Genomic DNA, 144,179 nt, shown 5'->3' on the forward strand with positions numbered 1-144,179 from the left:
GAGTCATTAAATAGAAATACAACCCATAAAGGGAAAACCAAAGCCTGTATGGGATAGATAGTAGGTCTCAGGTGGAGGGTGGTCAATGTAGGTCTCCAGCAAGCCGACGCGTTTTGCTCATGGCTTCTTCAGGGCCAGAGAGACCATGACAGACCGGTATTTCCTTTTCAATGACTTAGAGGATAAGAAGACTATGGCAGGACACTAAATCCAAGGCATATCTGTGGTTCAGAGATCGTGTAGTGACACTCAGGGTTCTCGTTTGCTCATATATATGTATATAGGGATATATATCCAATATCCTACACGTTATCGGGAGGTCGCTGCAACTTTTCGTGTTAAACAGGGCAACAGCTCGTTGAAGCCAGATTGCGAGGGAGTACACAGCCTTATCCTAAATGCCCAGGAGATCCCATGGTAAATGTACTAATGGCAGCACAGCAACTAGATTCCACCTTCCTCCTCCCTTAGCGTGATTCTAAGGGGACAATTAACTTAAAGAATATATACCAAACAGGGATTCCGAGCGTAGTAGCCTATATATAGTAAGGCTTTGGCTTCAGGCTATCTCAGGGGGACGGGGGTACTACAGTGTACCTGGCCGTTAGTAGACCTTCATGATGACTCCCATTAGTAAGCCTGCCACATGGGTACCAATGACAAAGTCAGAGGGAGATTAAGAGTCCTTAAAAACGATTTCAGGGACTTAGGAGCTAAATTGAGGAATAGGACCTCTAAGGTAGAATTTTCAGAAATACTACCTGTACCTCAAGCCACACCAGAGAGGCAACGGGAGATTAGGGAAGTAAACAAGTGGCTGAGGAGTTGGTGTAGTAAGGAGGGTTTTGGGTTCCTGGAGAACTGGGCAGATTTCTCAGTCGACTAATGGCTCTTTAGTAGGGACAGATTGCACCTAAATGGGGAGGGTGCAACAGTACTGGGTGAGAAGATGGCCAACAAGTTAGAGGGGCTTTTAAACTAGATGATGGGGGGGGGAGGGTACAGATGTAGAATTAGCCAATATCCATCTGTTTTCAGCAGGTCTTGTTGGATTTGATGCCAGATGGGTGTCAGCAGACACATGCCCGCTGACATCTGCCTCCCCATAGAAGAGAATGGGTGGCCCGATCAGGTCCACCTGAAAAACGGACAGGCGGACCTGATCGATCCAATCATGGGAAAGGGGCCTAACAGATAAAAATAAACATGTGAGATGGGAAAATGTTCCTTTTTCATTTAGTTGCATAATAATTCTGCACACTAATAGTTGCCCAATAACTGTGGACACATAGATATTCTCCTAAGAAAGCCAAAACCTTACTTTTACTTTCTTAAATATTTATGTTTGAATTTTATTAACATTTTAGATTGATCAAGAGCACTGTAATTGTTCAATAAGGAAATTAATCCTCAAAAATACAACTTGCCTAAAAAATTGTGCACACAGTGTATATATATTTCCTGTAGGTTTTAGGTACGACTGTGGGTCTCAGTGAACTATTATATCTGTCTGTCCTTCGATTGTCTTGTTGGATTGTGTGGGCCCTTTTCCCACATCTCCCAGGACAGGCACCCTTTGGCAGTTTGCTCCCAGAAAGTTCTTGGCTTTTAATCATCTATTGAATAGGGATGGGCTCTATATTTGAGTTGAACACACGAACAAATGAGGTGCTCGGCAGGAAGTTCGCCGCTGATGAGCGCCCCATAATGCACTGCGCTGTTACAGTGCATTGATTGCTGATGATTGGCTAAAGCATGCACCTGACCTGTATGCTTTGGCCAATCACAGCACAATGTCGTGTCAGAGCCATGATTGGCCAAAGTCCACGCCCCACACTATATAAGGCTTCTGCTTACACGGCAGCCGTGTATAGTGTGTTACAAAAGAGATAAGGCAGGTAGTTAGTGGATAGTGTGTTAAGTCAGTTTAGTGCAGTCAGTGTAGTGTACAGGCATACCCCACTTTTAAAATGTATAGATATGTTGTAGTCCTGGGTCCCCTCTCGGTGCTCCCTAGGTTTTGTGTCCCTGTCACTTATAGTTTGTGAGCAGTGCCATGTCAAGCTGACCAAGATTTCCTATGGATGCCAATGTTAAAGACAGGGAGCATTGCCATGCCAAGCTTTCCAAAATTTCCCATAGATGCTAATGTTAAAGACGGGGAGCAGTGCCATGCCAAGGTGTCCAATATTTTCCTTAGACTTCAATGTTAAAGACGGGGAGCAGTACCAAGGCCAAGCTGACCAAGATTTCCCATAGATGCCAATGAGAACTGAAAGCTGAAAATTGGTCTAGGCAGGAAGGGGATGAAAGTGTCCTGTATTTATGTGGTTAAGGGGAACCCATTGACAGAATTTAAAAATAAAAACGGCATGGGGTCCCCCCCAAAATCTATACTAGGCCATTTGGGTCTGGTATTGATTTTAAGGGGAACTCCACTCCATTTTTCTTTTTAAATTCTGTCAATGGGTTCCCCTTAACCACATAAATACAGGGCACGTTCATCCCCTTCCTGATCCCAGCTCTACTACTGCAGGAAAATGCTATCCCACCTGGATGCCTCTTCACCAGCCCACCACGCTGCTTCTTTTACCAGTTTACCCAACTGACACTTTGGAGATCTCCTAGGGCAAGGCTAAAGAAGACTTAAGCACACCGCTGTCTTCAAGAGAGACCTGCTACATATGGCAGTCTCTCCCCTTGTCAGTCCCTGCACTGTATGTAGTATTCACACTGTCCTTTGCTTGCTCCCACTGTTTATCCAGAAAGCCTCTTTCCAACCATCCTTTGGTAGGATCCTTCTAGGCCAGCCACCTAAACTCCCAGCTCGAGGTACAGCCCCTCCCCGGCAGGGGTCCCTCAAGGGCCACTGATAGCCTCCCTCAGCACTGCTTCTCCACCACCTGGGGTTTGGCTAAGTTCCCCTAAACATGCAGGACAACCTTCCTAGCCTCCACCCACTAGTTATTAGAACATTCTTTAACATTCCAGAACCAGGGGGAGGCACCAGAGAGCTGCCTGGATGAGCCCTGACTTAAGGTAAACCCTGACCCAGATTTCATGGCTCAGGGTTAGCCCTGTGCCAAACTATAGTTTGCCTACACTACCACAAGTAGCACAATAGAGGGTTTTACACTAATATACTGTATAAGTTGCTTGGAACCTTTCATACATTGAGCATTACTATGCTTTACTGGTTTATCTAAGGGATTGTTCATTGCTCATTTTGCCACAGGAATAAACCTAATTTATTGGTATTGTGTAAGGACAATTTGAATGCTTCAGTTAAAACTGAAAGTGAAATCTGGAGATTCATAGAGCATGCACAGAGCTTTACCTTTTTTATGTAGATATTTTTACACTATGGCCATCTACCCTGATGTCTCTAATCTGGTAATCTGAGAATCCCTGTTTTTGATGCAGTAGAGGGATTTTCAACACTCCAGTGCAGGCCCCTTACTTTATCTTACATATATCTCTTGCATATATAAAGCTTGATTAAAAAAAAGAAAAAAAAATCAGTGTTTAAAAGTTTCTTAGCCCCCAAAATAGAAAGAGGAAGTAATGCAGAAAAATTTTGAGGAAGTACACTCCCACCATGTTAGAGGTTGTTAGGATTGTGGTTGCAGTAAATGACATAAAACTTTGATCATAGTAAACTAGAGAAATATTTCTGATTTGGCAAGGCTGCATTAACTTCTGGGCGGCCTAAAAAGCTCACTGATTGCTTTGGTGGAGATACTCATTAAAGTGGAACTTCCCCTCTAGGGTCATGTCTCCCCATCCAATTTGATACAGGAGCAAATTTTAATATCCCTTGCCCTTCCCTGCCTTGCCTTTCCGTTCTTTTTTCCTTTTTCTTCTTTCCTTATCACCTTGGGGAATCTATGACCCACTGAATTGAAGTTACAGTACTATGAATGCACAGAATGGTCCAAAAGCCACCACAAAAGCCAAAGTTATACCTATTTTTATTGGCTGAAGGAAATTGATGGACCTAGAAACCAAAGGAAGGATTTGGAGAGCTGGTACATAAATCAGCATGCCCATGTCTGAAACAGAAATATCACTTTTCGGTGGGCTAGCCTTTTAAATATTTCTAATGTGTTCATATACTTACGCCTAAAACTTTTGGTTCTCCTTTAGGCAGCACTTTACGGAACTCAGACATGTCTATGTCTTCGGCTGGCTGAGTTGGTGATGGGGCATTGGGTTCGGAATTATATTGGTTGTTTGCAGCAGGGCCTGATAAATGTAGAATAAACAGTACATTGAAATAAAACAAATTTTCATAGTTAAATAAAAAGAACAGTCTGCCTTGCCCATAGTGATGGATTTGATAGGAAGAATCTAGCTGGTTGCTATGGACAACACAGATGGTTCTTTGGAAGTGAGGCTCTATGTGATATCAAGTAATAAGTAACCTGCAGGGTAAGGATTCCATGGTTGCTGTGAGTAACCCCCTCCTTGACCTCCGTTGGCCCATCGGTTCATCCTTGAATGTTCCTGTTAGAAAAAAAAAAATCATTGGTGTATTATGTACTGGCTGGATTACTGTTAGCTCTTCCTGTTATTAAAAACAAATAGATGTTTTATAATTTAAATAGCAATTATTGGTGTTCTGGTAGATCATAGACCTAATAATAGCATGCAATGCCAAGCTGCAATTTCTAAAGCTAGCAAATTTCTCTCTTACGTTAATTGGTCTATACTCCAGAGCAGTGGCGGCTGGTGCTCCATGGACCGGTGGGGTCGGTGGATGGACCACACCAGCCCGCACACCATACCCCCCCCCCCGGATTCCGGCTCACTCACCCTGGACTGACATGTGGAGGGCAGGCAGCGGCGGCTTCCCCCTCAGTCTCCTCCATGGGTCGGGCTTCCCCTGCGTCTCCAACCTCCATCTCCTCCTTGGCCAATAACATGGCTTCTCCTTTTGGCCAATCGGAAAACGGGTCTCAGGACCCACTTCCTGATTGGCCAGGAGGAGAATCCTTGTGAAAATAGCAAATATTCATTCGCTATTGTCACACAACTGGGTGGGATCAGGGCACAGTGCTCAGCTCCCCGAGCCCACCCTTTTTTGAAGCCTATTAGAGCCTCTGGCTCTAATCACATGCTTAAAAAAAAAAAAACATTGGAATCCATGCATCCGGCGCCCTGCATGTAGATTAGGGGGCCGGATGCATGGATAGGGGGGGGGGGCGGCGCCCCTGCGCCCCCAATGGACGGGCCGCCACTGCTCCAGAGAGAGACATAATTTTGCCCCTGAACAAATCATTAGTAAAACCTCATCTGCAATATGCAGTTCAGTTTTGGGCACCAGCTCTCAAAAAGGATATGGGGGAATTGGAGAAAGTGCAGAGAAGGGCAACCAAACTGATAAGGAAAAGAAACAAGGAATACCCCCAGGGGTTTTATTTGCAGTAAATAAGCTATTAAAACAAGTTCAAATGTATAAAAAAAAGTATTTTATTATATAATTATTAAAATCCACAAAGGCTCTGGTTACATAGACTTACATCACAACCTATTAGTTATAATACATACAAAAATAAAATTGAAATAGGCAGGTATACTCAAAGCAAGTTTTACACTAGTTGATCCTGTCCCAGATAAATGCCCCAATGCGTTTCGACTAACCAAGTCATAATCTTCTTCAGGTAGACTTGTATTATCTGAATGCAAAAAACATGTTACACCTTATCAATACAAAATGTCACAAAACATTTGCGAGCAACCACATGAGACGCGATTACATCTGGTAGGAACAGAAGCCTGTTGTATTAAGATTCCTCCATGTAAAAATGTCATCATGTCTCTGAGTGAGTAATAAACCTTTCCCTGGTTAAGAAGTACATCCGGCCTGTGTGTAACTGGCTGAGCAGATACTAACGGCATTGCTAGCAACACCCTGAGAGACCTTGTGTCGAAGGGACATAACAATATCCATTTGGATTTAGGTGGTATATTTATCTCTAATAAAGGGGAGACTGCATTGAAACCCGAGATTTTCAAAAGAAGTCCTTTGTTGTCCCATACCTCACCTAGATTGCTCCAACCATTCACATGCTTTAAATAGCTTACGATGAATCACTCTTATAGTGCTCACGTGCCCGTACGTCCCTGGGTTTCTGTGGCTATATCAGGATGATGCCTGCAACTACAGCTATCATCCCAATAACATTAGTTTCAGCCAGTGATTCCCTACAAAGCAGAAATGATCTGAGTGGCTAATTAGCCACTCGATTACTTCTGCGGGTGGCGGAAGGGTGTCCCACCCCCCTCCCGCCGCCACCTTTCCTGGGCTCTCCGGTCCCATCACAGGGGCCGGGAGAGATGCGGTTGGTGGTGATGGCTGCCCTGGTACAGAGAGCGAGGAACTGACATTGTTCCCCTCTCTCTGCAACCCTGAAAACTGGGAGCAATGAGTATTTGTAATTTCTGGTTCTGCCCTTTTGTTTCCCTGGCCACCAGCGGCCAGGGAAGCAGCCAATCTGACTGATCTTGGTCAGATCGACTGCATGGGGGGCCATAGGAGAGATTTGGGGTCTTATAGACCCCAAATCTCTCCATAAAGAGGACCTGTCATGGCCCATGCTATCACAAGGGATGTTGTTCATCCCTTGTGATAGCAATAAAGTTTATACAAAAAAATAAATAAAAAAAAGTGTAAAAAAATGAAAAATAGTATAAAATAAATAAAATAATAAAAAAAGAAAAATTTAAAGCACCCCCATCCCACCGTGCTTACGCACAAATGCGTATGCATAAGTTACTCCTGCATGTAAACGGTGATCTGCTTGTGGCCACACAAGTGAGGTTTTGTCGCGAACGTCAGAGCAAGAGCAGTAATTCTAGCACCAGACCTCCTGTGCCACTCTAAACTGGTAACCTGTAAAGGCATTTAAAACGTCTCCTATGGAGAATTTTAAGCTCCGTAGTTTGCCGCTATTCCACGGGCAGACGCAATTTTAAAGCGTGACATGTTAGGTTATCTCTTTACTCAATGTACCATCATCTTTTACATTATACAAAAAAATTGGGCTAACTCTAATATATTTTTTTTTTTATTCATGAATGTGTTTTTTTTCCAAAAACATTGCGTTTCAAAAAACCGCTGCGCAAATACCATGTGACATAAAAAATTGCAACACACACCATTTTATTCTGTAAGGTCTCTGATTAAAAAAAATATATATATAATGTCTGGGGGTGCTAAGTAATTTTCTAGCAAAAAAAGTAGATTTTTTACATGTAGGAGCGAAGTGTCAGAATAGGCTTTGGAAGGAGGTGGTTAACCACTTAAGGCCCAGCCCTATTTCGGACACTTTTTGTTTACAAGTTAAAACCAGTATTTTTTCCTAGAAAACTACTTAGAACCCCCAAACATTATATATATTTTTTTAGCAAAGACTCTGGAGAATAAAATGTCGGCCATTGCAAAAATTTTTGTCACGCGGTATTTGTGCAGCGGTCTTTAAAACGCCATTTTTTTGGAAAAAATTAGAAAAATCACATTTCACTGCATTTAAAAAATACTAAACAGTAAAGTTAGCCCATTTTTTTTTGTATATTGTGAAAGATGATGTCACGCCGAGTAAATAGATACCCAACATGTTACGGTTTAAAATTGCGCCCCCCGTGGGATGGCGACAAACTACGGTCAATAGAGATCTCAATCTGCAACGCTTTAAATTTATTTAACGGTTAGCAGTTTAGAGTTAGAGTGTAGCTCTTTTTTTTAAATTATTGCCCACGCTCTGGCGATCGCGGTGATACTTCACATGTGTGGGTTAAACAGCGATTTCATTCGCGGCTTGACTTGCGTATACGTTTTTTTTTGTGCGCGAGCTAACGGTGACGGGGGCGGCTAAATTTTTTTTTTTCCTATTTCTTTTTTCTTTTTTTTTAACTTTATTACAGGTTTTTTTTAAAAAAAAAAAATCTGATCACTTTTATTGCTGTCACAAGCAATGTAAACATCCCTTGTGACACCAATATGTAGTGACAGGTACACTTTATGGAGGGATCGAGGGTCTAAAAGACCCTAGACCCCTCCACTACACTTCCCTGTATGCAAAACGGCGAAAACTGCATTTTTGCATACAGCCGTTTTTCAAATTTGCCGCCTTTTGCAGCACAGTAACCTGGACGTGAGGTCATGGACGCCGCCTCCGGGTTACGTCATCGGAGACCCGATCGATGCCGTTTCCGGCATTCATCGGGACTCCATCCAGCCGGCAAAGCCACGGAAGGCGGCGGGAGGGGGGGGACGTCCCCTCCCGCCCCCCCAGGTAACGATCGAGCGGCTCCCGAGCCGCATCGGTCGTTACCGACGGAAAGCCGACCGTCGGCTTCAAACCACGGTACCGGGATGATGTCTCTAGCTAGAGGCATCATCCCGGTATAAGCCCGCAAAGTTTACCAACGTATCCCTACGTCGATATGCGGTAAGTGGTTAAAGAAAAAAACACAGAGCAGCCCTAAACCTCTTCTTCAGGGGTCACCTGCTGACTACCCTGGCTCCTCCTTTTCTCCGAGGGGCCCCATAGCCAGCTGCTTCCTATGGGGGCACTCATTCAGGCTCGATCTTGAGCTGGGCTGTGTCTGTCTATAGACACAGAGCGTGGTTTGGCCCCACCTTCTGCTCCCTGCTCACTAAATCTGATTTACAGCAGCAGGAGCCAATGACTCCCACTGCTACTGAGTCTCCTGTGAGAAAAGAGAGAGAGAAGAGCTGCTGCTGATGGGCACGATGCTGGATCGTGATCAGGCTCAGGTACGTTTTAAGGGGGGCTAGGGGGAGCTGCAGGAACTACCCCCTTCTGAGTCGCCCCTTGTCTCCGCCCCGTCCCACCCCCAAGCACATCCTTTGGTCCCACCCTCTACTCACCTCCCAGTACCGCCTCTTTTAGAGAACACAGAACCAAGTATGATTCTGTGGTGCTAAGTAATTTGTATTGAACTTGTTAGTTATAACAAGAAAAGCAGCAAAATAGATCCCCTGCAGCCAGCAACAATAGACCCCCAAGAAACAAGAGATCATCCACACAACAATGCCCCCCCACAACAAAATATCACCCCAGCAACAATAGGTCCACCCCAACGACAGTAGACCACCAGCAGCCAGCAACAATTAACCTCTATCTCAACAGTAGATCCCTCCTTGCAACAACTGACTCCCCATAAATATAAGATCCCTCCCAGCAACAATAGATCCTCCTCCAGCAACAATAGACCCCCATGCAAAAATAGATCCCCACTAGCGACAATATATCACCCAGCGGCCATCATAAATAGATCATCCAGCACACCCCAGCCAGCACCCCTTGCACTCAGGGCTTTTTTCATCTGGAACTTGGTGGAACTCAGTTCCACCACCTTTGGCTCAGGGCCTCTGCTCCCCGATCATCACTATCACTTGTAAACACAGAGGTCTGGCTTCCTATGTTTTCCATGTGCACTGAGGAGATGCCGGTGCCTAGGGTGCATTGTGAATCCTGACACCCCCACTGGATGATCTCCCTGCAAGAGAGAGAGGCAAAGCCATCTACAGTATGAGGGGAGGTACTAGAGAAGAAGAGGGGTAAAAGTGAGATGTGGATGGGGGATGCCGAGCTAAGCAGCTATGGAAGAAGGCTGAACTGTGCACTCTGTGTGTAGCATACCCCTGAACCCTGCACTGTATACGTAGCACACTCCTGAACTCTCTTTGATGCCCCTATAGGACCCTCTCACTGTTAGTGAAATTTTGACCAGTTTGGGGAGGGGTTTTTTTTTGGGGGGGGGGGGGTTGTGGTTGAGTTCCTGAACCTTTTTTCTGAGAAAAAAAGCCCTGCTTGCTCTTAAATACATTCAGTGTTGGAGGTGCCGGAGCTGCGTCCCCCCTAAAAAAAAGCCCTGATTTTAGTAAATATAAACTGCTAAATACCTTTTCTCATCAACAGTATATGGGAGTCTTGTGACTTCAATCAGTGTCCAGCAGAGCACTGGTTAAAGCTTGTAGGAGGAGTTTTCATTCTACTCTGGCTGTCCTATCAGGCCGCAGGACCCATGACCCTCTGTGTTGATAGTGCTGATTGAACCTGTGCTGATCACATGCACCCTTCCAAGAAAAAATAAAAAACCTCTCTAGCTATACACACCAAACTGAGCATGTGCAGCTTGTCCCCTAGCCTTTGTACTATCAAGAAATGATTAGGTGACGATGGTAGAAGGGGGAGAATCAGAGAAGACAGGATCAAATATCCTTTTTTACCCAATGCACAAAATTAACCCCCTAGGTTCCACCGTCAGTATAGCAAGCATGCTTTACTGCATTTACAGACTGATTTTACTGTTGTGGTTTAGTAACACTTTAATTAATCAAAAAGTGTGCTTAGTGAAAGGCGTATCGCTCAATAAATTACTTCCAACCTTATTAGCCCACACTCTCACATGTGTAAATCATTCTCAAATATAAACAAATAAAATCCTCTCAGGAAAAAGTGCTGTAATACTAAATATATAGAAAAATAGGGTAATATTCAGCGCTGAACAGACCAAAGTATTAAATCTACTGCAATTGACAGTTGAACACTAAAAGGACAATCACATAAAAGCCTCTACTAAATATATAAATACAAAAAGTGCAGCGCAATCAAATGTATAGAAAATATTAATAAAATGCTAAAACAGTGACCCATGTATAAGCATAGTAATATCTTGTCAATAAGCATAAGAGCCAATAAATCAAGTCCAATGTATAGCTCAAAGTTTACAGTTCATATAAATGATAAGAAAGTTCCGAAGTTTTCTGAAGCCAAAGGAATAGGAATGTAAAGGGAATCCACCATTGTTGAAAAGAAAGTGCTGACAATATTGCATAAAAGGTGACTTCTTTAGTGCAGCAGAACTCCCATCACCCAGGCATTATCTGCCTCCCACCTCCAAACTTAGACGCTGCAGGGTCAAACAGCATATAATCCGGCTCCAAACTAACCAGCTCCAGTCCTTATCTCCTTTCCCCTTTAAATATAACTTTATCCAGGATTTAGTTAGTTGCCATTTTTACAAGTAACACGCAGGAAGAGAGGAAGGAAAGATCTAGTGCTCTCTGTATATTTTAATACAAACTTTAATAGAATAGATTGCACTTACAAAATATAGCCAGAATTGAGCATTTGAGTGTGTTGCTGTCACAAGGGTATACCAAGATAGCCATGGGTGTCACGTGATCTCCCCCCATACGCGTTACGTCCTGTATGGACGGGACTTCGTCAGCGGGGATAGAGAAGAACACGCACAAACCCGACTTCTATGTACTATGCACCACCTGGTCATGAGTAAGCGATCCTCTGTATCGTGAAACGCATCAACCTGGCATGTCTTTTGATGCACTGTCTGTATGAATTTGTTCATGAGGAATAAAGGATACCATTGATTTCATTTTCATCTTCGATTGAGGTCTCACTTTTTTGGTTTTAACAAACTTTGGATGGTGGATCTGACCTGCACCAGAATAAACAGCCTCACCTGAGCAGCTCCTCTCTTCATTTCAACTAAAGCATTCATTTTGTGTTGGATTAAATATACCTGGTTGATCCTTCCTTCAGGTGTCCCTCTCATCTTCTCTCTGTGTTCACCCTGCAGCCTGATATTGAGCAGACCAGCTGTTGCCATCTACTGAGCAATCTCCAGTTTCAGTTCCCTTCTGAGCTCTTTATTTCCTCCTTTTTCTTGTCTGTGCAGTCCATATGACTATAGAGTCATACGTGTGGGCATTTACATATGTATGACACTCCCTTCCTCTTCAATGCCCAAGCAGCTCTTGGTATCAAATATACTTAGTAAGCCACATATTTTTTTTTTCTTATGGAGAAATGCAAAGTAAGCAAAATAGGTCACAAAAACAGAAAGGAGAGCTCTTTTTCATCAACCGATAAGCATTTGAGATAATTTGTGTTGCAAACAATAAAGGTTACGTTTAGAAGGACACTTAATGCAAATTTTCTGCCATGTAATGTTTAATGTCCACACTACAAGGAAGTGCCTTTTACATTTTTCTCTTTTTTTTTATCGATGGCCTTTGTGTTTATGACATCCAGGTTTATCTATATTGCACATTGTTGTTTAATGTACTGGAAAAAAACCCCAGATGCCACCCTGAAAAATTACATAGTTACATAGTGCATAGTTACATAGTAGTGGAGGTTGAATAAAGACAATAGACCATCCAGTTCAACCTGTGTAGGTGTGTGTGGCCGTAATCATTTCTCATATCCCTGAATGTTTTGATCCTTGAGATGAATGTCCAAGAGTCTTTAAAAGTAGCCATACTCCATGCAGTTACTACCATTTGTGGTAGAGAATTCCACAATCTTGTAGCCCTTACTGTAAAGAACCCTCTGCGTTGCCTGAGGTTAAAACGCCTCTCCTCTAATCGCATTGTATGGTCTCGTGTCCTCATGCATTCCTTGCGACTGAATAGTTTTTTTTTCTATGTTGAGATCACCGTTGAGGTATTTGTAAATCACTATTATGTCCCCTCTCAGGCGTCTCTTTTCCAGGGAGAATAAATCAAGCGCTTGTAAACGCTCTTCATAACTAAGGTCCTCCAATCCCCTAATTAGTTTAGTTGCCCTTCTCTGAGCTCTCTCCAGCTCCACACATCCCTCCTGAGGACCGGCGACCAGAACTTGACAGAATACTCCAGATGCGGTCGGACCAGAGTTTTATAAAGTGGAAGGATTATAGTCTTATATCTGGAATACATCCCCTTCCTTATGCATGCTAATATTCTGCCGGCTTTGGCAGCTGCAGCTTGACATTGCATGCTATTACTAAGTCTTTCTTCCACTAAGACTCCCAGATCTTTCTCCATTTTTGATTCCTCCAGAAGTTCCCCCCCTAAAGTGTATTGTGCTTTTATGTTTTTAGTCCCCAACTGCAAAACCTTACACTTCTCCACATTAAACCTCATTGGCCATGTAGATAAATTCTTATCAGGGAGTAAGTTGAGCACAATGAAATATAGATATGGTTAAAATGTGGCCATGCTTCCCACTCCCAAAGAGTAAAATCACTGTGCTTGTCAGTCACTGTGTTCATTGAGGACACATACCCTAGTCACTGGCCCAAATATCAGAGGCACTGAGCCAAGACAGCCCCTCATCAGAGCAGTAAGGCAGGCCATATGTGATTCGTTGTTTTTTTTATTCTTTCAACCAGTGGGTTGAATGAAAAACATGGCCAGATTTCTCCATCCATACTTTCCATGTGGATGGGGGAATGCTTCTCGCTGAGCTATTGTGCTCTGCTGGCGAGGAGCCCTCCCCACTGTCAGAATACAGTAATCTGGATACAGAATACTGAATACAGAATACAATGATCCTTGTTGCCCGGCTATAGCCAGTAGCACTGATAATTCAGGAAAAACCCAACAGCCTTGTTGTACACAAGCTGATTGATAGATCAACCACCTAGCTCAAACATGGATCCAAATTCAACCAGTCTCTGAGCCTTCAAGTGAAGTGCGTTAGCTTTTGTTTCTAAAACTATACTATAGAAAAGTGAACATACCCAGGGCTGCTGTTAGAAATCACAGGGCCCCGTACAACCTACCTTAAAGAGGTTGTAAACCCACCTCACAAACTTGTACCTATAGGTAAGCCTATATTAAGGCTTACCTATAGGTGCTATAAATATCTCCTAAACTTGCACCGTTTAGGAGATATTTAGAGTGCCTACTGCCGATGACGTCATCGGCGCAGGCGCTCTGAAGGAACGGCCACCCGTGCCGTTCCTTCAGAGCTCAGTGCCGTGAACGGCGGCTCCCGCGCGCATGCGCGGGAGTGATGTAATCGCGCCTCCGGCCAATCAGAACCCGGAAGCAGGACGGCCAGACATGTCGCCGTCCTGTCGCTGAGGTGGCGGCACGGCGGGGGCTTCGTTTTAAGGTAAGTACTACATACTTTTAAGGTAAGTACTACATAATGAGCTAGTATGCGATGCATACTAGCTCATTATGCCTTTTTCTTTACAGGGCTTTTTTTTCCTCGTTTTTATTGGGGGAGTTTACTTCCTCTTTAAGAGCCCCCCCGAATATATTCAATATTTTCACTAAAAATACACTAGTAATACAAAGTCATTTTTAGTGGACACAAACATAACAGAGAACCTGTGTGAATTTGCCCTTTTTAAATACATTTAAAAAAATTATAATTTTTTTTTATTTTAAATGTTAACATTTTTTAAATGATATATTACAATGTTGAACCACTTCTGGATTTGCCCCCTTAATGACCAGGCCATTTTTTGCGATTTAGCACTTATTTAAGGGACAATTGCACGGTCGTTCGATGCTGTACCTAAATAAAATTGATGTCCTTTTTTCCCCACAAATATAGATTTCTTTTGGTGGTATTTGATCACCTCTGCGATATTTATTTTTTGCGCTATAAACAAAAACAGAGCAACAATTCTGAAAAAAAAAAAAACAATATTTTTCACATTCTGCTATATAACTTTCCCAAAAATAAATGTAAAAATCAAAATTTTTTAACATTTTAGGCCAATTTGTTTTCTGCTACATATTTTTGGTAAAAAAAAAAAAATCGCAATAAGCGTATTTTGATTGGTTTGCGCAAAAGTTATCGCGTCTACAAACTATAGGAAACATTTATGTAATTTTATTGTTTTTTTTTTACTAGTAATGGCGGCGATCTTTGATTTTTTGCGGGATTGAGACATTGCGGTGGACAGATCGGACCACTGACTGACATTTTTGACACTTTTGGGGGGACAAGTGACATTACTACAGTAATCAGTGCTATAAATTTGCACTGTTGCTGTAATAATGACACTGGCAGGGAAGGGGTTAACACACTAAGTGATCAAGGGGTTAAATGTGTACCTAGGGGAGTGATTCTAACTGTATGGGGGCATGGCTTGTGAAATGATCACAGAGACCTGTGATCCTTCATAAATCGGGGGGGCCTTTAAGGTAGGTTGTTCGGGGAGCCGTGATTTCTAACTGCAGCCCTGGGTATGTTCACTTTCTATAGTCTAGTTTTAGAAACAAAAGCCAACGCACTTCACTTGAAGGCTCAGACACTGGTTGAAGGATCACAGGAGCTCTGTGATCATTCCAGAGAGAAGAACAGTCAGCTGTGTTTACAACAGCTGACCGTCCTTCTCTCTCAGTGGGGAACGATCGCGGGTGTCAGGCGGCAATCAGAGCCACCTGCCCCGTGCATCGGAGTCCCCGCTGATGAGTGGGAGCGCACCGCCGGCGGCATGCGCTCACCCCCTAGCTGCAGGCGCGCGACTGATGTATACTGTACCTATGTCGGTTCCCGCAGGAGGGGCTGCTTGCCGCAGTATAACTGCGGCGGGCAGTCCGAAATCGGTTAAAGAGCCTCCCCCCTTAAATATATTTAATATTTTCACTAAAAATACACTAGTAATACAAAGTCATTTTTAGCGGACACAAAAATAACAGAGAACCTGTGTGAATTAGCCCCTTTTAAATAGGTTTTTTTTTACATTAAAAAAAATTATATATATATTTTTTAAAATGTTAAAAATGTTTACAATTATTTAATTTTACAATTTTTTGAAATTATTTATTACAATGTTTAATTACTATTTTTTTTTTTTTAGAATTTGTTATTTTTTTACAGTACAGGGAAGCCTGCAGCACTCTGGGAAGAGGGGGGGGGCAGCGCAGTAAAAGGGGGACACACGGGAAGAAAGGGGGATCAGAAGCAGGCAGAACAGGGAGGGGGATCGGTGTCGGAGAAGCAATTACAGGAATGATGCCCTGTGTCTGTGTCTCTACCCGCAGCAGCTGAAAGCTTGCAGGAGAGGGTGAAACTGGCTTTCAGCTGCTGCAGAGAGCCGCACAGGACTTCTTTCTGTAATTGCCCCTCTGCCCGACCACACAGATTCCCCATGCTGTTGGGGCCCCCCTGTGTGCCCAGGCCCCCTACAGGAGGACTGGTGGTCCCCCCCTATCAGAGGCACTGAACATACCTGTTTCCCCTTTGTGGGTTCACAAATTCCAGAATATACAAGTTCATCATAACTGCACCTAATAACTGCAAATAATAAATGAATACAAGTTTTGTCATTTTTTTGCAGGGATTTGGGCGCCCTGATCCTAACCGTAAGGGGAGGAGGGGGTGTATTTTGGCATGTTTGTCCTGGGCGCTGGATGGCCTTGTCCCAGCACTGATTGCACATTACATACATTATATCTGTTGATTCTAACAAAGAAAAACCGCTCAGGTGAGACAAAACATTCCGGTGCGAGTCGGATCCGCCATCCAGATACTTCAGTCAAAAGAGAAAAATGACCTCACTCAGGAACTTAATGAAAACATCAAAGCATTTATTCCTCACCATGAATAAAGTGCAGACAGTACATCACAGGGACATGTGACAGGTTGACGCATTTCACGATACTGGAGATCGCTTACTCATAACCACCATTAACCACTCATAACCACCGAGTAACTGTCAGTTAAAGTAACACAACACAGTGCCAAAATGCAAAAAATGGAGTGATCATAAAGTGGGGAAAATCTTCCAGAGGTCAAGTGGTTAAGGTAGGCTAAGAAAAAGTGTTAGCTCTTTGTCTATTCTCAGTGTACACATTATATTGTATGCAATGGAAGAGTTTTCAAAATGATTGTGTTGAGGTTTATACATGTCTGTGAGACTCTTACTTGTAGTACAGCAATCTAAGAATATTTTATGGGTACACAAAGGTTTTATTTTTTATTTTTTTATATATAACCGTGGCGGTACTCACCGTCACTGGGAGTGAAAGACAGATCCTTAATGGACACTGAAAATACAGTTTGGATAACTTCAAATGGGAGAGTAATATTTATCAACCATATCTCTCAAGAAATATGAAGATTTAATCCCACTTTACACTTTAGACCTATAACCTGTTGCCATGAAGTCTGTGACTCCTAAATACTCAAAGCAATGCTTAGATGTGTATTTAAATAATGTGTATTGTATTCCAGGAGCTCGAGGATGGCCGTCTGCTACTTAATTGGCTCAGGTTGATTGTATACTTGTCATCTGTTAGTTGCTGAGTGGAAATAGTATACTGTTTGTGTTGGTTGTTAATTATACTTCTGTATACAATTTCATCTGCATAGGGATGTAATCAGGCAACCCCTGACTTGATGGGGTAATTTGATCCGGAGGGGGATGTGCTCATGTGTGTATAAATAAGTGTGAAACGGTTTAATAAAGGAGAAGATTCCAGTACAAGCTAAGTTGTCGGCTAGCTTTGTATGTAGGGCGGCTGGGAACATCTGATACAGTGTCTATGTTCAAGACTGATGGAAGCCCACAAGTACAGTGTGGGTGGAGGTTCCGTTACAATAACTATGCTCCTTTAGGTGCCTCCCACTGTTAACACAATTTGGCCACACTGTGCATGTCACATTACTGCTTTCCTTGGGGTGCGGATTAAAGAAAACAAATTAAAGCATCTGGAGTAGAAAGCCATCATTTTAAACTTCAGGAAAGGATGTAGGGAGATACAAGGTACGATAGCTTGTTGATCCATCCTGAATTAGTGCTGGAGAGATTAACCACCTGGCAGTTTCTCATTGCTGGATTTTTATTAATTGTATATTATGGTGGAGAATGTAATAACAGGAGCTGGAGCTAATTGTGACCAGAAACCTTGTCTCTGTATTGCTTCTGTACAGATAACAAAGTTATTGAATACACTTTTCTCTTACATAGTTTAGCCTTTAACATAATGATTTCACTATCATATTTTTGTTGTTTATTTCCTTCTGCTCAACTGTTGTAACAACACTGGGGTGATAAGCGTTCATATAACTCTTCTTTTGATAACTTATACTAACTAGTCAACCTTAGATGGTTACAGCTAGAAAGTTACATACCGTATTTATCGGCGTATAACACGCACTTTTTCCTCCTGAAAATGGAGGAAAAAGTAACAGTGCGTGTTATACGCCGATATTAAAAAAAAAAAGTCCAGGAAGCAGCGCCGAGAGGTAGAAGGGGGCAGGCGGTGCCGAGGAAAAGGAAGGACGAGTTGTCATCGGAAGTCCCACCTTCTATGCCGACATCTATCATAGGCACTGGGACTTCCGATGACAGCGCGTCCTTCCTTCTCCTCTGCGCCGCCCGCCCCCTTCTACCTCTCGGTGCTGCTTCTTGGACTTTTTAAGTGATTCGGATAGTGTCAATGACGCTGGCGAGGCTGCATATATGGGCACTGTGCTGGCGACGCTGCATATATGGGCACTGTGCTGGCGACGCTGCATGTATGGGCACTGCACTGGCGATGCTGCATGTATGGGCACTGCACTGGCAACGCTGCATGTATGGGCACTGCGCTGGCAAGGCTGCATGTATGGGCACTGCGCTGGTGAGGCTGCATGTATGGGCACTGCGCTGACGAGGCTGCCTGTATGGGCACTGCGCTGGCGAGGCTGCATGTATGGACACTGAGCTGGCGAGGTTGCATTTAAAGACACTGCGCTGGCGAGGCTGCATTCGTGGGCACTGCGCTGATGAGGCTGCATTCGTGGGCACTGCGCTGATGAGGCTGCATTCGTGGGCACTGCGCTGATGAGGCTGCATTCGTGGGCACTGGTGAGACTGCATTTGATTAAAAAAAAATGTTCTGAGTTCAAAGCTGTTTATTTTAAATTTCAGCTTTTTCTTGAAATTCCTCTCCTAAAATGTAGGTGCGTGTTATACGCCGGTGCACGTTATACGCCGATAAATACAGTTGAAAAAAGACACAAGTCCATCTGGCTCAACCAAAAAAAAAAAAACTGTAAAAAAAAAAAAAAAAACTGTAGAACAAAAAAAAAAAAAACAGTAGAAAAAACAAACAAACCAGTAGCTAATTTTATGGTTAATCATTGCATCTTAATGAAGGACAATCTAAAGCCAAACTCCAGGCAGGCATAATAAAAAAAAAAAAAAAAAAACATTACATTTATGTTACCACTTCAATGCTGGGCACTTTCACCCCCTTCCTGCCCAGGCCAATGTTCAGCTTTCAGCTCTGTTGCAGTTTGAATGACAATTGCACAGTTATGCAATGCTGTACCAAACCAATTTTTTATCATTTTTTTTTTAGATTGATAGAGCATTTTTTTTAGTGGTGTTTATTCTTACTTTTTTGCTAAACAAATAAAAAAAGATCCTAAATTTGGGGGAAAAATGTTTATCTTAGTTTCTGTTATAAAATTGTGCAAATAAGTAATTTTTCTCCTTCACTGATGTGCACTGATGAGGCTGACAGACACTGATAGGCTGCACTGATGAGGCGGCAGTGATAGCCACTGATGAGGAGGCACTAATATGCAGCTCTGATGGGCACTGATAGGCGGCACTAATATGCACTGATGGGCAGCACTGATGTGCACTGATATGTGGCACTGATACACCAACACAAAGGAAATCGATGCCGCTCCAAGTGGTAGATAACAATCCAATCTAAACTGGGTGCACGTCCAGTCTGTGAACCATGGGAGTATCATCTTTGCAGAAAATGGTTTGACAGCACTCCAGTGTTGAACGGATAAAAGTATTTATTTCTCCATAAATGTGACAGTACAATAGACAAAAGCCTCAAACAGCAAACACGTTTCACAAATCAAGTTCGCTTATCCATTGCTGAAAAGCATATGCTTTCACTGCGATCCATATAATAGTTACCACAGCTAAAACCAATCCCGAGTCAATTGGAAAACTAGTTAACCCATTTGCTTTTCAGCAATCAATAGGCGAAATTGATTCATGAAACGCGTTTGCTGTTTGAGGCTTCTGTCTATTGTACTGTCACATTTATGGAGAAATAAAGACTTTTATCCGTTCAACACTGGAGTGCTGTCAAACCATTTTCTGCAAAGGTGGCACTGATAGACAGCACTGAAAGGCAGCACTGGTGAGGAGGCACTGATGGGCACTGATGTACGCTGATAGGTGGCACTGATGAGAAGGCACTGTTGTGGAAATTTTATTAGGACGAGTGTGGACATTTTTCAGCATGTGTTTTATTCAGCTTGTTATTATGGCTCCTGTTGTCAGTTTGCTTGCAATACGCTCTTTATATGCCAATAGTATTTCCTTAATGCTGGTTTACCCAAATACTCTCTGTAGAGCGTATTCAGGCGAACCAGCGTTAAGGAAAGACTACTGGCAGTGAAAACCTTCCCTTAGATGTGTAGGACTGTTCGCTCACCAGACATCTCCTCCGGCAAACACTCAGTGTGCAGGTTTGTTTGCAGGTATAGATCGGTGCGGAGTCAATATCATTTTGATATCTGTCTGGCTTTATGAAGGGATACAATCTCATGTCTTTCTACTGTGCCTGATCACCATAGTGGAAACAGCATGCTCTTTCCCTGCAGATAGCCTCATGTCTATGGGAACAGTAGTATAATTCTATTAGGCATTGTTCTCTGAAGCTTTGCTGAGTGGGATTCACGCTAGTAGTAATGGAGGAAGTCGATGCATGGGTTTGATTGGAGCAGTGTTCACGGTTCTACATGCTGGTTTCATTGTGTAGGGTTAGGCAATAAGCCGTGCACATTGTTCTGTTTATTCACGTCTGTGTACTTCCTCTTCCTTTTATATATTTGAATGTATACAGGTGTGTCATTGGCTGATTCTATGTGAGTAACTTATGTCATGTGACTGTACATCTGGAACTGATTGGCTGATGTGGTGTAGCCATCACTTCCTGTCTTTGTTCTTTTGTTGCCCTATAAAAAAACGGAGCCCATTGTTTAACACAGGACAAAACTTGGTAGCATCCAAACTGAAACAACCTGTGTGTGTCTGTATCTCTGAGGATAGTGAGCATGCTCCATTGCCTTATACAAAAGAGCTGAGAACTGTGCTTTTTAGCACAACGAGATTGATTGCGCCTGGCGTACATTAATATCCAAAAGTGCACTTATTAGCGCAACAGAGTTATTTGTGCCTCAATCATATATTCATTTCCATGACAGCATTGACATGCATCACTAATGGACACTGATTGGCATCACTGGTGGGCATCACTGTTGGGCACTGGTGAGCATCACTGGTGGGCACTGACAGGCATTACTGATGGGGCAGATCTCCCCTGTGAGGAAAGCCGTTAATCGGCTCTCCTCTCCACAAGTGCTGTAAGTGGAGGAAGTCCATGCATGGGTTTGATTGATTGAGCGTTCACGGTTCTACATTCTGGTTTAATTGTGTAGGGTTAGGCAATAAGCCAATGAGAGGAATGCCAATAACTGGCATTTCCTATTTACACTGTGATCGGCTGTGATTGAACACAGCTGATCACATGGTAAAGAGACTACATCATAGGGATATACCGCACCATGGATCACCACGCTGCACGCCCCCTGGGGCGTGCATGAGTGGCCCGCTCTGAAGGATGTCATATGATGTCCACTTAGAATGGGATATCCATCATTCTGCTATAAGCCTGGGCTGGAAGGTTTTAAATTGCAAATAGAGGAGTTTCACTTATCAGCCTCTTATTATTTTGTTGCCATATAGTTTACTTCCTACTATGTTTATGATAATTGTGTTATCTTAAGGTCTTGAGATTTACACAACTGTTTATAACTACCGTTGCACAAGCCAACATAAACTGTGTAAAACATGATGCATTGAGCCCTAATCTGATCTATTTTAGTAGCATATGCAAATATGGGAATGTAAGGGATTACTGAAAGGAAATAGGAAACTGCAACAAACAAGGTTCGCAGATTAGTAGCATGCATTAGGGTCGGTGCGCACCACAATTTCTGTACTCCAGATGTGTTTCTGCATGTATGTTTTTGATGCGTTCTGGTGCATTTTTTTCCTTTTTTTTCCTTCTACTAAATTCAGAACATGTGCGCGTCAGAGTGTTTTTGATGCGTTCTGGTGAATTCTGGTGAGTTTTTACTGCACTTTGCTGCATTCCAGATGCGTTCCATCTAGAAAAAAATGCAGCATGCTCTACTTTTGTTGACGGCACTGGAGCGCACTTCATTAGTGTGAACTAAGGCCATTGAAATACATGAAAAACACTGTGCATGCGCTTTTTGATGCAGATTAAAATCACACTGGACTGCATATGGTGTCAATCAAACATTAAATAGGATATTTACTCGAGATAAAACTTTAATTTTACTACTATATAAAATTTTGGCTTGACACGTCTTGAGCACACTGTCCAGTTCCGGTCACCAATCCTCAGGAAGGATGTACTTAAACTTCACACTATGAATCAAAATTAATTAATAATGGTACCAAGCTGCAAACTCTATATAAGTCTATCAAACCTGAACATGAAAAATCTAAAGTCTCCATTTTGAAGGCTTATATGCAAGTTTATTGGTCATAAAAAGGGTATGGGGGCCCGGGTACTGCCCTGACGGACATGTATCAATGCAAATAATTTTCGTAAAAACAATTGAGTAGTGATTTTAATGATGCTTAAAGTGAAACAATAAAAGTTTAAAATTCCTTTAAATATAGTGCCCAGGGGTCCCCTTAGTCTGACTGTAAAGTGGCACATCTGTACTGCATATAGAACCCGCTGCAGCAAAACTGACCTTTCTAAACAAAAAAATGACATTTAAATATACTTTGCAGATGCAAGCTATTGCCAGCACCTGGCAATACAAAAAAGAAAATAGAAAAAAACAGCGTGGGCCCCTCAAAATCGATACCAGATCCTTAGGCCTGGTATGGATTTTAAGGGGAACCTCTCCCTAAAATTTGAAAAAAAAAACAGCGTGGGGTCACCCCCAAAATCCATACAAACCCCTTAGGTCTGATATGGGTTTCAAGGGGAACCTCACCCTAAAATGTGAAAAAAAAACAGCATGGGGTCACCCCCAAAATCCATATCAGACCCTTACATGAGCACGCTGCCTGGCAGGCCAGGAAAGGGGGGGGGACAAGCGAGCCCCGAGCCCCCCCCCTCCTGAACCATACCAGGCCACATGCCCACACCCCAAAGCCCCTTGTCCTCATGTTGATGGGGACAAGGGCCTCTTCTCGACAACCCTCGGTGGTGGTTGCGGGGGTCTGCAGGCAGGGGGTTTATTGGAATCTGGAAACCCCTGTAGCAAGGGGGCCCCTAGATTCCACCCTATGTGAATGAGTATGGGGTGCATTGTACCTCTACTTATTCACCAAAAATGTGTCAAAAATAAATAAAGTTCACAGGTCCTTTAAAAACAAAAAAAAAACAATGTCCCTCGATGTAGATCCATTGACGCCCGCCGGACCCAAAAAAGAAAAAGCGCCACACTCATCGAAGGCTAATCGCCGAATGCCTACTCCTTCATTTGACAGTTCTTAAAATAGGTAATGGGCAGGACCCCCTGGTGACATCACCTGGTGGCCTATCCACTTGTGACATCACTGACCAGTGCATGCTGAGTCGCTGACATCACAAGGGGTGGGGCCGCAGAACTTTTGTTTTTTTGGGGTTTGTCGGTAGTGACGAAACACATTGGGGCATGGCTACGTGGCAACAGCTGAAGGCATCAGGAAGTAAGGAAGGAGAATGGATGCAAACACAGAGACATGTGAGCATAACTTTTAACTCCTGGAGGTGGTGAGACATCCAACCTATCACTATACACCTGATGCCACAGCGTGATTTTACACTATATGTGAGTTTTTATTTTGTACCATGTGAGTAGTTTAGAATCAAGGTTTTAATAAAAAAGGGGATTATCATTGGAGTCTATCTCTGTTTCCTTTGCATATGCCATTGGCTGGTATTCACTAATATGGAGCTACATAGGAACATCTTCTGAGTCTAACAACAGGACATTCGTTTTTATGCTATTTGTGTCAACCACGAGAGTGGAAGGCAAATTATTTTGGCGTACTCTGCCGGGGAGTGGAATCCCTAACACGTGAGGAGGTGTGTGAGCGAATAGAAAAAGAGCATAAGGATAAAAAAAGGGTTTAGGAACAGATATGGGAACAGTCTGAAATATATAGGTATTTTTTTGTCCAAACCATGGCATTGAGGAAGTTTCCAAATCGTAATTAAGAGCATAAAGGTCAGAAAGATATAAAGGGGACTGTTATGCCCAGATACAAAATACCTTTATGTATACAAAAAGTGCAGTGCTAAATAATTGAAAAACATCATCATAAAGTGCAGAGTGCATAAAAGTTTCATAAAAAGTCCATAAGGTGAATCAATAAATAATGCAGATACTGTCCAAAAAATTTGCAAAATAAGTGGGTAAGTGAACACAGCAAGCAGATTCCATGAACAGAAGCACAGCATGTCCCAGAATGAGTGCGAGAAGATGATTTTCACCAATCCTTAAACCCTGAAATGTGCAATCACCAAACTGAGGTAGAAGAAAAAACTGTCCACGCACCAGAATCAGGTGGCCTCCAAATTTATGGAAAGGCCTAAAATGCTTAAAACAGGTAAGTGTCCACGGTATGGCAAACATCAGTAGTTTCAGACGAATATCCCAGCAATATAGTATCCACTGTTTTCTGATTTTTTTTTTCCATTTCGAGACAGTGAAGGCCAAACATCTGGACCTAGACCTGGAAAACCTTTCTTGTGGTGGCGGGGATCATGCTATATAGCATGTTGTCTGATGTCCATGGAGCCTTCCGGTTTCAGAAGCATCTTTAGTTTTCAATTGAAATGGAAAGTTGGAACAAAGTTGAGAGACCGTGGACGTTGGTAAAGAACTGTTTAGGGCTTTGTCTTTGGGCATGTTTAACTTAAAGTTACTAAACGCCTCAAACCTTCTGAATGCCAGTGATGGAGTCATTCAGCCATATTGCTTTGGTCAGGTGCTCTATAATGAAATGTAGGGGAGAAAGAGGGCAGCCTTGCCACGTGCTGTTCAAGATGGCGTACGGCTCGGGAAGAGAGCTGTTAACCAGCATGGACATGGTGGGTTGAGAAGAAAGGGACATATTAAGTGCTAAAAAAATTGTGTATAATGCCGCTCGGGTTGGTCCATAAATTATATTCCTTATAATATCCACCCTTGCTGCTCCTTCCACTTTCCTGTGCAAATAGCACAGTGAAGATATACCAATTAACAAACAAAAAGTGAGCGCTAGGTGCTAATATAACCCCCAAACATCACCTGTGCAAAGATATAGGTACTGTAAAACCTACAATAAATAACCCCTCTGTAATAGCACCCCTGATAAAGCCTCAAAACAATATAATCAAATAAAATAAAACAGATCTGAAATAACTCAAATTTGGACACCAATATTTAAAGTGCAAATGCAAAAGTTTATCAATAATGGCAACAATCAATCTTGTGTTAAAATCCCCTTAGAAGGTGCTCCATACGCTTCATGCAAATAGGACTTGCTGCCCCAGTCAGTGCTCTTCCGTGTGTTCACACCCCAACCCCCTATTATGCTGTAACTCTCCAGATTCCTAGACCCAGGATTAAATGGGTCTAACAGTCCTTTGTAACAATTCCAAGCATGAATAAAGATGAGGCCAGCTCCCTGGCTCACCCAGAGATTGTGGTTATCCGTATGTGGAACAGACCACCTGAAAAACTTAAGTAAGGATTGGGTAACACATACAAAATATTAGAAAGGGCTTTAGACAGTACAGTGTCTCCATTCATTTTAGAAAATGTTATGGGGTATACAGAATAAAAGGCCGTTGGAAGGGTTCAAACCTAACACAGGAAATCTCCAGAAATGAAACAAGGTGGATCTTTTGAATTGGGGACCCTAACTCCCCAGGGCCTCATTATTGAACTGGACGTAAATCCTAGCAAATTATTGATTAAAATTATTTACACTTATTATATACGAATAAAAAGCCATTGATCTCAATGGGAATAGTTTAATTGGGGTGTAGATATGATTTGGAACCACAAGGTTATCCGTATGTGGAACAGACCACCTGAAAAACTTAAGTAAGGATTGGGTAACACATAAAAAATATTAAAAAGGGCTTTAGACAGCACAGTGTCTCCATTAATTTTAGAAAATGTTATGGGGTATACAGAATAGAAGGGCGTTGGAGGGGTTCAACCCTAACACAGGAAATCTCCAGAAATGAAACAAGGTGGATCTTTTGAATTGTGGACCCTAACCCCCCAGGGCCTCATTTTTGAACTGGACGTAAATCCTAGCAAATTATTGATTAAAATTATTTACACTTATTATATACAAATAAAAAGCCATTGATCTCAATGGGAATAGTTTCATTGGGGTGTAGATATGATTTTGAACCACAAGAGGGAGTTGTAATTAAGACTGATATTGTTAGGGGTGCATTTAGGCTGATCCACAACTAGATGGGGCAGGTGCATATATGGTTTATTAGAATATTTTGTAATTCAATTTTATATAATTTTTAGATGTTTTTTTTTTAAGCTCTTTTAGAGGATGAAATGAATTTATGTATTTGTCAACCTGAATTAAATATTATTTTTTGGGGGGGATATAAATGGGTTTATCATGTAATGCATTGTATTTAAGGACTTGTTTATGTTTATCATTGGAATCAGATTCCAGCAGCGTAGGGCATGGGATTTTGTAACACAGATTGTGATTGGTCTAATGCACATAGGCTCTGAGGGTAGGAACACATAAATTGCCTCAGACTGGCTGCAGTCCCCACTTCCCGATGACGCTGTGGACAGCGAAAGGCATTGAGACGGGGACACTGTAAGTCTGACGTCACATTAGAAGATTAAGGTCGCAGATAGTGGATTGCCATCTTGTTGGTGGGCGAGCGGCGGCCTGGAGAGAGATAATATAAGGCTGGAAACTGCTAGTGCCAGCAAAGACACTTTTGCATGTCAGTGTAAAACCTTTTGTACTTTCTGGTCATATGGAAAGGAATAAATGGGTTGCTAAATAATTCTGTCTTTGGTTTATCCTTGTATCAGAGAGTTTAAGGAAGGGGTTTCCAGGGAGCTGGCCTCATCGTTATTCAATCCTAGGCCTAGGGATCTGGTATATTACAGCATGATAGGGGTTTGGGGTGTGAACACACGGAAGAGCACTGGCTGGAGGCAGCAAGTTCTATTTGCATGAAGCGTGTGAAGCACTTTCGAAGGGGATTTGAACACAAGATTATTGGCACTATTGATGGACTTTTTGCATTTGCACTTTAATTAGTGGTGTCACTATATGAGTTATTTCAGATCTGTTTTACTTTATTTGATTATATTATTTTTTTGATGCACTTTATCAAGGATGCTATTACAGAGGGGTTATTTATTAAAGGTTTTACCCATATCTTTGCACAGGTGATGTTTGGGGGTTATATTGGCAACTAGCACTCTCTTTTTGTTTGTTAATTAATAAAGGGACATTACCTTAGTGACGAAAGTATGGCCTTGTCCGAGCTCCAGGGATAAATACAGAAACTGCCAATTGACCCGGTCAGGGGCCTTCTTTGCATTAAAAGAGAGAAGAGACACTTTCAGCTTATGTCGATGGATAAAGGATATAAGGTGAATAGTCTTAGTGGTGTTGTCTCTGGACAGGAGGCCAACCCACTTGATCTTTGTGGATAATTGCAAAATCGCAAATAAATTGAGATCCAGATTAAGAAGAGATATCAGGTGATAACTACTACATTGGGATGGATCTTTACTTGGTTTGGGAAGGACAGAAATATTGACAGACAATAACCCTTTGGAAGATATGGTACCCAAGAATTCTGGTTCAGACAAGGTTTGTCTATGTCTGAAGCATCCTTGGGGTAGGTAGTTGGTAACTCAGTTTCAGAGAAATAAGTTAACATGCCATCAGGCTGGGAGGAGGTCGTGTTACTTTCAGATTAAGAGTCAAATCATATAATTGGAAATATTACTGCCTAAAGGAGGAGATGAAATACCCTTGTTATTATAGACCTTCCTATTTTCAGGGGTATGGATGAATTGAACAAGATGGCAAGGCTGGCACGGATGGAGGACCCTTGCCAGGTGTACACCACATTTATTGGCTCGGGAGTAATAAGTATTACGGGCCTTATCAGGGGCAAAAAAAAAATTGAAATTCCAAAAATTGTAGCATTTGACAATTCTACATAAACAGTAGGATTCAGATCCCGCTTAAGAGATTTCAAGGGTAGCAACAGTAGAAAGCAGTCAACGTATTTCTACAGCTCTGGCTTTCTTTAGACAAGCCCCGTGTTGAATAAAAACACCCTGGATGACACATTTTAAGGCCTGCCATTGAACCAGTGGACTCGTAGTAGTATTGGAAGCATGGTCTGTGACAAAATTTTGGATAGCCTGAGTAACATCTGCCACACACAGAGTGCCCTTAAGTAAATTATTGTTAAGCCAACACAAGGAACCATAGCAAAGAGAGGATAAGTAATCTAGTTTTAGATGGACGGTAGTGTGGTCTGACCAAAGAAGATGTCCTATAGACACACGTAAGGGTACATCCAAAAGCGATATAACCTTCAAAGAGAACATGGTCACAGAACACTGAACCGCCATTGTAGCTAAAAAAAAAAAAAGAATAAACTTGAAATATATATTTGACCCACAGGAAAAAAGAAAAGAAAAAAAGTAGGTATGTTAACTGTTTCCACTCAGCTATCCATGAGGATCGTCGAATTAGAAAAGGAAAAATCCACCATGAACAGAGAGGAGACAGACCACTAAGGCTCCATTCACACCTGAGCGTATCGTTTTCAGTCGTTTTTTTGGGCTTTTTACAGGCATTTTTTTCTGGCTTTTTTCAGACGTTTTTTCTGGCTTTTTTCAGGCATTTTTTGCAGGTATTTGGAGGCAGGCATTGACGTCTAACAAAAACGCTGGTAATCAGCCAAAAAAGAAGCTCATGTACTTTTTTGGGCTTCAGGCGTTTTGCTTCAGGAGACAAAATGCTCAGATGTGAACAGGGGCCATTGAAATGAAAGGGATTTTGCTTGTTGGGCGTTTTGAGACTTTAGAGATGAGTGTTTTACGAGTAGGGATGATCGAACGGTTTGGGTCGACCATTGGTTTGACCCGAACATTGGGTGTTCGAAATTCGGACGAATTCCAAACTTTTTGCGGTAAAAGTTCGGAATTCGGCCATCAGAACTGCCCAAAATGCAATGGGACAGGAACTGGGCTTTAAAAGCCCATGATTGGCCCAGAAACATCAGTAAAATGTGATTGGAGTGACAACGGTGTCCAGAGCCCAATCAGGAGTGAATACAACCCCCATACGCCCCCCAGTATATAACATAGCCCCGCCAAAACTCTAGCACTGTAATACAGAGGCTGTGGAAGAGAGTGGAAGCATTTGTGTTTCTCCTGCTGCTTGTAAGGCTCCAGTGTCATTTTGCAATTATTAGTGTGAGGAAAGGGATTTGCAGTGTAGTTAGGGTACTATATACCACTATAGTTAGATTCAAAAATCTAGTTTTTGTAGGGATAGCTTTAAGTGTCAGGGTGACCGTAGTGTAGTTTAGGGTGACCTGACTCTGCCATGTCAGGGTGACCGTAGTGTAGTTTAGGGTGAACTGACTCTGCCATGTCAGGGTGACCGTAGTGTAGTTTAGGGTGAACTGATTCTGCCATGTCAGGGTGACCGAACTCTGCCATGTCAGGGTGACCCCACTATGCAGATTCTGGGTTAGGGGTATACATATATACATATATATATATATATATATATATATCAAAAACGACAATTTTTAAGAACTTTTATTTGCCTGATTCATAGTCCCTGGGGCATGACCCAGAACCCTAGGCACTTTTTAGGGGCATTTATTGGGTTTCAGGGCTTCAAAATGGTGTTTTTTGATTCCAGAAGTTCGGGTCCCATTGATTTCAATGGGGTTCTGGAATCCGAAACAAACTTTTGGGAAATTCGGGTGTTCTGGTCGAACCGAACTTTTCAAAAGTTCGATCATCCCTATTTACAAGCTGAAATACGCTCAGGTGTGATAAGGGCCTAAGTGGCACTATTGCATACACGATGTGTAAAATACAAAGCTAAAGACAACCAAAACTGTCTAAACATCAAACAATGCATATAATAAGCAATGAAAGGCCTAGGTGGGGGTGTCTTGAACGGCGTATAGAGCAGCCCCCAATCCCGGTCACCCATTGGACAAATATAATAGAACATAGAGCAAGTAATGAACATAGTACCCCTTAGGAAGAGCATAGCATCACTGAGGTGGAACATTAATATATTCCAGCAGTCTATTAAATGAAAATTAATAAAATAAAACAGCATGAGAAACATCAAAAATAGTGCAAACAACATATTTCCAAAAAACAGAGTCCAATATAACTAATGGTAGTATTCTGACAAGCAGATGCAGCAAAGTTTATTAAAAAACCCTAAGGTAAGACAGCGAAATATCCTTGCTTAACATCAAAGAAACAGACATCTTGCACAGGAATCAATTAGAAGATCAGGAACGCTTCTTCTTGCCATACGTGGCTATTGTGGTGCAAAGGGTAGGCCAGATGTAGTTGGAGAAAAGGGCCCATGACACTTGTGGTAGTTCAAGCGCCCTAAGAAAATTTGGAACCCCCCCAAGGTACCGAACAGTGCTTTTTTGCCATCATGGCGGAGTTGGAAAGGGAACCTGAATTGATATTTAATCTAGCGATCTGGAAGCAATTGCGTACATTTTTTAGGGTTTATCACATGGCCAGCGTCTATCAGGAAAGACCTGGGAGAAGCAGTAAAGGAGGGTCAATAAAAAGTATGGTATCTTGTGTGCTGGCTACACGCATAATGCCTCCTTGGTCTTATAGAAGTGCACCCTGCAAAGCGTGTCACACAAAAAGGATGAATCTGGGTTCTTCGGTCCCGAGATCCTGTGTACTCAATCCAATTCAATGGGAGAATCCTTAGGTTTTTGTAACAGCTCAGCGCTGTGGTCACCGTTGTTGCCAGGTCTTAGGCTTCCACAGTGATGCCTGGAATCCTAATGTTATTGCAACGATTCCTGTTTTCAATATCATCCTGCTGGTACATGAGTTGCTGTTTTAAAACAGTGTGAGGTTTCAGTGTCTCCTCATGAGACTTCAAAGCATTGCAGATCCCATCAGTTGTGTTCTCTATGTCTTCTATTCTGACTCCCAATCCTTTTTGAGATCATTATTCTTGTGTCTATAGGTCTTTTCAATGTGCTTTACGTATTGCTCAAAATCAGCTTTAGTAGGCATGGATTCGATATAGATGTTTAGTGACCTGATATGAGATTCCATGTCCCATCCATCTTTGGAACATACAGAGTTTGTGATAGACTGCGGGAGTGGCTTGAGAGCCTATCTGATTTCCCAGGGAATGAAGGGTGACCGCGGGAGCTCACCTGCAGGACAGCTGCGAGTTCAAAATGGAATGGAGAAGGAGCTGCTGGTGTCACCTTGGCCTGCCAGTGGGTTCTTCTCCAGATTTCTTGGGGTCTTTGGGTTTAACTTACCCATCTGTAGGGGTTGGACAGGTCAATAGTGCGTGTCGAGTCCCATATAGGAGTCACGTGGACCGGAAGCTGCAGAGAAACACGTCCTACAACTCCATGCACCAAGCCACGCCCCCCCGACATGGTTTATTTAAAGTGAACATAGTTTAAGGACATGATTATCAGTGCTTTAGAGATAAGGATCAAGAAAAACCAGAGTCAAGATTTCATTACAAATTTATAATGACATTATTTTTTTTCTTCCATCTGAAAACTAAAGGAGCTTATAATTCCTCAATCTTCTCTTGTGATAGTGCAAATTGTATTCAGTGATTTATAATAACACTATTTGTGGTTTAAGCTATTGTCATGCTTTTTACAAAGGAGATTAACGGGGAACTAAAATCTGAAAGTAAAAAATTGCTAGGAGTTAGTGATCTTTGGCAAAAGAGACATGCAAAGACTTTTGCCAAAAAGTTTTTCTTTTTCCCCAAAACATTTTTTTATTTCCTTTCAATGGACACTTGTCTATAAGATTCTAAGAATGGAGCCAGATGCCGGAGATGCATACACACACATGTACAGCAGTTACATAAATAGTGGCCCCTCAATGGATAAATAGGGATTATGGGGCACTCAGAAGAAGAGGAGATGGTGACAGTGACAGCAGGGGACAGAGTGGTGATTGACAGCCAGGTTTGGACAGTGCAAGAGGAGGGCACTCTTGAAAGGTAAATGTTCCATAGTTTGCAATTATTCTGAGAGAGGGGACAACCTATGAAGTATGCACATGAAGAGTTCTGCTGTGCAATGAGAGCAATTTCAGGTTAAAGTGTATGTAAACCCTAACAGTGAACTGCTCTTATTTGTTTCTGTTTGGCCTGTTAGACATACTATTAAAACATTTTATTATATATGTTCTACAAATGTATAAAATACCTGTTGGATCCTGCTAGTAATCTTGTGACTTAATAACTTCCTGTGCTTTCTACCTCTGCTGCCTGCTTTCAGTGAGCATTGTTCCTACTACTTTGTAGACTACAGAACCTCCACCCACCCCCATGTTTTTGAGTTGAGGTTAGTGGGAGGTGTTCTACAGTCCTCTCGGCTCAGTTCAAACCTAGGCGCTGAGTGAAAATGAATCATGCTCCATTTAAATGCAATACAGTAATGTATTTGGCTTGTGCTCCACAAAAAACAAAAAACTTCTAGACATGTGCAGAAGTAAAACATTGGTTTCCTTTCATTTCAGATGGATTCATAAGTTAATAATTTAGTTTTGATGCACCATTAAATTTCAATTATTCATTTTGGTGATTCATTTTTTTCATTCATTTTGTCTGATTTGTTTTAGAATAGATTCAAATTTTTGGAAGTATCTAATCAATTTGAATGAAATATCTGAAATTTAGTTATGTACTACTTGTTCATATACTGTTTTTTTCCCAATAAAAGCTTTTATTGATCATTAAGTTACAAACATATAGTCAGTCAGATATACTGTTTACATATTTGTGATTTTATCAGATAAAAAGAAGTTTCTACAACATGAAAGTCTCCATTATGGGCCCCACAGAATATAAATTATAGGTAAGTTTTCATTATTATCACATGCAGTATACAAATTGTGGAACTACAAGAGTATCAACATGTGCTGCACCCCAAACACCTTGAAAGCTATTCATAAAATACCACTAAATTCTGCAATGTATAAAAATGTACACTGTGTGCACAATTATTTGGCAACTTAGTATTTTTGACCAAATCATAATTTCTTTGCAAATTGTCCAACTCCAAGCTGTATAAACTTGAATGCTTATTGGATTCAAACATATAATGTGATGTGTATTTGTGTAATGAGGGAAGGTGTGGCCTAAGGAGATCAACACCCTATATCAAGGCGTGCATAATTATTAGGCAACTTCTTTTCCTCAAGCAAAATGAGGCAATAAAGATTTTTAATTGACTCTGAAAAATCGACAATTGTTAAAAGTCTTTTAGAGGGATGCAGCACTCTTGAAATTGCTAAGTTATTGGGGCGCGATCACACAACCATCAAACGTTTTGTTGCAAAATATCAACAGGGTCGCAAGAAACGTGTTGAGAAAAAAAGATGGAAATTAAGATTTGAGAAGAAACAAACATGAAGCTACCAGCTGTCATATTCCAGAACTGCAACCTACCCGGAGTGCCCAGACGTATGAGGTGTTCAGCGCTCAGAAACATGGCCAAGGTAAGGAAGGCTGAAACCCAACCACCACTGAACAAGACACATATGTTGAAACATCAAGACTGGGCCAAGAAATATCTGAAGACCGATTTTTAAAAGGTTTTATGGACTGATGAGATGAGAGTGACTCTTGATGGACCAGACGGATGGGCCCGTGGCTGGCTCAGAAACGGGCACAGAGCTCCATTTCGACTTAGACACCAGAAAAGTTGAGATGGGGTACTGGCATGGGGTGGTATTATTAAAGATGAGCTAGTTGGACTCAAAATCAACCCCCAAACCTATTTTCAGTTTTCAGAAGACACTTTATTCAATCAGTGCTACAGGAAAAAGTCTGCACCTTTCAAGAGGACCATAATATTTATTACATAGTTACATAGTAGGTGAGGTTGAATAAAGACAATAGTCCATCCAGTTCAACCTGTGTAGGTGTGTGTGGCCATAATCATCTCTCATTCTACTGGATGTTCTGATCCTTGAGATGTACATCTAAGAGTCTTTTGAAAGCCACCATACTTCCCGCAGAAACCACCTCTTGTGGTAGAGAATTCCACAATCTTGTAGCCCTAACAGTAAAAACACACCCACGTTGCCTGAGGTTAAAACACTTCTCCTCTAATCGCATTGTATGCCCTCAAGTCCTCATGCAATCCCTTTGACTGAATAGGTTTTTTTCTATGCCGAGATCAGCATTGAGATATTTATGCCTAACACCCATGCCTGCACTTATGCACACCATCCACTTCTGCCACAATGGGGTTGGGGAGGGGATCAATCGACTTGGGTACAACCAGCGTGTCAGATTTTTTCATTCAATTATATTCACTGGGTGTTCTTCCAGCAGGGACAGCTCCCCGCTTTCCCCTGGAAGAACACAATAGCTCCATGGGTTGGATTCCCTTATTAATACTGACTGTGTTGATTGGGGAATCCAGTGATTTTCTTTCCTGCAACCTGTGGTTGCAGAAAAGAAAACTGCACCAACTTTGGCCGGCATAAACCTTTTAATAAAAAGATCGAAAGTAACATAAAAAAATTGAAAGGTCCTAGGATATAAGGCTTATACACTATATTACCAAAAGTATTGGGACACCTATCTTTACATGCACATGAACTTTAATGGCATCCCAGTCTTAGTCCATAAGGTTCAATATTGAGTTGGCCCACCCTTTGCAGCTATAAGAGCTTCATGGTCCATAAAGACAAGGATGGTGGGGTGGAGGAACTTGACTAGTCTGCACAGCACATGCATTAGAGCTGCAAAAGGGTGGTCAACTCAACATTGAATCCTATGGACCAGGACTTGGATGCCATTAAAGTTTATGTGCATGTAAAGGCAGGCATCCCAATACTTTTGGCAATATAGCGTATGGTGATCTGGACACAAATTATGCTAAAATTATTCATTTACCAGTAGTGTTCAATATTGAGTTGGTCCACCCTTTGCAGCTATAAGAGCTTCATGGTCCATAAAGACATGGATGAGCGAGTTTGGGGTGGAGGAACTCGACTGGTCAGCACAGAGTCCTGACCTCAACCCGATAGAACACCTTTGATGAATTAGAGCAGAGACTGCGAGCCAGGCCCTGTCATTCAACATCAGTGCCTGACCTCACAAATGCTCTTCTGGAAGAATGGTCAAACATGCCCATAGACACTCTCCTAAACCTTGTGGACAGCCTTCCCAGAAGAGTTGAAGCTGTTATAGCTGCAAAAGGTGGGTCAACTCAACATTGAACCCTATGGACTAGGACTGGGATGCCATTAAAGTTTATGTGTGTGTAAAGGCAGGCATCCCAATACTTTTGGCAATATAGTGTATATTGATCTGGACACAAATTATGCTAAAATTATTCATTTACCAGAAAAATTGACCATTTCATTTTTTTGATATCCTGATCTTCTTTGTATTAATAATAAAGTTTATTCAGAATATGTGAAATGTTCTAAGTTATAAAAAGCAATATCTAGTTTCAACATGTTGATATCTCTATGTACAGTCGTTTTAGGCAGGTGTAAAGAAATAATATATTAAAAAAGAATAGCGCGCAAATGCAAAAGAAATTACTACCAAATCTGAAGACAATCCATAAATAAAAATGGGGATTTGGTCCCACCATATGGCCATATCGTGCTCAAGCCCACCACTGCGTCAAAGTACCCCATTATCAGTGGGTCCTACACTATCCATGAAAAAGAAATAATATAAAGTACGAATGCTTTCAAAAATATATATTTTACACTTCTTTTTTTAATCAAGCTAAGTGCAAAGTGAGTGAACAGAAGAAAAATCGAAATCAAATCATTATTTGAATAACCTTTTGGCTTCAAAACAACATCAATTCTTTTAAGTACACTAATAGACAGCATATTTGAAGGAAATCAGCAGTAGTCAGCAATATGTTTACATTTTTAATTTGTTTATCGAATTTGGATAATTCCTTATTTCAGACAAAATTTTGTTTAATAATTCTAGAATCCTTTAACCGCTTGCCGACCGCCCACAGTATATTTACTGCGGCAGTCAGCCCCTCCTGGGCAAAGCGACATAGTACTACATCGCTCACCCAGGAGCCTGCAGGGGGCGAGCGCGTGCCGCCGGAGGCGCGCTCCCACCCCCGCTCGTTCACGGGCATCCCCGCTCGAGTGACCGGCGGCTCCGATGTCCGCGGGCCATTCGCGATCTCCCGCTGGAGAGGGAGAAAGTCAGGCGGCTAATGTAAACAAAGCAGCCTGTCATTCTCCCCTGTGTGACTGCAGAGATCATACGATCCTGCAATGTAGTATCGTATGTCTCTGTGGTTACATCACAAGCCACGCCCCTTTACAGTTAGAATCGCGCCCCTAGGGACACACTTAACCCCTTGATCACTAATAAAGTTAACCCCTTCCCTGCCAGTGTAATTTTTACAGTAACAATGCATATTTTTAGCATTGATTACTGTAGTAATGTCACTGGTACCCCCAAAAGTGTCAAAAATGTTAGTCAGGGGTCCGATCTGTCCGCCGCAATGTCGCAGTCCCGCAAAAAAAAATTGCAGAATGCCGCCATTACTAGTTAAAAAAAAAAACAATAAAAATGACATAAATCCTACAATCTTTCACATACCCCTTACCCCTGATCCTGCTTCTGCACTCCTGAACTACAAGCCACCTGACCTCACACGTCGCCAGTTTAAACTTTTCCTGTATGTCACCACGGCTGCCAAACAGACCATAGCGAAGGCCTGGAAAACTTCCTCCCTTTGTTTCCTGACCATGAAAAATAGAGTCACCCAAGCTATGATTCATGCTAAAACTGACGCTATCCTGCTGGATAAACTTATACCTTACGAAAAGCTCTGGAAACCATGGATTGACAACTGTCTTCCGATAGGCTTTGATGAATCCCTTGTACTAGCTTGACCTATGGTCACCGCTTCCCTAATGGTATTGTCAGTCTGAACCTCATCAGTGGCCCGGGACTCCCTCCGGGCACCCTACCTCCCCCGCACATCCTCTCTCCACTGTTTTGCCCTTCCTTCCCCCCCCCTATCCTTCTTGCCCCTCTTACTCTCTTCTTTTTCTCCCCCCCATATTGCCTTGAGTTGGCCGCTACCTAATTTGTTTCCCTGTTGTGGCTGGACCACCGACTTTTGCTGTACTACGGCCCCCCTTTTGCCCTACCCCCAGCCGCCCTTATGCACTGTGTTTATCCTTTGTACCTGTAATCCGGGGCGCCCAGCTTGCCCCTTTCCTATTCCTAAACCTGTTTGTTATACTACTACTTGCTATTAATAATGTCATTTTGACGTGTATTCATCTGTCATGCCCCACTATTACCTATTGGTATTGTTTTGTATTACATTCCTTCTGCTTTAATAAAACAACGTTTGAACAGAATCAAAAATGACATAAATCTTTCCCGTAATTAGTAAACGCTATAACTTTTGTGCAAACCAATCAAAATACGCTTATTGCGATTTTTTTTTTACCAAAAATATGTAGCAGAAAACAAATTGGCCTAAAATGTTAATTTTTTGGGGGGAATTTTATATATAAAAATGTGAAAAATATTGTTAATTTTTCAAAATTGACGCTCTTTTTTCGTTTATAGCTCATAAAATAAAAATCGCACAGGTGATCAAATACCACCAAAAGAAAGCTCTGTTTGTGGGAAAAAAAGGACTTCAATTTCATTTGGGTACAGGATCGCACGACCGCGCAATTGTCCGTTAAAGTCACGCAGTGCCGAATCGCAAAATAGGCCCTGGTCTTTGAGCAGCCAAATCCTCCGGGGCTTAAGTGGTTAAATTTATTACTATTGTAATTCGGAATTTGAATACATCCGATTCTCTGAGTAATGAAAATTTTGTCCAAATTTCGATGTGGAAAACGAACCGCACATGTCTAAAAACTTCATATACTGTAAATAAAATGCATTAAAAAAGTGCACATTAACATAATGCGTAAAAAAATGGATGTCAACACACGCCAATTCAAGTTTATTTGGTAGACATCCAGCCCTATCTAAACGTTAACACATTTACCCAAACAGAAAATTTTTTGAGATGAAGCTGGTTTGTGGTAGAGCTTTCTTTTTTTTAACATACAGAAGATTTCTATTCAATGACCATTTCTGTCAACTGTCACGGGTGAGCCCTTTGAAGGATTGTTATGTTGTCAACCATTTCAAGTGACAAACAGCCTTCCTGTGCTATTACATGTTCCTCTATATCAGTGATGGCGAACCTTGGCACCCCAGATGTTTTGGAACTACATTTCCCATGATGCTCATGCACTCACCAGTGTATTTGGTTATCATGGGAAATGTAGTTCCAAGACACCTGGGGTGCCAAGGTTCGCCATCACTGCTCTATATGCATAACTGGAGTTGCTAAACCTTGTGGGTTCACTGGTCCCGCTAGAGAAAATTAAGAAAAAAAACATTTATAAAAAATGTATACGCAAAAAGAAAACCTGGCAGCCTGATTGGTTCTTTGAAGTGATTACAAGGTGTCTGGAGGAAAAAGTTCTTTACAAAATCCCACCCGATAGCACAGCGTTATATGGAACGAATGAACACAGAAAGAGGAATTACTTACAGTCTGCTGATGCTGCTTGCTGGAATTTACTCAGTGCAATGTGGATGCTTGTGGATTCCGCAAAGTTTATAACTACTGACTGATATCAGTGTTCCGGTATCTGTTACTAACGTTGTTCTATGAAAGCTAAATCTTATCTTCTATTACATGGACACTGCACTTTGCTCAGTCTGTTATAGTCCATTCTTCATGCAAACTACATTATGATATATCCATAGGGTATAATAAAGATAGCATTTTTGTTTATGTTACCAATTCTCCCGAAGGTAGATTTTGCAATGTTTTTTTTTTGTTTGTTTCCTTTCTTATTTTAATTTATTCCTATTATTCATGCCAGATCACCATATTACACAGCACTTACTTAAGAACATTTATAGACACGAGCTTTGTTTCGTTTTGATTAGTTATTCCTAAAATTGTTTAATTTGTTTCTGGAATTTTTTTCATTTGTTTGAGTTCGAAACGATTAAAATTTTCTGAATTCGGTCGAATTGATTCAAATTGCATTTGAATTCCATTCTAAATTGAATTTATTCTATTTGAAAATCGAATTTTGGAAGATGTTTATATTATTTTTATTCCTTCCTATTCTTTTCTATTCTATATGCATTTATTCTATTTGAAATTCAAATTTCAGGGATGGTTATATTTTTATATTCTTTCTATTCTGTTCTTTTCTATCCTATTCTATAATTTTCTATTTTATTTTCTATTCTATTCAAATTTGAATTAATTATATTAAAAATTTGAATCCTGAAAGATGGTTATATTCTTTCTATTCTATTGTTTTTTTCTTTTCTATTATGTTCTTCTATTTTCTATTGTTCTTCTATTTTCTATTATATATTTTTTCTATTGTATTCAAATATATTCTATTCAAATTTTGGGAAATAGTTATATTAATTCTATTCTATTTTTTTTAAATTCTATTCTTTTATTTTCTATTCTATTCTGTTCTTTTCTATTTAAATTCAAATTTATTCTATTCGAAATTCAAATTTCCGAAGAACGTTATATTCTTCTTATTTCATTCTATTCAATTGTTTTCTCTTCTATGGTCTTCTATTCTTTTTTCTCTATTCTATTCTTTTCTTTTCTATTCTATTTGAATTTATTCCATTTGAAATTTGAATTTCAGAAGATGGTTAAATTCTTTTTATTTTATTCTATTCTTTTTTATTCTATTCTTTTCTAGTTTCTATTCTATTTTATTCTGTTCTTTTATTTTTTATTCTATTTTATTTAGTTTTACTCTATTTTTTTTCTATTCTATTCTTTTATTTTCTATTCTATTCCTTTATTTTCTATTCTATTCAAATTTGAATTAATTATATTAAAAATTTGAATCCTGAAAGATGGTTATATTCTTTCTATTCTATTGTTTTTTTCTTTTCTATTATGTTCTTCTATTTTCTATTGTTCTTCTATTTTCTATTATATTTTTTTTCTATTGTATTCAAATGTATTCTATTCAAATTTTGGGAAATAGTTATATTAATTCTATTCTATTTTTTTAAATTCTATTCCATTCTTTTATTTTCTATTTTATTCCGTTCTTTTCTATTTAAATTCAAATTTATTCTATTCGAAATTCAAATTTCCGAAGAACGCTATATTCTTCTTATTTCATTCTATTCAATTGTTTTCTCTTCTATGGTCTTCTATTCTTTTTTCTCTATTCTATTCTTTTCTTTTCTATTCTATTTGAATTTATTCCATTTGAAATTTGAATTTCAGAAGATGGTTATATTCTTTTTATTTTATTCTATTCTTTTTTATTCTATTCTTTTCTAGTTTCTATTCTATTTTATTCTGTTCTTTTATTTTTTATTCTATTTTATTTAGTTTTACTCTATTTTTTTTTCTATTCTATTCTTTTATTTTCTATTCTATTCCTTTATTTTCTATTCTATTTTTTTATATTATTTTATTTTCTTCTCTGTTCTGTTTTACTATATTATATTTTATTCTTTTTTTTATCCTTTTCCTTTATTTTCTATTCTTTTTTATTGTCTTCAGAAATTTGAATTTGATTAGAAAATTATTAGAATTTGAACTATGTCCAAAATTTTCATTTTGTTATTTGAGATTCATTTAAATTCATTACTACTGTAATTTCGAAAACTCAGATGTATTCAAACTTCGATTCGGAAAGAAAACGAACAACACATGTCTAAACATTTATTTGAATCCCTGTTTCCCCAGATCCCAATCTAATTTACCTTCAACACTAAAGGTGGTCATAGATGAGTCGTTTTCTTTTCATTCAGCCAGCGGGCTCAACAAAAAAACAAAAAAACAAAAAACAAACCAAAAAAAAAAAAAACAGATTCCGCTAACAATTCAAATAATGCAGATGGAGGAATGTGTGTTCTGTCCTAGTGAAGGAGGGCACTAGGACAGAACACTGATCAGCAGTTTTCCAGCTTGTTTGTTGGAAAGAAGTTGCCTTACACTGATCGAAAGTCGGAAGCTTCCTGCTGAATCAGCTGAATTTTGAAACCCACCCAAACAGAGGAAGAACATAAAATCTTTCTGAAGGGATTAACCTTTATGGCATTTGAACCCAGGAGCCTATGGGAGAGTGCTAAATCCTTCACCAAACTTTCAGATCTGGCTTTCATCTAGGTCTATATTTTCATGTTTTACTAATATAATGGGTGGCTCTCCGCCTCCTCTTTGGCTCCAAGACAGCCATTGGCTCCTGCTGTTGTCTATCACAGCCAGTGAGTAGGGAACAGGGATGAGGCCAAGCCCTTTTCTCTGTGTCTTATAGACACACAGAGCAGTGTTAAGGAGCAAGCACGCACAAGTGCCCCCATAGCAAACAGCTTGCTATGGGGTCACTCAGGTGGGGGCCCAGAGCACCAGCGGGGGAGCCAAGAAGAGGAGGATCAGGGCTGGTCTGTGCAAACCCTTGCACAGAGCAGGTAAGTATAACATCTTTGTTTATTTTTTATGAAAGCCTTTAGTATCACTTTAAAATAGATTTAGACTCAACTGGGCAAGGTTTGTCACCCATTTGGACTTCACCTGGACACTCTGGGTTTTGACTCATGTGTCAAACCTCATGAAACCCATAAATATTATGCAGGCTGGACTGTTGCTCCCCAAGTAACTGAGTATCACAACTGCAGAGTGCCTGGGCACACCCTAATCACCAGAGTTGCCAACCATCTGGAGGGCTGGCTGCAGTTGTATAAGCAGAGTGTCTGTGACAGTCTCCCTCACACTGCCCAGAGCCAGCACAGTCCCCCTTTCCCCACCATGAGAGGAGAGAGGACTGGATATGCCCCCCCCCCCCACACCTCTGTGTCCACCCACCCTCCAATTCTTGGCATGCTGTATCTCAGTGAAGGGATGTGTGGGTGGGAAATGATAAGGCCCGCAGCTGGCAGATGCATCGTGTATGAAAGGTGCCGATGCATGATCCTCCATCCTCAAGTGAGTGAGCTCACCATCCACTGTCTGTGATTGAAATCTCCCCCCTCCCTCCCTTCTCTCTCCTGCCTCTGGGTGAGTGAATACACTAAGGAAAGGGAGGCTCAGATGTAAGGGGTGCTCTTCAGTTTCTAATGTAAAGGGGGCTTTGGGAACCCTTATTTAAGGGGGAATGCTGGGAATTCTCTCCAAAAAGAGGACCTGTCATTTCCCATGCTCTCACAAGGGATGTTGTTCATCCCTTGTGATAACAAAGTTAATACAATAAAAAATTGGAGACAGTGTGGTTACCGATATTGCCGATATTTCGGGAAAGTGCTTGTTCCGCAGTGATGCCTGCAGCTAGAGGCATCACCCCGGTACCAGCGTCCACACCCAACGGTCGGCTGTCTTGTAATGACAACAGATGCAGCTGAAAAGCCGCTCGGCTGTCATTACAAGGAGCGGGAGGGGATGCCCCCCCTCCCGCCGAGGGGACGTCCCCCCTCCCGCCGTCTTCCACGGCTCGGGAGACCCGGGCAACCAGCCTGCAAGGCCGCCAAAGGGAAGACCCGATCAAAGCCGCATTCGGCTCTGATCGGGTCTCCATGTAAAAACCCGGAAGTGATGTCATAACATCAATTCCGGGTACTCAGCGCCAAATTCAAAAACATTTCAGCATTCAAAACAGCCAAACTTGGCGCTTTGAATGCTTTTAAGTGCAGAGGAGGGGTTTGGGGTCTTTTAGACCCCCAGATCCCTCCACAAGAGTACCTGTCAAAAAAAAAAAAATAATAATAATTTTTATTGTACGAAAATATCGGCCAATATCAGCCGATACCAATATGCGATGACCAAAATACCAGTATCGGCAATAAAAAAAACGATATTGGTCGATCTCTAAGTCTGGCATGCATATGTAAGCGGTGATCACCCTACACTTGAAGTATGAAATAACTAGAACAAAATTGACTTTATAGGCACAGATAAAACAAATTACAAAATACTTTTATTATGAAATATACCAAAGTTTACAATATATACAGAAATTCATATCAACAATGTTAAAATCAAACACAAAAAAATATATAATACAGTTACCCAAACCAAACCATGAGTGTCTATCCCTATTGGAAGGGGGAAAAAAAGCCCCCACAATGAACACTGCAGGTTTGGTGCCAAAACTGGTCGGATTAAGGTCCGGGCTCTACATGTTTCGCGACCTAGCGCTTCTTCAGGAGCTCTTCCAATAATTCCTCAACAAATGTCCACACATGATGATAGGACAGGGAAAAATATTCCCCTAATAGATTTCTTGGATATGTAAGCACAATATATAAAAGAAGGGCCAATACCTGTTCAAAAAAACAATCTGGTGAAAATATAACACCTGACAAGTTCCACCAATAGGTACATGTATATGGAGTGGAAATAAACAGGCAGATGTATAGATAATGGATTGGCCAATATAGAATTAGTTGAGGAATATTGCCCTATTGTGTCAATAATAATGTAAACGTAGCCACATATATATGGGGAGATAAATATAGAGGTAATAGCGAGGCAATGTGCCTTTCCAGGTAAAGATCTGTTACACTACATCAATCCCCATCCAGGTGGCAGGTCATGACAGGATCCTTGTACATCCTATACTTAGGGTATCATCATGAACGTCAGAGTGAGAGCAATAGTTCTAGTCCCAGACCTCCTGTTGATCTTTAAACTGGTAACATGTAAAGGCGTTTAAAGCCTCACCTTTGGAGAATTTTAAGTACCGTAGTTTGGCTCAATTGAATGGGTGAACACAATCTGGTCGCCCTTATGGATATGTAGCTTTCTTTTTGCCCTCTGCTCTGCTCTGCATTGCTTGTGATTGGGACGTCGATCATGCCTTGCGGTTGAACAGATGGGTAAGCCTAAGAGCATTATATCATTGACTAATGAATAAAAATGTAAATGTTATCATTGTATAAATAAGTATTTTTTGTATATTTTGCTGTATATTATTGTATGCTTCTTTTTTATTTATTTTGGTATGTGGCAAAAGCTTGCGTATATTGTATGCGGTCCCTGATGAAGCACCTTTAACCACTTTAGCCCCGGAGGATTTGGCTGCTCAAAGACCAGGGCCTATTTTGCGATTTGGCACTGCGTGACTTTAACGGACAATTGCGCGGTCGTACCATGCTGTACCAAAATGAAATTGATGTCCTTTTTTTCCCACAAACAGAGCTTTCTTTTGGTGGTATATGATCACCTGTGCGATTTTTACTTTTTGCGCTATAAACAAAAGAATTGCGACAATTTTGAAAAAATAACAATATTTTTCAACTTTTTTTAAATGAAATTCCCCCCCCCCCCCAAAAAAGTAAAAATCTAAATGTTTTAACATTTTAGGCCATTTTATTTTCTGCTACATGTTTTTGGTAAAAAAAATCGCAATAAGCGTATTTTGATTGGTTTGCGCAAAAGTTATTGCGTTTAATAACTAAGGGAAAAATTTATGTAATTTTTATTTTTTTTTTTTTTAACTAGTAATGGCGGCGATCTGCGATTTTTTTTTTGCGGGACTGCGACATTGGGGCGGACAGATCGAACCCTTGACTGACATTTTTGAAACTTTTGGGGGTACCAGTGACATTACTACAGTATTGAGTGCTATAAATATGCACTGTTGTGGCACTTTTCCACTGCAAGTACCGGCTCGGCTCTACTCGGTTTGCTTTTCCACTGCTGGTACCGCATGGTACGGTATTGGAACGGTTCGGTACGGTACGGTATGGTTTACTTTTCCACTAAAGTAGTACTAAACTTAAGTGGGTGGGATAACAACGGGGTGGGTGGGATTCTCTGACCAATCTGTGGCTAGTAGTGACTGCATGCAAAGGATTGTGGAATATGGTACCCGGTATGGTACCTCTTGGAACCACAATCGAGGTGGTACTGTTTTTGAGAGCCGTACCGTTCAGTTCCATGCAGTGAAAAAGCGCCGCCGTACCGTACCGAACCGTTCCTACACCATACCATGCGGTACCAGCAGTGGAAAAGCACAAAAGCGAGCCGAAACGTTCGGTTCCATGCAGTGGAAAAGCGCCATTACTGTAATAATGACACAGGGAAGGGGTTAACTTTATTGGTGATCAGTGGGTTAAATGTATCCCTAGGGGCGTGATTCTAACTGTGGGGGGCGTGGCTTGTGAGCTTAGGCATTGAGAAACGCGTTGGACCTTATGCCGCATACCTTTGCGGCCAACACTGTATCCGCTATAATTGTCTACAGACATTCGGTTATGTATGTACATTTTTATGCTGGATCTATGTTTTTACTTCTTCTTTTTGAAACAAATAAAATGTATTTTATATTAACATGACTCATATATGACAACCCCAAAGCCTTTAAAATCCTTGTTTACAGGACGTGAGTAGGGGATTACCCAGATTGGTGCTAATCCCAATGGGTTAATCTTCCCGTTCTCTCGCCCCGTTTTTTTCTTCTAGGGGTTCTAAGTAATTTTCTAGCAAACAAAAAAGTCGACTTTTATATGTATGTGAAGAAGAGTCAGAATTGGCCCAGTAGGCAAGTGATTAAAATGATTATTCATTTTGATACATATTACAGTGCCTAGCCCCCTATGCCATTTGTTTGAAAATCCCTTGCCTGGAAAACGGGCATCACTGATTTTTTTAACATTTGGATGCAATTAACTTCAATAATTAGATTGTAAGCTCTTCTGAGCAGGGCCCTCTAAATCCTCTTGTATTTTATTGTATTGTATATGTACTGTCTCCCTCTAATATTGTAAAGCGCTGCGTAAATTGCTGGCGCTATAGAAATCTAAATTAATTTACCGCGAACCCAGGTATTCAGGTCATCCCAAAAGTTCATAAATCATAAACTTTATTTATACTTGCAAAATAAGTAATGCAATTCTAGTTAATTACTTTTTTTTTATTGAAAAAAACAGTTGGAGATATACATTTATCTAGTGAAAAATAAAGCATGTCAGAAGTCATTACCATCATTAGCATAAAGATATCAGTATCCCAACTTTTTGTTTTCATTGAAAAGTAGTCCCAAAATGTCTTCCTGTGATCATGCTCGGTGCAGTTAGTTGTTGTACATATTGTATCTATTGAACATTCCATTATCGTTAGCACCTTGGTAGTTCTGTTGAGAGAAAGTTGGGGTTCTTTGGAGTCCAGGCTGAGCAGTTGGGAACCTTTGTGTCGGGTCTGGTGCGCTTGTCATTGGATTGTTATACTGGACTGGTACTGAAAACACCTGTGCAGAAGGCTTAACATAAAACAAAAATGTCAGTTATGGAAACCTTGATAAGCAGCTAAAAATCTTTTCATTTTAGATAGACTTTACATCTACTATTCTATTTACTCTATATTTAGTTTTGTCAAGTTTTAATTGTGGTCTGTGTCCCCATTAACCCCTTCAGGACCGTTAAGGATTTGCCCCCTTAATGACCAGGCCATTTTTTTACGATTCGGCACTGCATTACTTTAACGGACAATTGCACAGTCGTGCGACGCTGTACCTAAATAAAATTGATGTCCTTTTTTTTCCCCACAAATAGAGCTTTCTTTTGGTGGTATTTGATCACCTCTGCAGTTTTTATTTTTTGCGCTATAAACAAAAATAGAGCGACAATTCTGAAAAAAAAAACACAATTTTTCACATTCTGCTATATAACATTCTAAAAAAAAAAAAAAAAATTTAAATTTTTTTACATTTTAGGCCAATTTGTTTTCTGCTACATATTTTTGGTAAAAAAAAAATTGCAATAAGCGTATTTTGATTGGTTTGCGCAAGAGTTATCGCGTCTACTACCTACGGGAAAGATTTGTGTCATTTTTATTGTTTTGATTTTCTAGTAATGGCGGCAATCTGTGATTTTTAGCTGGACTCCGACATTGCGGCAGACAGATCGGACCCCAAAGTAACATTTTTGATACTTTTGGGGGGACCAGTGACATTACTACAGTAATCAGTGCTAAAAATATGCACTGTTACAGTACTCATGACACTGGCAGGGAAGGCTTTAACACAGTGGGTGATCAAGGGGTTAAATGTAAGCCTAGGTGAGTGTTTCAAACTGTATGGGGGATAGGCTTTTGAAATGTCCATAGAGACCTGTAATCCTATATAGAAGGATCACAGGAGCTCTGTGATCATTCCAGAGAGAACGGTCGGCTGTGTTTACAACAGCTGACCGTCCTTCTCTCTCAGCGGGGAGCGATCACAGGTGTCAGGCGGCAATCGGAGCCGCCAGCCCCGTGCATCGGAGTCCCCGCCCCCTAGCTGCAGGCACACCACCGACATACAGTTACGTCGGTTCATGCAGGAGGGGCTGCCTGCCGCAGTAAATCTGCGGCGGGCGATCCTTAAGTGGTTAAAAAGATTTCATATAAATTCCTGACCTTGTGACAAAGGGGCCATAAATTTGGGGGAGCAGTTTTCACCAGGACAGGAAGACGAAGGCGGTAAATAGATGAACTATATATGTCAAAAAAATGGCAACTATTCTAAACAATTAACCACTTTACGACCAGCCGCTGCAGATGTACTGCGGCAGTCTGGCTCGTACAGGCAAAGCCATGTACGGCGCTCGCCTGGAAGGAGCTAGGGGGCGATCGTGCGCCGCCGGAGGCGCTCCCGCCCCTGCTCCTCAGCGGGGGAGCCAGTGCAGGGATCATGGGGCTCCGATGGCCGCCGGCCACCCGTGATCTCCCGCCACTGACAGAGGAGAACGGACGGCTGATGTAAACACAGCCGTCCGTACTTCTCCCTGAAGTGATCACAGATGTCATGTGATCCTGCTATACAGGATCACATGTCTCTGTGATGACTTCACAAGCCACGCCCCCCACAGTTAGAATCACGCCCCTAGGGTCACATTTAACCCCTTGATCACCCATACTGTTAACCCCTTCCCTGCCAGTGTCATTTTTACAGTAACAGTGCATATTAACAGCACTGATTACTGTAGTAATGTCACTGGTACCCCCAAAAGTGTCAAAAATGTCAGTCAGGGGTCCGATTTGTCCGCCGCAATGTCGCAGTCCCGCAAAAAAAATCAAAGATCGCCTCCATTACTAGTTAAAAAAAAAAAAACAATAAAAATGACATAAGTCTTTCCCGTAGTTAGTAAACGCAATAACTTTTGCGCAAACCAATCAAAATACGCTTATTGCTATTTTTTTTACCAAAAATATGTAGCAGAAAACAAATTGCCCTAAAATGTTAAAAAATTTAGATTTTTACATTTTTTTTTTTGAGAATTTTATTTTAAAAGAATGTGAAAAATATTGTTATTTTTTCAAAATTGTCGTTGCTGCTCAGTGATTGCAGTACTCTTGTCTGCATCTCCCTAAGGTAATACTTAAAATCTGGCCAGTTAGTGGGCCCTGAGGACCGGAGTTGAGGACCACTGGTCTAAAGGATAATCCCTACCCTATATAGTCAACACATTTCAGGGCTTCTAAGGAGACATCTTTATCAGAGTTCTAAAGTATTGGATGATAAAGCATAAGTTAGGCGTAAAGAAGGGTTAACCCATCAAGTTTTTTTTTGGGTGGGGGGGGGGCACCTGTGTCCCAAATTGGAGATTTCTCTTCACTTCCTGTGTCATAGCCAAAACAGGAAATCCTTTGTTGTCACTAGAACTAGTGTCAGGGTCCAGATCTGAACCTGGGACCTCTGTGGTGTCTGGCTGTAGCTCAATCTTGCCTTGTAACTTGTTTCTGATGCACCTTGAACTCTATGCTGTTCCCATGAACTCCCTGATTTAAGCCATGCCTCTGAACTTTCTGTTCACCAAATTGTTGTGTTCACCCTAGCCAATGGCATTATCATGCTCCTTGCGTACCAGCAGTTGTCCTTATTCTTGCTACCATTTGTTAACAACCGTTGGCTTGTTTAGTGACTATGCTTCTGCTTGATCCCTACCTGCTACATGTAATATGGGACCCCCCGCTTGCTCATATACTGGTGGGGTGATCCCGAGGATTGCAACCTGGCATTAGCTTGCAGCAAAACCCATTGCCACCACCGGGAGCTCTAGTGAAGACTGGTTAGTGCTTAGATCTTACGCCTCAGTTGAGCTTGCGTCATCTGCCAGGGTGACCTGCTTGTGTACCAGTATCCTTCTAGTCAGTGCAATCCTCTCTACTGCTATGGCTAGTGGTCTCCAAGCCTGGCCTCTGACCATGTCAACTGGTGTTCCCATTGGAACACTCTCTCTCTATTACTGTTCTCCGAAAAAACCACCCAAATTCAATATTTCCTTCACTTTTGGTGATAACAGTAAAATGGACAAATAGGATAAATCTCCCTAAGAGGTTAGGATAGGATACATCTCTTCAATAAAAACCAGACAGATGTTCTATTGCCTCTCCACTTTGTCTAAAACTAAAAGAAACGTTTTGCTTTAGTTTAGTTATACTTTAATGCTTCAGCAGCTAATGGCAAAACCTAGATTTTTTTTTGGCCCATACTTAACCACTTTAACACTAGCCACTGTGTCTCTACTGCGGCAGTGGCTCGTTATCGTCTAGCGACGTAGACCTATGTCGCTAGACTCCTCCCCCTGTAGGCGGCGCTCGCGCGCCGCCGGAGGCACGCTCCCGCTGTTTTCATTCACAGCGGGAGTCGGGCTAGGGGAGGAGCGGCGGCGATCGCCGCTGCTCTGCCCCGATCGTCTGGGAATCCAGTTTGGAGATCCGCCCGCCTGTGTAAACAGAGCGGGCGGATCTCCTAAGTGACAGGGAGTGACAGATCGGAGTGTTCAGCATAGCTGAACATGCGATCTGTCCCTGTGTCACTCACTCACCTCCCCCCACACACGTTAGTAAGCACCAGGCATACATTAACCCCTCCCTCTCCAATAAAATTAACCCCTTCCCTGCCAGTGTCATTTTTACAGTAACAGTGCATATTTATAGCACTGATTACTGCAGTAATGTCACTGGTACCCCCAAAAGTGTCAAAAATGTCAGTCAAGGGTCCGATCTGTCCGCAGCAATGTCGCAGTCCCGCAAAAAAAAAAATCGCAGATCGGCGCCATTACTCGTTAAAAAAAAAAACACCAAAAATGACAGAAATCTTTCCCTTAGTTAGGAAACGCAATAACTTTTGCGCAAACCAATCAAAATACGCTTATTGCGATTTTTTTTACCAAACATGGGTAGCAGAAAACAAATTGGCCAAAAATTTTAAAAAAAATAGTTTTTTACATCTTTCATATAAAAAAAATTTAAAAATATTTTTATTTTTTCAAAATAAACGCTCTTTTTTTGTTTATAGCGCAAAAAGTAAAAATCGCACAGGTGATCAAACACCACCAAAAGAAATCTCTGTTTATGGGAAAAAAAGGACATAAATTTTGTTTGGGTACGGCGTCGCATGACCGCGCAATTGTCAGTTAAAGTCGCACAGCGCCGAAACGCAAAAAGTGGCCCAGACGTAAGACAGCAAAATGCTCTAGTGGTAAAGTAGTTAAGTAATTTTAGTCATTTAATTAATCAACCTTTTTTCAGAGAGCATTTTAGACCACTGAAAAAGATAGTCCCTCTGAAACCCTGAAATGCTTTGGCGTATTTCTATAGATTTTTATGAAAAAATATACATACCTTGTTTTTAGGGGTCTTTGTCTCTAATGGCGCTTTTCCACTGCATGGAACCGAACGGTTCAGCTCGCTTTTGTGCTTTTCCACTGCTGGTACCGCATGGTATGGTGTAGGAACGGTACGGTTCGGTACGGTACGGCGGTGCTTTTCCACTTCATGGAACCGAACGGTACGGCTCTCTAAAACAGTACCACCTCGATTGTGGTTTCAAGAGGTACCATACCGGTACCATATCCCACAATCCTTTGCATGCAGTCACTACTAGCCACTGATTGGTCAGAGAATCGTTGTTATCCCACCCACTTAAGTTTAATACTACTTTAGTGGAAAAGCAGACCATACCGTACCGTACCGAACCGTTCCAACACCGTACCATGCGGTACCAGCAGTGGAAAAGCAAACCGGGCCAAGCAGGGCCAAGCAGGGCCGAGTAGAGCCGAGCCGGTACTTGCAGTGGAAAAGTGCCATTAGAGACCTTTTTATAAATGTTCTTACACAAAATTAACACACTTTCAACCATGAATCATATATTTTTCTAAAATCAATGGGAAAATGGGTGATCATGGGTGAAAGTTTTGTGAAAATTATGAAAAGACGCCTAAGTCATTGGTTTCACCATTTCTTTTTTACGGTCTCCCCTCTATTATTCAACCCATTTGGGGATCTAGCACCTCTGACCTACCCCCTGACCCACTGCTACTCTGCTAAATGAAAAAAACAGGTAACAGGTTGTCTGAACTCCTTTTTACCAGTTTACTGATTCCACCTGAGGAGCTGAAAATTCATCCAGCAGAGTAAAATGAAGTCCACTCCAATAAATCACCACTGTGTATGCATCATAGACCTCAACAACTCTTGCTTCTATGCTGTTGTAAAGATCAGTATATCTCACCACTCTTCTTCACTCACCTGCCTTACTGACATCCTATCCTTGGCAAGCTTTCCAAAGTAGGAGAGTGACACCGCAATACAGAACTCCAACAGGTTTGAAATTACCGCAAAAACAAGGACCACTGTTAAGAACTGTGAAAACAGGAACAGCGGAAATTCATCAAATCTGAACTGTGTATACCATATTCATATCAAAAGCATCATAAAAATAACATAACTCTGTATAATAGGAAAAACACTTCAATTTCCTAATGGGTTGGGGAGAAGCATTAAATACACTGATCAACAAAATGAAAGAAACACTTTTTAATGCATCAAGCCAAATAAACTCCTGGGATTTTGATCTCGTCATTTCAGTAGCAGGGGGGTTCTTATTCAGTTTTAGCTGCTTTGGTGTTAATGAAATAAACATCAGGTGCACAAGATGGGCAACAATGGGACAACCTCCAAAACAGGAACGGTTTTACAGGTGGAGGCCACCGGCTTTTTCCCTACTCATCTTTTTGACTGTTTTTCACTTGTTTTGCATTTGGCTAGGGTCAGTGTCACTACTGGTAGTGTGAGGTGATACCTGGACCCTATAGAGCAGAGGTCTTCAAACTATGGCCCTCCAGTTGTTCAAGAACTACAATTCCCATCATGCCTAGTTATGACTGTGAATGTCAGAGTTTTACAAGGCCCCATGGGATGTGTAGTTCTGCCACAGCTGGAGGGCTGTAGTTTGAGGATCCCTGCTATAGAGGTTGCATTGGCAGTCCAACTCCTCCAGGATGGCCCATCAATACGTGCCATTGCCATAAGGTTTGTTGTGTCTCCCAGCACAGTCTCAAGAGCATGGAGGAGATTCTAGGAGACAGGCAGTTACTCTAGGAGAACTGGACAGGGCCATAGAAGGCCTTCAGCAGGACCGGTATCTGCTCCTTTGTGCAAGGAGGAACAGGATGAGTACTGCCAGGGCCCTACAAAATGACCCCCAGCAGGCCACTGGTGTGAATGTCTCTGACAAAACAGAAACAGACTTCATGACGGTGGCCTGAGGGCTCTATGTCCTCTAGTGAGCCCTGTGCTTACTGCCCGGCACCGTGGAGCTCGATTGGCATTTGCCATTGAACACCAGAATTGGTAGGTTCATCCTGAGCACATGTGACAGACGTGAAAGGGTCTGGAGAAATAATGGAGAACGTTAAGCTACCTGTAATATTGTTCAGCATGACTGGTTTGGAGGTGGGTCAGTGATGGTCTGGGGAGGCATATCCATGGAGGGACACACAGACACTACAGGCTAGACAATGGCACCCTGACTGCCATCAGGTATCGGGATGAAATCCTTGGACCCATTGTCAGACCCTATGCTGGTGCAGTGGGTCCTGGGTTCCTCCTGGTGCACGACAATGCCCGGTCTCATGTGGCCAGAGTATGCAGGCAGTTCTTGGAGGATGAAGAAATTTATACCATTGAATGGCCCCCACGCTCACCTTACCTAAATCTAATAGAACACCTCTGGCACAATTTGTTTCAATCTATCCAACACCGCCAGGTTGCACCTCAGTCTGTTCAGGAGCTCAGTGATGCCCTGGTCCAGATCTGGGAGGAAATACCCCACGACACCATCCGTCATCTCATTAGGAGCATGCCCCGATGAAGTTGTCAGGCATGCATACAAGAATGTGGGGTCCATACAAACTACTGAGTACCATTTCGAGTTGCTGCAATGAAATTTCAACAAAATAGACTGCCTACTGCATCATTTTTTCACTTTGATTTTTGGGGTGTCTTTGAATTCAGCCCTCTGTAGGGTGATACTTTTCATTTCCATCAAATGATGTGACATCCTTTCGTTCCTAACACATTACCCAATCCATATCAGTATAGATATCCAGCATGATATTTTTTCCCATTGAGATCTGATGTGTTTTCAAAATGTTCCTTTAATATTTTGGAGCAGTGAATGTTAAAATTCCCCTTTTGTCTAAAACACTTGTGTATTGATACCCTCTCCTACAATTAAAGAATTCACCTGCAAGGTTATCTACTGATAAATTCAGATATTGTGCTTCTCTTCTAAAACAAAAAGTAGCTAACTCAGTAAATAACTGAGTGATGAACTCTTTTTGACATATGAGGCTTTCCTTTATGCCCCTGTTCTGTTCACATCGGGCTGATTTGACATGCGATTTGACATGTCAAATCACATGCAAAATCAGAGTCTATTGCCGGAAATGGCACCGTCCGAATGAGTGCGACGCCGACTTGGAACTGCGACATTGGTCGGACAAATCGGACACTAATGCCTCGTTTCCACTAAGTACCGCTCGGTTCGGTACAGTTCAGTACTGTTTCCGAACAGTACACCTTGATCAGGCTTGCGTTTCCACCGCCAAAAGTACCTCAGCTCAACAGTACCTCAACAGTGTAGCTCCACCCTGTTGGTACAGTACTAATGTGCTTGGTACCCCAACGAAAGGGTCCCAAAAAAGTGATACGGTACGGTTCGGAATTAGGGTACCATTCACAACTTTTGACAATGTAAACGGCAAAAATTGCGTACCGTACCAAACCGAACTGAATCGTACCGCTCAGTGGAAACAAGGCATAAGTGACACTTTTTTGGGGACCAGTGACACTGATACAGTAATCAGTGCTAAAAAATATGCTTTGTCACTGTAAAAATGACACTGGCAGGGAAGGGGGTAACATCAGGGACGATCAAAGGGTTAAATGTGTCCCTAGGAAGTGCTTGCTAACTGTGGGGGAGGTGCTTGTACTGTGGGAAGACAGCTTAGCAGAAACACAGGATCACTACCTTCCCTTCTCACAGAACAGCGATCTGCCTTGTTTACATAGGCAGACTGCTGTTCTGCTTCTCTCCCGAATGATCGGCAGGTCCCGGCGGACATCGATTCCGCTGATTGGCTCCCGCTGTGTCCAGTTACAGTGGGAGCTGGTCGCCCGTGGTGCGTGTGTGAGCCCCAGACTCGGAAGTGCCAAATCACGTACAGGTACAGCCTCCGTATATGTACTGAATGCAGTCGGCAAGTGGTTAGATGAAGGAGTAATATTAATTTGCATCTCACATTTCTTAACCACTTTACCACCGGAGGATTTTGCTGTCTTACGTCCAGGCCACTTTTTACGATTCGGCACTTTAACGGACAATTGCCCGGTCGTGCGACGCCGTACCCAAACGAAATTTACGTTTTTTTTTCTCACAAACAGAGCTTTCTTTTGGTGGTATTTGATCACCTCTGCGATTTTTACTTTTTGCGCTATAAACAAAAAAAAGAGCGTACATTTTGAAAAAATAACAATATTTTTCACATTTTTTTATATGAAATCCCCCCCCCCCCCCAAAAAAAAATGTAAAAATCTAAATTTTTTAAAATTTTTGGCCAATTTGTTTTCTGCTACCTATGTTTGGTAAAAAAAATCACAATAAGCGTATCTTGATTGGTTTGCGCAAAAGTTATTGCGTTTACTAACTAAGGGAAAGATTTCTGTCATTTTTGGTGGTTTTTTTTAACGAGTAATGGTGGCGATCTGCGATTTTTTTTGCGACATTGCGGCGGACAGATCAGACCCTTGACTGACATTTTTGACACTTTTGGGGGTACCAGTGACATTACTACAGTAATCAGTGCTATAAATATGCACTGTTACTGTAAAAATTACACTGGCAGGGAAGGGGTTAATTGTATTGGCGAGGGAGGGGTTAATGTATGCCTGGTGCTTACTAACGTGTGTGGGGGGGAGGTGACTGAGTGACACAGGGACAGATCGCAGGTTCAGCTAAGCTGAACACTGCAATCTGTCACTGTCTGTCACTTAGGAGATCCGCCCGCTCTGTTTACACAAGCGGGCAGATCTCCAAACTCGATTCCCCGACGATCGCCGCTGCACCTCCCCTGGCCCGACTCCCGCTGTGACTGAATACAGCAGGAGCGAGCCTCCGGCGGCACGCGTGCGCCGCCCACAAGGGGAGGAGTCCAGCGACGTAGGTCTACGTCGCTGGACGGGAATGAGCTACTGTGCCGCAGTAGAGGCACAGTGAGCGGAGGTAAAGTAGTTAAAGTTCTAAGATGTTGTATTGTGCATTTTGTGCCATATTAGTTGTTACTAACATCCCTGCCCCTTTGTTACGTGTGCCTGCAGTTTGGGGAACTCCCTGGCCACAGCTAATTGGGTCAAAGGCCTGCTATCATGCAGACGTTTCCTGGGAAAAAGAAAGTTAGCTAATCACTAATTGCTAGCATGGAACTTATTGCTTGTCCCTTTGGGATAAATAGATTATTATATACTGTGCATAGGTGATCAACCAAATTAGGCAATTGATATGTACTGAGCACGCAGTACTAATTAAAATCAAAATATACAGTTATATACGTTTGATCACATATCATAAGACAGCGCTGCACTGAGATAACAGTAAATTCTGATGCCTATGTGGGAACGAATGTAGTGCTAGCTGCAGTCTAAATGCATTTTGGTTACAAGATAGTACAAAATTGCGCTGAACCAACTAATTACAGTGCATCCACTGTAATTCACAGCACTTCACTTTTTCCACTTTTTGTTATGTTACAGCCTTATTTCAAAATGGATTAAATTCATTATTTTCCTCAAAATTCTACAAACAATACTTCATAATGATGACGTGAAAGAAGTTTGTTTGAAATCTTTGCAAATTTAGTAAAAATAAAAAAACGAAAAAAAAAAATCACATGTACTTACAGCCTTTGCCATGACACTCAAAATTGAGCTCAGGTGCATCCTGATTCCACTGATCATTCTTAAGATGTTTCTCCAACTTGATTGGAATCCACCCGTGGTAAATTCAGTTGATTGGATATGATTTGGAAAGGCACACACCTGTCTATATAAGGTCCCACAGTTAGCAGTGCATGTCAGAGCACAAACCAAGCCATGAAGTCCAAGGAATTGTCTGTAGACCTCCGAGATAGGATTGTATCGAGGCACAGATCTCAGGAAGGTACAGAAATATTTCTGCAGCATTGGAGGCCCCAATAAAACAGTGGCCTCCATCCCCAGTAAATGGAAGAAGTTTGGAACCGCCAGGACTCTTCCTAGAGCGGGCTACCCGGCCAAACTGAGCAATCGGGGGAGAACGGCCTTAGTCAGGGAGGTGACCAAGAACCCGAATCAAGAATCACTCTAACAGAGCTGCAGCATTTCTCTGTGGAGAGAGAACATCCAGAAGAACAACCATCTCTGCAGCACTCCACCATTCATGCCTGTATGGTAGAGTGGCCAGACCGAAGCCACTCCTCAGCAAAAGGCACATGACAGCCCACCTGGAGTTTGCCAAAATACACCCGAAGGACTCTCAGACCATATGAAACAAAATTCTCTGGTCTGATTAAATACATATTGAACTCTTTGGCCTGAACGGCAAGCGCTGAATGTCTGCAGGAAACCAGGCACCGCTCATCACCTGACCAAAACCATTCCTACAGGCAAGCATGATGGTGGCAGCATCATGACGTGAGGAGGTTTTTTATTCACAGGAACTGATAGACTTAGATCGAGGGAAAGATGAATGCAGCAATGTACAGAGACATCCTTGATGAAAACCTGCTTTAGAGCCTTCCGGACTTCCAACTGGGGTAAAGGTTCATCTTCCAACAGTACAACGACCCTAAGCACTCAGCCAAGATAACAAGTGGCTACGGAACAACTCTGTGAATGTCCTTGAGTGGCCCAGCCAGAGCCCCGACTTGAACCCAATTAAAAATCTCTAAAGAGATCTGAAAATGGCAGTGCACTGATGCTCCCCATCCAACCTGATGGAGCTTGAGAGGTCCTGCAAAGAAGAATGGGAGAAACTGCCCAAAAAAAGCTGTGCCAAGTCCGTAGCATCATACTTAACCACTTGCCGACCAGTCACGTTGACCGTACTGCGACAAAGTGGCTCGTTCCCGTCCAGCGATGTAGACCTACGTCGCTGGACTGCTCCCCTTGTGGGTGGCGCGCGCCGCCGGAGGCTCGCTCCCGCTGTATTCAGTCACAGCGGGAGCGGGCTGCTCTTCCCGGATCGTCGGGGAATCGAGTGTGGAGATCCGCCTGCTTGTGTAAACAAAGCGGGCGGATCTCCTAAGTGACAGACAGGGTCAGATTGCAGGGTTCAGCATAGCTGTCCCTGTGTCACTCAGTCACCTCCCCCCACACACGTCAGTAAGCACCAGGCATACATTAACCCCTCCCTCTCCAATAAAATGAACCCCTTCCCTGCCAGTGTAATTTTTACAGTAACAGTGCATATGTATAGCACTGATTACTGTAGTAATATCACTGGTACCCCCAAAAGTGTCAAAAATGTCAGTCAAGGGTCCGATCTGTCCGCCGCAATTTCGCAGTCCCGCAAAAAAAAATCGCAGATCACCGACATTACTCGTTAAAAAAAAAAACACCAAAAATGACAGAAATCTTTCCCTTAGTTAGTAAACGCAATAACTTTTGCGCAAACCAATCAAAATACGCTTATTGTGATTTTTTTTACCAAACATAGGTAGCAGAAAACAAATTGGCCAAAAATTTAAAAAAATTTAGATTTTTAAATTTTTTTTGGGGGGGGGGGGGGGGGAATTTCATATAAAAAAATGTGAAAAATATTGTTATTTTTTCAAAATGTCCCCCCATTTTTTGTTTATAGCGCAAAAAGTAAAAATCGCACAGGTGATCAAATACCACCAAAAGAAAGCTTTGTTTGCGGGAAAAAAAGGACGTAAATTTTGTTTGGGTACGGCGTCGTACGACCGCGCAAATGTCAGTTAAAGTCGCACAGTGCCGAATCGCAAAAAGTGGCCCAGACGTAAGACAGCAAAATCCTACGGTGGTAAAGTGGTTAAAAAAGACCTGGGGCTGTATTTGGTGCCAAAGGTGCTTCAACAAAGTATTGATCAAAGGCTGTGATTACTTATGTACATGTCATTTCTTTTGTTTTGCAAAGATTTCAAACAAACTTCTTTCACGTTGTGGGGTATTGTTCATAGAATTTTGAGGAAAATATCGAATACAATTCATTTTGGAATAAGGCTGTAACACAACAAAATGTGGAAAAAGTGAATACTTTCCGGATGCACTGTAAAATCAGATGGGAACATAACTACATGCCCTGCAGGGTAGACTTTAAGTGTCTGGTACATTAATCTTTTTTTATGTGAATTTATATCAAATAAAGAAGAGTTTACTTCATGATCTAGCATGTAACATTATATAGGAAGAATCCAAACCAGGAAATCTCCACTTTATGAGACATTTAAGAAGGTTTTCTGCAGAGCTGCCAAGATATATTGAATACTTAAAGTTATAATAAAAAATATAACTCAATATTTGATAGATAAGTACTTCTTTAAGATATTTGCTGTACTTACAGTGGCGCCAAAATACTCAGACCGATAAATATCATAACAATATATGATGGCGCTTCCAAGAGCTTCGATTGCACTGACAGTGTTCATGGCCATAAATGATTTCACCTGTGAGAAAAATTGTAGATATGGTCAGCAGAGAAATAAGAAACCATTACCAACGGAGAAAAATAGATCACTTTTTCAAAGTATGGGGTTTATCAACTTCAAGGACACCACATGTGATGGTTTCAGTCCCTCGATATAGATAGCTAAATAAAAGTCTGCCATTAAGCCTGAGACCCGCTTCAAGACGTCCTTCATCGATTCCTTACTGGACTCTAACACTTTTACAATTTCAGCGATATACAAACCTCTTTTGAAACAATGCCCGCCAGCACTGTTCACCTCAACTGCTTCCAATTGGCTCAAGGACTTCCCAGGCGAGGACACACTACCCAACATGATCAAAGGTCTCAAAACCACCCTTGCTCTCACACCTAACTCAAAATGGAAAGAGACCCAGCTGAAGATTTTCCACCGCGCCCATGTTCCTTTTCTCTCGGATAAAACTATTCCGGATGCTCACAAATGCCCTTTATGTGCAGTGGAAAGGCCCTTTCTCTGCCACAAGTTCTGGTCCTGTCCCTGTATATCCACTTTCTGGGACCAAGTCCTGTCATTCGTCCGGGAAGTGACCAAGATTAGTCTACCTAAGGACCCTCTTTTGCTCTTTTTCGGTTACTGGGATAAACGCCTGCAAAAATGGTCTAGTAAACCTGCGCTGTCACATCGCATGTGGATCCTGTCTTGTTTATTGATCGCCAGAAGAACCATCCTGAACAACTGGATTTCCTCATCCCCTCCATCACTTACCCGGGTTAGATCAGAGCTCTCCACGCTTTTCTCCATAGACTGCACCAATACAGATTTTTCAGCCCCCTCTTCACGGGAATCTTTCTTCCAGAAATGGGACAGCTACATCATCTATACCTCCCCCCAGACTGACCCCACCATGGCTCATTATAGGTTCAACATTCAGGACTCTCCCAAGACCTCTCCCTTGGTGCCACGTTCACTATCCTGCCCCCTGAGCCACTGATACAATTCCTCCCCACTCCCCATATTCCACCCCCCGCCTTCCCCGCCCACAGCTCCCATTTGCTGAGGGACCCCTTTTGCATAAAGTATATGTATACTCTTGTTGTACATGTTGTTGACTTTCAAGTGTTTTATGACAAAATTTTAAATAAAAAAAAAAAAAAGTCTGCCATTGCTGTACGGGTTTTGATAATGCTAGGCTCCCTCTAGCTTCAAAGCAGAGCCGGAATAAACCCTGTGGAGGCCCCTAGGCAGTTGAAACCTTGGGGCTCTCCTCAAAAGTTTCTGAAAGTTTCTTGTGTATTTGCACTTGTGAGATATCATTGAAATAAGTAGTGTGCACGTTGGCCGCTAGATGGAGATGACCATCACTACTGTACATTACATGTACGTAGGTTGCACTAACATTTTTTACAAACAGACATCTAAAAGAAGACAAGCTTTTAAGAGACAAACTGTAATGTGAAATTAATGTTTATGTATTTTAACCCCTTAACGCCAACAAAATGCAAATTTGCGTCCTTCGGTTTCAAGGGGTTGTACCGGGGTGATGCCTGCAGCTGCAAGCATCACCACATGACCATTTTTTTAGAGCGAATGGTCAGCTTTCTTGTGATAACATCCAATGCGGCTAAGAAGCCGCTCAGCCATTATCATTAGCAACGGGGGGTTGCCCCCCCTCCCACCGCCTTCCGCCATTCTGCCCGGGTCTCTTGTCCCACCGGGAGACCCGAGTGATCCACTGGCTGGCTGGAGTCCCGAACAAAGCAGGATTTGGCTTTGATCAGGTCTCCGAAGTAGAGACCTGGAGGCGATGTCATAACATCACTTCCGGTTACTGGAGCCCTAAAGGCGCCAGATTTAGAATGACAGTCTTCAAAACAGCCAAACTTGGCATTTTAAATGCTTTTAAGTGCAAAGGAGGGATTTGGGGTCTTATAGACCCCAGATCCCTCCATAAAGAGTACTTGTCACTGCCCATAACTGTCACAAGTGATGTTAACATTCCTTGTGTTACAGCAAAAAAAGTGATGGAAAAAATGTAAAAGGTACAATGTAAAAATAAAAAATAATACAATAAAATAAATAAGAAAAAACATGTAAAGCGTCCAATACCTCCGTGCTTGTGCACAGAAGTGAAAGCGTACGTAAGTCGTACTCGCAAATGTAAACAGTGTTAAAACCACACATGTGAGGTATCCCCACGATTGTTAGGGTAAGAGCAATAATTCTAGCTCCCCTGTAACTCTAAACAGGTAACCGTTAACATTTTTTAAATAGAGAAAATTGGCCCCCGGGACTTTATATGAGGTTAGCACATTAGGCTGGTGGAAAAAAGAAGAATTATAGATATGTAGAAAGTATTTACAACCTTTGTTGCAGTTTATTGAAGTGATAAAAAACATCATGTTCCATATAAGACATGGAAATGTCAAACTGATAAATGGTATTGCAGTGCATAAAACTAGTAATAATGAATTTCATGAACGTATACAAGAAAGTACAATGCATTTTGGTCTCAAAATAAAATAGAAACAATATCATAGTATAATCGTATAGTGCATCTTGGTCTTGACGCGTTTTGCGAGCTAACGCTCGCTTCTTCAAGAGTGGATGCATGAGGAAAACATCTTAAGAAAAAATATCAATATTGGAGTAAAGACTAAAAATAATGAAAAAAAAAAATCAAGAAAAATATCCTGTAAATAATCGGGAACTCCTAAGAGGACCCAATACTTACAGACTGGTTGAGCTGGAATCAAAAGATAAGTCTCTGCAACAAAGGTTGTAAATACTTTCTACATATCTATAATTCTTCTTTTTTTCACCAGCCTAATGTGCTCACCTCATATAAACTCCCGGGGCCAATTTTCTCCTTTTATGTTTAAATTGGGATGGAGGTGGGTTACTGATGATACCAGACCATCCCCTAGCTGTTACTGAGATTCGGGTGGAAGACACCCATTTGTGCTCACAATGGTCAGGTATCATCCTGGCTGGTGTTTTTATTTTTTGTATTTATTTTTGTTCATTTTCATTGTCCTTATTTTTATATTTTCTACTTCATATTCAGTTTTCCATTCCAATGTGATATCTTCACATTGGGTACTCAATTTCATTCTGGCTCTTCTGAAGGGTCTCTCTGCTTGGTGGGATGGTGGGTGTTTTTGTCCTGGGAGGTGCGATCTATGAAGAGGGAGGCTTTCCTGCTTTGCTGTCCCCGCCCTTCCTTGCCAATGGGGGGGGGGTCCACCTATACATCGGCGTCATGCTTCACGCCCGGCATGCGGCGTCGGCGCATGCGCATGATGTCATCACGCCGATGCGTGCCACATCATCTTGGGGCAGCTGGGGGAAGTCCGCTTCCGGCGCTCTTCTCTCCCCCACGAGGACGCAGACGCCTTCGGTCTCTGCTTGACCCGTCACTTGCCACCCGTTACACGACGTTAGGGTGCCACAGACTATGCCTGCTTGGGAAGGTTGCTATTTGGGACACTCTTCTCCTCTTTTTTCTACAATTGCACATTCACTTTATGTCACCAGCTTCTATCGACATGGTAGGTACTTGCTTATTCACTCATCAATCTTCACCACTCCTTGTTCATTTTGGGCGTTTGGCAATATTCACTTTTCCTTTTCACCTATATATACATTCTTTACTAGCTACTTCGTTTGTCATCTGGTAACAGCTTTGCTTCACCTCTTCTCTTTCTCTTCCTTTTTCTTTTTTTTCTCCCTTTCTTTTCCATTCATGGCTTTGTTACACTATCACTTCACATTACCACTTCACTAGCCCTTCCTTTATCCAGCATAATACCCTATTACTCTGATACATTGGACAATATAATTCATATTTATACTGTTATTGCTCGTACTTTTATAACAGATATGGAAGGTGCATTTTTCCACTTTACACACCTATCACATACTTCCCATATGCCTCCATGTTTGCTCCCTTCCATTTTGGACCCTTCAGCTTCTGGGTCAGACTTATCCCACCACCACCACCGTACAGAGACTTATCTTTTGATTCCAGCTCAACCAGTCTCTAAGTATTGGGTCCTCTAAGGAGTTCCCGATTATTAACAGGATAATTTTTCATGATTTTTTTCATTATTTTTAGTCTTTACTCCAATATTGATATTTTTTCTTCAGATATTTTCCTCATGCATCCATTCTTGAACAAGCAAGTGTTAGCTCGCGAAACACGTCAAGACCAAGATGCACTATACGATTATACTATGATATTGTTTCTATTTTATTTTGAGACCAAGATGCATTGTACTTTCTTGTATACTTTCATGAAATTCATTATTACTAGTTTTATGTACTGCAATACCATTTATCAGTTTGACATTTCCATGTGTTAAAAGGGTACATGATGTTTTTTTATCATTTACTTTAAAAAATTGCAACAAATTTTGTAAATACTTTCTACATATCTATAATTCTTCTTTTTTTTTCACCAGCCTAGTTTGCTCACCTCATATAAAGTCCTGGGGCCAATTTTCTCCTTTTATGTTTATATTGGGATGGAGGTGGGTTACTGATGATACCAGACCATCCCCTAGCTGTTAACATTTTTTAAAGCATCGCCTTTGGAGAATTAGGTACTGTAGTTTGTCGCCATTCCACGAGTGTGCACAATTTTATAGCATGACATTTAAGGTATCAATTTACTCGGCATAACATCATCTTTCACATTATACAAAAAAAAAATATATATATATATATATATATAATGTTTGGGGGGGGGGGGGTTCTAAGTATTTTTCTAGCCAAAAAAAATGGGATTTTTGACTTACCAAAAAATCTATTTCTCTGAGTTCATTAATGGACACAGCTCTCCAGGAGTTATTTTGCTCCCTACAGTAGTAGGACACTAGGCAGAAAAAAGAACTTGGCTATGCCTATGGGCAGTCCTAGGTGGTATACTCCCCCTCTCTGCTATAAGCCTTCAGTTTTATAGCAAGCAGTGTCAGAAGAAATACAACTCCATAGAGGGGTGGGAGCTGTGTCCATCAATTAACTCAGAGAAATGGATTTAACGGTGAGTCAAAAATCCCATTTTCTCTTTCGTTCATTGACAGACACAGCTCTTCAGGATTCTGTTGAATCAAAAACTATCAGCGCACCTCATTTAGTGAAAAAACAATTGTGCACAATATATATATATATATATATATATATATATATATATATATATATACACACAGTACATTGCGAAAATATTCGGCCCCCTTGAACTTTTCGACCTTTTGCCACATTTCAGGCTTCAAACATGAAGATATAAAACTGTAATTTTTTTTGAAGAATCAAGAACAAGTGGGACACAATCATGAAGTGGAATGAAATTTATTGGATATTTTAAACTTTTTTAACAAATAAAAAACTGAAAAATTGGGCAAGCAAAATTATTCAGCCCCCTTAAGTTAATACTTTGTAGCGACACCTTTTGCTGCGATTACAGCTGTAAGTCGCTTGGGGTATGTCTCTATCAGTTTTGCACATGGAGAGACTGAAATTTTTGCCCATTCCTCCTTGCAAAACAGCTCGAGCTCAGTGAGGTTGGATGGAGAGCGTTTGTGAACAGCAGTTTTCAGTTCTTTCCACAGATTCTCGATTGGATTCAGGTCTGGACTTTGACTTGGCCATTCTAACATCTGGATATGTTTATTTGTGAACCATTCCATTGTAGATTTTGCTTTATGTTTTGGATCATTGTCTTGTTGGAAGACAAATCTCCGTCCCAGTCTCAGGTCTTTTGCAGACTCCATCAGGTTTTCTTCCAGAATGGTCCTGTATTTGGCTCCATCCATCTTCCCATCAATTTTAACCATCTTCCCTGTCCCTGCTGAAGAAAAGCAGGCCCAAACCATGATGCTGCCACCACCATGTTTGACAGTGGGGATGGTGTGTTCAGGGTGATGAGCTGTGTTGCTTTTACGCCAAACATAACGTTTTGCATTGTTGCCAAAAAGTTTGATTTTGGTTGCATCTGACCAGAGCACCTTCTTCCACATGTTTGGTGTGTCTCCCAGGTGGATTGTGGCAAACTTTAAAGGACACTTTTTATGGATATCTTTAAGAAATGGCTTTCTTCATGCCACTCTTCCATAAAGGCCAGATTTGTGCAGTATACGATGATGTTGAAATGATTGTTGTCCTATGGACAGAGTCTCCCACCGCAGCTGTAGATCTCTGCAGTTCATCCAGAGTGATCATGGGCCTCTTGGCTGCATCTCTGATCAGTCTTCTCCTTGTATGAGCTGAAAGTTTAGAGGGACGGCCAGGTCTTCGTAGATTTTCAGTGGTCTGATACTCCTTCCATTTCAATATTATCGCTTGCACAGTGCTCCTTGGGATGTTTAAAGCTTGGGAAATCTTTTTGTATCCAAATCTGGCTTTAAACTTCTCCACAACAGTATCTCGGACCTGCCTGGTGTGTTCCTTGTTCTTCATGATGCTCTCTGCGCTTAAAACGGACCTCTGAGACTATCACAGTGCAGGTGCATTTACACAGAGACTTGATTACACACAGGTGGATTCTATTTATCATCATTAGCCATTTAGGTCAACATTGGATCATTCAGAGATCCTCACTGAACTTCTGGAGAGAGTCTGCTGCACTGAAAGTAAAGGGGCTGAATAATTTTGCACGCTCAATTTTTCAGTTTTTTATTTGTTAAAAAAGTTTGAAATATCCAATAAATTTCGTTCCACTTCATGATTGTGTCCCACTTGTTGATTCTTCACAAAAAATTACAGTTTTATATCTTTATGTTTGAAGCCTGAAATGTGGCAAAAGGTCGCAAAGTTCAAGGGGGCCGAATACTTTCGCAATGCACTGTATATATATATGGAAATAAATCAACTCTGGCAGATATCACTCAATGTGTTTTAACTCCACAATAAATCATAAATATCCAAAAGAAATGTGCTGCCCCAGAATAATAATACATTGATTCCTGTTAGTGAATCATAGAAGTAATACACAAATGTAAAACCAAATAAATCCTTTAAAGGAATAATGGTGAAAACACATAATAATGTTGGTGAAAAAAAAAAAAATAATATGATGCAATAAAAGTCCAAAAAGTCCACAGAAAATTATAATCACTCTGGTCTTGTACACCTCATTGAAAAATACAATATTCATGCTTCTCAATCCAACACCATTTGAATGAAGACATTCCAACCTGTGCCACTGATGCCTGATGACAGAAGGCCCAAGAAGCACTAAGCAGCCAAGTAGCGTCCGCTGTGACAAGAAAAGGAGGAACCTAACCTCTGATCGAATAGGCCTGAGTCACCGTCTTTCTGATCCATCTGGAAATGGTGTTAGAAGAAGCAGACAGCCCTTTTCTTGGCCCGTCCGTGATCACAAACCATGATTCTGACTTCTGAAACAACTTTGTAGCTGCCAGATACACCTGAATCGCCTGAACCACATCCAGGGTATTCAACGCAAACTCCTTAGGCTGTCTGGGCCTGGGACACAGGGAAGGCAACACAATGTCTTCTTTCAAATGGAAATCAGAGACTACCTTAGGAAGGAATGATGGACATGGGTGGACCACCAAGTAAGGGGTACAACAAGATAACGCCGCCAGTACTGATACTGGCGAGCAGAGGTGATAGTCACCAAAAAAGCCACCTTCTGGGACAGCGATCTCCTGAATATTCTGAAAAGGAGGTTTCTGGAGAACTCAAAGTACCAAGTTCAGATCCCACGGCACAAAGGGAGACCGCACCAGTGGAGTCAGATGTTGTACCCCTTGAACAAAGGTACGCACCATAGGGTGCATGGCCAGGGGTCACTAAAAACCCGGCCCTTGATGGTACTTAAGGCCAATTTCTGCTTAAAACCCCAGTGAAGGAAGGTCAAAATCTGAGCCACCGAAAAAGAACAAGGGTGAACACCAATTGACTCACACTACGAAATGTTCGCTTTCCATGTACAATGGTAGATCTTCCTAGGGGTAGTCTTCATAGCCTTCAGCGGTGTTGGAATCACTGACCCAGGCAAACCTCTATCCTTCAGCACCTGGCTTTTAACAGCCAGGTCGTCAAAGCCAGTGACTGTAAAGCAGGATCAAAGATTAACCCTTGGGACATAAGATTCTCTCTGAGAGGCAGTCTCCAAGGGACGTTGGTGACCAGGGCGTCAAGTATCAAGGAGTCTGGGGCCACTAGAATGACCGGAATTTCCCCGGCCTCAATTCTGTGCAAGAGCCACAGCAGAAGCGCTAGAGGAGGGAAGGTGTAAATCAGACGATACTGGCCCCACGGGGCCACCAGAGCATCTTTGGCATCTGCCAGAGGATCCCGTGACCTTGCCACAAACCTCTGTACCTTTCTGTTGAGCCGGGACACCAACAGATCCACCTCGGGGGGTCCCCCACAAGAGACATATCTTATGAAACAAGTCCGGATGAAGGGACCACTCCCATTGGTCCAACGCCTGCCGACTGAGAAAGTCCGCCTGCCAGTTTTCCACTTCTGGAAAGTGTACGGCAGAGGGGGCTGGAACAAAGTGTTCTGCCCACTGGAGAATGCTGGCTATTTCCAGGGCCGCCAATACACTCTTTGTTCCATGCCCATGATTGACATAAGGCATTGTCAGAGTGAATCCGCACCGGAAGCCCCCGGAGTCGATCCGTCCAGTGATCCAGGCACAGCCTTATCGCCCAGAGTTCCAAGACATTTATGGGCAGTCTGGACTCTGCCAGTGTCCAAACACCCTGAGCAGAGCTCAGACCCAGGACACCTCCCCACTGTCTAATACAAGGGGAGAAAGGATTTGCCCTGTGAAAGAGCCAGAGAATGAAGCCACCAGACCCCTTAGTTTCCTGGCTGAGCCGGATCTGATTGTCCAGAGACGTTGGACACTTGTCCCATTTGACCAACATCTCCCTTTGAAGGGACCTCATATGAAAACCCGAGGAGCGGTAAAGAGTAAGCCACAAGCTGAAAATGCTCCTCTCCGACAACAAAACCGAGGAAGCGCTGGTGTCGGGCACATATCAGAATGTGCAAATAAGCATCCTTGATGTCAATAGAGTCAAGAAAATACCCCTGATGTTGCCCTCTATCTTTGGAACCATGAACAGGTTTAAAAACCATGAACAGGTTTTAAAAAAAAAAACCCTGAAACCGATCCAAGGCCAGAACCGGTGGGCAATCACTCCCCGAAGCAGCAGGTCTTGTACTGGCCCAAATAGAGCTTGCAATCTGTCCGGGGACATACACACATTGGAAGGAAAGAAGCTTTCCGGAGGGTAAGATCGAAATTGGATCTTGTAGCTGGACAGTATCACTTTGTGGACCCATTTGTTGTTTACCAAAGAGGTCCATGGGCCCGAAAACCAGCATAGACATTACCCCACCCCAGACACAGGTAAGGACGCACCTTCATGCTGAAGGAGCCTTGTCCGTGGGTCTAGAGAATCCTGCTCTTGGCTTGCCAGACCAGGGCCGCTTGGAACCTCCCTAGGAGGACTTGAAAGGTCTCAAACCCTTGTCAGTGGATCCTGAGGGACAAAAAACTTAAACAATTGCAGGTAAGCCGCTCAGGTGGGAAGATGTGATCATGTGCAGGTCAGATCCATAGCCTCCAGCAGTATCCTCAAGTAAGAGAGTGTAAACTCGTGAAAGGCGTCAACCTTTGTCCTTGTCTGTGATGTATTGATGTCCAGTTTGGATTTACAGTGGTGAATAAACTTCACATGTTTACTTACATCGGAGTGCGGTCATCACTTTGTGTTTGAGGATACTGCGGACGAAAAAACTTCTTGTGAGCTGAGAAAGATGGGCCACGTCTGTGACAAGGCTCCTTACCCTTTCCAGCCTGTAGAAGAAAGGTACTCTTCCCCCCTATGAGCAGAGGTGGGGGACTCGAGTCAAATGACTTGACTTAAGTCAGACTCAAGTCACCAGTTTGAGGACTTGAGACTTGCTTGACTAAAATTAAAAAAAGACTCGACTTGACTTTGACTTGGTATTCATGACTTGAGACTTGACTTTGACTTGAGACATATGACTCGAAATGACTTTACTTTTTTAAGTTATTAAATATTTGCCTTTTCTCAAGATGTGTTAAAGCAAAATTAATGTGCCTGTTATGTTTCTGACATCACAGTCACTTAAAACCCCTCAGTGTGTTCTGATTTTTAGGACACTGGCTGTTTAACAATGGAAAGACTTAACACGTTTTTAGTGACTGTGGTGTTGAAACATGACCGCACAAAGGATTTTGAGCTGTTTGGGCATTCAAAGTGTTTCTTTAATATGCCAAGAAAAAAGCACTAAGCAGTTTTGTTAATGTTGAAAATAAAACAAAACCTTTCCTGACCACTGACTTTTAACTGATTTAAAGGTGAAAATTGGGGTAGATCAGTATTTTGACTTGATTTGTGACTTGACCAAAATAAATGACTTGACTTGCTTGACTTCTAGCAGGGACTCGACTTGACTTGCTTACTTTTTGCCACAGTAACTTGGGACTTGCTTGAGACTTGAAAGTTAAGACTTGAGACTTGCTTGTGACTTGCACATGTGTGACTTACTCCCATGTCTGCCCATGAGACTCCTAATTATGTCATCCAGGGTAGCCCCAAACAGGCGATTGCCCTTAAATATGAGACTCTTAATGATGTCATCCAGGGTAGCCCCAAACAGGCGACATCCTTGAGAGCTGTGTCCTTTAATGAACGAGAGAGAAATACTGATTTTAACTTGTAAGCAACATGTTTCAGAAAAAGGCTTAGGCATTAAGGGGTTGACCCGATATTGGTGAAATCTGAAAGATAGTATATATGTATTGGATGTGGATCCTAAGGAAGGATTTCATGTATATATGGATCCTGAGGAAGCCCCTAAATAGGGTGAAATGCGTCGATCCTTAGGCACATATATGCTATCTTATATGCTATATCGGGTTCGTTATATGTATACTGGATTAGAATATTGTTGTACTGACCATATGAAATGTGTTTTTTTTAACTTTCTATATACTTATAAATTGTTGAATTTTTTTATAATTGGATTTTGTATAAATTGTTGTTTACATTACTAGGCACCTTAAAATACCCACTTTATCCCTGCCGTTTTGTCTTATTGGAGAGCGGATGGGAAACTGCATTATCTGCTATAAAACACATCCAATAGGAAATTTAAAAAAAAAATCAAATTTTTTCATAAATCTAGGCCAATATGTATTCTGCTACATGATTTTGGTAAGAAATAAAAATCCCAACAAGCGTACGTTATAGCGTCTACAAACTATGGGATATATTTATAAAGTTTTTTTAAAAAAAATTTTTATACCAGTTATGGTGACGATTGGTGACTTATAGTGGGACTGCAATATTGCAGGGGAATATTGGACACTAACTGACACTTTTCAGAAGCCAGTGACACTAATACAGTGCTCACTGCTAAAAGTATGCACTGTCACTGTACTAATGACACTGACTGGGAAGGGGTTAAACATCTAGGGCGATCAAAAGGTTAACTGTGTGCCTAGCCAGTGTTTTTTTGTACACCGTGTGCTGCTTTCACTAAGGGAAGAGCAAATTCTAGTCTCTTCTTTGCAAAGACACAGGATTGTCCCTTCCCCCCCTGTCAAAAATGAGATAAGCCTTGTTTACATAGGCATATCTCAGTTCTCTTGTGTGTTACTAACGATCAGCGGGTGCCGGAGGACATCGAGTCCCCAGGACCCACAGATCAGCTTCTGCTGTGAATTATCACAATGAAATCGTCTTAAAGGCAGGAGTGCAGAATAAAGTATGTATACGTGATCCTGCACACAGCTGCCCCCTGTAGAAGAAAAAGTGCTATAGGGTGATTAGCAAGTGGTTAATGTTTATTACATCAATACAGTAATTTCTCTTTAGAGTCTTTAATGTAAAGTTTTATTTCTTTGAGTCAACTAATTTTTTTCATCTTTTGTAAACAATTTAAGAAAACTTCATTGTAATTTCCTTTTAAGATCCAATCTATATTATTTTTATCTGTTGTCGCCTTAAGGCCATTGCCTATTCTGCCTACAGTATTTGGTATTCCAACACTGCATCGAAACATTGTTAACCACATCCCGCAAATCGACGTAGCCCTACGTCGGCTCAGAGAAGTGGTTGTACCAGGGTGATGCCTGCAGCTAGAGGCATCATCCCGGTACCATTTTTTAGAGCCGGCGGTTGGCTTTCAGGTGATAATAGCAGATGTGCCCATTATCCCAGCGAGCGGGACGGGACCCCCCCTCCTGCCACCTTCTGTGGCTCTGCCCGGGTCTCCCGTTCCCCTGGGAGACCCGAGCACCCAACCGGCATATCCGCCGGATGGTTGGAGTCCCAATCAAAGCCGAATTTGGCTTTGATTGGGTCTCTGATGTAGCAACCTGGAAGGGGCGTGATGATGTCACGTCCGGGTTACTCGGCGGCTAAAGGCGCCAAATTTAAAAAACTGTTACTATTTAAAAATGCCGATTTCAGCATTTTGAATACATTGAAGTGTAATAGAGGGGTCTGGGGGTCTTTTTTGTTTTGGTGTTGCATGCCTTTACTATGTCTGTGATATACAAGCACCCCCTGATTCTTATCCATCATTGATTCTCCAAGAGAAGCCCCTCCCAATGTGTAATTTGCATGTTTTTTTTTTTTTTTACACCCAAGTACATCATTTTACATTTCTAAATATTGAACCCTATCTACCATGTAGGGGCCAAACCCTCAGGTTGGCAGGTAAGTAATCAAGACGTGTTACCCAACTGCAATAAAGTCAGAGCTATGCAGTTTGGCTATGCTATCTGGCATTTGTGTTGGGATCACAAGACTGGCTAAACAGAAACTCAAATCCAATAGCAGGGTGAGATATTTTTCATAAATGTATTTCAGATATGTATTTAGCTATTTTCTTCAAGTTCAGCTCTTAAATTCAAAGCTTCCTTTCCCATGTGATGGACTTACGAAATATCGAGATGGATTCTGTTTATTTCCCACCGAGACTGATAGACTTCCTGAGATGATGAACTGTAGAAGCATAAAGTAATAGTTACACATAACTTATATGCATATTGCATTGATATATTACAAAAGAGCATCATTTAAAGTATTACTAAAGGCAAAACTTTATTTTTTAGTTTTAGATAAATTGGAGGGGGATTAGAAGAGTTTGCTAGAATTGCTAGAAAACATGTTAAGCAATTGTCAGCATGGATTCAGGAAAGACTGAAGTTAACAAACAATTATGATTTTTTTTATGAGGAAATAACCAAAAGTTTAGACTGTATTTGGATTTTGCAATTACAATTGACAAAGTTCCCCACACACGGCTAATGTTTCAGGTAAAGTCTACAAGCTTAGAAAATTTAGTTTGGAAATGGGTGGAAAACTGTATTCAGAGAGAAGTGGTTAATTATTCTTACTCTGAATGGTCTAAGGTTATCAGTGGTGTACCCCAAGGTTTAGTGTTGGGACCCTTACTTTTTAATATCTTTATAAATGATATAGGGTCTGGGACTAAAAGTACCATTTCAGTCTTTGCAGATGACACCAAGCTTTGCAGTGGATTAACTTCCTTACAGGATGTCTCCAACTTACAAGCTGACCTCAATGCACTTTTTATTTGGGCAACCATTTGGCAAATGAGGTTTAATGTTGATAAACTTAAAGTTATGCATTTAGGGGCTAAAACATACATGAATCATACATTCTAGTAGGAATACAACTGGAGAGAGGGAGAGGCTTTGCTGTTATTTCTACTTTAATGTGTTACACAATGTAATGCATTTTGTAAAACCAGTTAAAAATTCCTTGTATTTGTAGCAAGATTTCCAGGCCTTGGGTCTGATGTGGGTCTGCCATTGTTACCGGTGACACTTCCAACACATTTAAGTTGTGAACCCAGGTGTGAGAATTGAGACAATGACCATTCCGGCATCTTTGGTTTGTTTTGTTTATTGTATTTTGGGGATGGGAGAAGGGAATGAGTGGGATACTCCTCTGGCTCAACTAGGTTTGACTGGGACACTATACAGAAAAATGCCCGTTGACGCTGTCTTGACGCCAGCTGAAAGCCGGCCAGCGCTTCCTGATGCTTAAAGATACTGTTACACTGAACTTGTGGTAGAACTTTGACTTCAACTTGTTTGTTAACTCAGAAGATCCAGGACTGTAGAACATTTGACTCCTGACTGACACTCGACTTAGCTCAAAAGTCACTGAACAGCTCCCTCCAGCCCTTCACTGACTGAGGTAGCTCCTTGTCACTGCTTGTGCTGCTGCAAATCTTAACTCTATACACTGCACACTCACTCTTCAGGGCCCAACTGCTGGCGCCCCCTTTAACACTTCAGGGTCCTCTGACTAGGTACCCCTCTAACACTTCAGGGTCCTCTGATTAGGCACCCCCTTTACAGCTTGCTGACTCCTGGATCCCTGGGACCTTCACTGGAGTGGTCCCCTCTGGCACTGGGCAGACCCCAGGGGTAGTTCACAGTACTCACCACCTTGGAAGGCTTTCCTGGAACTGAACCCCTCTCTTCCTCCACTGGTTCTCGGCACACCGGATCCCCTCTGCAGCTCAGCTCAGCACTCTCTGGATACTCAGGCAGCCACCCGAGACACCCGATCCTTCTGAAAGGAGGAGAGACAGCCGTACTCTCCCTCCTGGGACTCTGCTTCCTACCAAAGATGCTGCGTCATGCGTTCCCTTCAAACTTATACCCACTTCCAGAATCCTCTGCGGCAGAATGTCTGCCTTCTGGGATAGATACAAGCCTGAATGGGCCACTGATTGGGTTTCCTCCACTGCCCAATGATAATCCTCTCTCAGAGCCAGTTGGGAGACTCCCCTCTCAGTAACCACACCTGGGAGACATGACAACCCAGCTGAAATCATGGCCCTGCTGTTAGGCAGCCAAGGCCCACTATACTTTTACCTAGCACCTACCTGTAGGGTGCTACATCCACCCCACACCAAAATGAGTCAGATCCCTCTGACTCTGAGGCAACTGCCTCCTGTCAAAAACTCTGCCAAAAATTCAGGGGTATCCCACAAACATGGAAAGGGGAAAATTACATATTGAAGCTCTGTAACTAAACAGAATTCCTACAGAAATCTAAATTCCTGCCTAAATGATTGAGGTGACTCTGTAAGGTCAGGGAGAAAGGGGAGTTGTACTAAGGGATAGGCTGACAAGGGGGAGGGAAAACCAGGATTGTTGCAGGGGGTGAGGGTTCCTGTTAGGAGGGGGATTTGAGGGAGGGGAGGATTTGTCCTAGAGAGGGGATTTAAGAGGGAGAGGACTTTGAGGTGGAATTTGGGGGAGAAGAGTATTTGTGCTAGTGGGTGATTAGCTGGGGAAGATTTGTGCTAAGAGGGGGGATTTAGGCGAACATGATTTGTGCTAGAAGGGAGGATTTGTGGCAGAGAGGATTAGTGCTTTACTGGGGGATTTAGGGAGAGTAGAGTATCTGTGCTGGAGGGTAAGAATTTGTTGTGGGGAGGTAGAATTTGGGGTGGGGGAGGGAAGAATAGGACTTGTTCTAGGAGGGGAAATTTGAGAGAGGGAGGGGATTAGTGCTGGAAGGAGGGAGGATTGGTGTTGGGGGAATTTGTGGGGCAGGAGGATTTGTGCTGGGGGGGGGGGGTATTTTTGCTGAAGAGGGGGGATTTGTGCTGGGAGTATAGCACTTGTAGTAGGGAAGGGGGTGGAGGTGGGAGAGATTTGGGAAATGTGAGGATTTGCACTAGGGTGGAATTTGGGGGGGGGGGGGGTGATTGATCGATTTGTGCTCCTTGAGCAGTAAAGGCTCAGTTTAAAGGGAGCAGAACAGTACAGAGGAAAAATATTAAAGTATGGATTTTAGGTAAGACAATTTTTACTTAACCGCCTTAGCGGTATCCCCGAGCGTGACTCGGGGTAGGAATTTTCTGCTATTAGCGGTATCCCCGAGTCACGCTCGGGGTCAATGGGCAGAGAGTGCAGACAGCGCAGCGGAGCTTCTCTTACCTTAACCTGGCGATCCAGCGATGAGCTCTCATTGCTGTGACCGCCAGCCGAGATCTCCGCCGCTCGTCTGTCGGGTAGGAGGACTTCCTAGTTCCGTTTCCTGCAGCAGCAATGCTGCATGGGAGCGGAACTAGGGAGGGAAAAAAAAAAAAAATGCATATATATATATATATATATATATGCAAATATATATATATATACATACACACATATATATATATATATATATATATATATATATATATATACACACATATATATGTATATATATATAAAATTATATTATTGATTAGATTATAATTAATGCGTTATATATATATATATATATACACACACACACATATATATATATATATCTATATACACACACATATATATATATAATATATAACGCATGAATTATAATCTAATCAATAATATAATTTTATTATATATATTATATATTAAATAATAAAATAATATTATTGATTCGATTATAATTCACTTGTTTGTGTTTCAAATTTATCACATCTGGGATGTCTACTAGAGACTTGTTTTGGTCAGGTTTAAGTCAGTAATTACTAAGAATTGTAGGCCTATAATACATAACGCCAAATTTCCATGAAAAGAATTGTACCGCTTTTGGAACAGAATTCCTGACAGAATCATACCGCCAGGGAGGTTAATCACATTGGTCCAGCTCCAATGTATGTATGCATGCATGTGCCATACCTGTGGAACTCCGGTGTAAACTGAAAATCACTGTAGTAAGCACACTCAGGGATTGCTCCAAGCTTCCGGATCCTGCACCAAGCAGCTGCCCTGCTGTTTAGTGAAGCCCCTCGCTCCATTCAGAGAACACTTTATAATTCTAAACGTATGTAAAGTGTTCCCTGAATGGACAAGGTAGATTTTGTGACATCACCGACCCGCTTTTCCACTTCATCCAATCAGAGAACGTTTTGCATTCATTGAGAAAATGCAAAGAGTTCCCTGAATAGTGCTTGTAATGTGCGAGCGACCTCCTGTGTTCGCGATGCCGCAGGGCAGCTGCTTGGTACGGGACCTGGAAGCTAGTGGTGCCCACTACAGTGATTTCTAGCTTCTATAGGGATCACACAGGTATAGCATATACAATATTTTATTTGCTCCAAACTGAACCAATACCAAAACCTAAACCTCAGCTTTAAATCATTTTCCTCTCTCCTATTCCACTCTTTTTTTAAATTGAGCCTTGACCTCTTTGGCTCAACGGGGCCCCAAGTCTGAAAACTAGGGCATGCAAAAGCACCTACAGATGGGTTGAAGTATGTATTATGTAATAACATTTCTTTTACTACTCAGCCTTTGTAGTAGGGAGATATCATAGTTAGTTAGAAATATCACCATCAGCATGTACTTACAAATGGTATGCTCCAAAAATTGAACCCGTAGGCTGCTGTGTATGTGATCCTTAGACTGCCATTGTCCAGTCGAAGCATGATTGATCCCAGCATGATACTTATGAAAGCAATTAAGAGCTGTACAGCCTGTAGAAAAAAGATAAACTGAGTTACTTTTCCATTATTTTATGAAGGGTATACCTATGGGGCATTTTCCAATAACACTTTTCGACCACTTTTTATTCTCAAAGATGGTCTATCAGAGGCATCCTTCCCCTATAGTCACCATATAAATACACTATATTACCTAAAGTATTGGGACACCTGCCTTTATACACGCACGTGAACTTTAATGGCATCCCAGTCTTAGTCAGTAGGGTTAAATATTGAGTTGGCCACCCTTTGCAGATAAAAAAAAGCTTCAACTCTTCTGGGAAGGCTGTCCACAAGGTTTAGGAGTGTTTATGGGAATGTTTGATCATTCTTCCAGAAGCGCATTTGTGAGGTCAGGCACTGATGTTGGATGAGAAGACCTGCCTCGCAGTCTCTGCTATAATTTGTCCCAAAGGTGTTTTATCGGGTTGAGGTCATGACTCTGTACAGGCCAGCCAAGTTCCTCCACCCCAAACTTGCTCATCTATGTCTTTATGGACCTTGCTTTGTGCATTGGTCCAAATTTTCAAAGTTTTTCAGGGGTTAGGCTTGGCACCTTAGTTCCAGTGAAGGGAACTATTAACCACTTGCCACCTCCTTTACGTCAGCAGTCAGCCCCTCACAGGCAAAGCGACGTGGTCTACGTCGCTAGCCTGTGAATCTCTAGGGAGCGAGCGCGCGCCGCCGGAGGCGCACTCCCGCTCACTCACAGACTCCCCTGCGCGTGTGCCCGGTGGACCCGATGTCCGCCGGTCACTCGCGATCGTCCGTTACAGCGAGAGAAAGGCAGGCGGCTAATGTAAACAAATCTTATCTTTTAGATTGAGTCCCCATTCACACTAGCGCGACTTGTCAGGCGACTTGGTCACCTGACAAGTCGCGGTGGGTCGCCTGCCATAGATTAGCACAGGACCCGTTCTAATAGGAGCGACACAAGTCGCTCCGACTTAGAAAAAGGGTCCTGTACTACTTTGGGGCGACCTGGAGGCGACCTGCATTGACTTCAATTATATGAAGTCCGTGCATGTCGCGCCGAGGTCTTCACAGGTCGCCCCCAGCAAGTCGGGTCGCCCCTGTGTGAACGGGGTCTTAGCAGGAATATTGTCAGTTATGTAGTGTTTGTATCCACTAATAATGATTTTTGATATTCTCTGGGAGGGGGCCCTCAAATTTGGTTTGATACATAAGCAGGTGTGCCTTTATCCCTTATTTTACAGAGAAACAAAGTTACATGTCTATGGGACTTTTCTGAAGCATATCTGAACACAGCAAACTGTTTCAAAAATTTTTTTTTCATTTTGCACAGTTCAAACTGTCTCTCTTATGCACAAACACACATGAAATTTTAAAATTAAGATGAAGGCTGATATGCTATTGTCAGTCTGTTTAACAAAGCCAGTTTAATATTGAGCTTTTACATATTGTCACAAGGTTCCAAAAATTCCATAATCTTGCAAAATAAGTACCGTATATACTCGAGTATAAGTCGACCCCAATATAAGCCGAGACCCCTAATTTTATCACAAAGTGGGAAAACTTATTGACTCGAGTATAAGTCTAGGGTGGGAAATGCAGCAGCTACTGGACCCAACTGGACCACTACAAGACACAAAACAGGGGCTGCGGGCATGGTACAGGAGATGGCGCAGGTCATAGTATAGGCATTGCACAGGTCATGGTACAGGCATGTCACAGGTCATGGTACAGGCATGGCACAGGTCATGGTACAGGCATGGCACAGGTCATGGTACAGGAGATTATATAGGCATGGCACATGTGATGGTACAGGCATGGCACAGTATGTACAGGCATTGTACAGTATGTACAGGCATGGCACAGAATGTACAGGCATGGCACAGTAGGTATAGGCATGGCACAGTAGGTTAAGGCATGGCACAGTAAGTACAGACATGGCACAGGAGATGCAGTGCGGGCATGGTACAGGAGAATGTCCTGTACCATGCCCGCAGCACTGCATGAGGAAATGCAGGGGCTGTGGAGGAGTCTCACTTACCTGTCTGTGAGCCGATTTCGATTTAAAAATTGTGCCGCCCGGCGCCAATACTACTTTGCCGCAAATGCGCCGCCGATGCTCGGGAAAACCCGAACACGTTCGGCTATTCCCGGGCATGCCGCACATGCGCAGTGACACGTCGGTGCCGAGCGGCGCCATTCTTAAAACACAGTGAAGCCAGTGACTTGAGTATAAGTCGAGGGGGGCACTTTCAGCATGAAAAAACATGCTGAAAAACTCGGCTTATACTCGAGTATATACGATAGATGGAAAAAATATATCACAAATCTCAATGCTTTTCATGAACCTTAATTCACTTCATCGGGAGTGAATGCTACGGATAGGGTATCTATAAAATTAGATTTGACAAATCTTACAAATAAGCTTCAAAAAACGATTAAAAGCCAAGAACTTCTGGGAGGTACCCGCCAAAGGGCGTCTGTCCCATGAGCTGTGGAGAAAGGGCCCAGAGAGTCCAGCAAAACAACAAAAGGAAAGACAGTCATAATAGTTCACTGAGACCCACCGCCATACAACTAAAATCTATAGAATATACACTATATTACCAAAAGTATTGGGACACCTGCCTTTATACACACATTAAATTTAATGGCATCCCAGCCCTAGTCTGTAGGGTTCAATATTGAGTTGGCCCACCCTTTGCAGCTATAACAGCTTCAACTCTTCTGGGAAGGCTGTCCACAAGGTTTAGGAGTGCGTCTATGGAAATGTTTGACCATTCTTCCAGAAGAGCATTTGTGAGGCCAGACACTGATGTTGGATGAGGAGGCCTGGCTCGCAGTCTCTGCTCCTCATTTTCATCCCAAAGGTGTTCTGTTGGGTTGAGGTCAGAACTCTGTGCAGGCCAGTCAAGTTTCTCCACCCCAAACTCGCTCAGCCATGTCTTTATGGACCTCGCTTGATGCACTGGTGCGCAGTCATGTTGGAATAGGAAGGGGCCATCCCCAAACTGTTCCCACAAAGTTGGGAGCATGAAATTGTCTAAAATGTTTTGGTATGCTGATGCCTTAGGAGTTCCCTTCACTAAAACGAAGGCGCCAAGCCCAACCCCTGAAAAAGAACCCCACACCATAATCCCCCCTCCTCCAAATGATTTGCAATCCGATTAAACACCTTTGGGATTAATTACAGCAGAAATTGCGAGCCAGGCCTTCTCGTCCAACATCAGTGCCTGACCTCACAAATGCGCTTCTGGAAGAATGGTCAAACATTCCCATAGACACACTTCTAAACTTTATGGACAGCCTTCCCAGAAGAGTTAAAGCTGGTAAAGCTGCAAAGGGTGGGCCAACTCAATACTGAACCCCTTAGGACTAAATTTGGGATGCCATTAAATTTAATGCACGTGTAAAGGCAGGCTTCCCAATGCTTTTGATAATATAGTGTATATATACACTCACTGGACACTTTATTAGGTACACCTGTTCAATTTCTTGGTAACACAAATTGCTAATCAGCCAATTACATGTTGGTTGTTGGTACCAGACGGGCTGGTCTGAGTATTTCAAAAACTGCTGATCTACTGGGATTTTCAGGCACAACCATCTCTCATGCTTACAAAGAATGATAAAAAAAAGAGAAAATATCCAGTGAGCGGCAGTTGTGTGGACAAAAATGCCTTTGTTGATGTCAGAGGAGAATGGGCAGACTGGTTTGAGATTATAGAAAAGCAACAGTAACTCAAATAACCACTCATTACAACCAAGGTATGCAGAATACCATCTCTGAATGCCCAACATATCGAAACTTGCAGATGGGCTAAAGCAGCAGAAGACCACATTGAATGAAACTCCTTTCTGCTAAGTGGAAACTGAGGCTACAATTGGCACAGGCTCACCAAAATTGGACAATAAAAGATTGGAAAAACCTTGCCTGGTCGGATGAGTCTCAATTTCAGCTGTTACATTCAGATGGTAGGATCAGAATTTAGCATATACAACATGAAAGCATTGATCCATCCTGCTTTGTATCAATGGTTCAGGCTGGTGGTGGTGGTGTAAGGGTGTGGGGGATATTTTCTTGGCACACTTTGGGCCCCTTAGTACCAATTGAGCAGTGTTCAAACGCTACGGCCTACTTGACTATTGTTGCTGACCATGTCCATCCCTTTATGACTACAGTGTGTCCAACTTCTGATGGCTCCTTCCAGCAGGATAATGACCCATGTCATTGAGTTCACTGTACTCCGATGGCCTCCATAGTCACCAGATCTCAATCAAATAGAGCACATTTAGGATGTGATGGAATCGGAGATTCACATCATGGATGTGCAGCCGACAAAACTGCAGCAACTGCGTACTGCTATCATGTTAATATGGACCAAAATCTCTGAGGAATGTTTCCAACAATCTATGCCACAAAGAATTAAGGCAGTTCTGAAGGCAAAAGGGGATCCAACCCGGTACTAGCAAGGTGTTCCTGATAAAGTGGCCAGTGATTGTATACCAGTGGCGGCCGGTGTACTGAGGGCGCAGGGGCGCCGCCCCCCATCCATGCATCTGGCCCCCTAATCTGCATGCAGGGCGCCAGACGCATGGAGCTCAATGGGGTTTTTTTTTAATCACCTGATTAGAGCCAGAGGCTCTAATGGTGTGATGCAAAAGGTGGTCCCGGGGCGCAGAGCAGTGCACCCAGAGCCCACCCATTGTGTGACAATAGCGAATGAAAATTCGCTATTGTCATACCGATCCTCCTCCTGGCCAATCAGGAAGCCGGTCTAATACCGGCTTCCTGATTGGCTGCATGGCAAACCCCATGCCATTGGCAGAGGAGGAGGCCGGAGCGCGAGGACGGAGTGAGAAGAAGCCGCCCGCCGGGACAGAAGACAACGGAAGCCGTCGCCGAGTGAGGAGAAGGCCCCGTCGGGACAGAAGACAACAATTAAAAAATTGTGAAAAAACAAAACCCAGCACAAAAAAACAGCACAAAAATAACATAAAACATGTGACCATGTTGTATAATTCCTACATATGTGTTGGAGGAATCCTGGATGTCAACAAAGCGGTGTTCCAACCACAAAGAGGACTACTGTCTGTCTTTTCACTTTATACTCCACTGAACCCCCTGGGTCCCCCACCAACTCCATGTAAATGGTTCCACCTGGACTCCAAACAAACCACCTTCACATGGACAAAATGGTACCCAGCTTTGTCCAATTATGTGGCGTTATGATTTAGTATAGTATAACAGCGTATGGCATTTTGATAATATAATGGCTCTTTTCACACTGTTACACATTTTGATGCAAGTTGATGATTATAAATATTTCCTGTAGGTTTTAGCGATATGACATATATATGATATATATGTGAGTCTCAGTGAACTGGTATAGCTGTCTGTCCTTCCATTGTCTTGCTAGATTGTCTGGGCCCTTTTCACACAGCTTCTAGGACAGACACTATTTGGAGGTTACCTCTTAGAAAGTTCTTGGCTTTTAATAACATTTTAAAGCTCAGTAGGTATGGACCATAAGGTGAGTACCTGGATAGAGAACTGGCTCCAGGGGAGGTTGCAAAGGGTGGTGATTAATGAGGAGTACTCGGATTGGGCGGGTGTGGAAAGTGGGGTCCCCCAAGGTTCTGTCCTGGGGCCAATCCTGTTTAATTTATTCATAAATGATCTAGAGGAGGGGATATCTAGTACAATCTCGGTATTTGCGGATGATACTAAACTAAGTATGCCAATATCTATGCAGGATGTGGAAACCTTACAAGCGGACCTGAACAAAATAATGGGGTGGGCAACTACATGGCAGATGAGGTTTAATGTTGATAAATGTAAAGTAATGCACTTTTGTGCCAGAAACACGAAAGCAAGCAACTCACTAGGGGGGGAACCTCTGGGTGAGTCTAAGATGGAAAAGGACCTGGGGGTACTAGTGGACAACAGGCTTGACAGTGGCATGCAATGCCAAGCCGCTGCAAGCAAAGCCAACAGAATACTGGCATGTATAAAAAAAGGGATTCACTCCAGAAATAAAGAGATTATTCTCCCGCTCTACAAGACTCTGGTCCGGCCACATAGTTACATAGTTACATAGTTAGTGAGGTTGAAAAAAGACATCAGTCCATCCAGTTCAACCTATGATGTGTGTGTGTGTTTGCTTTTAACCGTACATTGTATACCCCTGTATGTTGTGGTCTTTAAGGTGTCCATCCAATAGTTTTTTGAAACTATCAATGCTCCCCGCTGATACGACTGCTTGTGGAAGAGAATTCCACATCCTTACCGCTCTTACAGTGAAGAACCCCTTACGCACTTTAAGGTTAAACCGCCTTTCCTCAAGTTTTAGTGAGTGGCCACGTGTCTTATTGTATCTCCTTTCTCTGAATAGTTTGTTCCTTATGCTAGGGTCGCCAGTACAGTATTTGTACATTGATATCATATCCCCCCTCAATCGTCTCTTCTCCAGAGAGAATAGGTTCAGTGCTTGTAGTCTTTCCTCATAGCTGATGTCCTCCATTCCCCTAATTATTTTTGTTGCCCTTCTCTGGACTTTCTCCAGTTCCAGCACATCCTTTCTGAGGACCGGTGCCCAGAACTGGACAGCATACTCCAGATGTGGCCGGACCAGAGTCTTGTAGAGTGGAAGAATAATCTCTTTATTTCTGGAGTGAATCCCCTTTTTTATACAACCCAGTATTCTGTTGGCTTTGCTTGCGGCGGCTTGGCATTGCATGCCACTGCCAAGCCTGTTGTCTACCAGTACCCCCAGGTCCCTTTCCATCCTAGACTCACCCAGAGGTTCCCCCCCTAGTGAGTAGCTTGCTTTCTGGTTTCTGGCCCCCAAGTGCATTACTTTACATTTTTCTACATTAAATCTCATCTGCCATGTAGTTGCCCACCCCGTTATTTTGTTCAGGTCTGCTTGCAAGATTTCCACATCCTGCATAGAAGATATTGGCATGCCTAATTTAGTATCGTCTGCAAATACTGAGATTGTACTAGATATCCCCTCCTCTAGATCATTTATGAATAAATTAAACAGGATTGGTCCCAGGACAGAACCCTGGGGGACCCCACTTTCCACACCCGCCCAATCCGAGTACTCCCCATTAATCACCACCCTCTGTACTCTCCCCTGGAGCCAGTTCTCTATCCAGGTACTCACCTTATGGTCCATACCTACCTTCCTTAGTTTGTACAGTAAGCGTTTGTGGGGAACGGTGTCAAAGGCCTTTGCAAAGTCCAGATACACCACATCCACAGGCTTACCTTTATCTAAGTGGCAGCTCACTTCATTGTAGAAGGTTAATAGATTGGTTTGGCACGAACGATTTTTCATGAATCCATGCTGATTACTACTTATAATACCGTTTTCATTACTAAAGTCTTGTATGTGGTCCCTTATCATCCCCTCCAAAATTTTGCAGACTACTGATGTTAGGCTGACCGGCCTATAGTTACCCGGGATATATCTCGGCCCCTTTTTAAATATTGGTACCACGTTGGCTTTTTTCCAATCAGCTGGCACCATACCCGTCTGTAAACTATCCTTAAAGATCAAGAATAATGGTCTGGCAATCACCTGGCTGAGCTCATTAAGAACCCTTGGGTGCAAGCCATCCGGTCCCGGGGATTTATTTATGTTAAGTTTCTCTAGTTTAGCTCTAAGTCTATCCTCTGTTAGCCATGGCGGCACTTCCTGAGGTGTATTATTTAGTTCGGCCTTACAAGTGTAGCCCCCCGATTCCTTTGTGAAGACTGAAGAAAATAAATTATTTAACACTTCCGCCTTTTCTCTGTCCTCTGTGGCCATTTTTCCTTTGTCATCTTTTATGGGGCCAATGTGCTCTGGCCTCGCTTTCCTACTGTTTATATACTTAAAGAACTTCTTGGGGTTCTTTTTACTCTCCTCCGCTATATGTCTCTCGTGTTCTATTTTAGCCGCCCTGATTTCGTCTTTACATTTCTTATTACACTCTTTGTAGTGCCTAAATGCTGCCAATGACCCCTCAGTCTTGTATTTTTTGAAGGCCTTTTCTTTAGCTCTAATATACATTTTTATGTTGGAGTTTAGCCACCCACGGTTTAGTTTTGCTCTTTTAAATTTATTTCCCTGTGGAATGCATTGGCCCACCCCCTTGTTAAGTATGCTCTTGAAGCACTCCCATTTTTCCTCCGTGTTCTTTGTTCCCAGGGTTCTATCCCATTTGATATTTTCTAGCAGCGAGCGCAGTTTAGGGAAATTGGCTCTTTTGAAATTCAGTGTCCTTATATTACCCTTGTGTTTCCTATTACTGTAATTAATACTGAAACCAATTGACCTATGGTCACTGTTCCCTAAGTTGTCCCGTATTTCTATATCCGTGAGCAGGTCTGTATTGTTGGTAATCAGTAGGTCAAGTACCGCATTGTTTCTTGTCGGTGCATTCACCATCTGACCCATTTAATTGTCCTGCAAAACATTTAGGAACTGCCGAGCCTTGGCTGAATGCGCGGTTCCTTCTGCCCAGTCTATATCAGGATAATTAAAGTCCCCCATTATAATGACATTTCCCATCCTTGCTGCCAATCCTATCTGTAACATGAGGTCCGCCTCCCCCTCCTCCCTCTGGTTGGGGGGCCTATAGCATACGCCCAATATTACCTTCCCCACTGTGCCTTTCCTTTGAAGCTCTACCCATAGGGATTCTGCCTCGTCCATAGCTCCATTATTAATATCATCCCTCATATTTGCCTGTATACTGTTCTTAATATACAAACATACCCCTCCCCCTTTTTTACCTTCTCTATCTCTGCGATAAAGGGAATACCCCTGAATGGTCGCCATCCAGTCATGAGAGCTGTCGAACCAAGTCTCAGTTATCCCCACAAAATCTAAGTCCTCCTCAAACATCAGCAGCTCCAGCTCTCCCATCTTGTTGGCCAGGCTTCTGGCATTGGTATACAAGCCTTGTAATTTTGATCGGTTACATTTATCCTCATTTGATGTTTTTAGGCTGCTCTCTTGATTTTTCCCCGTACCCACCCTGGGTTTAGGAGCTCCGAACACCCTACCGCTAATGCCCCCATTTCTGCCCTCTGAAACTTGCTTTCCACTGGCTAATTCTACATCTGTACCCTCCCCCCCATTCCCTAGTTTAAAAGCCCCTCTAACTTTTTGGCCATCCTCGCACCCAGTACGGCTGCACCCACCCCATTTAGGTGCAATCTGTCCCTACCAAAGAGCCGGTGACCGACTGAGAAGTCGGCCCAGTTCTCCAGGAACCCGAAACCCTCCTTACTACACCAGCTCCTCAGCCACTCGTTAACTTCCCTAATCTCCCGCTGCCTCTCTGGTGTGGCTCGAGGTACAGGTAGTATTTCGGAAAATACTACCTTGGAGGTCCTAGTCCTCAACTTAGCGCCTAAGTCCCTGAAATCGTTTAGGACTCTCCGTCTTCCTCTGCCTATGTCATTGGTACCCACGTGTACCATGACAGCTGGGTCTTCCCCAGCCCCACCCAATAATCTGTTCACCCGATCCGCGATGTGCCGAACCCGAGCGCCCGGCAAACAACAGACTGTTCGGCGCACACGGTCTTTGTCACAGATTACACTATCTGTCCTTCTAATAATTGAGTCCCCTACCACCAGCACCTGTCTTTCCTTTCCCTTTCTCACTGGAGGAGTTTTTCCCCTGGCAGCTAGGGGCGTCCCTCTGCTCCAGCAATGCTGGTCCCTGACTGGTTTCCCCAACATCACACAATGGGGCGTATCTATTGGGGTGCTCCAGCCCAGGATCAGCCTCCTTGCCTTGTCCCCTTCTACCCCTCCTAACTGTCACCCCTCTACTCTGCTCTGATGCCTGCACCTCCAATACTCCGCCCACCTCTGTGCAGACCCCTGTCTGCACCTGACTGGTACGATCCTGGCTCTCCTCCGGTATGGACATTCGTCTCAGTGTTGCCAGCTGCTTCCCTAGATTCAGGACCTGAGCTTCCAGGGAAGCAACGTGCTTACATTTTGCGCATTTGTATTCGCCCTCGATCACATGTCTGAGGAACGCATACATATCACAAGATGTACACCGAATCGCATCTCCACACCCGCCAGGCATTGTACCTACTATCTAATCTAATGGGGATTCAGTAATTTAAGTCTATCCTATGTGGCTATTTCCTAGCTTCCTAACGCTACCTTCTCACCCTCTGGTATTCCGCTCCACTCACTTGACACCGGTCAGTCACACAACACTCACAATCTCACAGCCCGGTCAGACGCACAACGCTGAGTCGCACAGCCCGGTCAGACGCACAACAATAAGTCGCACAGCCCAGTCAGACGTACTACACTAAGTCGCACAGCCCGGTCAGACGCACAACACTAAGTCGCACAGCCCGGTCAGACGCACAACACTAAGTCGCACAGCCTGGTCAGACGCACAACACTCAATCGCACAGCCCGGTCAGACGCACAACACTAAGTCGCACAGCCCGGTCAGACGCACAACACTGAGTTGCACAGCCCGGTCAGACGCACAACAATTCTGGAGTGTTGCACATCTGGAGTATGCTATCCAGTTCTGGGCACCGGTCCTCAGGAAGGATGTGCTGGAACTGGAGAGAGTCCAGAGAAGGGCAACAAAAATAATTAGGGGAATGGAGGACATCAGCTATGAGGAAAGACTACAAGCACTGAACTTATTCTCTCTGGAGAAGAGACGATTGATGGGGGATATGATATCAATGTACAAATACTGTACTGGCAACCCTAGCATAAGGAACAAACTTTTCAGAGAAAGGGAATACAATAAGACACATGGCCACTCACTAAAACTAGAGGAAAAACGGTTTAACCTTAAAATACGTAGGGGGTTCTTCACTGTCAGACCAGTAAGGATGTGGAATTCTCTTCCACAAGCAGTGGTATCAGCAGGGAGCATTGATAGTTTCAAAAAACTATTAGATGGGCACCTTGAAGACCACAACATAAAGGGGTATACAATGTATGGTTAACAGCAAACACACACACATCATAGGTTGAACTGGATGGACTGATGTATTTTTTGGACCTCACAAACTATGTAACTATGTAAAAAGCTGATTTGTAAGTATATAATTTTTACAACACTTTTTGAGTGTGGATTCATCCACCCCATGTGAATGACTTCATGCTTCCATTATTATGTAAGTAATATTTATAAGTAGGGGAGTTTCCATCATGCTATGATATACATTTACAGATACAGGTTGCTAGAGGAGCACACCCTTGATGGGGGTGGAGGTATCACTGAGTCACCCTGTGATCCCCCAAAAGTCCCTACAGATATCTGGCTATCAGTGGAAGACTAAGAAGCTGGCGGAGGAGACACCCTGTAAGACAAAACCTACTCTTTCCCTCCTGGACAGGTACCTCTCCTTGAAGTAGAACTATAGGTAATTTTTGTTTTTCATTTTGGATAGAGTAAGGGAGGATTATAACGTCGGTAAGGTTTATTTTTGCTCTCTTTGTCCCAGTGGGGAAATTTACCTTCAATTCCCATTCCATAGCCAAAACAGGAAGTGAGAGGAAATCTCTGCAAATTAGGGGAATCTCTTGGGGACCCCCAAGTCACCAGGACTAGTGTCCCCATTGGAAGATTTCCCCTCTATTACTTTATTACTAAACATAGAGGGTGAATCTCCCTAAAGAGGACACAGACTGCAATAAAAAAAAAGTGACAGATGCTCTAATCCCTCTCCACTCTATCCAAAACTAAAAAAAAAAAAAAAATAAATAAATAAAAGTTTTACCTTTAGTTGTACATACTTTAATAATAGTATGCAATGCCAAGCTGCAGTTTCTAAAGCTAGCTAAATCCTTTCTTGTATTAAGAGAGGTAGAGACTCCAGAGAAACGGACATCATTTTGCCCCTGTACAAATCATAAGTAAGACCTCATCTGGAATATGCAGTTCAGTTTTGGGCACCAGTTATCAAAAAGGATATCGGGGAACTGGAGAAAGTGCAGAGAAGGGCAACCAAACTGATAAGAGGCATGGAGGAGCTCAGATATGGGGAAATATAAGATAAGAGATTAGAGGCTGCAACATTGTGAACTCAGCCTAAAAACTTTGTTCCGTTTTTGCATAAAATTTATGAAACATTGGTTCAAGCACCACCTTATACTGCCTTCTAAAAAATCATTAAAATGCCAGTCTAGGAAAAGCTACTAAAATTGCAGTAGCCTAAAGCAACCAACTAGAAGACATTTCTTAAGTGGTGCAAATTGACCATAATGTCCTATGTTGTATACATACTAATATACTGTACAGTGTCTTGAAAAAGTATTCACACCCCTTGAAATTTTCCACATTTTGTCATGCTACAAGCAAAAAACGTAAATTTATTTTATTGGGATTTTATGTAAAAGAACAAACACAAAGTGGCACATAATTGTGATGTGGAAGGAAAATGATTAGTGGCTCTCCAAAATTTTCACAAATACATATGTAAAAAGTGTGGCATGCATTTGTATTCAGCCCCCTAAGTCAATACTTTGTAGAACCACGTTTCACTGCAATTACAGCTGCAAGTCTTTTTTATGGATGTCTCTACCAGCTTTGCACATCTAGAGAGTGATATTTTTGCCCATTCTTCTTTGCAAAACAGCTCTGTCAGATTGGATGGATGGCATCTGTGAACAGCAATTTTCAAGTCTTGCCACAGATTCTCAATTGGATTTAGGTCTGAATTTTGATTGGGCCATTCTAACACATTAATATGCTTTGATCTAAACCATTCCATTGTAGCTCTTGCTGTATCTTTAGGGTCGTTGTCCTGCTGGAAGGTGGACCTCCACTCCAGTCTCAGGTCTTTTGCAGACTCTAACAGGTTTTCTTCTAAGAGTGCCCTGTATTTGGCTCCATCCATCTTCCCATCAACTCTGACCAGCTTCCCTGTCCCTGCTGAAGAAAAGCATCCCCACAACATGATTCTGCCACCACCATGTTTCACGGTGGGGATGGTGTGTTCAGGGTGAGGTGCAGTGTTTGTTTTCCGTCAGAAATGGATCTATGCGCTGCCAAAAGAAAAAAGGAGCTGGATCCCCTAGAGGAAAAAAGGATAGGGAAGGATGGAGCACCAGAGACCTACAGCCAATAATGTAGTGTCACCACATACAATCAGGAAATATATAAAACATAAATATCAGCGCAGGAGCTCTTGGAACGGTGAACCATCACTCTAAGTAGCTCACTTAGACAATAATCTCCAAAGAAAATGACATGATAAAATAGGTGTATATGATTAATAAAAATAGAAGGTGATAGTGCACCCAATAGGGGATGGGAGGTGCAAACAGTGGTGAAAAATATATAAAGTGTGCACATATATACTCAACAGGACACTGCGGGTGGTGTCAGAAATGAAAAATGAACAAATTATTCAAAAGGTGAAAAGTGCCCTCTGAAGGGTGAACCAATGCACTTCCTTATGTGAAATGGAAAAAGGAGTGATACAATAATAAAGGTGAACAAGTATCAAATAGTGATATATCCAAATCCAAGAAAAATATGCAATAAAACAAATGAAGTGTCCTCTGAAGAGTGAACCGCTGTCAGCTCTTCAATACAGTTCAAGAAGTGTAAAAACACAAAAGTGAACCATGCACTACAAAATCCATACAAAGACCAAAAAATATTATCCCAAACGAACTCGGTGTAAAAATAAATAATTCCGGTGATTCCCAGTGCGATTCTATTGGTGAGCTAAGATATCCAAACGAAATGAGTGCAATGGCCGCTCACCTCCACTAACACTCTTAGGAGCGTTTCAGGTATTGCTTGTCAACCTGCAGACTTTTAAAGGTATCTCCTCCAGGTCCTAGGGGTCTCGCAGTCCCAGTCACCATATGTAATTCAGATAGGGAATACTTGCTACCCGGGTACAGATGCTCATATGCCAAAAACAATCAGGGAGAAGAACTCATGGTGTAGTATTTCCACACAATTTAATAAGTAAAATAAAGGTTGCACTTACATCAAGATAAAACCAAACAGCGCCTTCTGTATAGTCTTTAAAAACCGCCGATGCGGTCGCAGCACTCGTTCTCACGAATGACTTCCTACTTCCGGTCACGGCCGTCGACCAGGAAGTGACGTCACCACGGCATCCCGACGCGTTGCGTCACAAACACATGTGACTTTTTCACATGTGACCCTTGAAAAAGTCACATGTGTTTGTGACGCAACGCGTCGGGACGCCGTGGTGACTTTTCAGGGCACTTTTCACCTTTTGAATAATTTGTTAATTTTTCATTTCTGACACCACCCGCAGTGTCCTGTTGAGTATATATGTGCACACTTTATATATTTTTCACCACTGTTTGCACCTCCCATCCCCTATTGGGTGCACTATCACCTTCTATTTTTATTAATCATATACACCTATTTTATCATGTCATTTTCTTTGGAGATTATTGTCTAAGTGAGCTACTTAGAGTGATGGTTCACCGTTCCTAGAGCTCCTGCGCTGATATTTATGCTTTATAGCGTTCGTTTTCCGCCACACATTTTGCTTTTTGGCCAAAAAGGTCAATTTTGGTCTAATCTGACCAGAGCACCTTCTTCCACATTTTTGCTGTGTCCCCCACATGGCTTCTCGCAAACTGAAAGCTGAACATCTTATGGCTTTCCTTCAACAATGGCTTTCTTCTTGCCACTCTTCTATAAGGCCAGATTTGTGGAGTGCATGACTATTAGTTGTCCTGTGGACAGATTCTCCCACCTGAGCTGTGGATCTTGAAGCTCCTCCAGAGTTACCATGGTCCTCTTGGCTGCTTCTCTGATTAATTCTCTCCTTGTCTGGCCTGTTAGTTTAGGTGGACGGCCATGTCTTGGTAGGTTTGCAGTTGCGCCATACTCTTTCCATTTTCGGATGATGGATTGAACAGTGCTCCATGAGATGTTCAAAGCTTGGGATATTGTTTTATAACCTAACCCTGCTTTAACCACTTAAGGACCAGGCCTATTTCTTACACATGTTGTTTACAAGTTAAAATCAGTATTTTTTGCTAGAAAATTACTTAGAACCCCCAAACATTATATATATATATATTTTTTAGCAAAGACTCTGGAGAATAAAATGGCAGTCTTTGCAATATATTTTTTGTCACGTGGTGTTTGCGTAAGGGTCTTTTAAATGCAATTTTTTTGGAAAAAATATATTTCACTGCATTTAAAAAAACTAAACAGTAACGTTAGCTCCATTTTTTTGTATAATGTGAAAGATGATGTGACGCCGAGTAAATAGATATCTAATATGTTATGGTTTAAAATTGCGAACACTCGTGGAATGGCGACAAACTATGATACTTAAAAATCTCCATAGGCAACGCTTTAAAATATTTTAACGGTTACCAGTTTAGAATTACAGAGGAGGTCTTTTTCTAAAATCAATTCTCTCATGGCGATACCCCTCATGTGTGATTTGAGCACCGTTTTCATTTGCGGGCGCGAATTACATATGCGTTTTCTTTCCTGCGCAAGCTTACGGGGATTTTACTTTTACTTTACTTTTTTATTTTTTCCTATTTATTTGATTTTTTTATTTTTAACACTGTTTATTGCTGTCACAAGCGATGTAAACATCCCTTGTGACAGGAATAGGCAGTGACAGATACTCTTTATGGAGAGATCGGGGGTCTAAAAGACCCCAGGCCCCTCCACTGCACTTCAAAGTATTCAAAATGCCGATATCTGCATTTTTGAATACTGACATCTGTTTGGAATAGGCGCCATTGGCAGCCGAGTAAACCGAAAGTGACGTTGTTACTTCACTTCCGGGGTACATGACCGGAGGCCCGATCGAAGCCAAATCCGGCTTTGTTCGGGAATTCAACCAGCTGGTGGGACGGGAGACCCGGGCAGAGTCGCCAAAGGTGGCGGGAGGGGGGGTTGGGGTTGTCCCCTCCCGCTCCCTGGGATAACGGTCGAGCGGCTGCCGAGAGGCATTGGCTGTCATCTTCTGAAAGCTGACCGCTGGCTCTAAAAAACGGTTCTGGGTTGATGCTTGCAGTTGCAGGCATCATCCCGGTACAACCACTTCTGTGAGCTGAAATACAGGAATGTCGGTTTGTGGGAAGTGGTTAAACTTCTCCACAACTTCATCCCTGACCTGTCTAGTGTGTTCCTTGGCCTTCAGGATGCTGTTTGTTCACTAAGGTTCTCTAACAAACCTCTGAGGGCTTCACAGAATAGCTGTATTTATACTGAGTTAAAATTACACACAGGTGGACTCTATTCACTAATTAGGTGACTTCTGAGGCAATTGGTTTCACCAGATTTTAGTTGGGGTTATTAGGGGGCTGAATACAAATGCACGCCACCCTTTTCAGAAATGTATTTGTAAAAAATTTGGAAAACTATTTATAATTTTCCCTTCACTTTACATGATGTGCCACTTTGTGTTGGTCTATCACATACAATCCCAAAAAAATACATTTATTTTTGGTTAAAACATGACAATATGTGGAAAATTTCAAGCAGTATGAATACTTTTTCAAGGTACCGTATGTAGCAGCCCCCACCCAGATAGCAAGCAATTGTGCTGCGAGTTTGAAAATGACTTGCTAAGCTATTGCTAGACTTGCCAGGCTTCACACGTTTGTTGCGCAATTGCAGCAAGTCTGCATTGCATGTCTCCAGATCAACTTTCTTTGCAAACATTTTGCAAGTCTGCTGCAAGTTCTGATTCAGTTATGTTGTGCAATAGCCATCCCACCACAGGGGCCACTGTGGCTGAATTTTCATGCTGTAGACTTGCAGAGCTCTTGCTGTAGACTCACCACTGCAACTTTGCTCTTGCTAGAGACTTGCCACACACATTAGCTACAAATTGGAAATGTGCCAACTAAAACTTGTGCCTTAAGTGCTCTTGCCAGTGAAAATGTGCAGCAAGTTAACAGATTTACAATTCAACACTGCCACATATTTGTAGCAAGTTATCGTTGCTTTCTGGGTAGTATGCAACTAGTGTTAGTGTAGGTAAGTTTAAGCTTATGACTCATGGTTAGTTTGTGAGTTTGAATTTGGGTTGGATTACTGCAGGTCAGGCTGAATGACTTCACAGATGCAGGTCTCTGAGACCTCCCCCTGTTTCTAGAAGCTTGTAGAAGCTTCTGTAAGTTAGTGAGCGGAGGCCAGGGGGTCCTGAGCTGCAGAATGTCCTTTCAGGGTGGCTAGGTCAGCCCTCCTTGGTAGAGCAATGCCAGCAGGCGAGTCGGGTGGAAGATGGAATGCTGAGGAGGCTGTTGATGACCTAGGAGGTGTCCCCTAGGTCTAGGGGGCTTTGCCTTCAGGCTGGGCTTGGGCTGGCTGGGAAGAATCCTTTCAGCATCCGGTTTGAGAAGGAATATTGCCTAAGAGCAGCAGGGAGCAAGGAGGACAGAGTGAGTATATCATCACACCCAGGGATTCACAAGAGGAGAGACTGCCACAAGTAGCAATCCTTCAAAAGGACAGCCCTGTGCTTGCCCCTTTATCCCTTGTCCAAGGAGGTCTTTAAAGAAATCAGGAGGGCTGGTAGTACCCACAGGCAGTGGAGCTCGGAGCAGTTCTACAGAGGAGAGGTGATACTCCTGCAGTTTTGCAACATTTTTTGCTTTTTTCAAAAAGGGACTAAGGGTCCTTTCACATGGTTCGCTTCCGTAGGCGAATCCGTGCTGCTCAGCGGGGGATCGATACACTGATCCTCCGCTGAGCAGGCAGGTGACAGCTCCCTCTCCGCTCTGTGTGCGGAGAGGGAGGTGTCAGAGCCCCATACATCTCTATGGGGGAATGGGATGAGAGCGGACCGCCTGTCCACTCTTATCCGATCCCATATGATCCGATCCCATGCGATCCGATTCCCTGGATGGATGGAAAATAGGGTTTCCATCTGTCCGGATTTCACAGACAGGATCGGATGCGGATGGCAGCGGGTGTCAGCGGAGATGTCTCCCCTGACATCCGCTGCTCCATAGGGATGCATGGAGGATCCGATCAGATCCGCCTAAAAAACTGACAGGTGGATCTGATCGGACCGCCCGTGTGAAAGGGGCCTAAGAACTCCTAGTCAGCAAGGAACTTTTGCCACTGATTCTTAAAGCGTGATTGTGTCCAGGAAGGAGAACCGTCCAGGGTCTTTTCTCAGTACATAGGATGGAAGTTGTCACCATTTGTTTTTTCAGTCAAGTTGGGCATCACATAACCCCTTTACCCCATCAAAGTTGTTATCCCTAATAAAAACAACGAAAACAAGCCCAGGGATTGATTTCTTGTGTTCGGATGCAAGTGGAAAATGCATGTTAGCTGGCTGTGCAGGAAAAGGGGAGCCAGTTACCAGCAGCCCTTGTGGGGGTAGTGTAGAAGTTGCTTGGAACCTTACATACATTGACCAATTCTATGCTTTCTCTGTTTATCTAAGGCAGGGCTCTTCAAACTATGGCCCCCTCCAGTTGTTCATGAACTACAATTCCCATCATGCCTAGTCAGGTCTGTGCATGTCAAGTTTTACAATGCTTCATGGGATGTGTAGTTCCGCAACAGCTGGAGGACCGTAGTTTGAAGATCTCTGATCTAAGGGATTGTTCTTCAGAATATTTAGCAATATTTGTTGTACTTCCATCCCACCTGCCTCATTTTGCCACAGGTAAAAACGTTATGGTGGTATTCTTGTTCTCACAAATGTGGATAGACAATTTTAATGCTACAGGATGGGCAGATCTTTAAGATTTTATGCAGATATTATTGCACTATGGCCATGCACCCTGCTCCCTGATGGATTTTCAACACCCTAGTGCAGGCTCCTTACTTTCTCTTACATATATCTCTTGCATATATAAAGTTTGATTTACAAACAAATCTCAGTATCTAGAAGTTTCTCACAGCCCCCAAAATAGAAAGAGGAAGTAATGCATCAAAAGTATGAGGAAGTACACTCCCACCATGTTAGAGGTGGTTGCAGTAGATGACATAGACCTTTGATCACAGTAAACTGAGAGATATTTCTGATTTGTCAAGGCTTCGTTGTCTTCTGGACGGCCTAAATAGCTCATTGATTGCTTGCAATTGTTGGTGGCAGACCCAGACTGGGACAAAAAATAGGCTCGGGCATTTTAGACTGAGCAGGCAATTTTACCAGGAATTGGGGATGGGAGGTGTTCGTGGTGGCGGTTGGCAGGGCTTTTTTTCTCAGAGAATAAGTTCCTGGAACTCCCCCTTTTCAAGTCACCCCTTGTCTCCGCCCCTACCCACCTCTGAGCACTGTTTCTTGGTTCCACCCATTACCCCCCTGCGAAGACCACCCCTTTTAGATAATACAGTAACATTTGTGGTACTAACTAATTTTTTATTGAGCTTGTTAATGATAACAAGAAAAGCAGTAGAATAGATCCCCTGCAGCCAGCAACAATGGACTACTCACAACAAAACACCCCCCTCCCTAGCAGCAACAACAGATCTCCGAAGACCACCCAATTTGTAAAATTGCATGTCAAATCATGTCGATGTGAATGGGGGCCTAGTATCTCAAGAAAATTATGTCAGTACATCAGTTGCGATCAATTTTCAATGATCGGCACCATAGTTTGTAGACTCTATAACTTTCACACGGACCAAATAATATACACTGATTTGGGTTATTTTTTACCAAAGATATGTAATGTTTTCAGTCTTTTTTCATTTTAGCGCAAAAAATAAAAAAAATCCAGTGACCATTAAATACCACCAAAAGAAAGTTCTATTTGTGTGTGAAAAAAGGACAGAAATTTCATATGGGTACAGTGTTGCATGACTTAGTTATTACTTACTTATTGACATGACATGAGTTATTGTCATTCAAAATGTGAGAGTACTGAAAGCTGAAAATTGGTCTGGGCAGGAAGGGGGGGGGGTAAGTTCCCAGTAGGCCAGTGGTTAAACAGCAAGTCCATCCAAAATTCTGTATTTTATTTGGATATAGCAGTCTCTCTCCTTCCTTTCGATAATGCTTCCGACCCTCACATTTGTATTATTTCACCATCTTGAGGAAACTTTGACACACTGAAGTGAAGTTGCTTTGAAAGCACAGAATGGTCCAAAAGCCACCACTTATGGAGAATGTTGAGGTCCATTAGGTACCCCCTTTTAATGGCTGTAGATTGATGGACCTAGAAACCTAAGGTAGGGTTTATTATAGAGCTGGTACATAAATCAGAATGTCCATTTCTGAAACAGAAATATCCGTTTTGGTGGACTTAACGTTTAATATATTTCTAATGTGTTCCTATACTTAATGAAAATAGTGAAAGAAAACCATGACACTAGTTGCGCACAGCACCAATAAATAAAATAAAAACAATCCTCAATACATCAAATAATGGTGCATCAATAAATTGTGCCCAGAAAATAAGTCCACAATATGAATGTTGGATATGGAATCCAAAAAACGAAATATACTGTGAATAAATGTGAGTCCAAAAAATGAATCTTGTGAGATTCCAGTGCTAATAATGAAGTGACACCCAAATTAGTGTCACTTCATTATTAGTAGTGTTGAGCGAACACGGACTGTATTATTCGTGTTCGTACCGAATAATTGGATTTTTGTTACCCGAACACGAACACGGACACTTTACTGTATATTCGGGTAAAAATCCGTGTTCGGTCGTTTTATTTCCGGGTTTTGCATGCTTTGGCGCTCTTTTCATGGTGGGCTTTCAACAGCCAATCAACAATCGTTTAACTGGTGTGCCTTAAGCCATCCCAGCCATGCCTGCAAATGTCTCAGTAGCTGTGATTGGCCGTCTGAAGCATGTGACCAAGTCTTTATAAGTTCGAGGCAGCCGCAGCGGCGTCATTATGCTGCTTAGATCAGGGACAGAGCACACATCAACGTGCTGGCTGCTGATTAGGGAAAGATAGGCAGGAAAAAAACATTTGTGTCCGGATAGAATTGAGGGACAGGTCGGAGTGTTTAGGCAGGGCGAGTTGTAGGCATTTTAGGGATAGAGTCTGCTGAATTATAGGGTCAGTGTGTTCTACAAACTACAATCGATATTGCTGTGTGGGGTTGGGTCTGCACTTAGTTCTCCTGATCTACGATCTCTTCTCAATCCTGTTAGGGACAGAGTCTGCTGAATTTTAGGGAAACTGTGTTCTACAAACTACAATCAATATTGCTGTGTGGTGTGGGATAGGAGATAGGCAGGTGTCAGTGATCCACATCCATTTTTCTGTGTGTGGGCTGCAGTGAACACAATCTTTTTGGGGTGCAGTGAACACAATCCTTTTGGAGTGCAGTGAACAAAATCTTTGTGGGGTGCAGTGAACAAAACCTTTGTGGGGGTACAGTGAACACAATCTTTGTGGGGTGCAGTGAAGACAATCCTTGTGGGGTGCAGTGAAGACAATTCTTGTGGGGTGCAGTGAACAAAATCTTTGGGGGGTACAGTGAACACAATCTTTGTGGGGTGCAGAGAAGACAATCCTTGTGGGGTGTAGTGAACAAAATCTTTGGGGGGGTACAGTGAACACAATCTTTGTGGGGTGCAGTGAACAAAACCTTTGTGGGGTGCAGTGAACACAATCTTTGTGGGGTGCAGTGAAGACAATCCTTGTGGGGTGCAGTGAAGACAATCCTTGTGGGGTGCAGTGAACAAAATCTTTGGGGGGTACAGTGAACACAATCTTTGTGGGGTGCAGTGAACAAAACCTTTGTGGGGTACAGTGAACACAATCTTTGTGGGGTGCAGTGAACAAAACCTTTGTGGGGTACAGTGAACACAATCTTTGTGGGGTGCAGTGAAGACAATCCTTTTGGAGTGCAGTGAACACAATCTTTGTGGGGTACAGTGAACACAATCTTTGTGGGGTGCAGTGAAGACAATCCTTGTGGGGTGCAGTGAAGACAATCCTTGTGGGGTGCAGTGAACAAAATCTTTGGGGGGTACAGTGAACACAATCTTTGTGGGGTGCAGTGAACAAAACCTTTGTGGGGTACAGTGAACACAATCTTTGTGGGGTGCAGTGAAGACAATCCTTTTGGAGTGCAGTGAACACAATCTTTGTGGGGTACAGTGAACACAATCTTTGTGGGGTGCAGTGAACAAAACCTTTGTGGGGTGCAGTGAACAAAACCTTTGTGGGGTACAGTGAACACAATCTTTGTGGGGTGCAGTGAACACAATCTTTGTGGGGTGCAGTGAACACAACCTTTGTGGGGTACAGTGAACACAATCTTTGTGGGGTGCAGTGAACAAAACCTTTGCGGGGTACAGTGAACACAATCTTTGTGGGGTACAGTGAACACAATCTTTGTGGGGTGCAGTGAACAAAACCTTTGTGGGGTACAGTGAACACAATCTTTGTGGGGTGCAGTGAACAAAACCTTTGTGGGGTACAGTGAACACAATCTTTGTGGGGTGCAGAGAAGACAATCCTTTTGGGGTGCAGTGAACACAATCTTTGTGGGGTACAGTGAACACAATCTTTGTGGGGTGCAGTGAACACAATCTTTGTGGGGTGCAGTGAACAAAACCTTTGTGGGGTGCAGTGAACACAATCTTTGTGGGGTGCAGTGAAGACAATCCTTGTGGGGTGCAGTGAAGACAATCCTTGTGGGGTGCAGTGAAGACAAACAATCCTTGTGGGGTGCAGTGAACAAAATCTTTGGGGGGTACAGTGAACACAATCTTTGTGGGGTGCAGTGAACAAAACCTTTGTGGGGTACAGTGAACACAATCTTTGTGGGGTGCAGTGAACAAAACCTTTGTGGGGTACAGTGAACACAATCTTTGTGGGATGCAGTGAAGACAATCCTTTTGGAGTGCAGTGAACACAATCTTTGTGGGGTGCAGTGAACAAAACCTTTGTGGGGTACAGTGAACACAATCTTTGTGGGGTGCAGTGAACAAAACCTTTGTGGGGTACAGTGAACACAATCTTTGTGGGGTGCAGAGAAGACAATCCTTTTGGGGTGCAGTGAACACAATCTTTGTGGGGTACAGTGAACACAATCTTTGTGGGGTGCAGTGAACAAAACCTTTGTGGGGTACAGTGAACACAATCTTTGTGGGGTGCAGTGAACAAAACCTTTGTGGGGTACAGTGAACACAATCTTTGTGGGGTACAGTGAACACAATCTTTGTGGGGTACAGTGAACACAATCTCATACTTCTGAAGCTTTGAGGGTGCTGCCTGTTCTATACTCCTCCTCCTCCTCCTCCTCATCCATCCTTTTAGGTGTACAAACAATAGTAATTGGGGCCTAGTGTGCTTCTGTACGTGTGAAAAACATACACTTTTTTTGATCATATTTCCTATTCTGTTATTCAATAAAAACCTTTGGGGCTCAATTAAATTGCGGAATAGTCTGTGTCGGTACGTGTGAGATCCACCTTTCCAAGTTTTTGGGGTTCATCTCATACTTCTGAAGCTTTGAGGGTGCTGCCTGTTCTATACTCCTCCTCCTCCTCCTCCTCATCCATCCTTTTAGGTGTACAAACAATAGTAATTGGGGCCTAGTGTGCTTCTGTACGTGTGAAAAACATACACTTTTTTTTGATCATATTTCCTATTCCACTATTCAATAAAAACCTTTGGGGCTCAATTAAATTGCGGAATAGTCTGTGTCGGTACGTGTGAGATCCACCTTTCCAAGTTTTTGGGGTTCATCTCATACTTCTGAAGCTTTGAGGGTGCTGCCTGTTCTATACTCCTCCTCCTCCTCTTCCTCATCCATCCTTTTAGGTGTACAAACAATAGTAATTGGGGCCTAGTGTGCTTCTGTACGTGTGAAAAACATACACTTTTTTTTGATCATATTTCCTATTCCGCTATTCAATAAAAACCTTTGTGGCTCAATTAAATTGCGGAATAGTCTATGTCGGTACGTGTGAGATCCACCTTTCCAAGTTTTTGGGGTTCATCTCATACTTCTGAAGATTTGAGGGTGCTGCCTGTTCCATACTCCTCTTCCTCATCCTCCCTTTAGGGTAGGAAAAAATTTAATCGGGCCTAGTCTGTGTTTGTACGTGTGAGATACACAGTTTTTAATCCTATCCTGCTATTCAATACACACCCTTTTGGTGTAAAAAACATTAAATTGCGGCATAGTTTGCATATTTGACTGTGAGATACACCCGTGCGATACTGTTGTTCTTTTGTTCCGCTATTCAATAAAGACCTTTCTAGGGCAAGATCTTAAATTTCAGAAATATGAGGAGAGCGTCAAATAGGGGCCGTGGCCTGGGTCGTGGTGGTGCTGCTGCTAGAGCTCCTGTTGCAAGGAGAGGACGTGGTCGATCTGTGCCAGCTACACGCACAAGTGAAACACCTTCCTCAAGTGTGAGTAGGCGACAGAACCTGTATCAGTATTTGGTAGGGCATCATACGCCTCTAGAAGTGATGAGGCCAGAACACAGAGAGGCGATAGTAGATTGGTTTGCTGCTGACAGTGCCTCCAGTTCCTTCACATTGTCTCCCACCCAGTCTACTGCAGAAAGGTCAGAGTTGGCACCTGCAGCCAATGTCCAACCGTCTTTCACCTCACCCCCTTGCAAATCAGGCAAGCAGTCTGAGCCCCAAGCCATAGAGCAGTCTCTTATTCTTTTTGAGGACTCTGTCAGCAGGGTTTCCCAGGGCCATCCACCTAGCCCTGCCCCAGAAGTGGAAGAGATTGAGTGCAGCGATGCCCAACCACTTATTTCTCAAGATGAGTACATGGAAGGACCATCACAGCACGTCTCCGATGATGACGAAACGCAGGTGCCAACTGCTGCGGCGTTCAGCATTGTGGAGACCGACAGGGAGGGCAGGGGTGAAGACTGGGTGGAAGATGATGTGGAGGACGATGAGGTCCTCGACCCCACATGGAATGAAGGTCATGCAGGTGACCTGAGTAGTTTGGAGGAAGAGGCGGTGGTCGCACAGAGCCACCAGCACAGCAGAAGAGGGAGCAGGGTGCAGAAGCAGAGCGGCCGTGCCCTAGACACTACGCCTGCTACTGCCCAACGCAGCAAGGGAACGAGCGCACCAAAGTCAGCTCAAAAGAGTTCTCTAGCGTGGAAGTTCTTTAGAAAATGTGCTGATGACAGGACACGAGTGGTTTGCACCCTGTGCAATCAGAGCCTGAAGCGAGGCATAAACCTTCTCAACCTGAGCACAACCTGCATGATCAGGCATCTAAGTGCAAAGCACGAGCTGCAGTGGAGTACACACCTTCAAAACCAAGAAACGTCTCTGGCTCATCCTGCTTCCTCTTCTGCTGCAGTCTCGGCCGCTCCAGCCACCTCTGTAGTCATACCGGCACCTGCCACCCCGCAAACAGACGATCTGTCAGCAACACCACCACCTGGGTCACCAACAACCATCTCCACAATGTCCCGTGGAAGCGTTCAGCTTTCCATCTCCCAAACACTTAAGAGGAAGAGGAAGTACCCCCCTACCCACCCGCGATCCCTGGCCCTGAATGCCAGCATTTCACAATTATTGGCCTTTGAAATGCTGTCATTCCGTCTGGTGGAGACGCCCAGTTTTAAAAAGCTTATGTCGGTGGCTGTCCCACAGTACGTCGTGCCCAGCTGCCACTACTTTTCCAGGCAAGCCATCCCTTCCCTGCACAACCAAGTGGGGGAAAAAATCAGGTGTGCACTGCGCAACGCCATCTGTGCCAAGGTCCACCTAACTACCGATACGTGGACCAGTAAGCACGGTCAGGGGCGTTATATCTCCCTAACGGCACACTGGGTAAATGCAGTGGCGGATGGGCCTGAGGCGGATAGAAATTTGGCACATGTCCTTCCACCACCGAGGATTGCAGGGCGCTTCAGTTTGCCTCCTGTTCCTAACTCATCCTACTCCGCTACCTCATCCTCTACCGCCTCCTCATCCGGACAGCGTAATACCTTCACCACCAACTTCAGCACGGCCAGGGCTAAACGACAGCAGGCAGTTTTACAACTTGCCTGTTTGGGGGACAAACCACACACCGCGCAGGAGTTGTGGAGGAGCATGGAACAGCAGACAAATGAGTGGTTGCTGCCAGCGAGCCTCAAGCCCGGCCTGGTGGTGTGCGATAACGGGCGAAATCTCATAGCAGCTCTGGGCCTAGCCGGTTTGACGCACATCCCTTGCCTGGCGCATGTGCTGAATTTGGTGGTGCAGAGGTTCCTTAAAAACTACCCCGATATGTCAGAGCTGCTGCAGAAAGTGCGGGCCGTCTGTGCGCACTTTCGGCGTTCTCACCCTGCTGCTGCTCGCCTGGCAGGGCTGCAGCGTAACTTCGGCCTTCCCGCTCACCGCCTCATATGTGACGTGCCCACAAGGTGGAACTCCACCTTGCACATGCTGCAAAGACTGTGCGAGCAGCAGCAGGCCATAGTGGAGTTTCAGCTGCAGCACGCACGCGTGAGTCGCTCTGCGGAACAGCACCACTTCACCACCAATAACTGGGCCTCCATGCGAGACCTGTGTGCCTTGTTGCGCTGTTTTGAGTACTCCACCAACATGGCCAGTGGCAATGACGCCGTTCTCAGCTTAACTATCCCACTTCTATGCCTCCTTGAAAAAACAATTCGGGCGATGATGGAAGAGGATGTGGCACAGGATGAGGAGGAGGAGGAGGAGGATGAAGAGGTAACATTTCAAAGGCTTTCAGGGCAGTCATTCGCAAGGGGCTCCGAGGGTGGGTTCCTGCACACACAAACGCCAGGGACACAATTGTCCAGCAGGGGCACATTTCTGGAGGATGAGGAGGATGAGGAGGAGGAGGAGCTGGAGGAGGAGATGGAACCATGTTCACAGCAGGGTGGCACCCAGGCCAGCTCATGGCCATCACTGGTGCGTGGCTGGGAGGATACAGAGGACACGGACGATACACCTCCCACAGAGGACAGCCTTTCGTCGCCTCTGGGCAGCCTGGCACACATGAGCGATTACATGCTGCAGTGTCTCCACAACGACCGCCGAGTTGCCCACATTCTAACTTGTGCTGATTACTGGGTGGCCACGCTGCTGGATCCCCATTACAAGGACAACGTACCGTCCTTAATTCACTCACTGGAGCGCGATCGCAAGATGCGCGAGTACAAGCGCACGCTGGTAGACGCGATGCTGCTGGCATTCCCATCTGACAGCGGGGCCACAGTGGAAGCACAAGGCAGAGGAGGAGGAGGAGGAGGTCGCCAACTCAACCAGGGCACCGCCAGCACCTCAGAAGGCAGGGTTAGCATGGCCGAAATGTGGAAAAGCTTTGTCAGCACGCCACAACAAACAGCAGCACCAGCAGCTCAGATGGAACGTCTTAGCAGGAGGCAGCATTTTACTAACATGGTGGAGCAGTATGTGTGCACACGCCTACATGTAGTGAATGAGGGGTCTGCCCCCTTCAACTTCTGGGTCTCCAAATTGGGCACATGGCCTGAGCTTGCCCTTTACGCCTTGGAGGTGCTGGCGTGCCCTGCAGCCAGTGTATTATCTGAACGGGTATTTAGCACGGCTGGGGGTGTTATAACAGACAAGCGCAGCCGCCTGTCCAGAGACAATGTGGACAAGCTCACGTTCATTAAAATGAACCAGGCATGGATCCCACAGGGCTTTTCCGTACCTTGTGCAGAATAGCAATGGATACCGACCTTACCCAGCCATTGTTCCATTTTTGCTCTTTCTCACTCTTTTGGGGTGTACCCTCATTTAAAATTTGTGAAAAGAAGCAGTGTTGGCTACCTCGTCCTCCTCCTCAGGGCCAGATTAACGTAGGGGCTATTGGAGCTGCAGCTCCATGCAGGCCCCTACCTTTTATATAGGCCCCGGGTTGGCCATATTCACTGTGACCGCTCTTCTGTCACTTGTAAACACAGAAGACTGGCTTCTATGCTCGCTTCCCCAGGCAGCACCCTCAGAACCTCCCCACACAGCGCGAAGGCCGGACAAGGAGGGACAGTTGCCGATGCATGGATGTGTTTATGGGCTTCAGAGACAGCATCCCATGTTGAATTAGGCATGCATGGCTGCACCCTTCCTCCTCTGGGTGCATGCCAAGGCACGGCCCTTCAAAATCCTCAGCACCAAGACCATGATGCTCTTAATCCGGCCCTGGTCCTCCTCCACCGCCGCTTCCACCTACACCGCCCATAGGTGTGCGCAGCCTATTGCATTAGGGTGTGCACCCCAAAGTTGAAATACACATGCATGTGTTTGCCTACATGTACATGGCCCCGATACATTACTCTCCCTGCTGGCAAAGAGAAATAGAGCAGAGCAGGTGCGAGGGAGATCTTTTCCATCTCCTCACTGGCAAACAGAGCGATAATGCTTTGTGCCCTAGGTGATTAGGGTGTGCCCAGGTACACCAGGCACACCCTGTGCGCACGCCTATGACACCGCCACATCCACCACCACCTCAACCTCCCTCCTACTCCATATGGGCCTCGTCCTTCAGAGATGAAGAACATTGTTTTATTTTTCTGTTTTTTTTTTGTTGTTTTAAGTTATTTCCCTATCCACATTTGTTTGCAGAGCACTTGCCATGCTCTTAACTACGTTTTGCTGCCATTTGCAGCACTCTAGCCCTTTCCATTGGTGTTTTAGAGCCATTTTAGTGCCTTAAAGTTCGGGCCCCCATTGACTTCAATGGGGTTCGGTGTCCGGGAAAAGTTCGGTAAAAGTCCGGGACACGGACCCGGACTTTTTTTTAAAGTTTGGCCGAACCCGTCGAACACGGACATCTAGGTGTCCGCTCAACCCTAATTATTAGCACTGGAATCGCACAAGATCATTTGGTTTATCACGTTTATAGAAGTTATTTTTTGGACTTCATTTTTTGGACTCACATTTATTCACAATATATTTAGTTTTTTGGATTCCATATCCAACATTCATATTGTGGACTTATTTTCTGGGCACAATTTATTGATGCACCATTATTTGATGTATTGAGGATTGCTTTTATTTTATTTATTGGTGTTGTGCGCAACTAGTGTCATGGTTTTCTTTCACTATTTTCATTATTGATTTATTTAAGTTGCGGCACATATATATACATATATACAGACTCACATCTATATATATATATTTCAGCACACATTTGGAATTCGAATTTCAAAAGGGTGTGTATACATATTTAGCACAAGAATTTTTGCATTTTTGTTCCTATACTTACCCCTAAAACTTTTGGTTCTCCTTTGAGCAGCACTTTGCGGAACTCAGACATGTCTAGTTGTTCGGCTGGCTGGGTTGGTGATGGGGCATTGCGTTCTAAAGTATATGGGTTGTTTGTAGCAGGACCTGTTTAATGTAGAACAGACAGTACAAGAAATTAAACACATTTGTGAAGTTACCATGTGCCTGAATCAAGATTTTAAAAGGAACCATCTGCCATGCCCATAGTGACAAATTCTACCGACAGCTGCAATTTGATTGGAAGAATCTAGCTGGTTGCTATGGGCAACACAGATGGTTCTTTGGCAGTGAGGCTCTATGTGATATCAAATAAGTGACCTGCAGGGTAAGGATTCCATAGTTGCTGTGAGTAACCCCCTCCTTGGCCTTCGTTGCCCCATTGTTTCATCCTTGACTGTACCTGTCAGAAACAAAAATCATTGTATTATGTACTGCACAGATTATGTCTTCCTGTTTTTTTTTTTTTAAAACAAATAGGTGTCATTTTATATTTTAAATAATAATGAAAGGTGTTCTGGTAGATCATAGACTTAGGCCCCGTTCACACTGGGGCGACGCTACTTTGCCGGGCGACCTCATAGGTCGCGGTGCGCAGCTCGCACCGCGACCTCGGAGCGGCCGGCACGGACTTCATAACATTGAAGTCTATGCAGGTCGCTCCGGGTCACCCCAAAGAAGCTCCGGACCCTTTTTCTAAGTCGGAGCGACTTGTGTCGCTCCTATTAGAACGGGTCCGCAGCTTCTCTATGGAAGGCGACCTACGGCGACCTGTCAGGCGACCAGGCTGCCTGACAGGTCGCCCCAGTGTGAACGGGGGCTTAAAGTAGAACTATGAGCAAAACTTTTTTTTTATTTTTATTTTGGATGAAGCAAGTGAGGGTTATAGCCCCTGTCAGATTTTTTTTTCTTGCCATCCCTATCCTATTACAGAAATTTCCTTTTACATCCTGTCCCAAAGCCAAACAGGAAGTGAGAGGAAATTCCTGCAAATTAAGTGTCCTCCAAAAATTGGGATTTTTATATACTTTCACTTTCAATAATAATGATGAACAGAACAAATAGAAAGTGTGAATCTCCTTATTGGGGGCACAGACAGCAATAAAAACTGACAGGGGTTCTAATCCCTCTCTATTCCAAAACTAAAGAAAAAAAAAGTTTTGCCTTTAGTTATACTTTATTAATGCATGCAATGCCAAGCTGCAGTTTCTAAAGCTAGCAAACTCCTTTCTTACAATAAAAGAGGTATGGACTCCAAAGAGAGAGAGAGAGACATCATGTTGCCCCTGTACAAATCATTAGTAAGACCTCATCTGGAATATGCAGTTCAGTTTTGGGCACCAGTTCTTAAAAAGGATATCAGGGAACTGGAGAAAGTGCAGAGAAGGGCAACCAAACTGATAAGAGGCATGGAGGAGCTCAGCTATGAGAAAAGATTAAAGGAGAGATTAGAGGCTGCAACAGTATGAACTCAGCCTAAAGACTTTGTTCCGTTTTTGCAAAAGTGATTGAAACATTGGTTCAAGCACCACCTTATACTGCCTTCTGAAAAATAATTTCAACCAAACTGATAAGAGGCATGGAGGAGTTCAGCTATGAGGAAAGATTAGAGGAACTGAATTTATTCTCTCTTGAAAAGAGGAGATTGAGGGGGGATATGATCACCATGTATAAGTACATAAGGGGTCCATATAGTGAACTTGGCACTGAGGTATTCACTTTCTGGACATTACAAAAGCAGGCAATCTTTACGTTAGGAAAAAAGGAGTTTCTTCACAGTAAGAGCTGTGAAGAAAATGTGCAAGACTCCCTCAAGAACTGGTTCTGGTTAGCTCAGTAGATTGTTTAAAAAAAAAATATGCTGGATGCCATCATACATGCACAAAATATAACTGGATATTAATATAGAGGTCATAACACCAGGGGTAGTTGGTTGGCACTTGCGGGATCACGAAGGAAGTTTTTTCCCCCACTGGAACAATGTGGGTCTTTTTTTGCCTTCCTCTGGATCTACTGTGGGTATAGGGGTGTGAATATGGAGGCTTTCTGTTTGTGTGTGTTTTTTTTTATTGAACTTTATTAGATGTACCAGTGTATTTTTTTAACCTGAAATACCTGAAAGTGCTCCTTGGACCCCTCCATGTGGCTAGGCTGTGAACAAGTCTCACTCATCGCCATACTTGGGTGGAGTAGTAGAATGTATTTTGAGGTGTTTATGTATGCCTATGCTGTGTTAGAAATAAATACTTTTTTTTAACTTTTATTTTCTTTCCACATTTTCCAAAAACCTGTGGCAAAAAAATGACAATTTCAAAAGACTCATTCTGCCTCTTGCTAAATACCTTGAACTATCTACTTTCCAAAAAGGGGTAATTTAGGGGAGTATTTGTACTGTCTAGTATTTATATAAGAAATTAGTTATTTTTCTCAATTTTGTCTTTTGTCCTTTATAAAGGTCTATATCCTTTTTTTTTGTTATTTTTTTTTTATTATTTAACCCAGTGGTGATTAAATACCACCAAATCTGTCTCCAAAAATGATGAAAATGTAAAAAGATGGAAACAGCGTTGCATCGACTAATTGTAATTGCACGAGTACCGTATATACTCAAGTATAAGCCGAGTTTTTCAGCACATTTTTTTGTGCTGAAAACGCCCCCCTCGGCTTATACTCGAGTCAACAAAAAAAAAAAAAAAATGTCCCCGGCCGGCTCTAGATTTAAAAATGTCACGGCGCATGCGCCGCCGCTCGAGACAGGCCGTACACGTTTGGCTATTCCCAGGAATAGCCGAACGTATACAAGCTTTCCCGAGCAGCGGCGCATGAGCAATGACATGTCGGCACCGGGCGCCGCCCATTTTTTGAATTTAAAGTGCCTCTGGAACACAGCCGCACTACCTGCCATTATGCGGGGCTGCGAGCATACTACAAGGGATGCAGTGCTGCGGGCATGGTACACCAGAGACGGAGCTGTCATCCGCCTGAGCAAAACGGAGTTCGCCTGGGTGCACCGCCCGTGTGAAAGGGGCCTTAAACTTTCACACAGACTAATGCCTCGTACACACGATCAGATAATCGGACAACTTATCGTTCGCATTTTGTTGCGTGATACTAATATCGAATTCAACAATGCGTACTAAATGTATGATTTTTTTTCCCCCTTACGATTCTGGAAAAGCTCCCTGGTTGCGTAGCTACGTATGGGATAGTGCAAAACAAAAACAATGGCAGACAGGTTTTTTCCGGGTTATTTTCGTGTTTCTGATCATGCGTTGTCCTTGTCAACCAATTTTTAGCGAACGCACACTGTACTGATTAAACGATTGTCGTTCACTAGGCTATCGTACAACAAAAGTTTTCGTGTTTATCCCGTCGGATTTTGTAAGACAAATTATTGTGATCGGCTGTCGAAAGCTGTGTACTAATGATCAGATTATCGTGCGATCAATTCCAAAGCAATTTTTTTTGTACGATTATCCGATCCTGTGTACGAGGCATAAGGCCCATTTCGTACAGGTGGACCGTTCATTTCAGTTCAGTCATGTCAAAATTGATGAAGTATTCATCAGTTTTTCATCAGTGGTCATCAGTTTTGCATCAGTTTTTTTTTTATATATCCACTACCAATACAAAAACGGATGAAAAACTGACCATTTGTCAGTTTACATCTGTTTTTCGACCGATCCATTTTTTAACGGAAGAAAAATAGAGCTTTGATCAGTTAACCACTTCCCGACCACCCGCTGACTTTTGATGGCTTTTTTTGTGGCTTTCCTGCGCAAACCAACGTAGACCTACGTCAGTCACGCAAATGAAGCTAGGGGGCGAGCGCGCGCTGCCGGCGAAGTCAATGCACGGGTCAGGCGGCTCCGATTGCTGCCTGACACCAGTGATCGCTCCCCGCTGAGAGAGAAGGACGGGCAGCTGTTCTAAACACAGCTGACCATTCTTCTCTCTGAAATGATCATAGAGCTCCTGTGATCCTTCTATATAGGATCACATGTCTCTATGGTCATTTCAAAAGCCACGCCCCCCCACAGTTAGAATCACTCCCCTAGGCTCACATTTAACCCCTTGATCACCCACAGGGTTAACCCCTTCCCTGCCAATGGCATTATTACAGTAACAGTGCATATTTTTTAGCACTGATTACTGTAGTAATGTCACTGGTACCCCCAAAAATGTCATAAATGTCAGTTAGGGGTCCGATCTGTCCGCTGCAATGTCACAGTCCCGCAAAAAATTGCAAATCGCCGCCATTACTAGTAAAAAAAAAAAGAAACACAGTAAAAATGACATAAATCTTTCCCGTAGTTAGTAGACGCCATAAATTTTGCACAAATTGCGATTTTTTTTTTTACCAAAAATATGTAGCAAAAAACAAATTGGTCTAAAATGTTAAAAAAAAAAAAAAAAATTAGAATGCTATATAGCAGAATGTGAAAAATATATATATTTTTTTCAAAATTGTCGCCCTTTTTTTGTTTATAGCGCAAAAAATAAAAATCGCACAGGTGATCAAATACCACCAAAAGAAAGCTCTATTTGCGGGAAAATAAGGACATTAATTTTTTTTTGGGTACAGCGTCGCACGACCGGGTAATTGTCCGTTAAAATAACGCAGTGCCGAATCACAAAATAGAGCCTGGTCAGGAAGGGGGCAATTCCTTCCGGTCTTAAAGTGGTTAAAAAAAAAAAAAGGATGATGACGGATGCGGATGTAAACTGATGTAAATGGATGATCGTCCGTTTACATCTGTTTTTCCATAGCGATGCATTGATGTCTGTTTTTCATCTGTCAACAGATGGATGAAAAATGAACAAACGGACAGCATGTTTGAAAGGGGCCTAAATAATATGATTTGGGTTATTTTTACTGAAGAAATGTAGCAGTATAAATTTTTTGGTCAAAGTTTATGAAGGAAAATTACTTATTTGCAAAACTTGGAAAAAAAACTGGAAGTTAAGAAAAACGCGAAAAAAAAGAAAAAAAAGAAAAACGTGCTTTTTTCACATTTTTTTTCATTTATTGCCCAAAAAAATAAAAAAACCAGAGGTGATTAAATACCAAAACAAGCTCTATCTAAAATGGGCACAGTGTTGCACGACTGAGTAATTATCATTCAAAGCTCGACAGCACTGAAAGCTGATAATTGTCCTTCGCAAGAAAGTGCCCAGTATTAGGGTGGATAAGAAAAATAAGCCACAAATAACAGAAACAGAATGGAGAATACTTTGTTATCAATAGATGGGAATCTGAGATAATTTGTGCTGCAAACAGTAAAGGTTATTTCTCTATCGCTCATTGACAGACGTAGTCTTCTTGATTCTCAAGAGCTGGGTTATGTTGTCTCCGCAGGAGTAGGACTAGGCAGAATGACAAAAACGTTCTGGCTCCACCCTAGGGGGCAGTCCCTGAGGGTATATCCTCCCTCTCTCTGCTACAGGGAATCAGTTTTTTTCTGTCTAGTCAGGAGTAAGGACCTAAGTTCCTTGCTGGGATCTTTTGGTCCTGGCAAGACTTTTTTTCTTTAAGAAAAAGACATTTTTTTAGGTAGTTTTCTCCAGTGTTTTTTTCCTGTGAGATCTTCAAGCAAAGATGCCGGACTGGGCGACACTTGTGGTCACCCCAGCCGGCCTACGAGCGCGTGCAGACCAGGCATTGCGCTTGGTCGGCCGCGACATATTCAAGTAAGTATGCGGGGCCGGGCGACGGGCTGGATGTGAGATCCAGTGGTCACCCCGGTCTCTGCCTAAAAAGCGCGTGCAGACCAGTGCGCTGAGTCGGCCGCGACGGAGTCCCAGTTAAGGGACTGACTTTGCGAGTTAAGAGCTCGCTTGGACGCCAGGACCAGAGAGTCGAGGCGTCCACAAACCCCCACCTCGGTGGAGAGGGTATTATGAAGAGAGGGTGCCTGTCGGTTCGGTATGGTGAGTAAAACGTTCCCTTTTTTCCTCATTTATGAGGCAGTATATATTATGGGCCCCTCCATATATGGTCAGTATATATCTGACACTTACAAGTCCCCCTTGTAATACAGCATGTGTTTGTGGGAAGTGGACTTGGTTCAAGAGCTAGCACTCTACCCAGCAGACTGTAACATTACAGCAAACATAGGAGGTATAATCCTACCTTATGTGCAGTGTATCTCTGTAGATCCATATGTCACCTCTCAGCAGAGTGCAGGTGGATGTGCTGGGAAGACGATATCGGCGGTCCGCCGCCATTTTGCCGTAGACCGAATGCATGTATGTCCTCAGGTCACGCCGGCCGCCATGTTTTTGGAGTCTTATGTCTCTTCTATGGGGGCGGCCATGTTTTGTGAGCCCAGCTTCCTCGTGGAGGGCTGGGAACGCCGGAAGGCGTACACAGGGGGCGGAGCCACGCCTTCTGCCCGGGAAAAAGCAAACAGCTCCTTCCAGTCTGTGTAAGACAGACGCTGGCTGCAGTTTGTTGGAAACTGCTCTGCATCGGTTGGTGAGCCTTGGGGGTCCCTCTCTCTCTCTCTCTGGGATCGAGAAGCAGGTACTCTGAGGGGCGCTATTGCGCTAGGGGGAGACACACAAAAAAAAAAAAAAAAAAGAAAGAAGTTTTTTGTTTATTGCTGGCAAAAGTGTCCTGTATTAACATGGACCCTGCCACTCATGTATCTCCTCCGGATCCCCTCGAGGGGTCTGCGGGATCCTCCAGCACCCCATTGACAATTGAATCTTTGTCAGCCATTATGGAAACTTTTGTGTCCCGGGTGGAAGTGGCTTGTCAGGGACAGGGCGCAAGAAAGCGACCCCCGCCTAACCCCTTATTATCTGAAACCTCGGATTCAGACTCTGAGCCTATTTCTGCAGTTGCAGGTACTTCATCTGGTATTGGTGTCTCGGGTCCTGTCTCTTCAGACAGTGAGGAGGATGTTTCGGCATCAGCCATAGCCCGAGAGGAAGCGTTGGTAAACGCACTCATTGTATCTGTTCAAGAGACTTTAAGGTTACAGGGTATTCCATCAGAAATATCTGAAACTGAGATCCCTTTTGGGACCAAAAAGCGCAGCAAAGTGGCAAAGGTTTTTCCATTGCCCAAATGTTTTGGCAATCCAATCGATGAAGAATGGCGTCTGCCAAAACGCATTTTTAATATTTCCAAACGCATTGACAGGCGTTATCCGTTTGAGGAAACCCTTATTAAGAAATGGACAGAACCACCTGTGGTGGATTCACCAATTGCTAGATTGAATAAAGCCACGGTTATTCCTTTGGAAGACGCTCCGTCTTTTAAAGATCCAGTGGATCGCAAGATAGAAGCTATGTCTCGCACCATGTTTTCCTTGATTGGATCAGCTTTCAGGCCAATAATTGCTATTGGTCTGGTTTCGCAGGCTGTAACTGAATGGACCAAGTGGTTACGCCGGGACTTAGAAGAAGTCCCTCAGGCGGTATCAGATTTGTTGGAACAAATGATACAGGGGTTACAGTTTGTATGTGATGCGGCGTTAGACGCCACTCCATTAATGGCGCGAGCATCAGTCTCAGCAGTGGTTCTCAGGCGCACACTGTGGCTAAAAGGTTGGATAGCCGACCAAGGTTCCAAGAAAGCATTGGCTAATATCCCCTTTTCAGGAGAACGTCTATTTGGAGCCAACTTAGATGAGATCATTAAGGATCTCACCGGTGGAAAAAGCACCTTTTTACCGCAAAATTTTAAAGGTAGAGGAACTCGTCAAAGACGAGGGCCTTCTTTTTCTGCTCACAAGAGGTTTTTTCGTCCAGCAGGTGAAAAAACTAAGTCCTCCAAGCCTCCTGCAGGAGGCATCAGGGGTCGTTGGTCGGGCAAGCAAAAGCCCGCCCCCTCCAGACCTGAAGATAAATCATCCAAAGCCTGAAGGTGCGCCCCCACCCATAACTGGGGTGGGGGGACGTCTTCGCCGGTTCCCGGATCCATGGCTTTCCAGAATCCCGGACAAATGGGTTTGCGAAGTCATAAAGTCAGGGTACAAGATCGAGTTTCGATCTCTTCCACCGGCGCGATTCTTCCCTTCCAATATCCGACTATCTCCGGATCGTCTAGAAGATCTGCGGAGAGCAGTCACAGATCTACTACAACAAGGAGTGGTAGTCCACGTTCCTTGGACAGAACGGTTTCAAGGGTTTTATTCAAACCTGTTTACAATACCCAGGAAAGAGGGCAAAGTGCGTCCAATTCTGGACTTAAGAGCACTCAATTCTTTCGTCAACATAAGAAGATTCAGAATGGAGTCCATTCGCACGGTAGCAGCCTTCCTGCATCCAGGGGATGTCCTAGCGTCCATAGACATCAAGGACGCCTATCTTCACATTCCCATTTTCGCAGGACATCAGCGTTTTCTACGCTTTTCCGTAGAGGAGAACCACTATCAGTTTGTGGCGTTACCTTTCGGTCTCGCCACGGCTCCGCGGGTCTTCACAAAAGTGTTGGCCCCAATGTTGGCACTTCTGCGCCAAAGAGGTATATCGATTCTAGGTTACCTAGACGATCTTCTGCTTCATGCAGAGTCTCCTCAGACCTTGCTACAAAACATAGAAATTACTATGATTTCTTTACAGGAATTCGGGTGGCTGGTGAACCAGCAAAAGTCCTTTCTGGTTCCCACCCAGAGGCTCGAATATCTGGGTCTAATTCTAGACACAGTCAGGACAAGAGTGTTTCTTCCGGTAGGGAAACTTCGAAAGATTCAATCAGCAGTCCAGTTGTTACTGTCCAACAGCTGGTCTTCCCTTCGGACTTGCATGAGGGTTCTGGGGTTGATGGTGGCTTCATTCGAAGCAGTCCCGTTCGCCCAGTCCCATACCCGAATTCTTCAGCAAGAGATTCTCCTCAGATGGAATCGGAATCCGGAATCCCTGGACAATCAGATACGATTGAGCAAACAGACCAGAGAGTCTCTGGTTTGGTGGCTTCGGTCTCCAATGCTCAGCCAGGGAAAGTCATTTCTGCCAATATATTGGACGATAGTGACCACGGATGCCAGTCTATCCGGATGGGGAGGAATTCTCGGTCAATTATCTGTCCAGGGACTTTGGTCCCCGGAAGAATCCAGATTACCGATAAATGTATTAGAACTGAGAGCGATCAGACTTTGTCTGATTTACTGGACCGAGCAGCTCCAGGGCAGCCCGGTTCGGATCCAGTCGGACAATGCCACGGCCGTGGCTTATGTCAATCACCAGGGGGGCACCAAGAGTGTCCGAGCGGCCAAGGAAGTGGCTTGCATTCTTCGCTGGGCGGAACGATTTGTTCCAGCAATCTCTGCGGTGTTCATTCCGGGGGTGGAGAATTGGCAGGCAGATTATCTCAGCCGTCAGACCCTGGATCAGGGGGAATGGTCCCTCCATCCAGACGTTTTCCACCAATTGTGCCTACGGTGGGGCACCCCGGATGTGGATCTGTTGGCATCACGATTCAACAGGAAAGTTCAGAGATTCGTGGCTCGCTCCCGCGATCCTCTAGCAGAAACCGCAGACGCACTGATCGCCCCGTGGGGGCAATACCAGCTAATATATGCCTTCCCTCCTCTCGCGTTACTGCCAAGACTTCTTCGCAGGGTAGAGGAGGAAGGAATCCCAGTAATCCTGGTAGCTCCGGACTGGCCTCGTCGAGCTTGGTACGCCGACATGGTCAGACTGGTGGCGGACGTCCCGTGGAGACTTCCTCTCAGAGAGGATCTACTGTCTCAGGGACCGATCTTCCATCCTGCTTTACGATCGCTGGCTTTAACGGCCTGGCTATTGAGACCCAGGTGCTGAAAGACAAAGGTTTGTCAGCTTCAGTTATTCCTACTCTAGTTGAAGCAAGGAAAGCGACTTCCAGAAAGATTTATCATCGCACATGGAAGTCCTACATTGCATGGTGTGAACCTTTGGGGTTCCGTCCTCGGTCTTATTCGATTAGTCGAATATTGGCTTTTCTGCAACAGGGGGTTGAGCAGAAACTGGCCTTGAGTACTATCAAGGGTCAGGTCTCAGCATTAGCCATCTTCTTTCAGAAGCCTTTGGCTACTCATTCCTTGGTGCGGAATTTCATCCAGGGGGTGCGACATCTGGCTCCGCCAGTGCGCGCGCCGTTACCCCCCTGGGATCTTAATTTAGTGTTGTCGGTTCTTCAGAAACCTCCCTTTGAAGATATTAGGGAGATTCCTCTACCCACGTTGTCCCAGAAGGTGGCCTTCTTGGTGGCTATTACTTCTGCACGCAGGGTGTCAGAACTGGCCGCATTATCTTGTCGTTCACCATATCTGGTGGTTCATAGAGATAAGGTGGTTCTTCGTCCGAATCCATCCTTCCTACCAAAAGTAGTTTCAGAATTTCATCTGAATGAAGAAATTGTATTACCTTCCCTGTGTCCTAAGCCCAGTCATCCTCGGGAATTTGCTTTGCACTCCTTGGATGTGGTCCGGGCGATCAGGGTATACTTGAAAACGACAGACTCGTTTCGCAAGACGGATTCACTTTTTGTGATCCCAGATGGACCCAAAAAGGGGTTGCCTGCATCTGCCGCGACCATTTCCAGATGGATCAGACAGACGATAGTGCAGGCTTATTCTATTAAGGGTCGGGAGCCCCCGTTCCCTGTTAAGGCGCACTCCACTCGGGCACTTAGTGCGTCATGGGCCTTTCGCCATCAGGCGTCAGTGGTCCAGGTGTGCAAGGCGGCTACCTGGTCGTCGGTGCATACCTTCTCCAAACATTATAAAATTGATGTAATGGCATCGTCCGATGCCTCATTTGGCCGCAAGGTTTTGCAGGCCGCAATTTGAGGAGACCAGTGGTCTGCCTCGAGGGTTTTTTTCCGTTGGAAAATTTTTTCTTTAGTCTCATTCTTTGTTTATAATGAGCCTTTAAAACTTCTAGTTTGGCACCGGTTGGGCCTACTAGATTGGATTTGATTTTGTCAATCCCACCCCTCATTTGTGGCACTGCTTCTGGATGTCCCAGCTCTTGAGAATCAAGAAGACTACGTCTGTCAATGAGCGATAGAGAAAAATGGATTTTTGTAAGAACTTACCGTAAAATCCTTTTCTCTTAAGCTCATTGACAGACGTAGTACCCGCCCCTCTATCATTGAGTTGGGTTGGGTTAAATTCTCTGTACTGCTTTAAACAGAACTGATTCCCTGTAGCAGAGAGAGGGAGGATATACCCTCAGGGACTGCCCCCTAGGGTGGAGCCAGAACGTTTTTGTCATTCTGCCTAGTCCTACTCCTGCGGAGACAACATAACCCAGCTCTTGAGAATCAAGAAGACTACGTCTGTCAATGAGCTTAAGAGAAAAGGATTTTACGGTAAGTTCTTACAAAAATCCATTTGTTTGGAAGGACACTTAATGCCAATCTCCTGCCATAAAATGAAGTACTAATGTCTGCATTACAAGGAAGTGAATTTTACATTTTTCTCTTTCCTTATTGATGGACTTTGTGTTGATGACGTTCAGGTTTATCTGTATTGCACATTGTTGTTTGATGTACTTGAAAGCACCCAGTGCTGCTTGTTAGGCCCCTTTCACACTGATGGACTGATCAGGTCCACCGGTCAGTTTTTCAGGCAGACCTGATCAGGACAATCCATTGCTCTCTATGGAGCTGCGAAATTCTACGGACAGTCCACCGACATCCGATCCAATCCTGTCTGTTAAAAACCGGTGTATGGGGATCGGTTCCCCATCCATCTGGCAGATCGGATGGGATGACAGTCAGATGTAAATGGACAGGTAGTCTGTTTCCATCCAACATCCCATAGAGGACAGTGGGCTGTATGACTGATGCAGAGCGAACACGGACCTGTCATCTGCCTGCTAAGCGGAGAGATACCGCGCTGAGCGGGCGGATCCGCTGGCGGAATCCACCAGTGTGAAAGGGGCCTTAGTCGCTGTGTACATACATACATATCTAAGTCTCTGGCCCAAATATCAGAGGCATCGAGCCAGGACTCACAGAGCACCGAGCCTCATCAGAGCAGTAAGTAAAGCAGACCATACATGATTATTGTTAAACCAGCGGGTCGAATGGAAAAACCTTCCCCGCCAGCAGAATACAATAATCTGTTGCCGGCTATAGCAGGAGGGACTGATTGTTCAAGAAAAAACCTTTGGCTGGTTTAACATAAGATAGATCAACTTGTGTACAACCAGCTAACCCCTACATAGATCAAAACTTGACCGGTCCCTTAGCCTTCAAGTGTTTTTTAAAACTAGATTATAGAAAAGTGAACATAATGATTTCACCTTAGTGAGTTAACAAACCCCTATATAAAAATTCATCCTAATTGCACTTAACTTTACCAAGTACACATATTAACTGAGTATAAGTTTTGTCATTTTATTGGCTATACTCTACAAAAATTTCTCCAGTTCGTAAAGCTGAACTTCAGCTTTAGCTTCAGTATTGTACAGTTTTATAGGCTTCTCACTTGTACTGAAATTGCTTACTCTTATTTTCACTGCAAACTGTAAGCTTCTCAAAGTTTGCATTAGAGCCTGCAGCGAGTCAGATGGAGCCTGCCACATTTCCTGGCTGAAGAATCCACTAATATTGATAAGGAAAAGGGAGGCAGCCATTTTATTTATCAAACATTTATTTATGATTATCAAACGTATTTATGATTAGGCAGATATATTGGATGTACATGTTGTGAGAAGTCATATTGTATAACAACTGTTGTGTTCAAAAGCCATTTACACCTCCAGCTGTTAGATTGATATTTAGAACTTTGAAGGCTTGTTCAGCAAACAAGCCTTGGAAGTGATGTGAATGACCATCCGCATATCAAAGAATGTCACCAAAGACTCAAACGGGACTTCAAAAGAATTTAGTTAGCTAGGTGCCACCCACTTCAGAATGTATAAATTGTAATACAAGTCCTTAGGAAGACAGAGCAAATGTTTTCAAACCAACAGAATGTAATGTGACTGAATTGCTCTCCAAACATGTCTGTCTACCTACATGTTTGTCTAATAAATCATTTTCAATCTGGCTTCAACAGTCAAAATGTTGCTAAAACCCATGAGTTTTGGGGCTTCCCCTACATCACCTAGTCCATTCCTCCCCAACCTGACTGTCCCTGGCCTGCTGCTTTCATTTATTGATATTCAGTTGTTTCAGTCATGGAGGCCTAACATCTCATGTGGGCATCAGCTATAGAAAACTGTATGCAAATTTTGTCCTCCAGACTGACATCCACCCTTCAAGGCATTTTGATATTTGCAGAACTCCTTCGCAGAACCAGCCCACATGCCACATCAGGGCTGGGGGATTCTTGACAGGAGTACTGATGCAGGCAGCTATATACAGCAGTATTAAATGAAAAATAAAAAACTCTGCTACACAAAATAATATATATCTTAGACAAATTGTGTGCATACAGAGCAGAAACTCTTCTGTGAGACATGCACAGCACAAATAATACAGTCCAAAATGAGTTGTGCTTAAAATATTAAAAAGAAAACAAAGAAAGTCCAAAGAGTGATAAACCAAAGTCCATTCATTCATAAAGTGCACTGTCCATCACCCGAATGGTGTCTGATCCCAAGTGAAAAAGGCTCCACCTCATCAATTGGCTGCTTACCAGCTAATATTGACCTCCTTTTATGGAAGGTCTCTCTCACTTGTGGCTTTAAATCCAGCCTGCACCTCAAGGGGACTTAGGCTGAAGAGAATGGTACCTGCCACTCTTGAGGAAACTTCCATAACATAAAAATGTTTAAATGTTTAATCTGAATAATATAAGTTGCACTTACAGAATACACTATAAAACACGCATAGATAAAAGCCTTCCGGGACCTGAGCAAACGCGGTGCCGTCAGCACGTCACTCCACCTGACGCGTTTGATTGTGACGTCAGGTGGAGTGAAAGGACAGGCTGTTGCACTGTAATGAGTGCAACTTTTATTATTCAAAATTAAACATTTAAAAGATTTTATGCTATGGAAACTTTATCTTTTTTGGGGTTACATGTGACCGAGTTTCCTCAAGAGTGTCGGGGACCGTTCTCTTTAACCCCCAAATCAAGTCCCCTTGATTGAACAGAGGCCCAGGCTGGGTTTAAGGCAACAAGTACGAGAGACCTTCCGTAACAGGTGGTCAATATTAGCTGGTAAGCAGCCAATTGATGAGCTTGAGACTTTTTCACTTGGGGTCACACACTATTTGGGTGATGGACAGTGCACTTTGTGATTGAATGGACTTCGGTTTATCACTCTTTGGACTTTCTTTGTTTTCTTTTAAATATTTTAAAACTCTATTTGGACTATATACAGCATTATGCCAGCCTATCCCACCAACCATGAGCTGCCTGCATTTCATGAAAAAGCAGAGATACAGTGATGCCATCAGTGGGTTGAAAATTAGGCATGCAATGAAAACAGGTTGTATTTAAAAATGTAATTAGCAAAATCTGGAACCCATGGTTGCGATATTTGGAGGGGGACCCCCGAGCTGACCTGTGATAACCTTTTCCGGGCAGTCCCAGCTTTCTAGGGATGGGGTGTGGTGTCGAACTCGACTTGTGTTGGTACCGAGTGTTTGCTACCCATGGTCCTGTGTTACATTGTTTTTTCTTTTTTTTTTCCTATCTCTCTTTCTCTCCTTGCTATCTTTTCCCTGCACTGCCTAAATTTCTGTCTATGGGTGGGTGGTCCTCAAAGGTCTGCCTTGCGCCCTCCTGGGGGTCTATTGTCTACATGGATCCAACCTATGGTAGAGAAGACGCTCCGGTGCTTTGTTAGCTCATTGCCTATTCCTGTCAGTGTGTATCTGCTTACCCGTATGAAAAACGAGCAGACAGGTACACTTACAAGACTGCAGGAGTCCTGCATGGTGCCTGCGATCTGCTGATTACGGGTGCAATGCTTTCCAGGCTCCAAAAAAAATTAATAAATGCACATTTTTTTACCTGGAAAAAAGATTTTTATTTTTTTTTAAAAAGGTTAACTTATCCTTTAAACTGGAGATAGTCTAGAGAAGGGCAACAAAGTCAATAAGGGGGCTGAAGGATATCAGTTATGAGGAACAATTACAAACATTTTAACCAGGGCTAGCCCTACCATGGGTCCTGCCGGGTCCATTAGACCCAGGCAGAACTTGGAGAGGGGCGGCAAATTGACTCCCAAGATTTTCTTTCCAGCTGTTTTGTGTGTTGTCAGTTACTGGCGGCATTCCCCCATCTCATACTGCCGCCCATAGTGCAGACTGATGAGTATGAGGAGGCGGAGCGTCTCCTTACGGGGAACGTCTGTGGTGTGCGCAATGGCGGCAGGGCAGGCAGACACAGGAGGGACAGGAGGACTGAGGACAGACAGTGGGTGTTTGGTGGACCGGTCCGGTGGTGAGTTATGGAAGACGATAAACAGTATTTATAATATTTTCTAAATTTAAAATTTATATAAAATAATGTGGGGGCCTTTCGTTGGGCATGATTTTTTTTTTTTTGGGGGGGGGGGGGGGGGCAGCATTTCATTCTTGGACCCAGGCAGCACAATATCTTGGGCCAGCCCTGATTATAACTCTATTTTCCCTGTGAGGATATGATCGCAATATAGAAATCTTTAAGTGATGATTCTAGTATTGGGAGGAAACAATTTAACCACTTTAACCACTTTGCGTCTGCTCACAGTAATACTACTGCGGCAGAGTGGCTCGTTATCGTCTGACGACGTAGTATTAACGTCGTCAGACACTCCCCCTTCTGGGCGGCGCTTGCGCGCCGCCAGAGGCTCGCTCCCGCTGTTTTCATTCACAGCGGGAGTCGGGCCAGGGGAGGAGCAGCGGCGATCGCCGCTGCTCTTACCCGATCGTCGGGGATCGAGTCTGGAGATCCATAGTGACAGGGAGTGACAGATCGGAGTGTTCAGCATAGCTGGACATCCGATCTGTCCATGACTCACACAGTCACCTCCCCCCACACACGTCAGTAAGCACCAGGCATACATTAACCCCTACCTCTCCAATAAAGTTAACCCCTTCCCTGCCAGTGTCATTTTTACAGTAACAGTGCATATGTATAGCACTGATTACTGTAGTAATGTCACTGGTACCCCCAAAAGTGTCAAAAATGTCAGTCAAGGGTCCGATCTGTCCGCCGCAATGTCGCAGTCCCGCAAAAAAAATCGCAGATCGCCGTTAAAATAAAAAACACCAAAAATGACAGAAATCTTTCCCTTTGATAGTAAACGCAATAACTTTTGCGCAAACCAATCAAAATACGTTTATTGCGATTTTTTTTTACCAAACATAGGTAGCAGAAAACAAATTGGCCAAATTTTTTTTAAAAAATTGTTTTTTACATCTTTTTTGGGGGGAATTTCATATAAAAAAATGTTAAAAATATTGTTATTTTTTCAAAATAAACGCTCTTTTTTGTTTATAGCGCAAAAAGTTAAAATCGCACAGGTGATCAAATACCACCAAAAGAAAGCTCTGTTTGTGGGAAAAAAAGGACGTAAATTTCGTTTGGGTACGGCGTCGCACGACCGCGCAATTGTCAGTTGAAGTCACACAGCGCCGAATCGCAAAAAGTGGCCTGGACGGAAGACAGCAAAATCCTCCGGTGGTAAAGTGGTTAAGACCGGAAGATTTAGCTGCTTAATGACCAGGCCCTATTTTGCGATTTCGGCACTGCGTTACTTTAACAGACAATTGCTCGGTTGTGCAACGCTGTACCCAAACACAATTGATGCCCTTTTTTCCCCACAAATAGAGCTTTCTTTTAGTGGTATTTGATCACCTGTGCAATTTTTATTTTTTGCGCTATAAACAAAAAAAAAGTGTCAATTTTGAAAAAAATAAAAATAAAAAATATTTTTCACATTCTGCTATATAACATTCCCACAAACAAAATTTAAAAATCTAAATTTTTTAACATTTTAGGCCAATTTGTTTTCTGCTACATATTGTTGGTAAAAAAAAAAATCGCAATAAGCGTATTTTGATATGTTTGCTCAAAATTTATCGCGTCTACTAATTACGGGAAAGATTTATGTCATTTTTATTGTTTTTTTTTTTACTAGTAATGGCGGCGATCTGCGATTTTTTGAGGGACTGCGACATTGTGGCGGACAGATCGGACCCCTAACTGACATTTTTGACACTTTTGGGGGTACCAGTGACATTACTACAGTAATCAGTGCTAAAAATATGCACTGTTACTGTAATAATGACACTGGCAGGGAAGGGGTTAATACTATTGGTGATCAAGGGGTTAAATGTAAGCCTAGGGGAATGATTCTAAATGTGGGGGCGTGGCTTGTGAGATGATCACAGAGACATGCGATGCTATATAGCAGGATCACATAGCCTCTGTGATCATCCAAGGGAGAAGGACAGCCGTCTGTCCTTCTCTGTCAGTGGGGAGAGATCGTCGGTGTCAGGTGGCAATCGGAGCCGCCTGACACACGCACTGGCTCCCCGGCTGACGAAAGGGGGGCGGGAGCGCGCCGCCCGCAGCGCTCGCTCGCCCCCTAGCCTCCTGAGAGCGAGTGACGTAGTACTACGTCGGTTTGCCCAGAAGCGGCCGCCCGTCGCAGTAAATCTGCGGTGGGCGGTCGTCAAGTGGTAAATCTTAGGTCTCTAAAGAGGACACGATCCAAGCACAGCTTTCTTTGGGTGTTTTGCTAAAAATGGAACATGCTGAATTTAAATGCAGTGAAATGCAGTAATGGCTTCGGCTGCAAACAAAAAACTGCACATCAATAAAGGCCCGTACACACGACAAGAAATTCGGAAGGGAAATTTAGTCTGACGACCGATCTGCCGATTTTCGGATTGTTAGTATAATGCTTTCGACAGCCGACTCTGACTTTTCGGCTCACAAAATCCTGATGTGCAGGCTTTAAAATTTTTGTCCTCCGTCAACACACGTCCCATTAGTACAGATTTCGACGGGGAAAAATCTTATGAGCAAGACTAGGCATGCTCAGAGACGATAGAACACATACAAATCAATCCAACTCATGACATCACTTCTGAAGTAGAATTCTATCGTACGGGAAAATTCGTATGAAAATAACCTCTTCACTTTCCACATCAGACTAGCATGCCACAAAAGACGGACGAACGGTCGGCGGAAATTCGTAGCGTGTGTACGGGGCTTAAGAAGTATTAAAAAATGCACATCAACAAAATACGTAAAAATAATGGATGTAAACACTTATCAATTCAAGCGTATTAAGTGGACATCCAGACAATTCAAGTGTATTAAGTGGACATCCAGCCTTATTTAAACATTAAAACAATTTACCCAAATGTTTGAGATGGTTTGTGGTATGGGTTTTTTTTTTTAAACATACAGAAGATGTCAATACAGTAATCCCCCCAGATAATTTCTGTCAACTGTCACGGGTGATCTTTTTGTCACCTGAAAAGGCTGACAACAGCCTTCCTGTGCTATTACGGGTGCTATTGTCCTGGACTCTGAACTCTCCTTCAAACCCCACATCTAATCGCTGTCCAAATCTTGCCGCCTCAGCCTCCGCAACATCTCCAAAATACGCCCCTTTCTAACCAAAGACACAAAAAAACTCCTAGTTCACTCCCTGGTCATCTCGCGCCTCGACTACTGCAATTCCCTTCTCATTGGCTTACCCCTACACAGGTTATCCCCCCTTCAATCCATCATGATTGTTGCCGCCAGACTCATCCACCTCACCAATCGCTCAGTGTCCGCTGCTCCTCTCTGTCAAGCCCTCCACTGGCTTCCGCTCACCCAACGAATTAAATTCAAAATACTTACAACATCTTACAAAGCAATCCACAGCCTAGCCCCCAGCTACATCACTAGCCTAGTCTCAAAATACCAACCTAATCGCTCTCTTCATTCCTCTCAAAACCTCCTGCTTTCTAGCTCCCTCATCACCTCCCCCCATGCTCGCCTCCAGGACTTTTCCAGAGCCTCTCCAATCCTATGGAACTCCTTACCCTTATCTGTCCGATTATCTCCCACTCTATTAGCTTTTAGGTGATCTCTGAAAACCCTCCTTTTCAGAGAAGCCTATCCTACCAACCCCTAACAAATGTACCTCCTTTTTCTCCATCAACCCACCCCCCACGGTTATTGCCTTTTGTTTCACTTGACCCTCCCTTCTAGATTGTAAGCTCTAACGAGCAGGGCCCTCTAGTTCCTCCTGTTTTGAACTGTATTGTAACTGTATTGTCTTCCTTCACATTGTAAAGCGCTGCGCAAACTGTTGGCGCTATATAAATCCTGTATAATAATAATAATTACATGAATGCATACATGCCGTATTTGGGGTTGCTAAACAAAGGTACCTTGTAGGTTGACTGGTCCTGATAGAAGAAATTAATGGAAAAATATATAGACATAAAAAAAAAAAAAAATAGCCTGATTCTTTGAAGTGATCACAATGTGTCTGGAGTAAAATGTTCTTTACAAAAGCTAACCCTATAGCATAGCATTATATCTAACTAATGAACACAGAAAGTAGTACTTACAGTCTGCCTGTGCTGCTTGCTGGAGTTGACTCCGTACAAGGTGGATGCTTGTGGATTCCTCCCAGCTTCTAATTACTGATATCAGTGCTTCAGCTGTTATTAACGCTGTATGTCAAATCCGAAAGCTTATCTTCTGTTATAATGACACTGTACTTTGCTCTGTCTGTTAGTTAACTCTTCATTCAAACTACTGTACATTATGATATATCCTTAGATTATAGTAAAGATAGCTTTTTTGTTTGTCCTACCCATTCTCATTGAAGGTAAAATTTGCTATTTTTTCCCTTTATTTTAAATTACCGTATATACTCTAGCATAAGCCAACTTTTTCAGCATGTTTTTTTATGCTGAAAAAGCCCCCCTCGGCTTATACTCAAGTCACAGTCTCACTTACCTTTTCCCCGCCCGGTCAGCGCGCATGCGCCACCGCCGCTCAGGAAAGTCATACATGTTCGGCTATTCCCGGGCAGACGGCGCATGCGCAGTCACGTGTTGGCGCTGGGCAGCGCCATTTTTAAACGTAAGGCGGAAAGGTAAGTGAGACTCCTCCGCAGCCCCTCTGCGGCCATGGTACAGGAGATTCTCCCCAAATTATAGTATACTCAGGCCAAGATTAATCTTTTTTTTTTTTTTTAAGTCTGGTGTCTCTTTCGCAGACTCTGGATAGAAGTAACATGTGCGGACAAATTGGGCTTCATGTGTTAGTGATGCCTTCACACTGTAACCTTATAGAGGTACTCTTGAAATAAAAATATGTGTATTTTTCTTACGATCCTCATCATCACTGGAACCAACTTGGCAATATGCTGCAGCTAGGGGTATGACTGTCGATTTGTTGTTTATCAGTGTTCTCCCCTCTCCGAGGCTCATGTTACTCCCTTCCTCAACCTTAGAACCAACATCATAATCAAGTAATGCCTGTGCATCCTCAAGAAGCAAGGGGCTGACACTGTGTTCAAATATATCAGTGGACTCCTCCATGATATAGAAATACACAATGTTAACAGGCGCTTTATCACATATCGAACCAAAAGTCCATGGAGTTAAAAGTCATTAATGGCACAGGGGGAGAAAAAGTCCACCATGTAGGGCAGCCATCCAAAAACCAAAAGCCAGGGGTTCCACAGGGCTAAAACAAAGACAGACAGAGGCGCCTCTAAGTGTAGACTTTATGCAACAGGTTTAATGAATAAAATTATGCACTCACGTTAGTAAGCATAAATTCATGCCCATAAAACAAGGTTCCAGTGTGGAGAAGTGTACATCATCCGGTCATGGACATCCTTCCTGCTGGAGCTGAAATTATTTCGCCGTGGCCGGCTTGTACGGCAAGGTTAGAACCAGGAAGTAGGCTCGGTGTATTTGCTTGACAGCAAGGCTTGGTGGATAGTCGACCCTGGATGATGTCATCTGCATGCAACGCGTTTCCGAGTGTGCTTGCTGCCTGGGGGAGGGCAGCCGCGCTCCTTCTTCACGGCATGCGTCGCATGCAGATAACATCATCCAGGGTCGACTATCCACCAAGTCTACTTCCTGGTTCTAACCTTGCCGTACAAGCCGGCCACGGCAAAAGGATTTCAGCTCCAGCAGGACGGATGTCCATGACCGGATGATGTACACTTCTCCACACTGGAACCTTGTTTTATGGGCATGAATTTATGCTTACTTACGTGAGTGCATAATTTTATTCATTAAACCTGTTGCATAAAGTCTACACTTAGAGGCGCCTCTGTCTGTCTTTGTTTCCTCCATGATATATCATGCGGCTATTGCAGGAGTAGCTGTGGACAAGGAGGCAGAATAAGCCACTCTGGCAGCTGCGGTGAACTGCGCACTTGTCTCGGGTTGGGTGATAGAGGATGAGGAGGATGCCAGTCCACCACCTCCTCAGCATGCTGTGGCTGGATAGCACGGGCAACATCACTAAACAGAGAAAATATGCCCTGTGGACACAGATGCTACTGGTCCCCTCACAGTGTCTTTGGAACATCTGCCTCTCCCTGTTGGCCTCCCAGACATGATGGGGGGGGGGGGGGGGGCTTATTACTCTAATTTAATAGATACTGGGAAATGTGTAATTGGATGAAATGAAATAAGGGGAACAACAGCATCCCAGTCAGATACTGTATATCACTGTGATGTAATTCTGTGTTAAACACTGCACTACACTAACACTACACTCACACTACACTATACTGACACATTACCCTACACTACACTACACTATACTCATACTTTACATACACTATACTAACACACTACACTATATTGACACACTACACTACACTACACTATACTGACACACTACCCTACACTACACTATACTCATACTATACAGACACTATACTAACACACTACACTATACTGACACACTACCCTACACTACACTATACTCATACCATACAGACACTATACTAACACACTACACTATACTGACACACTACACTACACTACACTACCCTACACTACACTATACTCATACTATACAGACACTATACTAACACACTATACTATACTGACACACTATACTCACTATACTCACACTCTGGACTCAGAGTCAAAATAAGTTAACCCACTAACTCACTAGCAGCAAACTGAGCCCTGTTCTATCTATCTCCAATCAAACAACACCCTGCAAACGCTTCCTGTGGGAAGGAACCTTTTATAGTGTGGGGTGGGACTATAAGCACTGAGCTGTGATTGGACAAAGCCATCATCATTTTGTCCAATCAGGGCTCCAACAGTGCTCTGCTTCATCCAACTACGGCTCTGGAATGCACTCTGCAGCCCACAGCGCATTGTGGGGCACTCGGAGGTTGAACATCCCGCCGAGTGCCCCGTAAATTCGAGTGTTCCCTGAACAGGCAATGTTCGGGCTAAACTTTTATTCAGCTTGAACTGTTCGCTCAACTCTATATATACCATATAAAAAAATGCTTGTGGGCTTTTATGGGGGATGGGCTGTGACACTTTAACGCAGTTTGCATTTCTATGTTTAAAGGCATGCTTTATTTAAAGTAGTTGTAAAGCCTGTAGGTATTTTACCTTCATGCATTCTATAGATGAAGGTGAAAAACCTTCAGTATTAAGCCCCCCCACAATACGTACACATTAAACTCCAGGGTTGCCAACCATCCGGAGGGCAGTCTGCAATTTTCTACGCAGAGTGTCTGACAATCTTGCTCATACTGCCAAGAGCCAGCACAGGTTGGAAAAGAGGAGAGGGCTGGATCTGCTCCTCCTCCTCACCGCCCCTACCCCCCTGTGTCTGTCTGCCCACACTCCAATCCTTGATATGCTATGCCTCAAAAAAGGGGTGTGTGGGCAGGAAATTTGAAGCCCAGCAGCTGGAAGATACATTGTGGATGAAAGGTGCCGATGCCTAATCCTCCATCCTCGGGTGAGTGAGCTCACCATCCACTGTCTGTGACTGAAGTCTCCCCACTCCCTTCACTCTCCTGCCTCTGAGCGAGTGAGTACACTAAGGAAAAGGGGACCATAGTCAAGGTGAATTAAAGTGGTTCTACAACCTAAACATTTTTTTTACCTTAATGCATTTTCTCAATTAAGCTAAAAAATGTTAGGAGAACAGTATTACCCCCCCCCCATACTTACCTAAGCCCTTAATCGATCGAGCACTGTGCCCATCTGTAGCAGCTCCTTCTGCTCTCACAGGCTTTGCTGAGGCAGCGGGGGTCATCGGCAGCCAAGCCTTGCTGTCTGTATCTATGGATAGAGGCAGCATGGTTTGGTTTTAAGCCCGCAGGTGTGCCACAATAGATAGCAGAAGAGGTGGTGGCACACCAAGAAGAGAAGGAGCGCCAGCAAGAGACCCGAGAAGGGGAGGATCTAGGCCCCTCTGTGCAACTCTATTGTACAGAGAAGGTAAGTATTACCTGTTTCTAATTTAAAAAACCTTTATTTTACAATCACCTTAATAAATAGCACTTTAGCAAGTCCACACAATTGCAATCTGTGTTCCAGAGTAGAGTGACAATTTCACAGAAGCTAATCAGCCCATACATTGGCCCCTGATGGATCCTTGTGTTACCTTCTCTTACTGCGCTCTTTTTTAAAGACATCAATTTGCCCTGAAGAAGGGGACACAGATTCATGAACCATGTCAGGCTTACCATTAGCTCTTCAATAAACCACACTACATGTGTATCGCCCTCCTAGGTAAGCGCTAGAGTAAGTATATATTGTTTTTGGTTTCTCTGCTTAAAAGGGAGACAGACAGCTTGACAAATGTATGTGCTGTCTGCTTAACAGAGACCTGTGATTGATTGGTAGAGTCTGCTTAGTGTGTTCTGGGCTGCTCATGCTGTCTTGAAAGTTTCACACTGGTCTGGTAGCTATTGGATGTACTCGACAGTGGGTGGAAACCTTACAGATGAGAGCATGGATGTCTATGCAGTCCTGGCCAATTGAATGGGGATGTGCCCCAAGGCATGCTGAATGACTGTATTTATATCTAAAGAGCACATGGGCTCTGGGTCTTCCTATAGAGAGAGAGGTCCAGGATGGGATTGGGCTGCTGCCCCTCCTTAGCACAGACTGCCATGCGGCCTCAGGTGGTTGACCTGAGGGCCTGAAATACTGAAGCTGCAACCCATGGTTCTTGAGAAAGCTGACTGAGGGAGGATGTCTGTGGATCCTATCTGGTACGACTGAGGAAGGTTGCTGTGTGTGCTTTGGGAGCCTTGTGAGCACAGACCCCCACAGGGGATCACTGGGACTTGTGCTGTTAGATCCCCCTCTGTGTGTTAGAAGTCAACTGCTGGGTGCGAGCTAAAGGGGACACTGGCTAGTGTTTTGAAGAGGCAAGGTTCACTGAGTTCCTTCAGCTACAAAGGGACTTGTACATTCCATGCAGCTGCTGTATGGTCTGGCTGGTGATTAATAGAGTTGTCCTCACTTGAGAATAGTTTATTTGTAGGATCCTACTAATTCCCTTCTCCTATCCAAGTTCCCCAAATAAAACATAAAAACAAATCCCCTAGACTGGTCATTGAAGATAACAAGCAGAAGAGTGTGTGCACCTGACTGTGTGAAAATATCCTTTGACTGCTGTGGATCAATCAGTGGGAGGCTTGGGAACCGATACCCAAATGGCTCCTGCAGTGATAGTGTTACACGTGTTTAAGGAGACTAGTTGCTTCCTCTAATCTCTTCATATATATTGGCTATGAGTTTTGTCCTTGTGTTTTTTTTAACCTTTATGAAACTTATGGTTTTATATTTCTTCTCATGAAGCCTACGATGTCAGTGAGCTTAAATACCCAATATTACAATCTATATAAATGGTCTCTTTAGGCAAAAATATGAGACGAAGGTAGCCCAGTTCCTTTACCACTACTAAGCAAAAGGCCTTAGATCCTGTGCCATGTGATTCATATACTTATCATTATTGGAATACTGTTAACTGGGTACATTCTCATCGGTTTGCCATCATATCCAGGTTCCATATTGCTGACTGGATACCTACCTGCCTGTCAGATTGATTGGTCTGAGTGGAAGTTGGGGCTCTTTGAAGCCCAGGCAAAACAGTGGACACCTGAGCAAACTGGTAGTCTTTGGGTCTTCTGTTATCTTCTTGCTGGAAATATAAGTTTGTGTTGCCAACCACTGGCGTAGAACGTGACGTCATTATGAGATTATTATCCTGAGAAGGCACCATGGGTGCCGGTAAAGTCCGCTTTAACAAAAAAAAGAAAGCAAACAGTTGACCAGTGAATAAATCAATCAGTAAATTGCCATGTGACCTACTGTATATAAGAACAATTCACAAAGTGGCCTGAGTTATTTTACAGGTGTCTGTTATTTTCCCTCATCATAATTTTCAGATCAAAATGTTCAGTTAAGATAAAAAAACATTTTACACTGTCGTGGAATTGTAATTTGCATAATCTAATTGTTTAAAGCACTTTTAAATCCCCAAATTATTCTTTAGTTTACAGTAGAGTGTAGAAGGGGGTCGCCACTGGGGATAGCTATTCGCTCTATGCACTGGTTTAGTGCCCCTCCTGCATAGGGTAAAAGGGTTGGCTTACCTCCAGCACAGGGAGAAGGCTAGCATTACTCCAGGGTGGCCCATGGCAGCAGTGGAAAGCATCACACAACAATGTAGGGCATCAGTCACTTTAGTCTTTTTCAAGTTTTATTGCTTCAGCTTCACAGATGGTTAGGTCTACACAGTCAGGTCTACTCAGCACAAACACTTTGCACGCACCCTCTCCAGGAAAAGAGAGCTCACCGGGCCACTCCCAAAGCTTTTATAGCTTCCCCTAGCATGTACCACTGGCCTAAATCTCCTAGTAGTAGCCAAAAGGGGCAAATGTGACAGGGGTCACATTGGCTGGGGGCTCGTGGGACCCAGATTACTTTAGAGAGTTCAGGAAACTCCTTGTCCAGCTTTCCCAGCCCCTCTTATGTGTAAGTCACCCTGTGTCTATTAGGGGCACAGGGTGACCAAGAACCCCAGTTGGGTCTGCACTAATCAGAATCGCTGTACAACCATACCAGACTCAGCATTTCCTGTTACCCCAAGTTATCCTGGGTTCTATATGTGTGGTTTGTGTTGAAAGAGTGAAGGACCTCTTTCACTTGGGACAATAATATTTCTGGACAATGTCCCTCAAGCGATATATAGAGATAGACAATCTGACTTTTCAGGTTGCTTGAGTGTTGTTGGAGTTCTCAGAGACCCTTGCTAGATAGTGAGGTGGGGTGGGGTTTGTTATTGTTAAGTACCTGTATTCCATTGTTCTATTGTTTCTGTCTGCCTTAAGATCAACTTATTATGGGATGTATATGTGTATGTGGATTGGCTGCTAAGGGGGAGGGGGAATTGTCCCACAGTATATATCTCTTTGTGCCTGTGTTTGAATAAACAGTTTTATTCTGGTTCACTCCAAAACTGGTACTGTCTAGTACTTGAGTTAACTTTAGCCAGATTCATGGATCTCGTGTTCCAGAGCTTAGGAAGCAGCTTCTTGGAGGAGATACCCAGTCAGGGTATCCGGAGTCCATCCAAAAATGCTTGATAGCACAAGATTTGCTGCTGTCCCAGTGGGGATGGTAGAGAACAACAGTAGTCCTAAACATAGGGGGGGAACCAAATGAGAAAAACTTCAATTTGTCCCAAAAAAACTACGACCCAGGAGAACGAAATTTACTAGACACTACTGAATGACAGGATAGCTATACTGGTGACCATTGTCATCAAGACAGACAGTCAAAGGAAATCTACAATTTTACAGTTTTCACTAAAATAGGAGTTGAGGAAAAGGAGACACCTTTGCTGGTGACAACTGCCTGGAAGTAAATTTGTGCAGATTTAATCCCATTTTTAATGTGTCCCCAGGCATCAAGTAAGGGGAAATCTCTCCAATTGTACACAGACAGCATTAAAAACAATGCAGGGGTTTCAACCAATTCCTATCCAACATAAAAAGTGTAAAATTTAGAAATCCTGTACATTAATTGTTTAAAGCCTCCATTTCTATGTCCTAAGGTATCAGGACAATATCCCCCCGGACAATATCCCCCCACACATTATCCCCCCGGGCATCCTAGATCAGTATATTATCTCATGAATTGTTATTTGTATCTCCACTTTGAATGACTCTTTTTTCTGCTCTCTGCAATAAACACCTCTTAAAAATGAACAAGCCAGAAGATAACAGTAATATTTGGACTAAAAACTCATTCTCAAATCTTTCTGATATTAATATTACAACATGTATGCAGTACATTCAGCAGATTGGATAAATTCTTTAGTGTAGTGAAAAAGCAAGTTACATTCCTGAATGAGATGGGAATTGGAATACAAATACTGCATGCATTAGGTTTTTGTGACTTGATGCTACGGTATAAAAAATATTCTGACATTTATACAGGAAGGGATATATTTATTTAAAAAAATGACACAGCCATCTTGAATAATCCTCATATTGTGTTTAATATGTGTATTTTCATCATATCTATCCAGTGGCCATAATGCAGTAATTTCTGATTTACTACCAGGGCTTTTTTTCAGTGGGAACGCAGGGGAAGGCAGTTCCGACACCTCCAGAACAGAATGTATGCAATGCCAAGGGGTACTAGAGTGCGCCGGAGGGTCTATTGATGCAAGCGGCTGGGTGATCTATAGTCCCTGGGAGGATCCATTGTTGTGGGGTGGGGTCTAGTGTTGCTTGGGAAGTTTTTGTTGCTGGTGGAGGATCTAATTTTGCTGGAGGGGGTCAATTGTTGCTGGGAAGGGTTCTACTGTTGAGGGAGGGTTCTATTGTTGCTGGCTGCTGGGAGATCTATTGTTGCTAGTGGGGGATTATTGTTGCAGGGGTGAGGGGTAGTTGTTTGTGGTGGCTCTATTGTTGCTGGGTGGATCTTTTGTTGCTGGGGTGGAATCTATTGTTGATGTGGGATGTCTATTGTTGTTGGCTGCAGGGGATCCATTTTATTTTATGCTTTCTTGTTAGCAGTGTCAAATTCCATACAAATGACTTCCATATACATTACTTGGTTCTGTATTTCCTAAAAGGAGTGGTACTGGGAGGTGGGTAGGGGGTGAAAACAAGGCAAGGTGCTCGAAGGTGGGAAGGAGGCGGAGACAAGGGGGGATTCGGAAAGGGAGGAGTACCTGCACATATTCCCCTGGGAAAAAATGCCCTGTGTACTGCAATCAGGAAACCACCACATTAGCCCTGGTTTACACCAGTTCGGTGGTAAGTAGATTTACCTCATTACTGTGGTGTTGAGTGTATGTGTACAAAAGCTGGTGTAGGGATTCTATGATATCAATCAACCATCTTTAAGCCTTATGTACACTGCAGCTGGTAAACAGATGTTTAGGAGCATGAGAGAGAAAGAGAAAAAAATGGGTCACAGGGGAAGTACAGCCAAACAAGCTTTGGCTGTACTTCTCCTTTAAAGACTGGGCCCCAACACTAGCCAGCTGAAGATTTAAAGCCCAGGGGCTGTATATCAACCATTTACTCTACAGGAACTTTTCTGTATCTGCCCATAGTCAGTGGTACCTCTTAGGGAGCCAAATATATACAATACCATCACAGCCATATATGAAAAGTACACAGTGTAGGGGGTACGAGTGACTGATTGCAGAGTAGTTTCTGGTTAATCATTCGTTACTTACCATAATTGTGATTGCTGTGTAGAGTTGCTTGATGTAGTGTGCTATTCTAAGCTGCTATAATATAATGGCTTTATGGTCTAGTGAACTGTGATTGATCTAATTCTTCACTTGCTCATTTATGTATATACTGCCATTTACTTTAACCTGTGACAATATATTGGGTTCCTTTATTACTAACAAATCTTGTGTTTGATACTAGTTTTCTGTTACTGAACTTTAGTTGTGCACAGGACATCTATATATTTGTGCCCCCAATAGTATTGCAGTATCCATTTGCTGGTGCATCAGAAGGGGCAAGGTTGTTCGCCCAGTCGGAGCAAAAGAACGAGTGAACCCAATCTATTAAGCGTTTCTGCAGGGTTAGCACTACATGTGTAAAAGTTTCCTTGATGCCTTTCGGTGGGCAAAATTAACAACCCTTAACATTTGATTCTAAGAGAAAAATAGCTTAAGAACATTCCAACATAAGAGTTCATAGGCTAAGAAGAATCAACCAACAGGGCAAATACTATAAGGGAGACTTCTGGTCTGTGTACTGTGGTTTGGTCTGTGGGGTCTGTGTATGGAGAATTTTGTGAAAACAGGCGAACTAATGGGTGTTCGGCTGAACGCACCTCCAACTACAGAGTAATATGAACATTTAGCAGCAGTTGTGTTTACATCTAGACTAGATTTTTTTTTTAATGAATGTGTAGAGGTACAATGAAGCCCTTACTCATTCACATAGGGAGGGCCAGTATAAGCCTTCAGCCCGTAGCTACCCCCACAACATTTTCCTTTTGCCCTTATCCTCATAAACGCTGAGACAAGGTGCTTTGTCTGGGAGTCCCCCATGTTGAGGGCATGTGGCTTGGTATGGTTTAGGGAGGGCACATATTCATCCCTCCCTTTCCTGACCATCCAGGCTTTATGCTCAGATAAGAGTCTGGTATGGATTTTGGTGAGACCTCACACTTTTTTTCTTGTTTTTTTGTGTGATTCCAACTTAAAATCCATACCAGATCTCAAATTTGTCGTTTTTTTTTTTTTATGGGGCCTCCTTAAAATCCCTACAGATATTAAGGGCCTACTATGATTTCTTTCTGGGGAGGAGACCCTGTTCTGTTTTTTTTCCCTCACTGTTTGTTTGCATTGACCTGTCAGTTGGGAATCCACTTCTAAATGTTTCACTTCACTCTGTGATGGCTCTGATGATGAGGGCTCTGCCCATGAAATGCAAAAGCCTCACTCCCAGGAAATGGGCATTATATGAATTTTGCCATTGGATCAGCTACTGGATTGCATTGAAGTGCACGATTATACTTACTTTTGTGAGTTTATTTGCAGCGTCCCACTCAGGACATGTGGGGACGGCAAATGTATTACTTCTTTGTCATTGCTGTATTGCATGTCATTTTGCATTGCTACACCTGTTGCATCCCTGTTCATAGGCTGGTCAAGCGTGCTTAATACTTCCCACCACTAGATGGGGATAGCACCACTCTGGGATATCTAACCCAGCTCAGGTCCTATCTGTGGTCAGTTGTTCAGTTCAGTTAGTCAGTGTGCAGAGTAAGCACGAGGTGGAGAAGTGAAGTTCAGTTCAAAGAGGGGACAAATTGAAAGTGCTCAAACCAAAGGGTAATAGCCACCAACCGGCAGCAAAGACCTTTGAGAATAAAGGTGAAGGATTTCTTAGCCACCGGCAACCTCACCGAATGTCACTGGATTCAAAAGGGACCAGAAACCGAGTCACTTACCAGTAAGCATTATACTGAACCACAGCCTGAGTCAAGACCTATCAAAACCTATTAACAGTGGATCAACAGAATTCCTCTATTTACCCAGAGACTGTATTCTATCTGGATGTTTATACTGCAACCAAAACCAGTCACAGTAAAAGTTGTAAGTTGTATCCTACCACTGTCTAACTCATTCTTCAATATTGCTACTACAACTGGTTGTACCACCATTAACGGTACTGGCGTCACGACAAATACCATCAAGGGACCTAGCCGCCACAAGCCCCCTAAACACCACCGTCATCAAGGGCACCTAAACCACCATCTTGGCTAGTGTTTCCCTATCCCAGAGCATGCCCCGGAGGATTTCATGCTGTCTTCCTCTTCACTGTGCAACCGGCCCAGGGAGGCTTTCTGCTAACCGTGAGTAAACCAATTAACTGTATTATTGTTGTCTCTCATCGGCCCAACGTGCACCTCACGTGTTGCCCCTGCGGTTCTGGCACGTCGCATATTGGTACTCTTTTTATCCAATAAATTGTTTTTATGGTAATGCATGAGGCTGGGGCACCCTCTATCTGAAGAGGGCAGCAAGGTCTATACATTACCTGTGTAATATATGGAGGAACTAGAAGTTACTAGAAAATACCTACTGTGTGAAAGATTTTATCAATACGGGACTGATAGGGCCCTTGGTCCTTTAACTCTGGTTGCTATCTAGCTATTGCAGTGTTAATAATACCACTATTAAATGTTTCACTTCTTTCTGCAGCTGGAGGTTTGGCCGAATACCCATTCTTTCAGCCATTTACACAAGATTCTTCATACAATGCAGTCCCTACTGGTCAAATGTTCTTAGCCTATTAAAGAGGAAGTAAACCCTCCTCTGCAACTTTTACCTATAGGTAATCCTATGATAATAAGCCTATGATAAGGCTTACCTATAGGTACTGTAAATATCTCCTAAACATGTACCGTTTAGAAGATATTTACCTTACATGCAGCCAGTGATATCACTGGCGCATGCGCTCTGAAGGAACGGCAGCTGGTGCCGTTCCTTCAGAGCCCCGTGCCGTGACCGTCGGCTCCTGCGCGCGTGCGCGGGAGTGACGTCACCACGGCTCTGGCCATTCAGATGGTCGGATGCCGCGATCCTGGAAGACGGGCGACTGCACATGTCGCCCATCATAGAGGTAAGCGGGCGGCACGGCGGGGGATCGTTCTAAGGTAAGTATTTCATAATGAGCTAGTATGCGATGCATCCTAGCTCATTATGTGTCTCTCTTTCAGGTTGAAAAAAATAAATAAAACATTTTTAATGAGTTTACAACCTCTTTAACTTTCATGATCAAATGTTCTTCAAACTTTTTTTTACTAAGGATTGAATATGGGGGTGTTGTTACATTCGCTCGGCAAAAAGGCAACAAGGAAACTATTGCATACATTTTACAAACGTTACAGGAATTATATATTACGCTTGCACGAATGTTGCAATACTCACAAAGCTCATTTAAAAAAAAAAATTGGCTGCTTAATGTTAGTCTGTTTGAAATTTTTATTTATTTAGAATGTGATGTTAATGTAACAAATATGCAATACATAAAGTTCTCTTTAACAAACTTATAGAGCATCTTACCATTGTCCACCTCTTACCTGCCGAGAGGATCTAGCTGCCAGAGACAGACGGCCAAAATGAGAGAGAGTCACCGACGCACAGAACTGGAGCACATTGGCAATTATCATGAAAATGAAGATGTTTTGTAGGCGCTGTGCAGAAGGAACATTATGATAATTAAATGCATACACTTGTGTTTTAATATTATGATGTATGGCCAAATTTAAAGAATAATATAAGGTAAGCTATTTTTGGAAAGATACTTTTTTACAGGTTGGACCAATGTAAGTATGCATGAGCCATATCTGTGGGATCCCTGTGTAAGGGGTGGAAATCACAGTAACAGACACTACTACTTCTGGGTCCTAGCTGCAGTGATGCATAGTGAATACAGAAGGTAGACCAATTGAAATAGGCAACATTGCCTTCTCACATGGCTGGAGGGAGGAAGGAGATGATTCCCAGTCTGGTCTAGGTGCAATCAATGCTGAACACAGAAGGCCTTCTTGCATATTTTTTTGTCCTTTGGCCATTTTGAAATGTGGTTCTCATAATGTGCTCTACAAATTGAATTATGCAACATAAGACAGGTGGTTACAATGCTTCCCATTAATGCTTATATCAGAAACGACATCGTAAGACAGACATTTCTTCCAATATAGAAAAGAGATGTGTTGGTTTTGGAAAGATGAGACCAGCAGTATTGCAGCGAGGCCTACTAAACGAGGAGGGATATAAACTTTATGACATAATAAAGTAGTGAATGTAAAAAAAAAAAATGGGCAACATTCATGGAACTCCATGGAAAAATGGGCAACATTCATGGAACTTCCATTTTCTCAATGAATGCAAAGTGTTCTCTGATTGGACGAGACTGAGATTTTGACATCAGTGCCCCTTCTCCCCTTCTCATCCATTCAGAGAAAGCTTTGCATTCATTGATAAAATGAAAGGCACATGTGCAGAGCAAGCGACTTAATGTGTTCAGAATGCAGTAATGGTGCCTACTACAGTAATTTCCAGCTGTGGCGCGGTTTTCGTCTTTTGTTTACATAACATTCACTTATCCGTTAGGAATCCCTGGCTGATAGCTGATTGATCAGTGCAAGGATGAGTCATTGATTGTTAGGATACTGGTCGGTCCTGGATCCTTAACAACCAATGATTTTATATACAAATGTCTATGGGGCCAACAACACGCTGCAACTGCACCAATGAAGGGCCTGCACCTTTTCAGAAAAATGTGCTGCAGTGATGGGAGCAGGCACCATAGAGAATAATGTAATTTCCATTTCGCAGTGCAGTGCAACAGCAAACACGGGAGAAAACCCACTAATGTGAATGAAGCTAAACCTGACCACCCGAGAAAAATAGGATTTACCTTGCAGTGAGCCCTCTCCACACTACAAGGGTAAACTGTGCGCTTTGTATGACCAATAGGGACAGGGGCAGAACACCGATATCCTCCAATATCCACCAATATCCTCGCTACCGAAGGACCTGTCACCTACACCAGGTAACGCTTATTGACCAGCTGTTTTACACTTCTCACTAAGTCATGGTTACCCGTGGCAACTGTTCTCCAAAGTTGAAGAGACAAGGACTCACTGCTCAAGGTGGTGTAATTGCCTGATGACTCACACCGGTGCATGCCCCGGCTCGCCTCCGTGAAAACTTGATAAAGGAAAAGGAATTGGCAGCACTCCAGGTTGAGTCAAAATCCAGATTTATTGACTGGACATCCAAATTATGACAATCGTGACAAGGTAGACGCGTTTCACACACTGACTGTGTGCTTAATCATTAGTAATGATTAAGCACACAGTCAGTGTGTGAAACGCGTCTACCTTGTCACGATTGTCATAATTTGGATGTCCAGTCAATAAATCTGGATTTTGACTCAACCTGGAGCATTTGTTCTCCAAAGTTAATAAAAATACTAAATATTGTGCTAGAACAGAACAAATAGTAACGATAAATACAAATGATAAATAAAAGTCCAATGAACAAATTCTGAGCTGCTAGCACCACACCCTATTGGTAAAGGACAGTTCAAAATATTCACATAAACAGCAGCGCTCAAAGTGCAATAATCCAGAAGTGGTCCTCCAGTGAGATGTAACAGACACTGTGAAAGGAATTCAGTAGATCCACCACCAAGGGAAGCCAAACACACAGCCTCTTACCAGATGTATATAGTTAACACAGCCTTCAAACAAGCATGTTTCAATTGTCTGGTCAGTGGATCCAATAATGTAAACCACATCAGCCCAAAGCCTCAAAGCATGTCCCAAGAGAAATGAAAGGACATTCATTGTGCAGACATCTTTCCAAATGTTTTTTATAACACTAAAAAGCTGCAAACTAGGTACTCACACTTTCTCTGGTAAAATGAGCATACAAAATGGCATGGTTGTGATGTGGACTTGTTTCCAACCACGAAAATGGCTGACCTCCAATGGTACACAACACCAGCGTCATGTGGCTCAGCTCCCTCCGACGCGTTTCGTCATAACTGACATCATCATTTAATCATCATCCATTACCCTTGGTAATGGCTTTGCTTTTTTACCCTGTATGTGCTTTACAGGCCCTGTTCTGATATGCCATGTACCATCATGCACCCTTTGAATAACTTCAGACCAGGCTCAAGAACAATTCAAGAACTTTACTGAAAACACTGCAGGAACATTACAGCATGAAAGTGCATCCTATTCCATTTCCTAATTGGTTATATTGTGGCTGCCCAGGCATACCTGAAAAGGCGTGAGTCCAAAACTGGTAGTGTCCCAAACTGGTAAATCCTTTGGGATAGCAGATGAAGGTTACATTCTTTACTGTGACATGGACCCTCCAGCTCCCATATGATCCCACTCAGCACCACAGCTATCTCTCTCTCTTTAGCTCAGCCCTCATCCTTTATATATCAACTGGGAAGGATTCAGGAAGGCAGGACCCAAAAAGCCCAGGAAACTGATGGCAAATGCTAAACTCTTCCATGGCCCAGGCAGCATAAACTCACTTTACTGTAGCAGTACATTCCTCCTGTAGGCACCTGCCTATATATGTTTGTCCTAGGAATGCGTAAATCAACTTCTAAGCCTATCCAAAACTAAAATACCCTTGGGCTGCTTTTCCACCTTAAATATAATTATTATAGAAAATTTTATAGTGTACTTACAGTGTACTCCCTGTAGACTACCCAGTACATGTCATAACCCAGGAAACCGAGGAGTACGAGGGACACCAATGAGCTGATTGTGTTCATTGCCAAAAATGCTCTCACCTATTCAAAGATAAGAAGGTATAAGAACAATGTATCAATCCAGGGCATCAGTATCAGCTACAAGCACTGACCCAAAGCCAATTCTGCCTAACTTTCTAATACATTAAAAAGAATCAGTCACATTTGGGTTTAATTTATAACTAAAGTCAGCTTTTTACTCACCTGGGACAGATTGGAGAGAAGATAGAACACCTATCAGGTTTCTATGGATCTAGCATGTGCCCCCGCTAGGGAGTATTACTCTTTTTATTTGTAATATTTGCCGTGATCACTGAAAGTGAAATTAAAAGAAAATCCTACATTTTGGGTTGTCCCTAGAACAGTAATAGAGGGGAAATATTCAAATTCTGGTGACTCTGATGGCAACTAGGGATTTGCTTACTTTGGATGGATTTTCTCTCACTTTCTGTTTTGGCTATGCAGGAAGTTATGAGAAATCTCCCTAATGGGATACAGATATCAAAATGAACCTAACAGGGGTTATAAATCTACTTTACTCTACCCAAAATGCAAAAAAAGTTTTACCTTTACTTATACTTTAAGAATTTGTCAGTCATAGCTGGCCTGCCCTAGCGAGACATGTGGCTGCGCAGAGTGCTGTTCTTAGAGATGCATCTTCCCTTCCCCTTAGACAAACCACCCTGCATTTCCTCCATCTAAAAACACTTCTCAAATTAGTTACATAGTTGGTCTGGTTAAAAAAAGACACAAGTCCATCTAGCTCACAATCACAAAACTTGATTAACATATTGCCCTTAGCTAGGGCAAACCTTCTAATGCAGGGGTGTCAAACTTAATTTAATCACGGGCCGCATCAGCATTATGATTGCCCTGAAAAGGGCCGGTTGTATCTGTTAGACTAGATACCCAGAGCATTCTCTACCCTTACATAAGACGTCAGGAGCCTCTCCACCATCAGAAGTTGGGTTACCCACCCTCCCTTACACCACAGTGCACCCCCATTGCCTTGTGCTGCTGCTGGGAATAAGCTGGAGGCAATGCTGGAAAGCAGAAGGTACAGGATCTAGAGGAGGACCAGAGGAGGGCTGGAGCTCTTCTGCAGCTGGAGGAGAGGTGTGAGGGCCACATTAAATGGCCTGGAGGGCCGGATTCGGCCCGCGGGCCTTGTGTTTGACACCTGTGTTCTAATGGGAGGGATGAGCAGGAACAGGAATTAAACACAGAGCAGGCCTCTAAAATTGGCGCTGACCAATCAGGCAATCACCCTGCTTTCAATTTTGCATTACAATGTCTTCTAGTTGATTACTGTTGACATTAGAATGTATCATAACCCCTAGAGACCCATTGTTTTATATTTAAAAAATTTCAACCTGCTCTCCCTGGAAAATTTTGGTAGATTTGGCAAAATTTTGCCATTTGGCAAATGCATTAAAGTCAATTAAATCAAAGGTGAAAATAAAGTGTTTCTAAATCCAACAAAAATGTAATATGTTGCAGCTTACCAGTCCTCAAATGTGATGGCTACATTTGTTTTATCAGGCTTTTTTCCCTTTACTTTCAGCTGGTGATCCTGTCGGTAAGTCCTTTCCTGCCCTAGGGTAACAATGCTCATTCACGCACTGTATCTATGGAGGAGCAGCATTGTCCTCCTGGGACAAGAAGAGTGTTAGGACTATAGAATTAAGTCCCCTTTCCTCTTCTCTATAGCATGAGGAAAATGTGTTCTGTAGTCCACACAGGAGTTTTGAGCAAGGCTGAGAGTTTCTGCTTCAGCAAACATTTTTTTTTGCCTAATTTAGTCTGTTAATCCCTAGTCTGTAATAACCCTTGTTGTGATCAACTTACTAAAGAGATATTAGGATTTAGCTTTCTTCCCACTGCGATTGAGAGACTTCCTGTGATGATGTACTGCAGATAAAAAAAAAGCAAAAAAAGTTAGTGATAAATGTTATCTATACTTTTGGTAAATGTAAGAATTATATACCAAAAACACTATTGGTGACTATGGATTAGATACAAGCCATGCTAATTTTCAACCAACAAAGAATGGGTAATCTGTCAATTTTAAACCTATTTTTTTCCTTTAGTTCTTTTTTTTTTTTATATTTTTTATTTTTTAGCCCATGAAGAAGCTAAAAGGGGGGTCCTTGTTAGATACACTTTACAAAGCACAAGCCAGGGCCTAAGGGTTCCATAGTCTTCAGTCCCAATGGTATGAAAATTATCTGAAACCTACCAGCATGTGTGAACAAGTAAAAAACAATTTGATAAGTTTTTAGCTTCTGCTCTTCAAGCTGAGTTTTCAAGTTTTCATCTTCATGCTACAGGTCAATGCACTCTTTGGTTTTGAGGAAGAGCGTTTTCCCTCAAAATGCGCCAGCCTAAGCAGATTCATGCGGACATCCAGCACTGTGGAGTGCCTTGGCTACCTTGGAGATCTTTTGTCCGATCGTGTATATATGTGTGCTATCTACAATTGTTTGTGAGTATAATGTATATTATTTTGGATTTTAATAAACCTTTTTAGTGGTAATGCACAAGATCAGTGCACCCCTCTCTTTTTGTTGTTTTTTAGTGTTTTTGGATACCCTTGGTCCTGAGGGGGCGGCAAGACCATAAGTGATGCCAACAAAGACCATTGAATACTAATCTTTCCCTCATCACACAGCACTTGAGCGCAGGAGAATTTTTAAGCTTCAATGCTTGACAGTTCCCTGGACTATTCCCTGAAAGGTCCTGCCTTGAACCTTGTTTGTCTTGAACCTTAAACCATTTTGCTCCTCCCATGAATGTCCTATTAAACCCATGCCTTTACACTTCCTATTTATCAGATTATGGTGCTCTCTCCAGCCGAAATCTCACTCTTGTCTCTCTTGTTGCTGTCCATTTCTTTGCTTATTACCACTTATTACTGACCCATGATTGTTCCTCGACTATGCTTCTGCTTGATCCCAACCTGCAACCACTTGCTACTGACCTTTGGCTTGTTTAGTGACTACTCTTCTGCTTGATACCTACCTGCTATATCTTCTACTGGACCCCAGCTTACTCACCTTCTGGTGGGGTGATCCTGCGGACCAACACACAGCAAAACCAATCTCCACCATCAGGAGCTCTGGGGAATACTGGTTAGTACTTAGACCCTGCACCGTGGGTGAGCCTGTGTCATCCACCAAC

General features: G+C 43.1%; 1 protein-coding gene across 1 annotated transcript; it reads right to left on the minus strand.

Moving 5' to 3' along the window:
* Positions 1-46,247: 46,247 nt before the first annotated feature.
* Positions 46,248-118,376, minus strand: LOC309563337 (membrane-spanning 4-domains subfamily A member 15-like; the record flags this gene model as incomplete). Its single annotated transcript, XM_082267732.1, has 7 exons — positions 46,248-46,433; positions 51,686-51,799; positions 59,056-59,160; positions 72,105-72,167; positions 76,534-76,659; positions 105,781-105,905; positions 118,229-118,376. The coding sequence occupies 7 exons, from the start codon at positions 118,374-118,376 to the stop codon at positions 46,248-46,250; spliced, it is 867 nt and encodes a 288-aa protein (XP_082123858.1).
* Positions 118,377-144,179: the final 25,803 nt, after the last annotated feature.

This window comes from Pelophylax lessonae (genome assembly GCF_965119305.1).
Source record: "Pelophylax lessonae genome assembly, chromosome: 9".
Taxonomy (NCBI): Eukaryota; Metazoa; Chordata; class Amphibia; order Anura; family Ranidae; genus Pelophylax; species Pelophylax lessonae.